The 142,636-nt window shown below is 47.8% G+C and overlaps 2 protein-coding genes across 6 annotated transcripts; one reads left to right on the plus strand and one right to left on the minus strand.

Moving 5' to 3' along the window:
* Positions 1-42,073: 42,073 nt before the first annotated feature.
* LOC129334545 (low-density lipoprotein receptor-related protein 2-like) lies at positions 42,074-108,920 on the plus strand. 3 transcript variants are annotated; one of them, XM_054986709.1, is made up of 33 exons: positions 42,074-42,164; positions 42,880-42,993; positions 45,860-45,979; positions 46,546-46,770; positions 48,741-48,854; positions 48,955-49,074; positions 50,839-50,964; positions 52,464-52,670; positions 54,954-55,122; positions 56,337-56,505; positions 63,310-63,529; positions 65,604-65,729; positions 66,091-66,315; positions 74,936-75,247; positions 76,432-76,641; positions 77,277-77,645; positions 78,004-78,219; positions 79,100-79,338; positions 82,098-82,224; positions 83,373-83,548; positions 84,164-84,353; positions 86,133-86,348; positions 89,609-89,792; positions 91,000-91,201; positions 92,785-92,949; positions 95,541-95,741; positions 96,308-96,851; positions 100,624-100,752; positions 101,283-101,393; positions 101,895-102,131; positions 106,319-106,847; positions 108,525-108,636; positions 108,849-108,920. In XM_054986709.1, the coding sequence occupies exons 1-33, from the start codon at positions 42,074-42,076 to the stop codon at positions 108,891-108,893; spliced, it is 6,540 nt and encodes a 2,179-aa protein (XP_054842684.1). In that variant the 3' UTR covers positions 108,894-108,920. The 3 variants fall into 3 exon arrangements, with proteins under 3 accessions (XP_054842684.1, XP_054842682.1, XP_054842683.1); XM_054986707.1 differs by lacking the exon at positions 42,074-42,164 and having other exon boundaries at positions 42,181-42,993; XM_054986708.1 differs by lacking the exons at positions 42,074-42,164; positions 66,091-66,315 and having other exon boundaries at positions 42,181-42,993.
* Positions 108,921-119,473: 10,553 nt separating this feature from the next.
* On the minus strand, positions 119,474-126,289 carry CLDN23 (claudin 23). 3 transcript variants are annotated; one of them, XM_054987058.1, is made up of 2 exons: positions 126,260-126,289; positions 119,474-120,875 (listed from the first exon to the last, which is right to left on the minus strand). In XM_054987058.1, exon 2 carries the CDS (start codon positions 120,866-120,868, stop codon positions 120,092-120,094), a length of 777 nt encoding a protein of 258 aa, XP_054843033.1. In that variant the 5' UTR covers positions 120,869-120,875; positions 126,260-126,289; the 3' UTR covers positions 119,474-120,091. The 3 variants fall into 3 exon arrangements, with proteins under 3 accessions (XP_054843033.1, XP_054843030.1, XP_054843031.1); XM_054987055.1 differs by lacking the exon at positions 126,260-126,289 and adding an exon at positions 123,934-124,071; XM_054987056.1 differs by lacking the exon at positions 126,260-126,289 and adding an exon at positions 123,465-123,488.
* Between the last annotated feature and the right edge of the window lie 16,347 nt (positions 126,290-142,636).

The raw sequence follows: 142,636 nt of genomic DNA on the forward strand, positions 1-142,636 counted from the left end.
TAGAGTTTGACAAAGATTGGGAGGAAATGGCAGCTATTTGAAGTAAGGAAACCCACATATTTCTGTCATTTATGCTGAAAATGCTGAAAAGAGCATAAGCAATTCTAGGACTGACATTAGACAATATAGAACTTCCGAGTAGGGTCATACTTAAAACATGGTAGCACATAGGAAAGAAGAGACTTTAAGAATGAATAGAGCATGGTTTCCAGTCCTGAAAAACACCAGGCTAACAAAATACTCTACATCTTACAATAGCCCTGCAGATAAGATTAGCATATCAACCACCAATCCATATGCAAAAGAACCTCCTCAGGATAGAGTGAAGTTTCCCCCCATTAGCATTCCACACCCTGGGAAACTCTTACAGGATGACTCAGCCCAAACCCACCTTCCTGAGTAGATATAAATGACCTGCTAACATCTTCTCCACAGTTTGACACTGAGAGATCTCTGTCTTTTGGTGCTACACCTCTGAAGATGCCAGTCTCAGCTGCTGGCGAAACATCAGGAACTACAATGCCAAGACCATGGCGATACAGCCCGGAAAATCCACAACAACCATCGTTCTCCGGCCGTGAAGGCCTTCGACAATATATAGTAGCACATAGTAATGAAGTCTATGGTCCCTATGTCTCTATGGCCCCTATGTCTTTAGTAAAGCATCTCTTTGAGACCAGCTCCTTAAAGTACATCTGCCAAGGACTCTTGGAGAGGTAAACAAGATGGGGGGAGGGTTTGCAAATGTTAGAAGCCTCCAAGTCAGGACAGAGGAACTGGAATACTTGGTGCCAAACGAGAGAACAGATACAACTGTCCTCGCACTGACTAAATAAACCCCTGGTTTCTACCATCAATGACTGTGCTTTGACATGGTCTGGAGCCAAACAGAAGGACAATTACCCTGGGCTATCAGTGCGACCCTGAACAGAGTTACAAGGGGCTTAAAGGGGTATCATTTCGCTTAGAATGACACTGTGAATCCTGAGTAGCACTCAGGACTTGTTACTACAAGATGCAAATGTTGAACCAGTCAGAAACAGTGACTGCAGCATTACTAAGTAATGCAGTCACAAAAATTCATTTGATTGCAAAAGGAAGGGGGAAATGAGAGGATTAGTCAAACGGAAGATGAAAGAGGGAGTAAAGAGGGACGGATCTCTTCAGGATGCTTAGAAGTTATTTAAATCTGCAACAACCGAAGCTTAACTAGAACAGAGGGGGGGGCTGTGAACACTCACAAGGGGGAATCTCATTTCCCCTCCCCCTCTGTCTTTGCCTCCCTATGACAGTACCTGCAGCCCTCCCCTTTCTTTGCCCATCCACTTACCTCTTTTGGTCTCCCCTAATCTCTAGAGTTTTTCCCCCCTGGCAGGCCTTTCCCTTTCCCACTTACCCAACTTTTTCTGTTCCCCTCCCCATCTTCCCCTTCCCCCTTTTTGTGCCACCTCTCTCCAATTTTACCTTCTCCCCTTCTTCTCCTTTACCTATTTTAATCTGCCTGTTTCCCACCCTCCTCTTGCCAGTGGCCTGGAATGGTTGGAAATTCCCCCTCCCCGCAAATACCCCCAAAGATTTCACAAGATATTGCTGGTATACGTTTATCTAAGAAGCAGGTATTATGTCTATGATTTTAGGGTTTTTTAATTTTGTATGTGTGTAAAGTGCCATCAAGTTGCAGCCAAGTTATGGTGACCCCAGTGGGGTTTTCAAGGAAAGAGACAAACAGAGGTGGTTCGCCATTGCCTGCCTCTGTGTAGTGACCCTAGACTTCCTTAGTGGTCACCTATCCAGGTACTAACCAAAGTCAACCCTACTTAGCTTCCAGCAAGATCAGGTAACTCTGGGCCACCCAGGTTACATTTCATTTTTTCTCCTGCAAACCTGTAGAAAAATACACCCTATTTGTACATGGCCCCATTGTGCTAATTTTTAAAATTCACATTGTGTTCAGAATTAGATATACTGATGTGTATCATGGACTAGGAAACGTGCCATTCATTTTGAGGTCTGATCCACATGTAGGAAAATGAGGTGGTATAAGAGGGGAGCGCATGGCTTCAGACTGTAAGTTGGGAATTCCGGTTTTGAAAATTCCTTGCATTAAAAAAATACACTGAAACAGAAAAACACAGCAAGAAGAAAGGTTCTTTCCCTTCTCTTTGAATATTGCACCGATTATTTGTTTCCAGGAACTTTATAAAATAGGAGAGCATCCCAAAATTATGATCCTCCACAATTTTTCACCTGTAGTCTAAAGTGGCACAGTTCCTTTCTACCACATCAGGTTCCTGCCACCTCTGCCTGTGTCCGCTGGGTCAAAGAGGCTGCTAGTGAGGGTATAAAAGTCAAGGAAGCTGGGTAGCTAGCCAAGGAAAGAAAACTTTGTTTCCCAAATGATAACAACAGAAAGGATTATAGGCTGTGGCAAACAAATGTCAGGTGACCACGAGGCAAGTGAAATGAAATAGAAAAAGCATATTACTAAAAACATCAAGAAAAACAATACACAAGTATTAAATTGTATCAGAAGTAAAAAAACTGTCAGGATCATTAGATAAAAAAAGGTAAGAAGGGATTACTAAAGGGGATAGGACACAAACACTGATTTTAAAAAAAAGGATTTAAGAAATTACAATCTAGTTAGTGTTGGAATCTGCAAGTGTCCTACACTCAGTCATGAAAGAGTTAGTTATTCTGTTTGTTTAGTTAGATAGCTAGTTGGCATAGGACCACTTAGGCTTCAAGAGAAGTTCCCTCCAGAGAAAGTGGGTATCTTTAGTCTTAATTCCATTCAAATGTTTATAAATCATCTTGAATTGGGGATGGGTGGGCAGCAAAGGGGCTGGGTTTGTGGACAACACCTGATTCCTCAGAAAGCTGGGAAAAAAAGCAGATTGAGAAGAGCTGCAAGAGGATCTCTCAAGACAGGGTGAGTGAGGTTCAAGGGAAGTAAATATAATGGTAGACACAAAAACCCATATACTGAGAGAGGCTGATAATCAACCTGATGACTAACCAGGAAGGAGCTCTTGAGATCATGGTAAACAGGGCAATGAAACTGTTGACTCAGATGTGCAAAACAGAATTATTCAGGAGGGCATTCCTGAAGAAGGCACAAAGCTGTGACGTAATGGTTCAGCTCAGGAGGTGACTTCTGATAGCAATTGTTGCCACATCAGGGGGACATATTAGCAGGCCCTGTTTATGAGAATAATGAAAACATACATACCATTTTCAAAGGAACGTGGAGATGGGGGGTTGTTTTCCTTGTCTTCCAAATTCTCCTGCATGGTGATTCCCTGGTCAGTACAAGCTGCGGAAAGAGTTACAGTCACATATAACCATGCTGAATCAGAAAGAAAACTGGAAAGGTTATGCTTATTTTCTCACAACTGCATGTGTCCAGACTGATGATCTTGCAGTGACGCCACTTCGTTTTACTTTTCCCCAACTCTGGATATTCAATTAAATTTCTGAATAATTGTGAGTGCATGCCCATTTACAGTCACCCAAGTACAGGAGAAGGGGGTGTCACAGAAGTGTCCCCCATCTCAATGGTTTCCCATAGAAGCAGTAGGCAGTGGTGACTTTTTATTTGGCCCGCCATGATTTGTAATGCGGGCAATGATATGCACTGTGGAATCATCACATCACAAGACATCTCTCACCATCATCAAGTAATCTGTCCGGTGTGTCATCCATGTCCAGTTGCACCACATACTGTGGAGCATCAATGAGGTTGTCACAGTCCCCTGGAACACAAAGGGAATTAGTATAAATATCTATTATTGCGCGTCACTCCATGTGTTAACCCACTCTACTATCTGAAACCGTCATTCGGTCCCTGTCTTGCTCTGCACAAGTGATTCTGTCCATAGATAAAAGTTCACCGTGTGTACTTTAAGTTGCCCCCTCACCAAATAATCCTATATCACAACAAAAATTGTGGTCCTTGAAAAGGCACTCTTGCTGTTAAGACCAGTCATGACTGCTCTGTCAGAAGGGGAAATGTGCTCATGTCGCGGACAGTGCCTTGAATGAGCCGCCGGTCACAAGAGTGTAAGACTAGGAACCCGTCGCCCCCCCCCCCATGCAAAACTGATGAGTGTCATCTTGACCTTGGGCGCACATCAAGATTAGAGAATCAAATTGAAATTTGGTTTTGAGTTTTGAATCACCACCCAAAGAGCATTGCTCACGTATTTGGAATGCAGAGGATCTGTGGCCAAACATGACATCTCTGACCAATCAATGGTTTGCGAAAAGCTGTCTCAAATCCCATCTGTATTTTTACTTTGCTAGAGAATTTTTTCCAAGGGTTCTGTCACTTAATGTTGCACACCTCAAAGGATCACAGTGGTATGCGCTGAAAATTGCAATGTTAACAGAAATCGCAAATCATGGGCAAACAGCTCAACCCAGATGTTGTGTCGCTAATATTCACTGAAAACAACCCCACTCCAAAAGGAGGCACACATCCACCCCATTTTCAAAGGATTCTAATGCTGATGATAAGGATGGGTTGTCTCTGGACCAACTATGCCCATCTTCTGCCTTGCTATGCTCTGAAGTTACCTGCATGACAAGGTGAAGAAATCCTTATTTCCGCGGCATTTAGGGTCTGCAGGTCATGCGAGAATAGCTCCTCTGATCCCTCCAGGAGCACCAATGGGTCCGTCCTCCCTTGACCCACCACCTGCAGAACCATGCTTCTGGCTATGCGTTTCGGGTTAACACTTGCATCACCACGGAGAATGCTCTCAAGCTCACGGTAGTAGGGGCAAGTAATGGGTGCATTGCCAGACCTGCTGTTATGCGCCACAACCTTTTTGTATTCAAGACGCATGGTTTTGGTCTTTGACCTGCACTCCAGAGCCGATCTTCTATGTCCCCTGGTTGCCATCTGTTCGGAGATCCGTTCAAAGTAGTCCAGGTTTCTATATGTGTTCCACAGGGCCTCCTGTATCTTTTCCTCTCCCCAAAAGTGAAGGAGGTCCATAATTTCTCTGTGTCTCCAAGAAATCCCACGCTTGACATAGCTGTCTCCACTGTGGGACATGTTGATTCGTAAGGGAAAGCCAGATACTGCTCTTAGATCGCTGATGAGTAACACTTTCCCCACTTGTGGTCTCGAAAGCTGTTGCAGGAGCTGTGTCTGTATGGCACACCGGTCTGCCCTTGTTAAGGTCGAAAGCAAAAGTGTTTCCCGCTCTCTTGTGTCCCCTTAAAGGCGGGTTTGTTTGCGCGCCAAAAGTAACGGCTAAAAGTTTTATCTTTCGTTATAGCGACTCAAAAGGTGGCGCACAGAAAGAAAAATTTTTGGTGACGTGTTGAAGGGTGCAGAAGACGGACAGTGATCAGTGAAATTTGGGAATAATGCGGTGGAGAAGATATGAATGACTGCTTAACTGTTTCTGCCGTGGTCAATAGATTGAGGATTTTTTTTTTTAAAGTGCCCATCACAGATAGCTGTTATATATTGAAGGGGCGTAATTACGAGGTGGAAGAAATGCAATAGCGCTATACCATGAACGTTCACCAAAAAAAAAAGGAATCTTTCGTTCAGCGCTGGGGTTGGTAGGGGGAGTGTCGGTGCTGGTCATGTGATCGTCAGGACTGCGAATGGGACATATTCGATATGGGGCAGTCACAAGGAAACGGATAAAGACGACATAAAGAGTGAGAAGACGTTGATGGCAAAAACGCTGGAGAAACAGAATAAGGTGGGGATTATGCGGAACATGTTGGAAGTTTAACGCAAAATTTTTGGCCGTGTGACGACGGCCAGGGACGAAGTCTTTCCAGGACTGATTGCCCTGTTACAGAGTAACTTTGCATGCATTCTCTTTCCCCCCTGTTCCGCAGTCCCAGCCCAACTATATTATTTTGCCTCACTAGGAATCTTTGCTGTTATATTCAAATGTTATATCTTGGAATCCGCTTACTGATCGCCTGATACCATATTTTGTAATTTGCCCACTGACTGAAAAGTTTTTATCATACTTGTAATCAGGGGCGGCACAAGGGTTTGCAGTGCTCGCAGCCGGCTGGCCGGGCACCCCCCTGCACGCGCGCAAGTGCGCATGCACCAGCCTGCGTGGTGACGTTACATGGGAGGTCATCACGGGAGTGCGCGCGTGCGCCGCCACCAGCCCGATCGCTGCAGCGGGCGGCCTCCAAGCTCTCCCGCTCGGTTGCCTGCACCGCCGCAGATGCCTGCCTGCGGCGGCTGCGCCCTGCCGGGGGCTTGTGCTGGTGGCGGCGGTGGCGGTGGGCGGGGCGGGGCGGGGCGGGAGGGACAGGAGGCTGCTGCTTTGTGGCGCGCACTCCCGCCCCCCGCGCTTCCTCCAGTGCTCCCTCCGGCACCCCGTGCCTGAGGCCACCGCCTACCTGGCCTCTATGGGCGCGCCGGCCCTGCTTGTAATCCGCCTTGAGTTCTGGTGAAAAATCAAACTAATAAATATAAATCAAACTAATAATAATGTTAGTTTGCAAAAAAAAATGACTGGGGGAAACCAGATAAAAGTGAACGAAACGAGACGGAGAAAATTGATAGAAAGAATGACTTCCTCCCTCTTCCTTCCTGCGATACTTTAGTTGATGGTCAGTCGGCTCAGGATAAACAAAATATTTCTTCACAAACACATAATTAACTTTTGGAATTATCTGTCACAAGGTACAGTGATGACGACCAACTAGATGGCTTTAAAAGGAAATTTGACATATATATGATGGAGGTCTATGTATAACCAGGGCTTTTTTTTTGCGGAAAGAGGTGGTGGAACTCAGTGGGTTGCCCTTAGAGAAAATGGTCACATGGCTGGTGGCCCCGCCCCCTGATCTCCAGACAGAGGGGAGTTGAGATTGCCCTCCGCGCCGCTCGGCGGCACGGAGGGCAATCTCAACTCCCCTCTGTCTGGAGATCAGGGGACGGGGCCACTAGCCATGTGACCATTTTCAAGAGGTTCCAGAACTCCGTTCCAGCTGAAGAAAAGCCCTGTGTATAACTATATTAACTGTGTTAACTTCAGATTCAGAATGCTTTTGTGTTCTGCTTGTGGGTTTCTAGCTTGGTGGAGGTGCACCTGGTTGGCCGCTGTGGAAAACGGGATGCAGGACAAGTTAGACCAGGGTTCCCCAATGTGGTGCCCATGGGCACCGTGGCACCTGCTAGTACGTTGTACCAAGTTTTTCAGAAAGTTGTTGGGGCCATTATAAGGTAGCGCTTGTTACTGGCCGTCCTCATTCAAAAGAAATGGTTGTAGTAGCAGCCACTGGAGGATCAGGAGGAGGACTTGAAGCACCCAGATGTCCTGAGTCTCTGTGTGTGGTTCCATTTCCTCTCTAGGATTTCCTTCTTATTATTCCTTTTCATTTTTCCCCCTCCCCCTCTCAGACTGTCCCTCCTTTCTTTTTATTCCCCTTCTGTGATTCTTTTACAAAACAAGGTTTTGCATTTGACTCCACCTCCTGAGGCAGCCATTTTTGGTTTGGCTCCGCCTTCTGTGGCAGCCATTTTGGAGAAGCGCTCATCAGAATTCCAAAGGTGCCCACTGGCTCAAAACGGTTGGGGGTGCCTGAGTTAGCCCTGATATGCTCCCTCAGGTTTCGAGGTTCTTATATTATGGATGTAAGGAAGGGTGACTCACAGCACAATCCCAAACAGAGTAACACCATTTTACATTTATTGAAGTCAGTGAGTTCAGAAGGGCGTAACTGCTTAGGAATGAACTGTCAGCGTGGCCACCTAAAGAAATCATAGCACAGCTGAGATATTAACTGGAACGTTATAGTTCACAGTTCACACTCTTAGCTACTACATTCGTTCGGTCCAGAATGATATTCTCTGGCGCTGAAACTGTCTGGCTCAGCTAGTTACTCGGATGGCAGATCACTTGTCAACAATGAGCTTTTCTGAGCTCCTCTTTGGAAGACAGAAGCACCTCGTGGGTAGATGGAAATGAGCTCATTTGCTTCCCAGCACCATGTCCTGCTGACGTCTGTAATGTACCAGTGACTGGAAACACGTGTCTGCCCTGGGAGTTTCAAACCACGATGCCTGTGTAGACGGAAGGTGGAGGCCACAGTCTGGAAAAGGTAACAAGGAATTAAACAGGGCCCAACCCTAGGCTCGTAAACAGGCCTTCTTCACCTGGTCGCCTATGACAAGTTAAAATCACCCTCCAAGTGACCTGGAGAAGAAACTCGGATGAATTAGAAAGGGGTTTGTTTTGTTTTTCTCTGAGGTCACGGGTATGCTTCAAATTCCTAAGACAGTAGAGATAAGAGTAGGCAGGCAACCTAGGGAAAAAGAAGGTGGCGAGTCACTTTTATGGATTTATCGATAGATTTCTGTAATCCTAGTCCAACAGCATGGTTTATTAGATGTTTCATACTGTTGATTGCATTGACTTACCCTGTGTAATCTGCCTCAAATCTCGGTGAGGAAGGCTGATAATAAATAATTAAAGTAAATGAAACAGCAAAGAATCCCGGCCCCTTAAAGGCTGGTCGATTTATTGAGGTGAAAGCTTTTGTGGGTCAGATGTCTCTACTAGGTTTGATGCAAAACGTGGTCATTACTTAAGCAGACATGTATACCTCCTCTTTGGCTTACAGGTGGATAGAAAGACATCAAGGAGAAACTGCAAGGATTGCCCCCCCCCCCACTTCAGCTCTGTCTGGGAGTGGCTTTAACGCCTGCAGCTCCCACACTCCTTTCTGAGCGACGACGATGGACTTGGCAGGGTGGGCTGGCAACAGCTGCCTCCCTAACAACCCCAAAGAAAATAGTTGCCAGTTCCTGGAGCTTGCCAATGCATCCAAGAGCTGTGATAATAAATGGCCCGCGTGTTTATATAAGCAGATATTTCTACAACAAGGGGGGGATTTCTCAATCTGCTTTTTTAATGAGTCAGTTTGCTCCCCACATACACCAGTCGGATTTCCTCTCTCCCTCCCCTCTCTCTTGGGAGTCTGCTGAGTGCTGTCGAAACAGAGGCCGTTGTGTATATATTATTCATGCCTCTCTGAAACACAAAGGTGGGAGGGGGAGGCTTGTGAACAAAACCTATACAGCGAGCATTCCTGTTTTGGGCAGGCAGGAACAGAAAAGATTTGGGGACGCGCCTGGACAGCAGCTTATGCAAAGTTTATAATGATAATCCTTTGGAGCTCATTTCCAGCGGAAACAAAGCTGAAGCCCATGAAACAATATTCATCCACACCCCACCCTTGTCACACTTGGTCATGTTCTTTCCTCTGTCCCTGTTTTGCTGTCTCCGTTGTTGTTTAAACCCTCAGGACAGAGACCTGTCTTTTGTTTCTTATTTACTCTACAAAGCACCAGGCATGGGGCTGAGTCAACTGTTGCATTTATGGCATTCGTAATTTAATGACCATAATTTAAACCATGTTTGTAATAGTTTTGAATGTTGCTCTCAATCATTTTGTTCATGGTTGTGTTAAGCTCTTCTCTGACTGGCAAAAAGTTCCAGTTACTTCCACCCAGTTTATTTATTTATTTGAATTTATTTAGGTCATTTATAGTCTGCCTTTCTCACTGAGACTCAAGGTAGATTACGCAGTGTGAGATTAGTACAGTCGATATCAAGGACACTTCCATAAACAATGCCATCGGGTAAATAGATACAAGTTCATAAAGACATAGCAAAGACACAGCATTAGTAGGACTGACATTAGACAACACAGAACAGTGTGGTAAGATCATTCTCGAAGCACAGATAGTATGTAATTAACTTAGTTTCCTTTGGATGACAGAGCAATGGAGGCTTACGGTGCCTCTGCAAATATACGAGAGCAATCCATAAGCGAAGGCGAACAGCCACTCCCTGCAGGAGGCAGCAGATCCCCAGAGCGCGGCTGACATATCCCGTAAGGCTTTGCATGTCGCTCTCCAGCTAGAGCCTCTTCGCCTGTCCCTGTCTGTGCTTAAGAGTCTGGTTTCCTCTGGTTTTGGCTGCTTATTTCAGGAACCTTCAAAAGCCGTTAAAGGACCGAAACTGTCGCATGTATGAAGCCTCCTTATGCTCAGTCAGAGCAAGGGTCCAACAAGGTCGGTATTGACTCCTCTGACTGGTTCTCCGGGGTCTCAAACGGAGGTCTTTCACAACTCCTACTACCTGTGCTTTTAACGGGAGAGCCAAGGAACTGAACTTGGGGCCTTCTGTGTGCCAAGCAGACGCTCTGTCATGGAGCCATGCCCCCACCCCTATACTTGGTCAAATTCCCAGCAGGCGTGACTTCAGGCAATCTGATAGCAACAGATGCATTCACATAGTCATCTGCTGGACTCACAATACCATTCCCCTTCTCAGAACAAGCTTCGCTGCCGTGGCAAGATAAATTTACTGTTCGCTCAGCAAGTTTCCTGAGAGGAGAAAAGGCCAAGTTGGCAAGAAGGTTAAAAATTAAAAGAATACAAAATGGTTAATAGTTAGATATTCACATATATGGCAAAGGCATTTTCCTATCAATGAAACTTTTTTATTACTCAGATCAAATCTATCCAAGCATCCATCTTAATAACAGAGCCTTTGAGCCAAAGGGGGTCTTACAGATCATCTATTATAGTATAACTCCTGGTCAGTGTAGGAAGTCCAAAGGCAGAACAGACGGCAGTGCAGCTTCTTCTTTACAGCCTCCTGGAAGGGAGAGTCCATCGCCCTTCTGGGAGGCTGGTTGCTCTGTTGAACTGCTCACCATTAGGGAATTTCTCTTAATGCAGGACTCTAATCTGGAAAGCCTGGTTTGATTTCCCACTCCTCCGCTTGAAGCCAGCTGGGTGACCTTAGTGATAAATAAATTGTTTTGTAGGCCCAGGAAACCTAATTAAAGGATTCCAAGTTTGGGCTGTTAAAAGAGTCTATCATTTGGCATAGGAAGCGTGATTATAGGTGGTTGTGAGCTGGTTCTGTTGGCTGGAGAGAAAATAATAAATCATATACTTGCTTTATATTTAGAAAAGAAATGAGAGTTCTTTATTGTAGGAACTCCATACTCTGATAGGAAAGAGGAGAGACAGATCCTAACTACCTATCTAGTCTAAGGATGGGCATGGATGGCAGGACAAGGCCTGCATTCATGCTGCCAAGATGGAGGGAGGAGGAGAGAGATGTTGCCTGGAACAATGTCAGGAAGAGAAGGATGAGAGGGAGGAAATGAGGAGGAGGAAATCCTGAGAATAGCAACCTACATATCAACGGACAGTCAGAGCAGTAAACAGTAAAGAGCTCTGACCTCTCTATCTTTCTAACTCTTTGGTTTGTCCCCCTCCGAAACCTGAGGGAAGGGACAATGTTAAATCCTCCTCTTCCAACACTTAGGTCAGTCACAGGCTTCTTGGAGCTCTCTCAGCCCCACCCACCTCGCAGGGTGATTGTTGTGAGGATAATACACATTTTGTAAACTGCTCTGAGTGGGTGTTAAGTTCTCCTAAAGGGTGGTATATAAATCGAATGTTGTAGTTGTTATTATTGTTCGACCAAAATTGATCTTCCTGTAATTTTGAGCTCCTTTAGGTCTAATCTTTCTCGACCCCTGGACCAGCAGAGAATGATTTTGGCCTCTTCCATGAGGCAGCCATTCAAGGACCCTCACTCCCCTCGCTCTTCTCTTCTCCAGACTAAGCAACATACCCCACCCCATCAACCTTTTCTCATGGGACTTGTTTTTCAGATCCACCCAACCACCCCGGACTATCTTCGTTGCCCACCTCTCATCCTATTCCAGTTGGTCTACATCAGAGTGTGGAAGGGAAAAGGGTTTTTTTAAAAAAAGATTGAGGAAAGTGCACAGAAAAATCCTGTATGGAATCAATGTGCCCTGACCTGGATAGCCCAGGTGAGCCTGATCCTGTCAGATCTCAGCTGCTAAGCAGGATCAGCCTTGGTTAGTAATTGGATGGGAGACCTCCAGTGAAGACCAGGGTTGCAGAGGCAGGCAATGGCAAAACCACCTCAGTTGGTCTCTTGCCATGAGAACCCTTGTCAGGGGTTGCCATAAGTCAGCTATGACTCGAGGGCACTTCCCACTTCCCTCACCAATGTGCATGCCTCTATATTCGCAGCAGTGATGAAAGCCACACAAAAAATCTTCAGTGTTTGGAAACAGCCTAAGGACTTTTTTGCATGGGCGATTTTTGCCGCTTTTGGCCCCCTACCTCTTCAGGGTTTAAGGGTTTCTCTTACAAATTTTCTGCCTGTGCTTTTTCTGTGCAGGCAGAAAATTTGGAAGAGAATGCTTGAAATGCCGCATTGAAATCTGAAGGCGGAGTTAAGCATCCAGAATTCAGAAGAAAACCTGAAGAGGTATGGAGCCAAACACTGTGAAAGTCACCCATGCAAAAAGGCTTCAGACTGCGGTCTTAAGGACTTTTTCCTCGAGTGCGTTTCACTGAATAACACGGGGCTTCCTGCCAAATGAGACTTGCCGCACTTTGAATGCCATCACCAAAATCAAAAGTTTAGTTTCACTCCTGTTTCCCCACCCCTCCCTCCCTCATCTTTGATCTTCATCTGGATTGTTTTTAAAAAATCACTTTCACAATTCTGTTTTGTTTGTGCTTTAGTTCTGTGGAAAACATTGCACTTTCTCAGGCACACGAACAAACAGCTGTGAAAATGAGCCAGCAACAGGCGGTGTTGGGAAACGCAGTTGCAGCCCAAGCCAAGGGCATCAGAACGCTGATACAGCTGGGGGCCAAGGCAAGCTGCGACCCATCCCACACCAGCTGACGAGGTTCACCCAGATCCTGCCTGGGAGCTAGAGGCAGGCAAGGCGGCCATTTGGTTCTCACAGTGGGGAAGGGCTCCTCCCTACATACACATGCTCTGCAACCTTGCAGAAGTGATGTACAGCCCAATTCCGTGCGTGCGTGTGCGTAATGTGCTACCAAGTCTCTTCCAACCTATGGCAACCCTATGAATAAAAGACCTCCAAAATATCCTGTCATTAACAGATCCTACAAACTGGTGGGCCTGGCTTCCTTTACTGTGTAAGCCGTCTCATTTTGGGTCTTCCTCTTTTCCTACTGCCTTCCATCTTTCCTAGCATTATTGTCTTTTCTAGTGGGTCTTGTCATCTCATGACTTGGACAAAAATGGTAGCCTGTTATTTTAGCTTCTAGGGAGAATTCAGGCTTGATTTGACCTAGAAACCACTTATTTGTCTTTTTGGCCGCCCATGGTATCCATAAAACTCTCCTCCAGCACCACATTTTCTTCCTGTCAGCTTTTCCCACTGTCCAGCCTTCACATCCATAATCCACACTATGGAATACTATAGTGTAGATTATCTTGATCTTGGTCCCCAGAGATGCATCCTCGTCCTTAAGGAGCTTTTCTGGTTCCCTCATGGCTGCTGTGACGGATTCAGCTTCAAAAGCTGGGATTGCCAGACAGGAAAGAGGATGATTGACATGCCCCCCCCCCTTTGTGGCTAGCCTGAAATGGCAGTTGGGGATGGAATGTTGGGGGGGGGGTTGACAGTTGGAGAAAACAAGAGAGTGAAGGGATTTGGAGCCTGGCTTCTGACCAGAGAGGGTCAGCCAGAGAGTCCTCTGTGTGAGGAAGTCATGTTTATGAAGCACTTTTAGTCCTTGGACTGAAGTGGGAAAAACCAGCACTAACTCCTGCTTAGACTTAAGAGATCTTGGAATTATGGTGGGCCAAGGAAGTGGGTAGAGAGGAGTCTCCCCTTTGGCCACAGGAACAGGGTTATAGCTTGGGGCATAACTATAACGCCTGCCCAGTATCTTGGAAAGGGTTTGACTCAGTGGAGTACCATAAGATCTGCTAAAGAGGAGAAGTCATGCTGTGTGTATATTAGAAGTGGAGCACCTAACTTATAGGAGAGCCCACCGCAGAAAGTGTTTAACACCTGTAAAGTCTGATAACACCACCCTCTCTAACACAAGCCAGCAACTTAAGACCAGCACCAAGCGTTTTGTGCCTCACATCAGTGAAGTGTTCTGTTTAAAAACCTCTATGTTGTTTTCAGTTTTAAACACCTGCCTACCTGCCTTCTTATTTTACCTTCTTGTAAATAAACCTTCTGTTACACTTTGAATCTCCACAAGACCTGTGTGCCAGTTTCTGTTTAAGGGAAGCACAACCCCCTGATCTTTACTTTGACTTGGCTAGGTAACCATAATACTTATATGTTCCTGAAGCGTGGGACAAGAAATAAAGTTGAAGCTTATCATCAACCATGCTACTGAAGACTTCCCAGCCCAGTATTCAGCTTCATAGGCTTAGAGAGGAGAAGTTTTACCTCAGGGTAGGGGAAGGTCAGCCCAAGCCTGAGTTTGAAGTGGGTTTGTGGGTGACAGCTGCCCTTCCAAGTCTCAATCTCTTTCTCATTTCTTGGTTGCAGTCTCTCTTTGGGTTGATCATTGAGCCAAGAAATAGAAAATCTTTAACAATCCTTCATTGTCAAAATTGTGTAATTCCTCAGTAGTCGTTACATTTGTCTTCTTGATGATCGTCGTCGTCCTTCTGTGCAGCCCCACATTGGGACTGCGCAGGCGCAGGCCAGCCGCGGAGAAGATTCTTTTAGCTTCTAGAAATGTGACGGGGACGTTCGGGCCCACCGCGCATGCGCGCCGGTGTTCCCGCCAATTTTGAAGTACAAGTACCCGAACGTCCCCGGCATTCCCTCAGTTCCTTTTTCGCCGCCGTTCGAAAAGGTTCTTTAGCTGTCGCTCGTGTCTTCGGACTTTTTCTTCGCTTGTGAGTTATCGTTTCCTCCTTCATCTCTGGGAAACACCTCCACCATGTCCCATTCCTCTCTATTTAAAAAATGCCAGCAGTGTGGCACTAAAATGACCCACTCAGACGGTCATGACCTGTGCCTTATCTGTTTGGGCGAGGGGCACGTCGTGGAGCGCTGTAAGTTCTGCATGGCCTTCACCCCGAAGGCGCGGAACGACCGCAAGGCCAGGCTCCGAGCCTTCCTTTGGGACGCCAACCTTCTGCCGCCCAAACCTTCTGGATCGTCCGGGAGCAGGCCCAGCTCTGTCGCTCCTTCGCCGGCTCCACGTAAGTCGCCGGAACCGCTCCCCTCGGATCCGACGGGGCCGCCCGTTCCGGAGGGCTCGACTGCCTCCGGTTCCGTGAGTGCTCCGTCCAGTCGGAAGGCGAAGAAACGCGCTTCTTCGAAGCCTTCTTCGAAACCTTTGGCCACTGAGGCTTCTTCGGAGCCCCCGCCAAAAAAGGCAAAGGCCAGGTCGAAATCCAAGAGCCGTGCTTTATCGCCGGCCCCGACATCGTTGGCTGGTTCGCCTCCCAGATCGGCCCCTCCTGCTGAGGACGTCAGGAGTCTCCTGCACACCCCTTCGCCTCCTCGTACGCCTCCTCCGGTGGTTCCGGACGACTATGAATCGTTCCCTTGTTTTTCGGAACCGTTCCAGGAGTTTGAACGCTCCCTGCCATCTGCTCCGGTCCCGTCGGAGGTCTCCGTTCCGTCGCAGCCAGTCTTGTCGGTTCCGGCGCCGTTTCACCGATCCGTTCCAGTGCCTGCTGCTCTACCTCCTTGGCAGCCTGTCCCGGGCTTTGGGAACGTGGCCTCCTGGCAAGATTTCGTGGCTTGGATCCAACAGTCCGCCCCCTTCCTGCCTGGCCCATCGGCGCCCTTGACCTCGGTTCCGGCGCCGTCGACTCTGCCACTTGCTCCGCCTGCCGCTCGGCCGCATCGCCATCTTTCGGCTCCCGAGCCTTGTACCTCGGTTCCGACGGAGCGCCCTTCGGTTCCGACGCAGACCCCGGCGGCTTTCTCCGACTCCGAGGATGAAGAGGGCCTGGCGTCTCCATCAGAGTACTCCTCGGACGCGGCCTCCGACCCTTCCCCTGATGATGCTGTGGGGGAGCTCCGTTCGTCGTCCCCTAATGACGACTACAGAGTATTCGCGGAGCAGCTGGTCCGGATGGCTGCCGCACTGGAGCTTGATGTCGCCTCCTCAACCTCTAAACCCAAGAGCAAGCTGCTGGAGCCGTTATACTCTGGGTCTCCTGCCTCGGTGGCGTTCCCCCCTGTCGAGGATCTCGTCGACAATGCCCTCGCGCTCTGGCAGACCCCTGCTTCCGTGCCGCCTACGGCCAAGAAGGTCGAGAAATATTATCGGCTCAAACAGGAGGATTGCCCTTACCTCTTTACCCATCCGAAACCCTCTTCCATCGTAGCCGAGGAGGGTCAAGCTCGGTTCCGACGCGGTTCCTCTTCGGCTCCGTCGGATCGGGAGGGCAGAAAGCTAGATGGCGTTGGTCGGAAGGTGTATTCTTCGGCTTCCCTGGGGTTCCGTATCGCCAATTTCCAAGTGATAATGGGCTCCTACAATCTCTTCTTGTGGAAGCGTCTGTCATCCTACCTCTCTGACCTTCCCGACGACCGCCGTAACTTGGTCAAGGCTCTCCAGGCTGAGGCTTTCCGGTTGTCAAAGCAACAAATGACAGCTGGCAAAGACGCCGCCGACTCTGCTGCACGTGCAATGGCATCCTCAGTGCTCTTGCGTCGGCACGCCTGGCTTCGATCTACAGCCCTGCCCCCCGAGAAGAAGGCCAAAGTCGAGGATTTCCCGTTTGAAGGTCCCCAGCTCTTCTCAGAGAAAACGGATGAGTCCCTTTCTCTCATGAAGAAGAACCAGCAGACGGCCAAGTCCCTCGGGGTTGCGCCTTCGGTTCCGCAGTCGGGTCCGAGATATCGGTACGGCAAGTTCCGGTCCTATCAGTCCCCCTACCAGCAGTTCCAACAGCGCCAAGGAAGGTACTTCTCGGGCCAATCCTATGGCAACCGTTCCTACTCTGGCCAGCAGCGCCACTCTTCGAGACGCTCCGGCCGGTCCAAGGGACGACAGCAGCCTCCCTCGCCCAAGCCCTCGACTTCGGCGCAGAAGCCCTCGGTCTTCTGACTACGCCAGGACGCTTCCCCGTTGGCCTCCAAGGACGCTGTTGCTATCTTGTTCTTGGACAGGCTACGGCCTTTCTTGCCCCGTTGGCAACTCATTACTACCGTTACCTGGGTCCTCTCTATTGTGGCCCGTGGTTATAAGTTATCGTTCACCACTGTACCCCCTCTTTCGCACCCCCCTCGTTGTGCTCCTTGTTGTAATGTTGTTTTACAAAATAATGTTTTGGAGCTGGTTAACAAAGGTGCTGTCCGGGTGGTCGATGTCTCTACTTCCCCTTGGGGGTTTTACTCAAGATACTTTCTTGTGGATAAGAAAGATGGGGGGTCTCGTCCCATTTTGGACCTTCGGACCCTTAATACTTACTTGAGGGTGGAAAAGTTTAGGATGCTTACTCTGTCACGAGTATTGGAACTCTTGGAGTCAGGCGTCTGGATGGCCATTTTGGATCTCAAAGACGCCTACTTCCACATTTCCATCTTTGAGGGCCACAGGAAATATCTCCGTTTTACCTGTGGAGGCGCTGTCTATGAGTACACAGCCTTGCCCTTTGGCCTGGCCTCGGCGCCCAGGGTGTTCACTAAATGTATGGCCACCGTGGTGGCACATTTACGGTCTAGTGGCTGTTTTGTCTATCCATATTTGGATGATTGGCTACTGGTGGGTCCCTCCTCTGATTCCCTCCGGGCCTCTATCGCCCTCACCTTGTCCGTGCTAGACGGCCTGGGGCTAGTGGTTAATTTGGGGAAGTCTGTTTTGTCCCCAGGTACGAGCATTAGGTTCATCGGGGTCCACTTTGACTCTCTGCTGGGCCGGGCTTATCTACCCCCGGACCGCTTGCGCAGGCTGTCCTCCCTGGCCCGCCACTTCGTGCATAACCGGTTCCAAACTGCCCTCCTGATTCAAACCTTGTTGGGCCTCATGGCCTCCTCCACAGGGGTGGTGTGTTTTGCACGCCTGCACATGCGGCCTCTGCAAAACTGGTTTGTTCGGGTTTTCAACCCTCTCGCTATGAGTCAACACCGTGGGTTTTCCATCCCGAGGGTGATACAGCGGTCCTTGGTGTGGTGGACTGTCCCTGAGAATTTGTCCAAGGGTTGTCTTTTTGGTCCCTTCCTGCCGGAGGTCACCGTCTTTACGGACGCTTCCAATCTAGGCTGGGGAGGGCGTTGTGGACGCCTGTCTGCTCAGGGTGTTTGGTCCTCCCTTGAGGTAAACATGCACATTAACCTCTTAGAGCTTAGAGCGATCCGTTACTCCCTTGCTTCTTTTGCAGATGTCATTCGGAACAAGAGGGTGCAGGTCCTGTCGGACAATACCACGGCCTGTTACTATCTCAACAAGCAGGGAGGAACGGTCTCGCTCAAGCTCTGCAGGGAAGCGACTACGCTCTGGAACTGGGCCATTACCAACAACGTCCTGCCCAAGGCCGTTCATATTGCGGGGGAGAGCAACACAGCAGCAGACGCGCCGAGCAGAGTGTTTTTGCCCCAACACGAGTGGTCCCTCAACAGGGCTTACCTCCACGTGGTTTTCCGCATGTGGGGCACCCCGCTCGTCGACCTCTTCGCCACAGCCCACAACACACAGGTTCCCCTGTTCTGCTCCCGGGCCGGGATTGGCCATCGTTCACTGGGGGATGCCTTCCAGATACCCTGGTCTCCAGGGCTCTTTTATGCCTTCCCGCCCTTCCCACTCCTTCACAAGGTCCTCTCCAGGATCAGAGCCTTCCGAACCCATTGTATCCTGATTGCCCCTCGGTGGCCTCGCCAGGATTGGTTCCCCCTTTTGCTCTCCCTGTCACAGGGGCGGTGTCTCCCGCTTCCACACGCCCCAGACCTGTTACTCAGGGACGGGGTGTGGCATCACGATGTGGCAGTGCTAAATCTGACTGCCTGGCTCCTCTGCGCCCCAGACTAGACCTCTCTGCTAGGGTGCTTAACGTGATCTTGAATGCCCGAAAACCGTCTACCAGGTTGTCCTACCAGAGGAAGTGGTCACGTTTCTCTAGGTGGTTAGCCCCCAAAGGGGTTTCCCCTTTCACTTGCCCGCTGCCTGTCATTCTGGACTACCTCCTGGACCTGTGCTCCCAAGGCCTGGCGTTCTCCAGTGTTAAGGTGCACATGGCTGCTATCTCTGCCTTCCATGAGCAGATTGATGGGAGGACTGTGTTTGCACATTGGCTGTCCAAACAGTTCCTGAAGGGCCTATTAAAGTCCTTTCCTCCTAGGGCCCATCCTATTCCTCAGTGGAGCCTGACCCTGGTGCTCTCCCGTCTGATGCTCTCCCCTTTTGAGCCCCTGTCTACCTGTCCCTTGCCTCTGCTCACGCAGAAGGTGGCCTTTTTGGTAGCAGTCACTTCCTCCAGGCGGGTAGGGGAGTTGTCTGCTCTGAGGTGTGACCCCCCCTTCCTGCAGTTCTTCCCCAGTACGGTCATGCTCCACACTAGTATGCAGTTCCTGCCCAAGGTGGTTTCCAAATTTCACCTGCGTCAAAAGGTGGTCCTTCCTTCCTTTTTTCCTACTCCCTCTTCCCCAGAGGAACGTACTCTACACACATTGGATGTGAAACGTGCTTTATTGTTTTATTTACATCGCACCAAGTGTTTCAGGAAGTCTCCTGCCCTGTTCTTGTGTTACTCTGGCCCTCGCAAGGGCTCGCCAGCTTCTGCCCAGTCCATCTCTCGCTGGATTGTGTCTGCAATTAAACTTTGTTATCAGCAAGCTGGAGTCCGGTGCCCGTTGTTGATTACTGCTCATTCTACTCGAGCACAAGCTGCCTCTGCTGCCTTCCTGCGAGGAGTGCCACTCCAGGACGTCTGCCAAGCTGCAACGTGGTCTACCGCTGACACTTTCATTAAACATTATTCTGTAGACGTGAATGCACGCCGTGAATCCGCTGTTGGCACGGCTGTTCTGCATTCTTTGTTCACCTAGACACTCACACCCGCCCCCATTGGTGAGATGCTAGCTATTCTCCCAATGTGGGGCTGCACAGAAGGACGACAACGATAAACAGGGTTTCTCACCTGTAACTGTTGATCGTCGAGTCTCTTCTGTGCAGACACACATTCCCTCCCGCCTGCCCCGCTGTGAGTGCTTGGTTTACTCCATTGTTTCTCCGGCGGCTCAGGTGAACTGAGGGAATGCCGGGGACGTTCGGGTACTTGTACTTCAAAATTGGCGGGAACACCGGCGCGCATGCGCGGTGGGCCCGAACGTCCCCGTCACATTTCTAGAAGCTAAAAGAATCTTCTCCGCGGCTGGCCTGCGCCTGCGCAGTCCCAATGTGTGTCTGCACAGAAGAGACTCGACGATCAACAGTTACAGGTGAGAAACCCTGTTTTTCAGTTGTAATCCTGCTTTGCACTTTGACCTTCATCAGTAGAGCTGGGCACGGACCGAAAAACGCACCAAAATTTGACATGGGCTGGCCTGGTTTGGCGTTCATGAACAGGCAGGTCATGGAATGCATGTTTTTCATGGACACAACCACTTTTGGGCCAGTCTGTTGGTCCGTGAAACCAGACATCCCGGTGCCAAGCAATCAGTTTTCCAGACAACGTAGGGGAGTCACCTGCAGACCTTCTGCTGTCTTTGGAACACATCAGTTTTAGCCCTGAAAACCTTGATAGGCAGCTCTGGCTGCCAACCAGAGAGCTCTCATTATTCTCTATGAGAGCAAGCAATATATATAACACCCAGCATGGAGCTACGGTTTCAGTTTCCAGCTGGTTGCCGAGAGAGGAGTTTTTGGGATTGTGTAAAAGGGAGGCTTGGGGCTTGTGCTGCAGCAAGGCTCTGGGAACAAGCTTATTGGGTTTCCTCGGCAGAGGGCTCTCTCTTCTGTTTAATATTTTTAAAATTTCAATTCTTATTTGCTTGTGGGGTGGTGGGCTAGCCACGTATGTTGTCTCTGAGAGGTGGGTTCTGACGATGGCCACCTCTTCTTAACAGGGGAAGCGTCCTTCCTTCTCCATCTCTCCTAATGGGTGGATGTAGACTCGCCTGCCCAAAAGTGGGGAAGGCATCCGTTCCCTTCCCCATTGGTGAGGTGTTTTTTGACTTTTGCAGACTTCCTCACACAGTGCAAACACACGCCCCCTTTGAGGGACATGTCATTCTGCTTCCCCAGAGGAGCCCAAGTCTCCTTCCCCCAGGCATGGGGAAGGCACCCACCAAATAGGGGAGCCCTAGTGTCCTCTGCCCAGGTGTGGGGAAGGAGACGTTCTGTTCCCTCCTTGGCCCTTGAAGAGGGGGTGGCCACCAACAAAACCCACCTCACCTTGGTGGCCTCCCCCATGACTGGAGCCCATGGCCCGCGGGGGAAGTAAGGGAGGCAGGCGGCACTTGACCGCCTCCTGGACATGTGAGAAAGGGGCAACCACCGTCTGAAGAACACATCTCCTCCAGGTGGCCACCTCCCAGGCACCAGGGGACCTGTTGCAGGCCAACAATTAACTAAATAAGAATTCTTCCATACTGGAGATCTTGATATATATATATTGACATAAATATATCAATATATATATCAATATATATATCAATATATATCTATATCTATATCTATATCTATATATCTATATATATCTATATATATCTATATATATCTATATCTATATCTATATCTATATATATATATATATATATATATATATATATATTGATATATATATACATAAATATATATATCAATATATATCAATATCTCAGTATCAATATCTCTCTATCTCTCAAGATCTCCAGTACGGAAGAATTCTTATTTAGTTAATTATTTCTGCGATGATCTCTTTGATCCAGGTCATCCGAGTACTGTGCTGGGGAGGCACTACAGAGCCTCCAGCACAGCCTGTCCCTGGAATGGAGCCCAAGGCAAATCTACACACGTTTTCTGGAGTTCCCATTAAGTTCAAGTTTGCACCACATTCTCAAATGTCTAAACCTATAGTCCTTTGTGGGACCCATTTGCAAAGTAATTCCAACCTCTTTCCTCCCTCCTAGCAGAAAGCAAACAAAAGAACTCACTTCTGTTAATACTGATCAAGTTTTCTTTTTCATTTTCCATATTTATCAATAGGCAGTGTTCCTGAGCAACGTGTTGCATTCAGGGGCCATTTTGCACAGCGTTACAAAACAACATCAAGTTTGTCTCCCCCACCCCACTACTTAAAGCAGTGGCAATCATGGAGGGGCCCTGGCCTGGATGGTCCCTGCAAGCCCAGTTTCATCACCAGCTCTCGGAAGCTGGGCAGGCTTGGCCTTGGTTATTAAATGGGAGACCTCCGAAGACCCAGGGTCGCTATGCAGAGGCAGGCAATGGCAAACCACTTTTATTACTTCCTTGCCCTGAAAACCCCCAGAGGGGTCCCCACAAGTCTTGATAGCTCTTTCCGCCACCACCAGTTTCAACAAGCAAACCAAGTGCAGGTGGAAATGTCGTATCCTGTCTCCCAACTCTTTTACAGTTGGATGGAGATCTGTGATCTTTCTTCATTTGAGCTGCTTTGCTATTCACCACAGCCCAGGCAGTCAGGCCCGTTAAGTGCAAAGAGGCTTACTTCTGAGTAAGCTTACACTGCATGGCACCCAAAGGGCTTCTCCCAGAGACCTGACCCAGCAAGCTCTTACCGTGTCTTTGACCCTACTTTATATACAGTGTTGTCATCCCTTCGCTCTTTGCCAGTCCAACCCTTACAGCATCGCCACAAGTCCTGTAGGGTCCTGTAGCTGTGCCCAAGGGATGGATTTGCCAGAGGCAAGGCAAAGACAGGTAAGCAAGGGTGCTCAGGCCACCGGGCTTCTGTTTTGATGGAGCGTTTCCATGTGACCTACGGGTTTTTTAAAATCTCATTGTATAGACTCTACAGGCTGCCCCACAGAGAGGGGAAATTACAGACTGAAGCAGGTTTGATGCTCTCTTTACTCTTCCCAGGGAACTGCAGTTTGGGGTGGGTGGGGATGGGGGACTTGGATCTCCGACAGAAAATTCCCATCCTCCTCCTCTCCAAACTATAACCCCCAGGATTCTCAGCAGGCCCGAGAGTGAGTCTGAGTCCATCAATGTTCTTCAATGAATGGAAATTCAAAGGAACTTCAGAAATGTCTACATTGGAGATACCAGATGCTGAAGAGAAGAATCTTTGTACGGAAGAGAACATCTGCTGGGTGAGCCTTGAACCATATTGGGCTCCTCCTCAGCAGAGGCAGGCCACACCCACCTGGGCTCTGAGAAGGAGCAGGCAAGAGAGCTGTTGGAGCGGCGAGTGGCTTTCTGTGGCCTTCCTTAACTCCTGGGGAGAATTCGCTGCGGTTACTGTGCGGGAGGGCAGTGTTGGAGGGTGTGAGCCTGCTGGAGAGGGGTGCCTGTTGGAGTAAGTGTTGTTCTGTTGGTCTTGTTGCTAATTGGGGAGGGTCTGTTTTGCCTGGGGCTGACTGCTGGCCCCACCCTCTGCTGGGGGGGGGAGCCTTGAATTGTATTAGGCTCCCCCTCGCCTTTGACACGAGTAGCTCTTAGCGGGGGGGGGGGGGAGCGGTCTGGCCTGGGGGCCTCTTAGAAGCTGAGTATCTCTTACAAGCTTTTTTGCTTCTGCAAACCTTTCACAACAAGTAGTCCTGTGAGGCAGTTTGGCAGGGGAGTCTTCAGGGAAGGACAATAAAAACTGAACCACTTCTGAAGTGGATTGCAGCAGCATGGCTGGCAAAAGAGCGCAGGCAGTGACATGCAAAGTCTGTGGCATGTCCGTATCCTTGTTAGAAAAAGGGACTGGCGATGTCTCTGGCTCAGACTTTCAAGACTACGAACAAAACAAAAGGAAGGCAAGAACCACAGAGTTAGACAGACAGATTGGCTCGTATCAGTCCCCTTCCTGGCGACTCTGCTATCACTCACTTTCTCTGATTGGTAGGATGTAGTCCAAGGGAACTTCCTTCCTTCCTCTCTCTTCTTCTTCCTTTTCCCTGCATGCACCAGAGGAAGCAGCATGGGATCTCCTCCTGGGACGAATGAAGCAGATGGCCTGTTGTCAATCTGAAGCCATCCTAGTTAGCTAGATCAGTTAGTCACTTTTTCTCTCCACTATACTTAAGTTAATGTACTTCTCTAAATAAATAGACCATTATTGGTTCTTTAACTCAAAGGAGAGGCTCTCTGTGTGAAATTTGTAAGACAGTGTGGTAAATATGAGTTTAGGCCTCGGTGCTGTGCTGAAGGTGAGGAGGAGCACTCTGTTAATAAGGAAAGGAAGGGCTGTCTGACCGGCCCAGCCGTCCTTAATTAAACCCAACAATTCTTACCTGAGAGTAACAGCAATGACACTTGCAGCAAGTGTACGTCAGTAGCCCTACTGGAGGAGAAGATGCAGGGACTGGAGGCACGTTTGTCCACACTCCATTTCATAAGGGAAGGCGAAGAGTTCATGGACAGAATGTGTGAAGCACTCTTGAGAGGGCAACAGGAGGAGGAGGAGGGAAAGGTATCTCAGGATTTTGAGGAGGGAAAGGTATCTCAGCATACGGAGGAGCATCCAATACAGGAGTTGGACGCATGGAAGAAAGTCACCCACAGGAGCAGGATGATCAGGAGACATTCAGAGCCTCTGAGGCTAAGCAATCAGTTCCAGGATCTGCCCATAGATATCGATTCTCGACCACTGGATCAAGGGCTACTCCCCTAGACTCCTCGAACCTTGAAGGAAGTTCCTCAGGCCCTCGCGAATGCGAAGACTCGAGCTTCTGTTCCCCAATATAGGTGATGGCGTGTGCTGGTAATTGGGGACTCCCTACTGAGAGGGGCAGAGGGTAAAGTGTGCCGGCCGGACTTGTCGTCTCGAGAGGTATGCTGTCTACCAGGTGCACACATCCAGGATGTGACAGAAAGGGTAGGAAGACTCATCAAGCCCACAGATTATTATCCCTTCTTGCTGATTCACGTGGGAACAAATAATCCTGCCAGGCACGGTCCAGAATGCGTTAAAAGTGACTATGTGGCTCTGGGTAGAAAGGTTAAGAACCGGGGAATGCAGGTTGTATTTTCGTCAGTTCTTCTTGTTGAAGGCCATGGTTTAGGAAGGGAAAGAATAATACTGCAAATAAATGACAGGCTACATCAATGGTGTCATAAGAAAAGGTTTGGTTTTTTGGACCGTGGCTTACGCTTCCGAGATGAAGCTCTTCTGTGAAGAGAGTTTGCACCTCATGAGGGTAGGGAAAAATGTGTTTGGTAAGAGCCTTGCAAACCTGATAAGGAGGGCTTTGAACTAAATCCTATGGGGGAGAGAGACAAAATTTCAGAGCCTATAACTGGAGATGAGAACACGAAAGATTTGCAGGGAGTGGCACCTATGCTAGGAAACATTCACACGCAGGTAAGTACAGAAATGAAAACCTCAGGGAGTGTAACACATGGATTCCTGGCAAACTTAAAAGTATGCTGGGTAGAATCCCATGGTCAGATGTACTTAAGGAGAAGGGAGTGCAAAGGGGTGGGAGTGTCTTAAAAGCAAAATACTGAAGGCGCGATCACAAACAATTCCTATGAGAAGGAAAAATGGGAGGAGCCTAAAGAAGGCAAGGTGGCTCCATAAACAGCTTTCTAAAGATTTGAGAAATAAAAAAAAAGACTCGTTTAGGGAACAGAAGGAGGGCCTTATAACCAAGGATGAATATGAACAAAGAACCAATGCTTGCAGGGAGAGGGTTAGAAAAGCTGAAGCTCAATATGAGGTTAGGCTAGTAAGAGATGCCAAAAACAACATCTGGGCCGATTCCAGACGGCCCTCCGCATCCTGAAACATCGCGCGTCGTCGTGTGTCGTCGCGCGGAAAACACGAAATATTGCGTTTTCTCGCACGAGTTTTGCGTGAGGTCGCGCAAAACTCGCGCGAGAAAACGCGATATTTTGCGTTTTCCGCACGACGACACACGACGTTTTGGGATGCGGAGGGCCGTCTGGAATCGGCCCTTATGTTCAAAGTAAGAAAAAGAGCAAAGACAAGGTCAAAAAAAGCTTGACAGATCATCAGTCAAGTCATCCGTCAGTAAATCCTTGAGTGTTTAGAAAGGATGGCTGTGATTGCAAGGGCCAGCAGGGGTTTCTCAAGAACAAGTCAGGTCAGACTAACCTCATCTCTTTTTCTGAGAAAGTTACTACCTTGCTGGATCAGGGGAATGCTGTAGACATCGTTTATCTCAATTTCAGTGAGGCTTTTGATAAGGTTCCACGTAATATCCTTGTTGACAAGTTAGTAAAACATGGTTTGGATCCTATTACTGTTAGGTGGATCTGTAACTGGTTGACAGATCGCACCCAAAGAGTGCCAGTTAACAGTTCCTCATCCTCTTGGAGAAGAGTCACAAGTGGAGTGCCTCAGGGATCAGTCCTGGGACCTGTTCTGTTCAACATTTTTATAAATGATTTGGATGAAGGAATACAGGGAATGCTCATTAAATTTGCAGAAGATACTAAATTGGGAGGGGTAGCAAATGTGGTAAAAGACAGAGTCTTGACAGCCTGAAAAACTGGGCTAAAACAAATAAAATGAATTTCAACAGAGATAAATGTAAAGTTCTGCATTTAGGTAGGAAAAATCAAATGCATAATTATAGGAGGGGAAAGAGTCTTGGCAGTAGTATGTGCAATAAAGATCTAGGGGTCTGAGCAGACCATACACTGGACATCAGTCAGCAGTGTGAAGCAGTAACTAAAATGCGATTTGGGCTTGTATCCACAGGAGCCTAGTGTCCAGAAGATCACACGAAGTGATGGTATCGCTTTAGTCTGCTCTGTTTAGACCTCATTTGGAGTATTGTGTTCAGTTATGGGCACCACAATTTAAGAAGGATATAGACAAGCTGGAATGTGTCCAGAGGAGGGCAACAAAGGTGGTGAGGGGTGTGGAGACCAAGTCCTATGAGGGAAGGTTGAAGGAGCTCGGAATGTTTAGCTTGGAGAGGAGACAACTGAGAGGTGATATAACTATCTTCAAGTACTTGAAGGGCTGTCATATAGAGGATGGCGCACAGTTTTTTTCCACTGCCTCAGAAGGTCAGACCAGAACCAGCGGCTTGAAATTAAATCAAAAGAGCTTTGGGCTAAACATTAGGAAGAACTTCCTGACAGAATGGTCCCTCAGTGGAACAGGCTTCCTCGGGAGGTGGTGGGCTCTCCCTCTTTGGAGGTTTTTAAGCAGAGGCTAGATGGCCACCTGACAGCAATGCTGATTCTGTGAACCTGGGCAGATCATGAGAGGGAGGGCAGGAAGGGTTACGTCAGTGCTTAGTTTTCATGGCCTCTTCTTACACGCCCGGGGTAAGGCTGATCACCACCTTGGGATCAGGTAGCAATTCTCCCCAGGCCAGTTTGGCTAGGGATCCTGATGGAGTTATGCCATCTTCTGGGCATGGAGCAGGGGTCAGTGGGGGAGTGGAGAGGAGGTAGCTGGGAATTTCCTGCATTGTGCAGGGGGTTGGACTAGATGACCCTGGAGGTCCCTTCCAACCCTATGATTTGGACATTCTATGATTTGGACAAGCTAAGCCACCATGGCTGTAGGATGACTGTTTAAGATGGGAACCATGGGAGTCTGTAGAAGAACAAAACTCCAGTCCCATTGCACCTTAAAAGATCAAAAAAAGGGGGCCATCATGGCATGGCGATTAGAGTGTTGGATTAGGATCTCGGAGCCCCAGGTTCAAACCCCTCTAGGTCACCGAAGCTCACTAGGTGACCTTGTGCCAGTCACACTAGGGTTGCTGGTTCCCTGGTAGGAGCGAAGGACCCCCTGCTCCCACCTGGCTGGTGGGCTGGAAAGGTGAGGGAACAGGCCTCCTGGTGTGGCACAGGTAGACATCATATTCCCTGGGGGGGCGGTGTGTGGAATCCCCTGCTCCCACTTTTCACCCATCCGCCACCACTTACCTGGTGGGCGGGGGAGAAAGTCGGGGAACGGGCCTCCCAAGCGCACTCCTGTGGCCAGCACAACGATGTCACGTCATCGCACCACCCTGAGAGCATGTGTGCGCTTTGTTGGCCTGCTGCAAAGCATGTGCACACTCCCCGCCTTGTGCAATGATGTCACTTTCCAGGCATGCTCCCGAGGCCAGCGCAAGGACATCAGTGACATCATCGTGCCACCCTGAGAGCACCAGCGCTCTTGGCAGTGGGCCCATTTGGGCCCCACACTGGCCCGCTGCAATGTGTGCATGTGCACTTCCCACCTTGCGTGATGATGTCACTTCCGAAAGTTGGAAAGGCTGGAACTAGAGTAATGCTTCCCCTCGGTTTCCAGTATGAGTTGAGAAATCCACCCGTAGTAATCGGCCAGCCCTTCTCCCGGCAGCAGGTGGGGCGGTGTAATTGGTCAGGGTGCAGACGGCGCCAGGGCACCACTGAACTCATACATGAAGCTGCCCCCTGCTGAGCCAGACCACTGGTCTGTCTAGGTCAGTATTGCCTGTTCAGACCGGCAGCAGCTGTCCAGGATCTCAGGTGGGAGGCAGGGAATCGCGCATCATTTTACTCCCCGTTTCTTTCCGTTGGGAGATGTTGGGGACTGAAATTGTGACCTGCGTGCAAAGCACACGTTCTGCCAGTGAGCCCCAGCCCCAATATGCCGGTGAGGTCCGTATCCCAAACGCTTCCCCTCTCCTCCCTCTTACACGGCCGGTCATTCTCGTGGTTTCACCGAGCTCTCTGGAATGGAGCTCTTTCACCCTGTGTTCAGCACCAGCCTCTGCCAAACCAGTTCAATGGCTCCAGGACTGTTATCCTCTTTGGCAATCAAGAAGGCGGAGATGTTTGTTCCCTGAGCCAATACGATATTAATGGAGTTACAGCAAAGATGGATTTGGCGCCTTGACAAAACACTTAGGCAGGTCTGATTTAATAAAACATTGAAATGGATTATGAAATATGGAAATACAAACCAAGGAGCCTATAAAGTGCAGCATCATGCTTTGTAAAACACACACTGTGTGTGATAGGGAGTAGAAGCAAAATGGATGGGGGCAACGGAGTTTTAGGCTCTGAGATGGAGTCTCAGATCTTGAGAGGAGAACTTCCTCTTAAATGACCAACATGAAAGCCAAACGAGCTTCGCCTGACAAAAATAAACAGGATTCTGGCAGTTCAAAACCAGGACTGACTCAAAAGCATGAAAAGATTGGTATAAGATTGCTCCGTAACCGCCGTCCCACCGGTTTGAGAGGTGCAGAAGGACGGGTGGAGAGGCTCAGTCCTTGCAACTTCTCCCACCCATCAATGAGGCCACCCCCCCCCCCCAGCTAGAGCAAAGGCCGGGCCTTCTTTCCCCAGCGGGCCCCATCTCTGGCCTCCAGGCCCTGAAGAGCCAGGGAACACTTTCCCCTCTCACACCCCAGCAGCTGTACTGGGCCAGCTTTGTCCACCCAACTGGCCCAGCCCCAGTTGCCTGTTCTCAGGAACACAGTTTGAGGTCGGTGTCTAAATCCACAGGCTTAGACTGGAGTAGCACTGGTTAGGACGTCGCAGGCAATCTGTTCCTGGCAATGCTGGTGGGAAGGAGGTTTGGTATCTGCTCAGCTGCATTCCCCATCACAGGCCCCACAGAGTTCAAGGAATGCCTGTTGCCTCCTCCTGTGCACCCGGCTGGTGGTTGATGACTAGGAGCAAAACGAGTTCCAGCAGCGCTCATGGAAGTTCTTCACCGAAACTTGGAAAAAGAGGAGGAGAGGGCAAGATAAAATCTGGAATACGTATCTGTAATTTTTTGCAAAATTAATCCCAAGGAACGCTGCCCAGGAGGGCTGCATCCTAAGCCCAAGCATGAATTAAGCCGCACTAATGGCAACTACTCCCACGTGTGTGCACAGGACCACAGCCGTACTCCTGCTATTTTTTAAGGTACCTCCAGGTTGGCTGGTCAAGGTGGGTGGTTTGGTGAATCGGTCAGTGAGTTGCGTAAAACAGCCAAATGCAGGCAGAGAAGAAGGAGGAGAGAGAATTTGCCCAGGGAGAAGTGAACAGTGTAAGCCCCTTGGAGTCCCCATTGGCAGAAAGGCAGTGTAGAGAAATTCACTTGTCCAATTTGTTCCTTTTTAAGTTAAAATATCTTGGGTTAATCAAAAAGAGTCCAGTAGCACCTTTAAGACTAACCAATTTTATTGTAGCATAAGCTTTCGAGAATCACGTTCCTTTGAGACCTTTTTGTTTTTCCTTTTAGGAGATTGGGGCTGATCAGAAAGAACTGTGGCTATGGGCCTTCCAGCCCCCATCTGATTTGGCCCTCATTATTAAAGCACTCAGTTCCCCCCATCTAGACGTTGTCCAGGCCTGTTTCTACTTAGATGTTTTGCTCCGCTTCAGCTTCCTTACAGCAGCACTGTTGTCGGGAACATCCACACAACCAAGTCTTCCGCTTGTCCTGCTTCCATGTTTTATCCTGCTTCGTTGCAGGGTTTCCCAAAGAGTGCTGGGGAAAGAGTGCCGTTGAAGTGCAAAGTGTGGTCAGGAAAATGTGCATTTTCACGGTTCCTGCTCACATTGATGCCATTTCCCTTGCCTCAGACCCTGTGGCCATTTTTTCATCCCCACTCACTGGTAGGCTTTTTGGTCTTTTTTAAAAAATCAGGAATTGCTAGATAACTATAGCATTACAATGATGATTGCAACAATGAATTGGTCCCTAACTTTGTTTTTTTTAAAGCAAGTCTTTAGCCCTTTTGTTGCAGAGATATAAGAGGAAAGGTATTGGCTGCATATTTTTTCCCCTCTACAACTCCACTAAGAAAAGTGGTAGAGACTTACTTTTTAAAAAATCAGAAGTAAAGCCATGGACTAGCACGTTGTTCACTGCTATGCTGAATGCCACCGAGAGCTACACAGAGAATTGTCTCTATGCAGAAGCAGCACAGGATGTTAAAATAGCAGCTATTATCGGTATTGTGTTGTTACTGAAATTGCTGGTTCATGAGTACAATGATTCAGCTGCACAGTCTTTGTCAAGCATTGACCTAAGAAAAACGAGGCCATCGGATTGAGGAGGAGGGAAGGAATTGCACCGGAGAACCGAGTGCAGCTTTCATATCACACTTTTTTTTCAACAGATATATACATTTTATAATGCATAATTCATAAAAAGAGAATGGCAAAGTCTAAAGTGGGAGCCAAAATGTTCTGTGCATTAGGAAATAAAAGTTAAAGGCACTTACTTTCATCCTATTGAGAGCAGGACTGGGTCCAGCTCCAAAGGGCATCAGTGACAACCAGGCACAAAGGCCTCTCTCAAAGCTGCAGGTTAAGAGGGGGAGAGACGGGGGGGGGGCGGTGTTCCAGCCCTCCCCTCTTTCTCCACAGCTCATTCCAACCCTCCGCGTCCACTGGGGAGGCTTTTCCCTGAGGCGGGCTGTGGTCGGCTGCCTTGGAAAGGCAATGTTTTTCTCTGCTCCTTCCGTTGCAGCAGAGAACGAGGGGGCATTTACAGAGCTTGGGCCCAACTGTTTTCCCTGACCCAACACCCGCCTGGCTACCAGTACCCACCCTGCCAATGGAGGGCTTGTTCAGGCTTTTCAAAAATCAGTAATGGACAGATCTCAGTACTGCTACACGTTTGGTGTAGTGGCTAAGAGTGGCAGGACTCTAATCTGGAGAACCAGGTTTGATTCCCCGCTCCTCCGCTTGAAGCCAGCTGGGTGCCCTTGGGTCAGTCACAGCTCTCTCTGAGCTCTCTCAGCCCCACCCACCTCACAGGGTGATTGTTGTGGGGATAATAACAACATACTTTGTAAACCGCTGTGAGTGGGCGTTAAGTTGTCCTGAAGGGCGGTATATAAATTGAATGTTATTATTATAGTGATATGTCAACTGCCATTTTTTTTAAAAAAAAATGTTGAGTAGTGTGGTATGGGAGGGAAAAGGTGGCCGTGGGAGGCCAAGGCAAGAAAAATGTTGATTTGGGCAAGTGTGCGCCTTCCTGCCTACACAGTGTTCCAAGGCACTTTGACTGCACCCTCTTCCAAAAGACTGCACCAAACCAGGCTTGGGATAGATCACAACAAAGGGGGGAAACATGGCAAGTGGGTAATTAGGGAGAGGACATTGTGTGGATGTTCCCCACTGGAGTAAAAACCTCCAAGAGAAAGCAGCCCTATTGAAAGGCGTTACAGAACTGCCCTATAGCTAGGAGTAAATTGGCTCCATGTGCAGCAGAGGTTCAGCATGCTGGAGCCAGCCAAGACTGTGGTGTCGAATTGCACTGCTGAGCCAAGCTTAGGAGAGGAATTACTGTAACTTTGGAACGGACCAGCCAGTGGAATGATAGCAAACTGGGTCACAGTTTTACCCAAGGTCTTCCGGTGTCATTCAATACACCACAAGAGGGAAAGATTGTCAGGTCATTAAAAAACTGGCCAGTGCAACTCCTGCCCAGCTGAAGGCAGACCACCAACCCAGATACATCAGCCACCAGGGACTTGATAAACACCTTGCTTCTGCAGCTTGCCTTGGACAGCCAAAAAAGAAAAGAAACCCAAACGACAAAGGAGAGGTTATCAGGTGTTTGGCAAGCCACAAGATTTGCTTTTGCTTGTTGGGTCCCAAAATAAACAGGCTTGGCATCAAACGCTTCTCTGGATGCTCAATAGCACCCAGGTTAGTTAGTTAGTTTTGATTTACAGACCACCCGGGGAGCCAGAGAGGGTAACGAAACTACACAGGTGTTTCACCAACAGAGCATGGCAGTGCTCCGGCACTACCGAGCTGATGGCATGCGCCTCCAATCATGGCTGGCCCTTTGGGTATCATGGCCCTTTGTTTTTTTGCTACTGGAAGCAGGGCAGGTTTCCCCAGAGGGCAGAGACGGGGATGCTCCAAATGGAACTGGGAACCAAAAGATGTACCTGTGGCCAGGGCTTTTTTTCAGCCGGAATGCGGTGGGACGGAGTTCCGGAACCTCTTGAAAATGGTCACGTGCCTGGTGGCCCCGCCCCCTGATCTCCAGACAGAGGGGAGTTGAGATTGCCCTCCGTGCTGCTGGAGCAGCGCGGAGGGCAATCTCAACTCCCCTCTGTCTGGAGATCAGGGGGCGGGGCCACCAGGCACGTGACCATTTTCGCCGAGGGCAACCCACTGAGTTCCACCACCTCTTTTCCCAGAAAAAAGCCCTGCCTGTGGCTCTTCTGAGTCCCCAGTGTGGCACTGCCCCCCCCCCATGTTTCAGGAGTGTGGGCAAGGCCCTGGAGGGGCTTGTGGCTCGGCCGCTGGTTTCCACCTTGAAACCGCTGCCAGTGCAGGAATGGGCCAGCGCAAGCCTCCCTGAAGCACAGGCCTCCTGCCTGGGACGCAAGGAAGTGTGTCTTGGCAACTGCAAATGAAGCCCTCCACGAGCCACAGAGTAAGTGCCACTCTTCTAGTATTTCTGGCTAGTATTCCCACACTCTGCATTCAAAATCTGTCCCGAACCTCAAAGCTGCTTCTTATTGGGGAGAACCATCCGCAGGCACGGAGGCAGGACCCTCCTTCTAAAGGACTTCACACCCTACAATGGAGTTTGTTTAACTACAAAGTAGCCCAAAGCTCCCTGGCACACCAACGACTTACACACGCGCATGAAGCTGTGGCTCAGTGCAGAAGCCCCCAAACGGAGCCCCTGCCACCTCCAGTTCAAAGGATCCTTGAGAGGTGCTGTTGAGGAAGGCCTCTCTCTCCCAAAGACCCCGGAGAGCTGCAGCAGGCGGAGCAAACAGTACTCAGCCAGAGGGAACCGTGGCCTGACTCCGCGAACAGCAGCTTCCTGAGTTCAGATAACATGGCAAGTTTTCATCTCATTCAGTGAACCACCCCCACCCCCATTCTGACTGAACCCTGTGCCCCCATAGGCCAGCATACCATTAAAACCAGAGCAGGGGATAAATCAGAAGAATTTTAAAAAAAATACAATCCAAGGTTCAAGAAGAGCTCTGCTCCCTGTTCTATTTCCTTCCCTACAAACAGGCCTGTGAACAACCTAGGGTTTTTTTTTAAAAAAACTGTCAAGTAACAAGGTAATCTGCATTCTGAGCAGAGAAAATCTGGATGCTACGACCTGCATACATTATGCAAATTGAACGGATTTGCATATTTTGACTTTGCATGTTTTATTCATTGTCTAGTCATTGGGAAGAAGGAAGAACATGTGGAACATGGAAGCTCTGCCCTGCGAATATTCAGCCACACCTCTAATGTTTGGCATTTTACAAGCATTCCCAACATATTTTGAAACCAACTGTCACAACTGTAGGGACTAGAGACTTGCTTTAAAAAAAACAGGAAGCTGCCATCCTGTGCCTACCTCTTGCACGGAAGCACAGCTCTGTGTACAAACCAAGGGTCAGATACACCCCAGTATATCTGCCATGGTTGGTTCTATGCAGGGCTTTTTTTCTGGGAAAAGAGGTGGTGGAACTCAGTGGGTTTCCAGCACAGGGGGCAACTTTCGGCAGGAGGTGGTGCCCCTGGTACCACGTGTGTGTGCAAAGTGCACACATGCTCCCAGGGCCAATGACGTCACTTTGGGTCATCTGGAACAAGGGGAGGGGGAGTTTTTAAAAGTTTAAATCGTCCTCAGTGAAAATGGTCACATGGCTGGTGGCCCCACCCCCTGATCTCCAGACAGAGGGGAGTTTAGATTGCCCTCTGCGCCACGGCGCGGAGGGCAATCTAAACTCCCCTCTGTCTGGAGATCAGGGGGCGGGGCCACCAGCCATGTGACCATTTTCAAGAGGTTCCGGAACTCCATCCCACCGTGTTCCAGCTGAAAAAAAGCCCTGGTTCTATGCATAATACTTTAATCCTCTGAGAATGTGTGAAGGATACTTCTTTGCGACTTGGCTGTTAGCTGCTTATCTTGCAGGTGTTTTACTTTCGATTTCCCGGCCGACTTGAGAACATGGCCTTGGAGCGCTGGCCAGAGCCAGCCCTCCCAGAGAACTGCAATGAATCCACTCCTCCCCTTTCCCTTCTCCCACAGGCCTGGACCCTTCGCACCAAAAAACGAACGGTCTCCCTTTCCCAGGGGCGGAAACGTTCCCCTATAACAAAAACATATACCGTAAAAAACAGCTTGTTTCCCAAATATATTCCTCAGGTAATTGACTATTCCCCTCCTTTTGCTTGCTCCCTCACTGGTCTCCTTGTTATGGTTACAAAAGCTTGAATGCAAAGAGTTTTCTCAAATGGAGAGTTTTGGACAGACCCCTCATGCCTGAAGTTTCCCCATCAGTTTCAGAGAGTTGTATAGACAGGAGATGAAAAGACTACTTGTGCCCACTTCCTACAAAGAAGCATAAAAGGCCACAGTGGCAGGTTGGTGCAACTTTAAGAAAACCTAACTTGCGGGCAGGTTTACAGCCTCATCTGCGCTTTCACGTCCCTCTGCAAAACGCACATGGCTCTGGGGGACTCGCAAGGCCGAGCCAGAAGAGGTGCGGAGAGTTCCATTCCTGGACCCCCCCCGCCCCCCCGCCAAACATTTATTCTTTATAAATAGCAGCCATGATTTACAGATTAAAGTATGGATAAGCTAAGGGCTTCTAAGATTCTGTGGGGAAAAGAAAGATATTTAAAAGAAACACACATTAAAAATGGGTGCTTTATTCATTTACTGGAACATGGTCAAATGAGAGGAAAGAAGTTTTAACACGCATTTGATTGGTGGGTTTTGTTAGGGAAAAAACGTTGCTCTCCTTTTGAAGGATTGTATCATCTTAAACATGAGTAATAACTTGAATCGATGCCTATTTCATGGCTCTCTCATTTTGTAAATATGGACTTTAAATTTGGATCAGGCTGCTGGGGGTGGGGAGTTAACCCTTGCCCCCAGGACTACTTTCCTGACCTAAAACATCATCACGGTGCTGTTGTTGGGGCCAAAATACAAGCAGCTTGCAGAATGCCAGGATCTGGGGCCCAACCAGGCAAAGAGCAGCTCTGTGGGTTGAGAAAATGGCGTGGGCGGGAAAGGGTTAAGCTCCGCCCCCCACAGTCCTGATCCGAATTTGGCTGCCTGACTGCTACCGACGAAGGAGGGGAGGAATGCTGGGAGCACCGGCCCTCTCGCAGCCGGGTCTGGTTTGGCCCCGCAGGTGTTCCTCTCCCAGGCAACCCTCGCTAGGATGAGGAAGCAAACCTCATCTCCATACGAACTCCGGAGCACCAGCTGCAGTCCTTAAAGACTAACTTGCAGTGAAAGGGTGACGCAAGTGGATTCCTGATTTGCTTATGCAACGGGATTTCTGGAAGAGTTTAAGAAATTAAAGTTCTTTGATGCATGAGATAGGGGTCTGGGAACCTCGCCCAGGGTCACGACGCCATCAGGCACAGCTGAGGCCACGTAACAGAGACTTCTGCATCTGACGAGGGACCAAAGCAGTATTGCAGAAGTAAGCAGTCGGGACGGGAGCAGCCCTTTAAAACACATTACAACGTCTGCCACAAAGACTTTCAGTCAGTTCCTAAGTATTATATATACCCTTCCAGGGCTTTTTTTCTGGGAAAAGAGGAGGTGGAACTCAGTGGGTTGCCCTCAGAGAAAATGGTCACATGGCTGGTGGCCCCGCCCCCTGATCTCCAGACAGAGGGGAGTTGAGATCACCCTACGCACCACTGGAGCAGCATGAAGGGCAATCTCAACTCCCCTCTGTCTGGAGATCAGGGGGCGGGGCCACCAGCCATGTGACCATTTTCACGAGGTTCCGGAACTCTGTTCCACCATGTTCCAGCTGAAAAAAAGCCCTGTACCCTTCTGATTTGCCACCCCCAAGATTAGATTCGCACAATTCCTTTCCTCATACCTCCAGAGGAGTTAGCTGTGTTATAGTAGAGTCCAGTAGCACCTTTAAGACTAACCAACTTTACTGTAGCATAAGCTTTCGAGAGCCATAGCTCTCTTTGTCAGATGTCTCTCAAAAGCTTATGCTAAAGTTCATTAGTCTTAAAGGTGCTACTGGACTCTTTACTGCTTTCCCATACCCTTATTTTTATTTATTTACTTCAGGTATAGCCCACGTTTCTCACTAAAACTTAAGGTGGATTACAAATGTTTAAAAGCAGTTCCAGCGGACTGCAAGGGCCAAGTAACATGTTCTGTTCAGAAACCCGCAAGACTTCTGTGAGTCTTTAAGCCGACATTTCTTTTCTAGCTGTTTTGGTCACAGGCGCCATCTAGTGGTGAACATCTTTGTTGAAACAGGAAGCAAATATCCTGCCCCTCCCGCCCCAGAAGCAGGCGAAGAGTGCCCCCCCCCCCATCTCCAGAGAGAGCCTGGTTCCTGGAGCCCCAGGCACTTACAGAGTTGTCTTCGGAAGGGGAGGAAGCCACCCCTGAACGGGGTGATGGTGGTGCTGAAGCAAGGGGAAATTCCTTGCCACAGAAGTGCGCTCCTGATCGGAGTCACACACTTCCAAGTCTATCAGAAACATAAGAGCTGGAAGGTATACTAAAGGCCATCTAGTCCAGCCCCCTGCACAATGCAGGAAAATCACAGCTATTCTGCCCCCTCCCTCACGGGCCCACAGGAAGGCAAAAAACCTCCAGGATCCCCGGCCAATCTGGCCTAGAGGAAAATGCCTTCCTGATGCTGAAGTGACAATCCGCATTACCCTGGGCACGCAAGGAAGGGCCACGAGAGCCCAGCACCGGCTCATCCTTTCCTGCCCTCCCTCTCTTGATCTGTGTACATTCATATTGAGTCAGAGAATCATCACAGCTGTCCCTCTAGCCTCCTCTGAGGAAGGACAGCCCACCACCTCCCGAGGAAGCCTGTTCCACTGAGGGACTACTCTTACATTTCTGAAAATTCTTCCTAATGTTTAGCTGAAAACTCTCGTTTTAATTTTAACCCACTGAAATCAGTGTGTTTACAAGGGTGTAATTCTGCTTACGATTGCACTGCAAGCCCTCAAAACGAACTGTTGATACTTCTTGGACAGAGCAAGGAACCAATGAACGTTTCTACAGAACTGCCCAGGGCCGTTCATGAATTCTCAGTGCACAGCTGATGTTAACGGTGGCCTAGAGTGGCCCCCCCCCTTTTGGCTGGCTCAGGACCCATTCACACGTCACCAGGGCTTTTTTTCCAGCGGGAACGTGGTGGAACGGAGTTCCGGAACCTCCTGAAAATGGTCACATGGCCGGTGGCCCCGCCCCCTGATCTCCAGACAGAGGGGAGTTGAGATTGCCCTCCGCGCCGCTGGAGCAGCACGGAGGGCAATCTCAACTCCCCTGTCTGGAGATCGGGGGGGTGGGGCCACCGGCCATGTGACCATTTTCACTGAGGGCGACTTAAACTTTTAAAAACTCCCCCCTTGTTCCAGATGACCCAAAGCGATGTCATTGGCCCTGGGAGCATTCGTGCACTTTGTGCGCGCACATGAGGTACAAGGGGCACCACCTTCCACCAAGAGTTGTCCCCTGTGCTGGCAACCCACTGAGTTCCACCACCTCTTTCCCCAGGAAAAAAGCTCTGCACGTTACCAAGTCCCCACGGCTATCATGGGCGGCTGCCACAAAGGCTTTCTTCGAATCAGATGTGCACCACTCAGAACTTCATTCCCAGGCACGCACAGAGACAAGGTGGGTCAGGAGCCGTGTGCATGGCGAGAACATACTTGGGAGCTCCCCCCTCCCCGGTGCCATTTTCATGTCCCAAAAGGGACCTGGGAAGGCAGGAGGTGTTCCTTGGCGGAAACCCGTGCGCAGCTGTGAGTTCATGCCAGTTGACCCAACAGGGCAGAGAGCAGCTCTTGGAGCCATTTTAGACAAAGAAAACAGGAGACGGAAGCCTTGCCCCACCCCCAGCACGGCAGGGTCCCGATCCAATCACATGGTGAGCAGCACGGGTTTGCCTGGAAGTCTTTGAGGCAGACTTTGCAGTGTGTTAAAAAGGACTGTTGTGCCTTTCCCTGGTCTGCTCTTTTGACAGATGAATACACAAAGGGAGGATTCAATCAGTCTGATTTTGCTTCATGTTACATCCCCTGTGGACACCCGAAGTAGCTCACAACATTACTGCCCTTCTCCATTTATCCTCACGACAGCCCTGTGAAGTAGGATAGGCTGAGAGACAGTAACTGGCTCAAGGCTGTCCAGAAAGCTGCTATGGCAGAGCGTGGATTCGGATCCTAGTTGAACGCTCAAAGCATCGGCTGCCAGATTCAAAGGCAGAGCTGGGAAGATGCCTTTGCCTGATGTTGAAAATGGAGTTCCGCTAAAATGGAGGCCCCCAAGTTGTTTGGGGGGGGGGGTTTGGAGACACCTGCAGCCCATCTACAACCACTGATCCTCTCTGCCTCTCAGTTAAGAGCCCCCCCCCTCTTTCCCCCTTTGCTGAGGTCCCTGGCCTCAGTTTCCAGGGCATGGCTTGTCTTTCCGCCATTGCACCACATCTGTTGTTTTCATGAGCACAGATATTGGATCATTTTCGACCAAAGTGAGGGTCAAGATGCCGGTAAGGCAACTGTGGCCTTTGGGCAGTTGGGCATTTGAAACTGACTCTTCTTTCAGTGGGAGCGGTTTCACCTTCAGAAGGCAGACTAGAAACTATACTTTCAACACCCACTACGGCAGCATGCATTTTTCGTCCCTGTGAAGTGCAGTTTTTTCCAACAAAGCAATATACAAACAGAAGCATCACAACCTTCCAGAACAATTGAATGGCATGACCCAGGCAGCACAAGTGTACCAGTTTGTTTTAGTGGTTAAGAACACGGGACTGTAATCTGGAGAGCCGGGTTTGATTCCCCCCTCCTCCACTTGAAGCCAGCTGGGTGACCTTGGGCCAGTCACAGCTCTCCCAGAGCTCTCTCAGCCTCACCCACCTCACAGGGTGTTTGTTGTTGTGGGGATAATAGTGACATACTTTGTAAACCGCTCAGAGTGGGCATTAAGTTGTCCTGAAGGGTGGTATATAAATCGTAGTCGTCGTCTTCATCTTCTTCAGTGGGCCAAACCTGGGCAGAAATGCCACTTTTTATGTCTGTATTTTGCTTACTTTCAGGATGCCTAAGGCCATGGCTCTGGATGCCAACTTACCTTCTGCCTATGTTTTTAGCAGCAGCAGGCAGATTCAGCCAGGGAAGCCTTCTGTGGCCCTGTCAGGAAAAACAGATTTCATTGCTGATTTCTTGCCAACTGTTAAAAACACAGGAGCCCTGCTTATCAGAGGGGAAAGTTGGCAACCTGAGCCACCATGGCTGAATAGCCTCTTTAGGGATCCAAGAACCAGAACATTCGGTCACAGGTATGCAAGCCTCACACAGCAAGCACACTGAGCGCCACACAACATACCTTTTTCATGCTCTGGCACCCACAGCCAGATCTCACCCAAGCAGCTGAGGAAGCACAAGCCAAGCGGGGGGGGGGGGGCAAGGAGGCAACAGATGTAGCTTAGGCCCATCGTTACCCCGCCACTTCCTTCTCAGCCCCCAGCCAAGTCCAAAACAACCCCCCCCCAAGATGCTGCTAGTGTTGCTCAGACTTGCACCAAGTGTGTTGACAAAATGACAGCACTGGCTTCCGATTTCCCAGAACACAAGTCCCTTTCGAGGCAAACACACTCAGTCCCCCCCCCCCATGAAAAGCAGCCTAGCCCTGTATTCAAAGGCATGGTGTTGTTTTCCCATCGTTTCAAGAACTTCCTGACACTTAAAGCAGTCCCTCAGTGGAACAGGCTTCCTCGGGAGGTGGTGGGTGCTCCTTCTTTGGAGGTTTTTAAGCAGAGGCCAGATGGCCACCTGACAGCAATGCTGATGCTGTGAACCTGGGCAGGTCATGAGGGGGAGGGCAGGAAGGGTTGCATCAGGGCTTAGTTCTTGTGGCCTCTTCTTCCATGCCCAGGGTAATGCTGATCACCACTTTGGGGTCAGGAAGCCATTTGCCCCGGGCCAGTTTGGCTAAGGATCCTGATAAGTGTTTTGCCATCTTCTGGGCATGGGAATAAACATACGTACTCAAAGTACATACGTTTATTCCCATTTATTCCTTCACATGTAGGTTTCTACTCGATTGGGTTGTTCTTGGGTGGAGGAGCCTTTGTAGCTAGTGTAGTCTTCCGGGAACGGAGCAGAGGTCACTGGGGCAGTGGTGGGGGGGGGAGGGTTAGTTGTGAATTTCCTGAATTGTGCAGGGGGTTGACTAGATGACCTCGGAGGTCCCTTCCAACCCTATGATTCTCAACTAATGTTAAATTAATACATGCATCCTTACCTACACAGTAATAGCTTCACTTTAGTTCACAGCCTGTTACTGCCCTTGTTAGTCACTTTGAGATGGCGATAAAGTGAGATAGAAATACTTTCCCTCAATATTTAACCAAGTAATTATTGGCCAAACAAGCCCTGCCTTCCCATACAGAGAACTGCGCTGCCTGAACAAATCCTGTAAAACAAAACGAATGCGGGGAAGGGCGTGTCTGCTTGGGAGGAGGCCGGGCGGGTGTCCGTTCGTCGCGACTGAAACCCTTCGCCCGCCGGCCCGCCCCGGGCTCAGCAAAGGCGCCCCAGAGCCGAGCGCAGCGCCTCTGCGCTCCCCGCGGCTTCCCGGGACCCCGGCCGGCCCCACCTGCCCGCTGAGCGCGGCGGCGGCGACGGCGGAGGCACCAGGCGCTGCCGAGCGGGAACGGGCCAGCCACGCCCGCGGCCAGAGCGGCCCGGCCCGGCGCAGGCGCCAAGTTCCGGGGCGAGGGCGCCAGGATCGCCGCTGTCCCGCCAAGGCAATGCTGCGGAGTCCCCGCGCAGCATCGCAGCCGGAGCCGCACCCGAGAAGCGCCGGCCTCGAGTTCCGCGGAGGCCAGGCCGGCCCAGGCGCCCGGCCGCGGCTCCCCCTCCGGCTCCTGCGCTCCCCCTCCGCGTTAGGCTCGGCGCCGAGGCTGCCCGGTCCCGCCTAGCCGCCGCCGCCTCCTGCCTCTCCCGCGGGCGCGGCGCTTTAAGGCGAGGGACGCCTGCGAGGGCAGCCGGCGGCGCTGACTCCCGAGGAAGCCGCGGGACCGGGCGGGGCGGGGGCTGATGGGGGCGCGCGCCCCTGCCCAATGGCGATAAAGGCCGGGCCTGAGCGCGCCGCGGCATGGCTCCCTTCTCCGCGCGGGGGGCTCCTTCTTCTCCTCCTTCTCCTTCGCCGCCTTCTCGGCCCCCGGCCTGGCCCGCGAGATGGGGCGCGCCGCGCTGCAGGCTCTGCCGTGGCTGCTGCTGCTGCTGCCGGGGGTGGCGGGCAGCGGGGGGCGCCTGGCCCCGGACGCCGGTGAGGGGCCGCGGCGGGGGGCCGGCGTTGCTCGCGGGGCTCCTCGGCGCCGCCTGGGCTGCCCGCGGGAGCCGCGCTGGGCCGGCGCAACGGAGCCGAAGGCGAGCGGCGCTCCCGGGCGAGCCTCTGAGGCGCCGCGGGGCTTCCCGGCCGCTGCCCGCCCGGGCTGGAGCTCTTCCCCGGAGGGCGGGCTGACGCCGAGCAGCCCGCCTCGAAAGCGCGAAGCGAGGTGCCCGTCCCGCCTGGGAGGGGCTGCGGCTCTGGCGGGCGCCGCGCGGCGCTGGTCTGGCGCCAGGTTCGGGGGCTTGCGTTTCAGGTTGCCAACTCCGGGATGGGCAATTCCTGGCTACTGGCGGGGGGGGAGCCCGAAGAGAGCCGGGCTTCAGGGCGAGTACAATGCCCCGGCGCTCGCGTTCTCCGGAGCAAGCGGGCGCCTGCGCGTCAGACGTGGGCGGTCATTCGGGGCGCTGGCTACCCCCCCCCCCGCCTGGAGGTTGGCTCCTCCCGTTTCGGGCCCGGGTCTTCTCCTGCGATGCGGGTCTCCCTCGAAAAGCGAGTCTGCAGAGATGCCCGCGAGCCCTCGTGCAGCAGCGCTCGGGCTTCTCCTCCATGTTCTGGAGGGGGCGGCGGGGGGGGGGGTTGCCTTCTCCTCGGGGCTTGCTTGTGTGCGGGAGGTCTAGGCCGCTTCTCACCACAACTTCTTTGGCTTCTGCAGAGAGAAGCTCTTGCAACGCCTCTCAGCAAGCGGCTTGTGGAGATAAATGCATTCCTGTAACGTGGCTTTGTAACGGTGAACACGAATGCCCCGACGGCTCCGATGAGCGCTGTGGTAAGTCTGCCAGACCTCTGGGTCACCTCTGTCACAGGCTTGCCTGTTGGTGAGGCGGCTTCAAACGTGGTGGTAGAAGTCCAGCGGTGGCAGCTTCTCCAAGGGGGCGCATATCCTGGCCCTGACAAAACACAGAGCCCCCCTCCCGAGGAGCTTCGGAAGAGCTCCGGAGGCATCGCCTTTGCGTCTGCACCCATTCAGAAATGGCTGGCCCTGGGCTTAGAACTTGCTGGCATCTTGTCCTTGAGCTCAGCGCACCACAGCAGCCAACTTGTGGCGGTGGCCACGCCCTGTTCTTAAAATGCCAGCGGTGCTCAGAGGCTCAGTGAGGTTGCTGAGCCCTGCTCTACAGGGCTGGCTTTCTCGTGAGAAGAAGGGCTTGGCAATGTGGTGTTTTCAGGCAACGCTGCTGCTTCTGAATTCATCAGGGAAGCATAAGGGGACAGATAACTGCCCAAATATGCAGCGGGGTCGTCTCGCTTGAGAAGATGCTGTTTTGGAGTGGCAAAACTTGCTTTACCTTTGGTAGTCTGAATATAAGCAGTGAATGGGCTTAAGCCGGCAATTGGGTATCCAGGTCCTATCGATTGGGATATTTGTTAGTTAATGTAGCAAAGCTGCACAATCAGGAAAGCGTGGAATCATGTGGTGAAAAACTTTTAAACCGGTATGCTGCAATAGGTAAAACTTACTTTTGTTGAAGCCGCTTCACATTCACTTACATTTTTATAGTACCAGAAGAAAACATAGAAGCCTCATCTAATTAAACGCTATTCCCCATCACAAGTGACCCGCTAATCTGGCTGCGTGTGAGCAGGAGCATGAGTGCGCGTCTTGCAGAGGAGGGATCAGCAGAAAGCTGCACCACACAATCTGTTTCTGATGTAAAGGGGAAAATAGCACACGCCCCTTGGTATCGAGGCATGCTGAGTTGCCTCTGTTCCAACACTGTTAACCCCCTTAACTGTTAGTGAAGCATTTTCCAGCCATTAATGCCTGTTGCAGACGCCATTAGCTCTAGAAAAGCCTAGAAGACAGGAGACAACTTTGCCATTACATGTGTTAGCTTTGCTGCAGCTAAAGAGGCTTTGGCAAACTTCCGTCAAAGTCAGAGACATATTGGCTTTTCCCTCACCCTGTTTGAGGTTCACAATTCAGTGCTAATGCTTTGCATGCTGAAGATCCTAGTTTCAATCTCCACTTACAAGGCTCTTGGTAGCAGGCCAGGGGGGGAAATTAATGGGCTTTTTTCTTGTTGCACTTAAGCATGTATAGTATAATATAAAGCACCCTCCGATACCTGGGTGCCCTGGGCTTAAGATGCTGAGAGCAGTTTGCAGATCGGCTTCACTTGGGAGGCCAGCCCGTCCTGAAAAGAACCATCTGAGTCAAGTTTCAGATGAGTTAACGGTGAACATGGTGGCCCGCTACCTAGGCAGTTGTTGTACAGGCTTGCAAAAATCTATCGATCCTGGGAACTTTGCCTCCTTACACATGTGTGTGCGCGCGTGCACTTGCTTGCATGCGCAGGTGAGTATTCTAGGAAAAGTTGGTCAATTCCAGATGTAGTAGACCAACTGGAGCACTTCGCACTCCTAGTGGTATAGCCCCCTGCTCTTTCCTCCTGGGGAAGGAAGGCAATCTGCCTCTTGCTTATGAAATACTGATGGTTTCAGATAGAAATGGTCTTTACACACCTTAATCTTTCACTAGCATGTAACTTTTCAAGGGGAAAGAGTATAATGACTGAGTTCACAAAGACAAGCTGTTGTCAATTCCTGTTGGTCTGTGCTGGGACAGGTGCTGGCACTAAGCAGATGTGTCTGCTGTCTGGAACAAGCATTTACTTGAGAAATGTAAGGTCAGCTTTTTCTCTCTGTCCAGCCTTTACCCAGTCCTTAAACTCATAACATCTTAAACTATCGTGATAACAGTTCATCTAATGTCTTAGGGCCAAGTGACAAATGACACTAGAATGGCAAGTGAACAGATTCACATGTATTCCTCCCTGTTCACTTGCACTCCACTTGATCACTACGTGATTGAGTGGAACGCAAGTGAACAGGGAGGAATACATGTGAGTTTGTTCATTTGCTGTTCAAGTGTTATTTGTCAATTGTAGCTTGGCCCTTAGTCTGGCAGACGATAACTTCTTAGCTCATGGTGCAATATGTAGATAAAACTAAAAAGCTAGTAGTTAAAATGCAAAAGTTAAGGAGCACATAGCCAGCTACTTACATTTTTCACGTTGGCCAAATCTGTGTGAGGCTTAAACATACAGGCAGGTAAATTGCTCTACAGAATCCCCGGTAAGGGGCTTGTCTCAGCATGGAATGCTTCCTAAGGAGCTTGAAGGTCAAGGCTGACAGGTAGACCTAACTGGGAACTAGTTATCTTACACCTGTGATGATGTCTAAGTTCTAGCTCAGCAGAACCGATTTCAGTGCTCTGGACTGGAATAACTCTTTGTGGGAGTAAATTGCCCAAAGGCCATGGAGAGCTGCATACACCCTGTAGCTCACACACTCTGGTACTCTCTGCATGCTACCTCCAGCCTCTTGCAGAAGTTGGCCACCACTCATCTTAGATGTAAGTGCCTTGAATTGGTTTGCCTTTCCAGCGTTTTCATGGACAGTTTTCCTTTTGTGTCCTGCATGGTTTGCTGTACTTGCCCCCTGGACTCCCTGAGCTCTTGCTAAACACCGGCTCCAATTACTGACGATAAACGATTTCCTAAGCTGATAGTGGTATAGTTGTAAGGCAGTGGAAGGCCCCGTTGTAAAAATAAGAGTAGCTGGACGGTTCTCTTCCCAGCTAAACGAGAAGCTCTTAAAGCAAGTCCAGGCGCTTCTTTTTTCTTTTCCAGAAGAAGCGTGTCGTGGTGACCCACACGCGTGGCAGTGCGGGGATGGGCCGTGCATTCCTGATACCTGGCTATGTGATGGTGCCGTTGACTGCATGGATGGCTCAGATGAAAAGAATTGTGGTATGTTCTGAAAAGCCTCCTCAGTAGCTAGAGGAGCCAGGCCCCTCTGTGCAGATATCCACACGGCTTCTGCTGCGCAGTGAAAATTGTCCACACTGAACGTCGGCTGCCTACGGCCTTGCCCTCTGTAGAATCCTCAAAATGTAGCTTTTATTCCCCATGCGGTTGTCAACTGGCCAGGGGAGAAACTTCACTTGATGTTTACCAGTTTGTTAATTTACCTTCATGCCATGAAAAGATTCAGTTGAAGCCATTTTAGCTGTTCAGTTCACCAATCGATCCATCCCAAATGCTTGCCAAAGGCTTTTGGGAGAGGTCTTTCACAACTCCGCTACCAAATAAGGCAAGGATTGAAGGTGGAGGGTGGGAGGCCTTGTATACATCACTTGCATAACCAGTGAGCTACGGGAACCTTTTCTTTAGTCTAAAATAGCAGACCATGTTTCAGGCTTTTTCTCTTTGAGAAGAAATGGGGAGGGGGGGCATTGGTCCAACATCATACAAAAAACCCTTAACTCAGTGGTTAAGGGTTTGCAGCAGACTGTTCGTTCTGATGCTGTTTGCAGTGTGCGGAGAGAAGAAAGTCCCATGCCAAGGAAGTCATCAGTGCATTGACCCATGGAAAATATGCGATCAGCACACCGACTGTGAGGATGGCTCCGATGAAAAAAACTGCCCCCAGGACAACTGCCTCCCCGGACAGTGGCAGTGCAAGAACAGTGTGTGTGTGATGGAAGACTGGAAGTGTGACGGCACGGACAACTGTGGAGACTCCTCGGATGAAATCTGTGGTAGGCAACGTGGTCAGTCGGCTTTACCCAAGTGTGTGTAGGTGGGTTGGCGCTTGAATGTGGAAATGCATCTTAAAGCTTTCCTGCAAAAGCATAGCAGAGACTCTTGGAATGGCTTGAAGAGTTCTCACCAGGGCTTTTTTCCTGGGGAAAGAGGTGGTGGAACTCAGTGGGTTGCCCTCGGAGAAAATGGTCACATGGGCTGGTGGCCCTGCCCCCTGATCTCCAGACAGAGGGGAGTTGAGATTGCAATCTCAACTCCCCTCTGTCTGGAGATCAGGGGGTGGGGCCACCAGCCCATGTGACCATTTTCAAGAGGTTCCGGAACTCCGTTCCACCGCATTCCAGCTGAAAAAAAAGCCCTGGTTCTTACTAAGGGTAAGTTCAGACATAATAGATGGGTTGGATCAAAGTATGCTTCACCGGTCAGCAATATTGTAACAATATCGAAAGGTAACGTATGCCATCTTGGAGACCATTCCCCCTCTTCTTCCCACCATCCCCGTTTGCCAGGGATGTAAAAACCTATCCATGCCCTATTCTTTACATAAACCCAGGCCCTCAAGTACTGTATGCTTGCTTAGAAAATGTATCTACTGCCTTGCCGGAGACCTCCTCTAGGTAGCTTACAAAGTAAAACAGATCATTACATTTAAGCAAGCCCTCGAGAAACCCGCTCATGGGTACAACTGATCAGTTCAGCCAATATGTTGGCGCACAAGGAATGCGGCACCAGAATGCTAATCCACGAGGCATCATGCCCAGGGTGGTAAGACATCTGGGAAGGGTGCTGTTCTTCAAACCCCATCACCTAGGCAGGTGCTAACAAATTGTGACTTGTATAGTCAGACACTGTGAAGACCATGTTTAGGTGACACTGAGTTTTGCTAGTTGCGTGCAGCCTTTTCACAATGACTCCTCCTCACAGCTGGGTTTAACATCCAAAATCTACTTAACTTGGAGTATGAGGGTTGGTCTTGATCAGTTTCAACACCAGAGTTTAATTCTTGAGACTCAACTGGTGGTGGTGGAAGTACTGCCAAGTCGCAGCTGACATAGGTTGACACCTCGTAGGGTTTCCAAGGCAGAAGATGTTCAGAGGTGGTTTGCCATTGCCTACCTTTGCAGCAGCAATCCTTGACTTCCTTGGTGCTCTCCCGTCTGAGTACTAACCAGGGCTGACCCTGCTTAGTTTCCAAGATCCAATGAGATCAGACTAGCCTGAGCCATCCATACTTGGGTCTCAACTAGTAGTATGAAGCATCTCTAGCAGTTGGCTTGAGATTCACTTCTCCAAGGGCTGCCACTGTGATATTAGCAAATAAATGTACGCACTTAGATGCCGTGTCATTGTGACTGTGTAATGCTGCAGCGAGGTGCCTGGTGGTCTTCTCCGTAATACGACTGGATCTTTAGGCACTTGGAGAAAGAGATCCAAGTACTTGCTTTCAGTTACTTGATTGGGGCGGGGGGAATTTTAATGCAAAATAATTTTAATTTAATTTCTTCAATTTATAGTCCGCCCTCTCCACACAAGTGGGCTCAGGGTGGATCACAACAGACTTAAAATACACCACACAACGAATCACATCACCCTTAAAAGCATAAATAATACATGCCATTCAGTTAAAATATATACGACAACCAGGGATTTTTTTCTGGGGAAAGAGGTGGTGGAACTCAGTGGGTTGCCCTCAGAGAAAATGGTCGCATGGCCGGTGGCCCCGCCCCCTGATCTCCAGACAGAGGGGAGTTGAGATGGCCCTCCGTGCCGCTTGGCGGCGCGGAGGACAATCTCAACTCCCCTCTGTCTGGAGATCAGGGGGCGGGGCCACCGGTCATGTGACCGTTTTCAAGAGGTTCTGGAATGCTGTTTCCCCGCGTTCCTGCTGAAAAAAAGCCCTGACGACAACTATATAAATACAAAATAGTTCGTAAGCTCAGTAGTCTGTTATTTCCTTTAAATGCAGTTCACTGCCCAGAAGGAATGAGAAAATGTGATGAGGGGAAATGTATTCTGGAATCTGCTGTGTGCAATGGAGTGAAAGACTGTCGTGATGGGACGGATGAACCCAGTACTTGTGGTAAGGTGACACTCCTGAATTCGGCTGTTACCACAATATTCTACACAACAAAACTCGCTGTCCATAAAACCTCTGATTAAATCTTGATCTCTTCATCTAGGCAAGAATTGTTCCATGAACAACGGAGGCTGCCTGGACAGGTGTACTGAGACCTATTGGGGGGTGAAGTGTTCCTGCGGTCCTGGTTGGGAGCTCCATGCTAATGGTCTGAATTGTACAGGTATAGTTGAAGTAAAATCTAGCCCTGATACTATGTTTATATTTGGGGCGCAAGCTCACCAGATACTAGGGGATGAAAGTCAAGCCGCCTGTAGTCTGTAACTTGTAACCAGTATACGTATCTCGCTGAAATCTTTAATCATTCTTAGGCAAAGAGATGGGATCAAGTCTTTTTGAATTAGAGTAGGAAATTGAATTCCTGACTTGATACGGATATATAAAGCAATTAAATACACCCCTATGCAGGGCTTTTTTTTCTGGGAAAAGAGGTGGTGGAACTCAGGACCGCGCAATGATGTCACTTTAGGTCAGCTGGAACAAGGGGGGAGTTTTTTAAAGTTTAAATCGCCCTTGGCGAAAATGGTCACATGGCTGGTGGCCCCGCCCCCTGATCTCCAGACAGAGGGGAGTTGAAATTGCCCTCCGTGCTGCTCGGCGGTGCAGAGGGCAGTCTAAGCTCCCTTCTGTCTGGAGATCAGGGGGCGGGGCCACCGGCCATGTGACCATTTTCAAGAGGTGCTGGAACTCCGTTCCACTGTGTTCCTGCTGAAAAAAAGCCCTGCCCCTATGAGTTCTGTTGTTGTGCAAAACCGCTTATTTTACTGCATTTATACCTTGGCTTTCTCCACAATGGCTACCCAAAGAAACTTCGATCATTCTCCTTTCCTCGATTTTATCCTCTCTCCTCATCTCCATTTTATCCTAACAACAACCCTGAGAGGTAGATTAGGTTGTGTGTGTGAGCCTGGCCCAGGATCACTAGTGAGCTTCTATGGCAGAGCAAAGATTTGAACCTGGGTCTCCCAGATCATAGTTTAACTACTAGACTACACTCTCACACTTAGACTTGTATATATGTTTAGCTGCCTATGTGGCAGTGTTGAATCTTTGTACTTGACCTATGCAAAGTACTAGCATGTGAGACCATGTGGTTGATAATTGAACTTCATAGAGCTTCCCCACTTACCAGTCTAACACTGGTAAAATTTCAAGAGGCCAGAAAAACTTCTGATTCCTCAACATATACGATACAATTCATTTTATTTACAATGATCTAGGCAGAGCCTATGACCAGTTCTCTAGTAAAATGTGTATCCTAGATCAGAACAGCAGCTTTCCAGCCTGAACTAGATACCTTGCACTGGAAGAAGAGTAAGATTGGTTCAGTTTAGTATTGGATGATTATATGTGATATTATATTCCACATGCTCCAGTATCTTCTCCTTCAAGGACAAATGTGCACAACTCTTCCTATACATTCACACATTGGGGGAAAACATTGTGTGCAGTAGGATCTGCTTAGTATTTTAAGTCTTGGTATTTTAGTATCCTACCCTAATATAAGAGCCTCGTGGCACATAATGGTAAGCTGCAGTACTGCATCCCAAGCTCTTCTCATGACCTGAGTTCGATCCTGGTGGAAGCTGGGTTCAAGGTTGACTCAGCCTTCCATCCTTCCAAGGTCGGTAAAATGAGTACCCAGGTTCTTGGGGGCAAAGTGTAGATGACTGGGGAAGGCAATGGCAAACCACCCCGTAAAAAGTCTGCCAAGAAAACATCGTGGTGAGATGTCCCCCTGTGGATCGGTAATGACTTGGTACTTGCACAGGGGACTACCTTTACCTGCCCTAATATACTTACTGTCGAAATGACTTAATAACAGTGAACCAGAAGAGAGAGGCAGCAATGATCAGTATGCAGTTTGGGCCTTGGCAATGGAGTCTAACCTGTCTGTAGACCAAGCGAAATTTGTTTTTCATTGCAGATATCGATGAGTGTGCGGTGGCGTACAGTCCTTGCAGCCAGTTGTGCCAGAACACAGTTGGATCTTTTTCCTGTGAATGTGTCCCAGGATACCAGCTCTACGATGAAACTGCTTGTCGGGCTGTGGGTAGGTCTCTGACTGTGTCCTGTATGGGCTGCACTTAATTGCAGAAGGAAATCCAGAGCTTCTTTGCAGGGACATATTAGTATCTGCAAGCCGCTTCTGCAGAAGCCAAAGTGGTACTTCAGGTGACAAAAAACTACCTTGACCCCTCATGTTGTAAAATTTATGCTCCTGGAGTTCTAGGCCATTTAATTTTGGAGAACACTTACTGCCCCAGATTACTTAAACACTTAGAGAAACTCTTTTTAGCTCTATGTAGCCACAAATAAGCAAGGTGCTTAAAGTATTTGTGGGTCACCGTTGAGGGGTCATAGCTCAGTTGTGGTGCTTTGCATGAAGAAGGTCCCAGGTTCGATCTCCAGTTTAAAAACTATCCCATGACTGTTTTCATTAAGTGTGTTTTGCCTTGTTGGATGGCATCAGAAGCTAAATCACAAGGGTGCGTGCTGGAGTTGTATACAGATAACAGTTTGTCCTGTTCAGTTACTGGAGAAGGTAAAATATTTTATCTCATGAGAAATAGCCTTCCTAGGAAAGGTTGAAAATCCTTGGCCTTGAAATAAGGAGCTCGTAGTGAAGAATTCAGGCCCAGGAAGATAAACTGCTAATAGGGCAACCTAATCTGTAGACAATAGGGTGGCAAGATGACTGAGAGACCGTCTTACTACTTTAAAGGATCCCTCAAGGCAAAGAGACGGTAGTGCTGTTCTTAATTCTTGGGTATTCTGTCGGTAGTACTGGCTACAGAAGGTTATTTCATGGGTGCCTACTAAAAAAAAAAAGGTGACTGTTCAGCCAAGCTTAGCTCAAGGAGGGACCGTGGCCCAATGGTAGAGCATCTGCTTGGCATGCAGACGATCCCAAGTTCAATCCCCGGCATCTCCAGTTGAAAGGACCAGGTAGCCAGTTTGGTGTAGTGGTTAGGAGTGGCAGGTCTCTAATCTGGACAGCTGGGTTTGAGTCCCCACTTCTCCGCTTGAAGTCAGCTGGGTGACCTTGGGTCAGTCACAGCTTCTCGGAGCTCTCTCAACCCCCCCCCCCCCCGGGTGATTGTCCTGAAGGGTGGTATATAAATTGAATGTTGTCGACTGCAGCGTTGTTAGCAAGTGATGTGAAAGACCTCTCTTTGGCTGTTTTCACACTGCTTAGCAGCCACGGAACATCGCACCGAGCTCCCGGAACGACAGCGTCTTCCTGGCACGATTTCGCACAAGAATGGCAGTTCTCGCTCAAAATTGTGCCCGGAAGACGCTGTCGTTCTGGGAGCTCGGCGCGATGTTCTGTGGCCGCTAAGCAGTGTGAAAACAGCCTTTGAAAAGGCTCAAGTAGAAGGTGGTTGGAAAAAGCCACTGCCGGCGCGAGTGAACACTTACTGACCTTGATCGACTGATGGTCTGATTCAGTGTGTAAGGCGGCTTCCTGTGTTCATAAACGTCCGGTGCCTGTTTGCTGTATATTTATCTGATGCGGAATAGAGATTAATGTGAGAATGTTCTTTCCAGGTAAAGCTACCAGAATTCTTCTGGCTGTCGAGCGTGATCTCGTTCTTTTGGATATGAAAACTCACGACTACAAGGTCCTCCTAGAGACCCGGGCAACACCTCGTTCTGTTGCCTATGACCTGTTAAGGAGTGCTTATTATTGGGTTGATGAAGGGAAAAAGCTGAATGTCTATGTCGTAGGGGGAAATGACGGACTTCTCTACCCAGGTAAGCTCATCGATAATCTACTTGGAGTAACTGCTCCTAAGTTCTGAGCTGAGTACAAACTTCTCCTTTTGTATCTGAAGAGAGATTTGGCTTATGAAAGCTGGAGAATGTTGTGGGTCTTTAAGGTGCTACTGGAGTTTTGTGCAGCAGCCGCTCTGCCTCCTTAGCCTGGAAGTGTTTGGGGGATGGGTATTTATCTACAACTATTTTTTAAAAAAGAAGGCTAGAAATGAAGGCTGAAGGGGAGCGAAATTTGCACTGCAGAACTTAGGTGGAGTAGTAGTGCTTGCTACTCCTGAGCTCCTTGAAAGGGAGGGATAAAATCAAATACAGTGACTTCATGCCCCTGATCTATTAACGCCTTTTTTTGTTAAACTAATTAAATTGACCCTCAGCAAATTAATACAATACTGAAGTGCTTGAAATCTCTGCCAGCGCTTCATAGAGCTAGAATCACCAAAGAACCACCCTCCACCCCTGATCCTATAGAACGTGGGTGCTGCCCGCCTCGTGTGTAGATACACGAATATTTCACGGTGGCTGAAAATCCAGGGAGGGAGGCTAGGTACTTGAGGGGTGCCCTATTGCTGTGGCCTAGAATCTCCCCCACCCCTGAGCTGTGCCCCTCCACACGAGGAAATTCCTGACCCAATATAGCAAAGGTCTTAACTTGTAGCGTGGGTGGTGATAACAGAAAGTCTCCGCGCGGTCTTTTGGACCATTCTTTGGACAGGGCTCAGTGTGACTCAATATGAATTGTGGTAGGGAAGGCAGGACGGCATGAGCTGGTGCTCGGCTCTTGCAGCCCTTATGTGGGGGTCGCCATTTTAATAATAATAATAACATTCGATTTATATACCGCCCTTCAGGACAACTTAATGCCCACTCAGAGCGGTTTACAAAGTGTTATTATTACCCCACAACAATCACCCTGTGAGGTGGGTGGGGCTAAGAGAGCTCAAGAGAACTGTGACTCGCCCAAGGTCACCCAGCTGGCTTTGTGGAGGAGTGGGGAATCAAACCCGGCTCTCCAGATTAGAGTCCCGTGCTCTTAACCACTACACCAAACTTGGGGTCAAGAGGGAATTTCCTCCAGCTCAGATAGGCCAGGGATCCTGGAGGCTTTTTGCCTTCCTCTAGGCATTGAGCAGTACTCACCTGTGGAGTAGGGCAGGCAACTGTGAATTTTCTGCAATGTGCAGGGGGGTTGGACTACATGGCCCTTGGTGTCCCTTCCAGCTCTACGTTTCTAAGGCAAGCTTTGTGTCAACAGTGGGTGGATAGGAAAGTAATACTCTTTCCTATGTTAAATAGGTACAAGGTGAATGAAATGGCAAGCAATACAGGCACAGTTTCAAAACATTTCTCTTCACACACATTTCTCCTCTTAGCTGTATCTTCTTGAGAGACCCTGTTCTGTCATACTGAGGGGCTGTTTAAGAGCAGTTAATTAGGTTCTTAGCAGAGGTCTCTTAAAATAAAGGCCCTACAGGGTCTTCTCTAGTTCACGGTGGGTTCCTGCCAAGTCCCCTGAGAATCCTACATGCAGGTGTTTTGGGCATTGAAGATATTCTGCCTCTGGTGTGGTGTTAGTTCTAGGAATGGCAGTCCATGACGGATAGATCCCCAAACCCCTCACAGCAAGCACTCCAGGGTCTTGGTTGAAAAGGTTTTATTATAGAGATCCATTAAGTTCACGGGTCCTTCAAAGATTACTAGGAATTGGCAGGAATGAGAATACAAGCTAAGACACTTTGATATAAGGAGCAGGATTCCCCCCCCCCCCCCGGGGCAGTTAGCAAAAGGGCGCGAAAGTCCCGATTCTCATGAGAAACACAATAGCTTTGTCTGGCCAGAGGAAGCCAGCAGATTACAAGGAATTCGACTCCCTCTGTCTCTTGCAGAGAGTTACATTTTAGTGCAAGGTCAGTAGCAAGCTGCAGAGATAACAGTCTCAGCATATTAGTACTTTCGTTTTTAGGCAAGCTCAAGATGGCATGAATATATAATGGTCACAGTCCATGAGCATAATAAGAGAGCAAGATAGGCTTCACAGTATGATTAAATCAATACAGGGAACCTATGAATGGCATGGATGAATGGGATGCAGACACGACACACGGCGAGTCCCATTTGGCAATTGCTTAATCCCCTCTTAAAGCCATCATTGCCTCTTCCTGTGGCAGCCTGTGCCGTAAACAGCCTGTAAAATGTTCTTGGATCCTTTTTTGGATCGATCCCGTATTCAGATAGGTAACAGGATTCGCTTAACTCTGTCACTAGATGTCGGTGGTGTCAACAGTATCTCCGTAGACTGGCTTACGGGACAGTTGTACTGGGCCGGCAACTTACCTGATGCCATCTTTGCTGGTTTGAATGATGACAGGGGATACGTGAAGGTCCTAGAGAAGGATGTGGCGCCGGAGCAGCTCACGGTGTTTCCAGAAAAAAGGTAAGGTGACTTAACACTCAAGGAAGGGTCTCTCCGTCGGGCAGATGGCTGGAGCACGAGGTGAGGGAAGAATGCAAGCAAATGGGACCAAACACGGGAGGGAGTGCGCCTTGTGTGGGCACAGCAGTCTGACATCCCTCCCTGGCGGCCCGCCTGCAGTACCATCCAGCAGAGCTTTTCCGTGAAATGGAGAGATTCGGTCTCATGCCCCCGAGGCCGGAGATCTGGAAGCCCTCCAGGCGTGCTGCAACTTGTTTGCGATGCCTTGTGTGGATTTAGTGGCGCTCTCACCTCCCCATTGCAGCCTCGAAGTCACAGCAGTATTGGTTCATTCAATGCTGAGATGCTCGTCTTAGTGGTACAGATTTCTTCCAGTGGGTGTGGGCTGGTGAAGTTGATAAGCTGCTTCACGTACAGCCCAGCAGCTCGAGGCTTGACCTGTAGTGACCGAGAGTACCTGCTTGGGTGGGTCAGGAGGGTCTGGTTGATAATCCACAGTGGCAGGGTGCTTAAGCTCCAGAGACCCTTCCTGAAGGAATACCTGGACCCAAATATTCTAAACAGCTGACAGCCAGAAGTGTGTTATTTTCACTAAGTAAATATAATCACCAGCCACAGCTTGGTATTGCAGCATAGCCAAATTGTGTACCACTTGCTCTGGGAACAAAACTAACAGACATGGCGAGACTGGTCTGCCCCCCCTAAAGCCCTGTGTAAAAGGCAGCTGTCACGTCACTGTATGGGTTTTAAGGTAAAGTTTGTGATGCCACCTGGAAGTAGGAGCTTTAGAAATTTCTTACGTACTTAGGTGGTGCGCTTTACCTGTTTGTCAATAGATCCACAGGAGTTAGCCGTGTTAGTCTGCAGTAGCAAGACAGCAAAGACTCAGAGAGTCCAGTAGCACCTTTAAGACTAACCAACTTTATTGTAGCATAAGCTTTTGAGGGCCACAGCTCCCTTTGTCAGATGCAACTTTATTGTAGCATAAGCTTTTGAGGGCCACAGCTCCCTTTGTCAGATGCAAGTTGGTTAGCCCTAAAGGTGCTACTGGACTCTTTGCTTATTTGACAGTGATGACTACAACTCCCAGTAGTAAGGATACATCAACAGGGTGACTATATACAATTGCAGACTTAATTATTCTTTGGACTGCTAAATGTGTCTCGATAGCTGTGCAGTGTATTGTGGCATTCTGACTTACATCTTTACTGCAGGTACATGTATTGGGTGAATCGAGGCACAAAAGGCAGAACTTCAATCGAAGGTGCAGGGATGGATGGCTCAGACAGACACGTGCTTGCTGTCGTGACCAAAGAAGAGCCTGTGGGGTTGACTGTTGACCACATAACTGGCAGGCTGTACTGGATCAGTGAGTATAAAGAGGTACAGAATTCACACAACCATTCACATTTAAGAAGAGTGGCTGGATGTATTGGCTTATGGCGTGTTGGAATAGCATCTCTGTTGGTGGGCTAGATAGACAAGTGGTCAGTTCTGTTCTAGAGTACATATTAACAGTTTGAATTCTGCAAGGACAAATATTTTTGGCGGCTGCAGGAGACATCACTTGATACGTACCACATGCAAAAGCACTTGTACCACAAGAGTGTGCCTGCTCCTGGTCTAGCTGCTTCATTTATTGGTGTACAATTAGCTTGCACAAGATACAGAGAAAAGGAGAAGGAAGGGGTTAAGTTTAGGCATTGCTAAATGTTACTTGCTGCTAAAAACAGCAACTCTGTGTAGCGCTACTCCACTCTGTGACTATATTGTGTGCTTCAGGAATGAAACACTAGGTCATTGGCTCAGGTCAGAACACCTGTGGCTATTCTGAGGACTGTTCCCCACTGTGGCACCTGCCCCATGTTTTGGAAAGTTAAGCAAGGCACAGGGGGGCTTGCAATTGGCAGCTGGTTCCCACTTTGGAACAGCTGCCATGGTAGGAATAACAACAGCAACTGCACTTGCATACTGCTCTTCTAGACAGATTGGTGCCACACCTAGAATGGTGAACAAGTTACTGTTATTATCCCCACAATACAGCTGGGGAGCTGGGGCTGAGGGGGGTGGCTGACCCAAGGCCACCTGCTGAGCTCATGGCAGAAGTGGGATTCCAACCAGCAGACTGCTGATTCACAGCCCAACCACGTAACCGCTGTGCTGCAGCAGCTCCCCTGAGGTATAGGCCTCATGCCAGAGATGGAAGTAAATGTGGCATTTTTGGTTGATGATTACAAATGTGGCTATCCACAGGCCGCTGCATTAGATAAGAGAAAGGTAATCGGCTATAGTATTGCTGTGTCAAGCTGCAGAGCCGTGTTTGGCAGTGCAGCGTGGGATGACTGCTCTCCTGCCACACTGGACAAAGCCCTTTATGCCCTCAGTGCATGCATTTCTGCAGAACCAACGAAGCAGCAACCTCTGGCCCCCAAACTAGTAACAGCAAATACTGTTACACAACGTAGACCTAAGGGGTCTCCAGTCCTCAGGTTGCATGGGGGGGCTGCCTGCAAACAACTCTAGAAACGTTATTCTAGAAAAATATTTCTTTATAAAGAATGGGACAAAAGTATCTGAAATATATCCGCTTAAAGATGAGCAGGGAAGTCTCACACAGCAGAACAAACTTGTTAAAAGTTCTTGGGAGGGTTGGTTGTTGCTTTCTACTTTTGAAGGTACGAATAGCTTGTTAAAGCAGTGCCAACAATGCTTTAACAGCCACGGCTGAGAATTGGCCTAAGTCAGGAAGTGACACCAAGGTGGGAAGGGAGCTTATGGGCGAAGCGCTTACCCCTCTCCACGTGTACCCACAAAGAACCCTGCTTAGAACTCAAAATGTTGTGGTGGCATAGTGGTTAAATGGCTGGGCTCTGAGCCAGCGCTGTACTGGTCCGGCTCCCACTATTGCCATGAATTCTGCAGGTGGCCTTGGGTCAGCCACTCCGCTCAGGCCCAGCCATTGGGGATGGGGATCATAACAACCCTGACTTGGTCAGCAGGGTGGGCTCTGAGGAGGAGCAGGCAAGAGAGCTGCTGGAGCGCTGAGTGGTTTTTTGTTACCTTTCTTAACAGTAGTATGGGAGCAGTATGGGGAGAATTTGCTGAGATTACTGTGTGGGAGGACAGTGTTTGGGGGTGTGGGAGTGTGTGTAGACTGCTGGAGAGGGGTGCGTGTTTTGAGTATGTGTTGTTTCTGTTTGTCGCTTTTGTAGTTAATTGTAGAAGGTGATTGATGCAAATTGGGGAGGGTTTATTTTGCTTGGTTGGGGCTGGCTGCTGGCCCTTTCCTCTGCTGGGTGAGCCTTGAGTTGAATTAGGCTCCTCTTTGCCAGAGGTGCAAGCCAGAGGGCGGAAGCACAAGGGCTCTTAATCTGAAGGCCCTCTAAGAAGCTGAGTAGCTCTTACGTCTTATACTCAGGGCTTTTTTTCAGGGGGAACGCAGTGGAACAGAATTCCAGAACCTCTTGAAAATGGTCACATGGCCGGTGGCCCCGCCCCCCTGATCTCAAGACAGAGGAGTTGAGATTGCCCTACGCGCTGCTCCAGCGGCGCGGAGGGGAATTTCAACTCTCCTCTGTCTGGAGATCAGGGGGCGGGGCCACCGGCCATGTGACCATTTTCTCCAAGGGCAACCCACTGAGTTCCACCACCTTTTCCCCCAGGAAAAAAAGCCCTGCTTATATGTGTTAAGCTTTTTAGCTTCTGCAAGCCTTTCACAAGTGAGGCAGTTGGGCAGGGGAGTTACCAGGGAGTACAAGAAAAACGGAACCGCTTTGCAATGGATTGCAGCAGCATGGCTGGTGAGAGCGCTGAGGAAGGGACATGCAAAGCCTGTGGCATGTTCGTATTCTTACCTGAGGGCAACAGCAGTTAGACTTGCAGCAAGTGCAAGTTGGAAGCTCTTCTGGAAGGGAAGATGCAGAGACTGGAGGCACGCTTGTCCGCCCTCCATTTTATAAGGGAAGGCGAAGAGTTCATGGGCAGGACACATGAAGCGCAGTCCCCATGGCTTGCGCTCCCATGGCGAAGCTCTTCTATTGAGAAATGGTTCGCACCTCACAGGGGTAGGAAAAAATGGGTTTGTTGTGAGCCTTGCAAACCTGGTTATGGGGAAGAGAGACAAAAATTCAGAGCCTATAACTGGAGATGACAGCACTAAAGATTTGCAGGGAGTGGCACCTATGCTAGGAAGCATCAACTTGCAGGTAAGTACAAGGGCGTGGCAGGCCCACTGCAGGGACAGAGAGAAGTGAGATTGTAACTGGCAGTGAAGAGAGGGCGGAACTGCTTAGTTCCCACTTTTCCTCAGTCTTCTCCTACGAGGGAGACAGTGCTCAACATGGCGATAACAGAACATATGAAGGGGGAAGGGAATTATAGCCTAGGATCGACATAGGGGGTAGTACATAAACACCTGGTTCCTTTAAATGGAACTAAGTCCTCAGGGCCAGGTGAATTTTACCCAAGGGTACTAAAAGAACCCACAGATGTAATTTCTGAGCTTCTGTCCATCATTTTTAAGAATTCTAGGAGAATAGCGAACGTGCCAGAATATTGGAAGTGGGCAAATGTTGTCCCCATCTTCAAGATTGGGGAAAAAGGAGGATCTGGGTAACTACTGACCCATCAGCTTAACATGTATACCTGGAAAAGTTTTAGAACGTGAGCATTTAGAAAGGAAGGCTGTGATTACTAAGAGCCTGCATGGGTTCCTCAAGAACAAGTCATGTCAGACTAACCTGATCTCTTTTTTTTTGTGAGAAAGTTACTACCTTGCTGGATGAGGGGAATGCTGTAGACATAGTATTATCTCGATTTCAGTGAGGCTTTTGATAAGGTTCCGCATAATATCCTTGTTGACAAGTTGGTAAAATGTTGTTGGGATCCTATTACTGTTAGGTGGATCTGTAATTGGTTGCCAGATCGCACCCAAAGAGTGCTAGTTAATGGTTCCTCATCCTCTTGGAAAAGAGTGACAAGTGGAGTTCCTCAAGGATCAGTCCTGGGGCCTGTTCTGTTCAACATTTTTAAATGGATGAAGGAATAGAGGGAATGCTCATTAAATTTGCAGATGATACTAAATTGGGAGGGGCAGCAAATATGGTAGAAGACAGAGTCAGGATACAGGATGGTCTTAACAAGCTGGAAAATGGGACTAAAACATAAATGAGTTTCAACAGAGATAAATGTAAAGTAGGAAGAATCAAATGCTTAATTATAGGATTGGGAAGACTTGTCTTGGTAGTAGTATGTATGAAGAGAAACATACACTGAACATGAGTCAGCAATGTGATGTGATAGCTAAAAAGGCAAAGGCGGTTTTGGGCTGTATCAACAGAAGCATAACGTCCAGATCATGAGAAGCGATGGCAAGGCTCTACTCTGCTCTGGTTAGACCCCACCTGGAGAATTGTGTTCAGTTTTGGGCACCACAATTTAAGAAGGATATAAAAAGGAAATTTCTAAGGTATATAAAGTGCTGCTGAAATGGTATACTGAAGATGAGACAGTTAAAGTGCAAATGGTGAAGTGGGCTATTAATTTTAACAAAGAAATAACAATGGAGGCGTGGGAATACTTGTGGAAAAATACACTGAAAATTACAACATGTACCAATATTAAAGAGAATGTCCATAAAATGATTTATCGTTGGTACTTGACACCAAAGAAAATTGCGCTAGGGAACTTGAATATGTCTAATAAATGCTGGAAATGCAAGAAACATGAAGGATCTTTGTATCACATGTGGTGGACTTGTGAGGTAGCTAGGAAGTACTGGGGGGAAATAATAAAAGAGATAAGTGAGATTTTACAATTTCAAATAAATAAGAACCCAGAACTCCTGCTGCTGAACTTGGGAATGGAGAACATTCCAGCCCAATATAGAACATTGCTATTTTACATGACAGCAGCGGCCAGACTTTTGTATGCGCAAAAATGGAAAGTGCAAGAAGTGCCAACTATTGAGGACTGGATTTACAAATTGCTGTACATGGCGGAAATGGACAAAATGACAAGAAAATTGAGAGACCTTGATCCAGGACAGTTTAACATGGACTGGGAGAAGCTGAAACAATATTTGGTGAAAAAATGGGAGGTGGGAGGAGAACTGTGGCAGTTTGAAAACTACTGAAATGCAATAAAACAAGAGGGGGGTGACTTTACCGGGGAGCGGGGAGCTAAATGAGAATTTCTAGGCAACTATCCTAGTGGATTACTATATTAAGTAGTAATTTCATTTTTGACAGATAATTGTATAACGGAGAAAATATATAATCAAAATAGAACAAATATAAGTATATAGAAGTTAAGTTAAATTGATTAACTTATGCTGAAGGTATATGGTGTTTATAGTCATATTAAGAATTTGGGTTAAACTGATCAATTATTATTGATAGATAGCTATATAATGGAGAAATTACATAAATAATATAGAGTATAAGTTAAATGGATACCAGTAAAGATGATATGCCAGAAATGTAATAGTTAGTTGATATAGTGAAGCCTAGAAGAGAGTGAAAGTATATATACAAGGGATAAAATAAGTTAGATATGAGTAGGGGGAAATGGATAAGGGGTTGGAAAACTGTTGGAAGTCAACAAAAAGGGGGGGAAAGGGAGGGGTTAGAACAAAGATAGGTAAAGGAAATTGATTGTATGAAGTATGAAATATAACGATGTCTAATCCAATAAAAAAATTTTCAAAAAAAAAATTTAAGAAGGATATAGACAAGCTGGAATGTGTCCAGAGGAGGGCAGCGAATATGGGGAGGGGTCTGGAGACCAAGTCCCCTGAGGAAAGGTTGAAGGAGCTCGGAATGTTTAGCCTCGACAGGAGATGACTGAGAGGTGATACGATAACCATCTTCAAGTACTTGAAGGGCTGTCATTTATAGAGGATGGCACAGAGTTGTTTTCCGCTGCCCCAGAAGGTCAGACCAGAACCAATGGCTTGAAATTAAATCAAAAGAGTTTTCAGCTAAACATTAGGAAGAACTTCCTGACAGAGCGGTCCCTCAGTGGAACAGGCCTCCTCGGGAGGTGGTGGGCTCTCCTTCTCTGGAGGTTTTTAAGCAGAGGCTAGGTGGCCACCTGACAGCAATGCTGATTCTGTGAACCTGGGCAGATCACGAGGGGGAGGGCAGGAAGGGTCACATCGGGGCTTAGTTCTCGTGGCCCCTTCTTACACGCCAATTGCCATTTTGGGGTCAGGAAGCAATTTTCTCCAGGCCAGTTGGGCCAGGGATCCTGGAGGCTTTTTGCCAACTTCTGGGCATGGATCAGGGTCCCTGGGGGTGGAGGAGTGGCAATTGTGATTTCCTGCATTGTGCAGGGGGTTGGATTGGATGGCCCTTGGTGTCCCTTCCAACTCTATGATTCTGTGGTTCTGTAGTGCCATGAACTCTGCAGGTGGCCTTGGATCAGCTGCTCCTTGAGGGCCAAGCTAGAAGTGACGAATGACACATGAATGGCAAGTGAACAGACTCACATGTATTCCTCCCTGTTCACTTGCTCTCCACTTGCCCTCCGCTCAATCAGCAAGTGAAGCGCAAGTGAACAGGGAGGAGGACACGTGAGTCTGTCCACTTGCCATTCAAGGGTCATTTGTTGCTTCTAGCTTGGCCCTCAGCCCCAGCACCCAAGCTGCCTTGTGGGGATCATAATAACACTGACTTTGTTCACTGCTTTGAGTGTAGCACTAATCTGTCCCGAAGAGCCGTATATAAGCACAAGGCTGCTATTATTATATTATACATATATGGAAAACAAAGCGTAATTTCCCTTACTGAACTGAGTTCTCCATCTTCTGGGTGCAGTCAACAAACCACAAGTAATGGAAGGCACTAAGTTGCTGCCTGAGATATTTATTTACTGATGGCCAGGGCTTTTTTTCTGGGAAAAGCGGTGGTGGAACTCAGTCGGTTGCACTCGGAGAAAATGGCCACATGGCCGGTGGCCCCGCCCCCTGATCTCCAGACAGAGGGGAGTTGAGATGGCCCTCCGCACCATGGCACAGAGGGCAATCTCAACTCCCCTCTGTCTGGAGATCAGGGGGCGGGGCCACCGGCCATGTGGCCGTTTTCAAGAGGTTCCGGAACGCCGTTTCCCCGCGTCCCTGCTGAAAAAAAGCCCTGCTGATGGCATTCTAGCTCTAGCAGGGTGGCTCTTCATGGTTGTTTTGTGTAGTCCATAGAATCCGTGAAAGTGGATGGCTCAGGAAGACACACCTTCCCGGATAGGCTGAGTGGTCGGAACCCGCATAGCCTCGCTGTCTTTGAGAACGCTTTCTTCTGGGCGGACAGCGGGCACCTGCTGTCTGCCTCCCGTACCTCAAAAGGTTTCCGTGCGCTGCTCAACTCTACGATCTCTTCCTTCACTGTGGTTCATGAAGTACTGCAACCTCCAAGTAAGTAAAGCATTCCTTGGCTTGGCTGTTAGCGGCCCAAAGAGAGAATGGAAATAAAACCCTACGAAAGCCAGCATCAGAAGCACGGCGGTGCTGCTTATAAATGCGTATCACGCAGGCAGGGACATCTTGCAGCTACTGTTCACATTCCTCTAGCTCCCCTGGAAAGGTGCTGTCATTTTTGGTGCTGGGCAAGGGCAAAATTCACCTTGGTGGCCAAAGCACTGCTTGATGGCACTCAAGAAGGATGGAGATTGCCCCCAGTGCAGCTGGACTTTGCTTCCTTTTCTCAGGCATGCAGCTGCCCTCTGCCAAAACAGCGTTGCAGTCCTGTGTTGGTTCTGTACAGAAACTCTGCCTTCTGCTTCCCCCTCCCAAACTGCAGCAGGTTTTTGGAGGGGGGGGGGAGATTAGGCTTCCACACGATATTGTCATGCGGTCCAACTTCCAGGTTCCCCCGATTCCTCTGTGTAGCTCCTCAGACCTGTTTTTGGTGCGATCTTTTTATGAAAGATCATACTCAGAGCAGGCTTGGGGTGTGAAGCTGCTGGTTTCTGCACTTCCCCCAATTTGCCACTTCCCCACTCGCTGCTGGCGTGCTTCTTGCCTGCTGTTACCAGTAGCAGGAAATCACGATGGCTATCACAATAAACCTGTCGTTTTTTAAAAAAAATATATAAAAAGCAGTCTAGGGACAATCGGATACTATAGGGTGCTCTGCCCACGTGGAAGCTCCGTTGTGAATGCGTCTGCGCTTGCAGAGGCCATGAGAACACGACGGGGAATTGTGTCTGTGTGTCCATCCCGGAACACTCGAGTGAACTTCCAAAAGACCTTCCTGCGTGCCTTGATGTGTTACTCCAGTTCTGATCCGGAGCAGCTGGCGTGCAAATAATATTCCTGCATGTAGTCTGGCCTGTGTACCCTTAGCTGTAAATTTTCTGTACCGAAACTGGAATTGCTTTGTAAATTCATATATTCAGCATAAGTCTGTGTCTGCTGGTGACAAAATACAGTGAACAGATTAGGGCACCGAAGCCCTTTAGTTGCAGGTCCTGTGAGTTCTAAAGCCAGGTGTTGCTCATATGCGTTAACGGCTACAGAACAAAAGCTTTGAGGGCCATGATCCTCATTTAATCCTGTCCCTCTTGAGGTGCTGGGCTCAGCTGATAGATACAACCAAGGGTCATTTCGTAGAAAAAGAGCTGGAGGAACTCATTAGCATATGCCACACCCCTTGACATCACCAGAAATGTGTCATTAGCACAACTGATTTGCATATGCCACACCTCCAGACATCACCTATCCTGGCTGTCTTGGATCCAATCCTGGCCATTCAGGGGTCCAAAATGGTCAGGATCAGGCTGCTGCTGAGCAGGAGAGTGATCCACCACCCGTCAGAGGCCCGAGCCAGGCCATTTCGGCCCCAATCCAGGACAAAACGGGCCTAAAATGGCTGAGAGTCAGGTGGGCAGAGCCACCTGACATTTGACCTCTTTGGGGAACTGCCGGAACTGCGTTCCTGTGCATTCCCTCTTGAAATGAGCCCTGGATACAACAGTTTCTGCAATTTATTTATTTTTTATTTATCTCCTTTATAGTCTGCCTTTTTCACTGAGACTCAAGGCGGATCACATAGTGCGAGATTAGTACAATCAGTATCAAAGACACTTCCATACAGTGTTAAGGACATTTCCATAAACAATGCCATAGGGCATAAATACAAGTTTACGAAGATATAGCATTAGCAAAAATCGAATACAGAGTTGAAGAAATGCTGAAACAGAACATAAGTAATTCTAGGAGTGACATTAGACAACATGAAGCTCAGGTAGCTCATAGGAGCACATATTTAAAGCAACAGATGGTACGTAAGGCAACGTAGTGGTGAAATCTACGGTCCCTGACTCATTAGCGAAGTATCTGAGACCCCCTCCCTACAGTACCTGCCCTCCTGTCCGTGTAAAAAAAAATCATTTTTGAATAATGTGGTTTTGCATTTTTGTAGAAAGCCAGGAGAGTGGAGGCTGGTGTAGATCTAGCACATTAACTGCTAACCTGTCTTGGTCACCAGGTAATGCAACTCCATGCGCTCCTGGGTTGTGCAGCCACATCTGCCTCTTGTCGCCAGTTCGTCCCAAGGGCTACAGGTGTGCCTGTCCAGAGGGCAGCTTCCTCCTTCCTTCTGGAAAATGTGCAGGTAGGCTTTGTATATACAAGCTTGGGGTGAAACAAATGGAAACATTTCATGAGAAACACAGTGGGGATGCTTGAACACACCTGTTTCAAATAAGCTGGCATGGTATTGTGTCCCAAGTAGAAGAGTGCCACTCTATCCTACAGTGTACCAGTCTCAACAGTAAGCTAGGATGGACAGCATTTCATTTACAGCTGAGCTCTTTAAACTGACCTTCCATTAGTTTATTAGGAAATGGTGTTGTTGTGAATGGCACTACTGAGAAAATGATTTTCATTGTATTCTACTGTCTTTTGCTGGAAACCTTGGATTTCTAACTGGAAGTTTGTAAACTAAAGGCAAAAGCGTCTGATCTTTCCCACAGAGCTGGAGGTGTTGTATGCAACTACTAACAAGATCTACTTGCTCCAAGTTAGCCCCAAGAAAATGGTGCTGCAGTATAAATTGGTGCAGGAATGGCCAGAAAACATCTACTTGCAGGACATGGACTGGAAAAGGGACTTAATCTATTGGACGGATGGCAAAGGACAGCTGATGCGCTTCCATAAGGAGACCAGAACCAACATCATGATCCCTACTAATTCACCAGGTGACCATGAGTGCTGTGCTGGGATAGGCTGCTGTACAAGTAAGGGAGCGTAAACATGCACTAGTCCCTTGTTTGGGCAGAAGGTGTTAGCAGGGCTGCCGACTGAAGGGACCCGAATATCCAGTGGTTCTGCTCTAGTTTGACTTTCAGTGGCTGAAGGATGCACCCGACAGCTCCTCATTGTTCAGAGATGCAGTAGGCACTGCTTGTTCATCTTCGTTCTTCTGTGCCTCCACACATGGGGGGGGACTGCGCAGGCGCAGGCCAGCCGCCGGAGAATTTTCTAGAGCTTCCATGGCTCCGAAGGGGCCGTTTGTCGCGCGCCTCAGCGACCGTTTTCCCGCCCAAACGGTCACGTGATCCTCCAGCGACCAACGGCCCCTTCCCTCAGTTCTCTTCTTGCCGCCGCTTGGAGAGAACGTGAGCTTCGTTGCTCTGTGCTTTTGTGCTTCGTGCTTTATTCTGACTGATTGCTTGGCTTTTGACTTCGGACTTCGTGACCTCGACTATTCTTCGGATCTCGTTTTGGACTTTGTTGTGGACTCGGTAATTTGACTCGGACTGTTTTTGACCTTCCTTTCGCGTGCCCCTGAAGATGGCCTCTAAGGCTCTCTTCAAGCATTGCCTGCAATGCCACACAAAAATGGCCAAGACCGATGGCCATGAACTGTGCCTGTTCTGTTTGGGGGAGACCCATAATGTGACGGCCTGTAAAATTTGCCAGGGCTTCACCAGCAAGGCCCGGCAGGAGCGCAAGGCCCGACTAAACTCCTCCCTGTGGCAGAAGGTCATGTCCGGAGGCGCTCCGTTGCCCTCTTCCAAGGCCGGCCCAAGCCCCTCTGCCGAACGGCATTCGAGAGCTGGCTCAGTGGCCTCCGCGAGGTCGGGGTCGAAACCGCGTCCCCCGAGTGCCTCGGCGTCGAGAGCGGCCTCTCCAGCGCAGGGACCGGTGCGGCCGCCCCGTAGCGCGTCATCTACCAGGTCGGATCCGAGACCAGCTTCGGAACCGAGGATCCTGGTACCGAGTCCCCGGTCGGAACCGACGACCGGATCGGTTCCGATGAAGCCTAAGAGGTCGAAGCCGAGGTCCCCTTCGAAGGCGAGGAGCGCGTCGGTCCCGAGGTCTTCTTCGGAACCATCAAAGAAGAAGAAGAAGACCAAGCATCACCGGTCGCCGCGTCCCGCTCCTCAGGAGGAGGTCATCGTGCTTCCTCACACGCCTTCCCCTCATCTGGGCTCCCCGGAGCCAGAGGACATCTCCGTGTCGGTGCCGGATCCGATGGCCTTCGAGACGGTGCCCGCAGAGTTCTCGTCGGGGCCGGAGCCGAGCCCGCGCCGTCGGAGCCGACCATCGCTTCCCCTTCGGTCGCCGAGGCTGGAACCGAGCCCGTCTCCTCGTCGGAGCCGTCCGTCGCCTGTCCGTCCGTCTCCACCTCCGGTCGGTCGTGAACGGCATGGTTCCGGGGACAGTGTTCGATCAGTCCGGTCCACTGCGTCCCAGCATCGACAGGCTTCCTACCTCCCCTCGCCATACCGTTGCCAGTGGGAAGGGGCACCTGCAGGCTTCTCCATGTCGGAACCGAGGCCTTCGACGTCGAGGTCGGCGTGGGCTCCCCCTCCGCTCCAGGTTCCGGAATCCCAGCTCGGTTCCGATGAGGAGGATGTGGAGAGCTTTGGCGGCTACCAGTCGGAGTCCTGGTCCGAACCATCGCCACCTGAGGAGCTAGTGCCATCTGCGGACTCCCCATTCGAGGACCTCCGCATCTACGCCGACCAGATGGCAAGGATGGCCAAGGCTCTCGAGATGGACATCTCTTCAGCAGCCCCAAAGACCAAGGACAAGCTCCTCAAACGTATTTACGGGGATAATCCGGCGTACGTTGGCTTCCCCATGCTTGAGGGTATTGAGGAGATTGTGGAGAAGGTGTGGCAGGTGCCCTGTGATCAACCACCAACATCCAAGCGCATCGAGCAGCTTTACAAGATCAAGCAGGGCACCTGGCCGGCGTTGGTGAAGCACCCTCCACCTTCCTCCTTGGTCACAGAGGAGTTCAACCCCCGACGGTCGGGTCACTCCTCGGTGCCTGCGGATAAAGAGGGCAAGAAGCTTGATGCCATGGGCAGGCGCCAGTACATCGTCGCTTCGCTGGGTCTGAGGATTGCCAACTACCAGACCATCATGGCAGGGTACCAGCTGTACCTCTGGGAGAAGTTGGCATCCTATACCCGGGACCTCCCTCCTGAGCAGAAGGCTGTGGTGTCCCTGCTGCAGACGGAGGCTGTCCGGCTGTCTAAGCAGCAGATGAATGCCGGGAGCCACGCTGCTGACACTGCTGCTCGGGGGATGGTTTCGGCGGTGGTCCTCAGGCGCCACTCCTGGTTGCGGTCTACGGCCCTGTCCCAGGAGGTGCGTTCCAGGGTGGAGAGCATGCCCTTTGAAGGGGACTCGCTGTTCTCCAAATCGACCGACGAGACCCTGAAGAAGAAAAAAGAGGACAGGCAGACGGCACGGTCCTTGGGTCTGGCTCCAGCAGACAAGCCCTCCTCCAGGTCACGGTACGCTCCCCGGTCCGGCCCTTACCACTACCAGGGCAGGTACCAACATCAGCGGCCGGGCTACCAACCGTATCCTGCCTACCAGCAGCGGCCATACCCTCCCGCACAACAGCAGAGGAGGCGTCGGCCCTTCAAGCCTCGCCCGTCACAACAACAACAACCGGCCCAGCAGAGAGATCAGCAGGGCACCGGGAGGCAGTACTGATGGGTCACGCCAGCCGTATCCCCGAACTTTTCGGACAGACTGAGTCCACTCCTCTCTGAGTGGGAGTCAATAACATCTGACTCATGGGTCTTAACGATTGTTGAACTGGGATACGGGCTGGAGTTCGTTGAGCTGCCTAGATGCAGTTCACCCCTGACAGCTGTCAATAACACTATGGCCGAGCTGGATGCGGAGATCGTGTCGCTCTTGGCCAAGGGTGCTGTGGAAGAATTGCCCTATGAGGACTCTGTAAAGGGTTTCTTCTCTAGGTTCTTCCTGGTCCCTAAGAAGGATGGGGGCTTACGTCCCATTTTAGATCTGAGGGGCCTTAATGCCTTCCTCAAGGTGACCAAATTCAAAATGGTTACGTTGGCGGCTGTGATCGCCTTGCTGAAACAGGGAGATTGGTTTGCGGTTCTTGACTTAAAAGACGCATACTTTCACGTGGGCATACGGAAGGAGCACAGGAAATACCTGAGCTTTGTTTACCGGCAAAGGGTTTTCCGGTATAAGGTGCTCCCCTTTGGCCTGTCCACTGCCCCACGAGTGTTCACTAAATGTGTGGCCCCTGTGGTTTCCTTCCTACGGGAAGAAGGCTGTACCATCTTTCCGTACCTCGATGACTGGCTCATCGTGGCTGAATCGGAGTCTAGGCTGGTGCAGGACATTGGCTTGGTACTTAGCACTTGCCAACGCCTGGGGCTCCTGGTGAACTTGGAGAAATCCAAGCTGGTGCCCAACTGCAAGGTGTCCTACATTGGTGCACTATTAGACTCTGTGGAGGGTAAGGCCCTGCTCCCCTTGGAGAGGGCTCGGTCCCTAAGGGGTCTAGTGTCCATGTTTAAAAGGAACCGGTTCCAGTCTGTGCGCACTATCCAGTGCTTACTAGGGCATATGGCAGCGGCCACCTCTGTGGTGCCTTTCGCTAGGCTGCGTATGCGCCCTCTCCAGAACTGGTTTGTGCGGAGGTACGATGCTCTACTGCACCCTCCGTCCCTCAAATTCTCTATCCCGAGGGTCATCCTCTCCTCCTTGGAATGGTGGCTGTCTGATGACAACTTGTTTAAAGGGACCCCTTTTGGGTATCAACACCATGACATCACGGTTACCACTGATGCCTCTCTGTTAGGATGGGGGGCTTACTGTGGTGATGTGTCTGTGCAAGATGTCTGGTCTGACAGGGAAAAGACCCTCCATATCAATGTGCTTGAACTAAGGGCCATTCGTTTCGCACTTGTGTCTCTTACAGCACTGCTGAGAAATCGTCAGGTGTTGGTGCAGACGGACAACACGACTGCCATGTACTACGTGAATCAGCAGGGGGGCACAGTGTCCATGGCCCTGTGCCGGGAAGCCACACTCACTTGGCAGTGGGCTATCAAGAACGGCGTGTCGCTCCGTGCTATACACGTGGCTGGGTCAGACAATGCCCGGGCAGATGCCCTCAGCAGGGTCCCTTTCCTGGACCACGAGTGGGAACTGAACGTAGAGTGCGTTGGGCCGATCTTCCAGAGGTGGGGTCATCCAGTGATAGACGTGTTCGCCACTGCGGCGACCACCAAGGCCCACACGTTCTGTTCCAGGGCAGGGAGCGACCCCCTCTCTATTGGGGATGCCTTCCAGTTTACGTGGACGCAGGGCTTGCACTACATGTTTCCTCCGTTCCCCTTGATTCCCAGGGTCCTGTGCAAGATAGAGGAGGACGGGACGGACTGCATCCTAGTGGCCCCCTTCTGGCCACGGCAGGTTTGGTTCCCGAAGCTCCTGCGGATGTCCCAACGGGAATATGTGAGTCTGCCCCCTCGACAAGACCTTCTCCTAAACGGGAGCCTAGTCCACCACGATCCCAGGAAGCTGCACCTAACGGCTTGGCGGATCGTTCCTCCCCGATAGGCTTTACTGACGAGGTACAGAGGGTCCTCCTCAATGCTCGTCGGCCATCCACTAGGCGCGCTTATGCGGCCAAGTGGCGCAGGTTTGAGCTCTGGGCACTTGCCAGAGGAGTGGTGCCCGAAAGCAGTCCCTTGGGGGTTGTGTTCGAGTATTTGTGCCACTTGCGTGGCCTGGGCTTGAAGGTGTCCTCCCTCAAGGTCCACCTGGCAGCGATATCAGCTGCTCACACCCGAGTTGAGGGTGCTACGGTGTTTTCTCACCCACAATCCCGCCAGTTCCTTAAGGGCATGTACAATCTTTACCCACCTGTGTCGGCGCCAGTGCCTCAGTGGTCACTGTCCTTGGTGCTCTCACGTCTCATGTTGCCTCCATTTGAACCTATGGCTACTTGCCCTTTGGATATGCTATCCTACAAGGTAGCATTCTTGGTGGCCGTCACATCGGCCAGAAGGGTCAGTGAGCTGTCTGCACTGCGGTCTGACCCCCCCTTTCTTGTGTTTCATCCCAACAAGGTGGTCCTGCGTCCCTGCCTCGGGTTCCTGCCCAAGGTGGTGTCCGCCTTCCACCTCTCGCAGGATATCTCACTGCCTGCATTCTTTCCTCAACCTTCCTCTAAGGGGGAAAAGGCCCTTCATTCCCTAGACTTGAAGAGGGCCCTAGCCTATTACCTGGACAGGACAAAGGAATACCGCACCTGTCCTCACCTGTTTGTATGTTTTGGGGCCAAGGACAAGGGTAACAGGGCTTCCTCACAGACCCTGTCTAGGTGGATTGTGACGGCCATTAGCAAGGCCTATTCCCTGGCAGGGGTGGCTTGCCCGCTTCATGTCAGAGCCCACTCCACGCGGTCCCAAGCATCCTCTTCGGCACTCCTCAGGGGGGTGCCCCTGGTTAACATTTGCAAAGCGGCCACATGGTCCTCTGCAGACACCTTTGTCAGGCATTACGCCGTTGATGTCAATGCGGAGCAGGATGTATCTGTGGCCAAGGCTGTCTTACACTCCCTTTTTTCCTAAGGGAGTTTAGGAATGACTTTCTTGGCGTACCTGCTGGGTACCCTTGAGTGAAAGTGTGTATATATGTACCTGGGGGTGTGTATATATGTAAATATTGAGTATTTATGTGTCCTTACACAGTATTTTTTACATAGATGTATATATGCATATCTATTTATTGTTGTGTTTGTTTGTTCAATAAAATTGTGTTGGACTTCACCCCCGCCTTCCTTATTGTGTGAAGCTTGGTACACTCCCATGTGTGGAGGCACAGAAGAACGAAGATGAAAACAGGGTTAACATACCTGTAACTTATGTTCATCGAGTTCTTCTGTGCTGACACACAACCCTCCCTCCTACCCCGCTGTGAACTCCAATGCACGATAATGTGTTGGCTGTAACGGAAATTGGTGTTTTTAAGGTGTTATGGCTGAAGTGTGTTGGTCAAGCGGCGGCAAGGGAGAACTGAGGGAAGGGGCCGTTGGTCGCTGGAGGATCACGTGACCGTTTGGGCGGGAAAACGGTCGCTGAGGCGCGCGACAAACGGCCCCTTCGGAGCCATGGAAGCTCTAGAAAATTCTCCGGCGGCTGGCCTGCGCCTGCGCAGTCCCCCCCCATGTGTGTCAGCACAGAAGAACTCGATGAACATAAGTTACAGGTATGTTAACCCTGTTTTATTCCTCATGAAACTGGTTAAGTTCAGCACGGTGGCCGGGCTTTCGCAGAGTTATTCTAGCATGTCTGGTGCAATATGGTCAGCTGCCCCAAGTAATAATCCCCTACCCAAAATCAAGGTTGAGATCTGTCAATTAGAAATATTTAGGGACATCCTAGGCATGGTGAAAGGCAACAAAAAAAGACCGATTTCTTGGGCCTGGCTCATAAATATCCTGAAGCTGTTAAATCAAAACCGTGAAAATAACTGCAGCAGCTTAGGAAACACAGTTTGGGGAAGTAAACTAATAACATGGTTGTTGTGGATTTTCCTGGCTGTATCGCCATGGTTTTGGCATTGTAGTTCCTGACATTTCGCCAGCAGCTGTGACTGGCATCTTCAGAGGTGTAGCACCGAAAGACAGGGATCTCTCAGTGTTTGACAGCTGTGACTGGCATCTTCAGAGGTGTAGCACCGAAAGACAGGGATCTCTCAGTGTTTGACAGCTGTGACTGGCATCTTCAGAGGTGTAGCACCGAAAGGCAGGGATCTCTCAGTGTTTGACAGCTGTGACTGGCATCTTCAGAGGTGTAGCACCGAAAGGCAGGGATCTCTCAGTGTTTGACAGCTGTGACTGGCATCTTCAGAGGTGTAGCACCAAAAGACAGGGATCTCTCAGTGTCACAGTGTGGAGAAGATGTTGGCAGGTAATTTATATCTACTCAGGAAGGTGGGTTTGGGTTGCGTCATCCTGTAAGAGTTTCCCAGGGTGTGGAATGTTAATGAAGTGCTAATGCTTCACTGTATCCTGAGGAGGCTCTTTTGCCTATGGATTGGTGCTTGATATGCTAATCTTCTCTGCAGGGCTATTGTACGATGGAGAGTATTTTGTTAGCCTGGTGTTTTTCAGGACTGGAAACCATGCTCTATTCATTCCAGTATTTTAGTGTAAACTTGTCCACAGCTGCAGGATATGCGGTATACTCCTGCAGAGGTGAGGCGGGGTGTGTGTGTGTGTCTCTACTGTCTTTTGCTGATCCAGGACACTAAAATACTGGACAATACTTCCAACTTCCAATACTTTGTCAGATTGCACAGGGAAGCCATTGAAATTCATAAGCATAAGCACAACTTCAACAGGAAAGAAGAGACTTTAAGAATGAATAGAGCATGGTTTCCAGTCCTGAAAAACACCAGGCTAACAAAATACTCTACATCTTACAATAGCCCTGCAGATAAGATTAGCATATCAAGCACCAATCCATATGTAAAAGAACCTCCTCAGGATACAGTGAAGCCTCCCTCCATTAGCATTCCATACCCTGGGAAACTCTTACAGGATGACTCGGCTCAACCCCACCCCTCCTGAGTAGATATAAATTACATGCCAACATCTTCTCCACAGTTTGACACTGAGAGATCTGTCTTTCGGTACTGAGATCTGTCTTTCGGTGCTACACCTCTGAAGATGCCAGCCACAGCTGCTGGCGAAACGTCAGGAACTACAATGCCAAGACCACGGCTATACAGCCTGGAAAATCCACAACAACCATTGTTCTCCGGCCGTGAAAGCCTTCGACAATATATAAAACTAATAACATGTTTCTTTCAGCTCATGTTAGGTCCGTTCATATTGGGCCATGTATTACTGCTTGGGGAGTGGCCGAATGCATGGCATACACCAAGTACAATCCATAGCTGACCCAATTAAGTATAGCTAGGCAGAGTCTTTCCTAGCTTGAAATTTCATAGAGCTGCTGCTGATCAGAACAGATATGATAGCAGTGCAGTCCTCTACAAAGTTATTGTAGTCTATGCCCATTGAAATTAGTGTGCTTAGACTACAGTAACTCTGAATAGGATTGCACTGTTAATGTACTCTGCGGCAGCTTCATATGTTTCTCTTGGTGGTAGCGGTGCTAAAACTTTCTGCAGTACGCCTGGAAGCCAAAAATCCCCCTTCACCTTTGAACCGAGTTGGAGAGAGAAGACTAGAAAGGCAGAAGGTTCGCTTGACTGCTTGGTGGAAGCAAGCAATAGTGGCTTTATAGTATAAAGGTGTGCCAGGAGTTATAGAAGGGACCACAGAACCTGATGGTTTAAACTGAACTTCATAAAGCTTTAGATCCAGGGGTTTCACTCCTTGAAGTAGAGGGAGAAAATGTCCAAAACTACAAATGAACAACTTTCAACCCAGGTAGATATGACAAACGAATGTGGATGGTGGCAATACAGGAGCATAAGCGGAAGTATTCATTGCTAAAAGAGGAGGGGAAATTGGAACTTTAAACTGACTTGATTTTCCCCTCCTTCTAGTCTGTGCAGCGAGTGTTGAGGCGTCTTCTGGAGATCTCTATTGGCTGAACTGTGACAGAACAGAGATTAAAGTTACTCGATTTGCTGGCATGATGACGCAGTCCCTCTATCACACCCAGAATACAATTTGGCGCCTCTTCTTAGATTGTCAGAGGGCATCTCTTTACTGGTTTGAAAGTGGGAAACCTATTCAGAAGATGGACCTTGTGGGTGGCACCGTCAGAGAAGTCTGGAATGACACCTGGACAGAGAATGCCCCAGTGGCCTTTGACAGCAGCTCGGTCAGCTTTCTCTGGAGCTCCAAAGATATGGGTAATAGTAGATTATCCCCATATTGTCAAATGCCAGCGCTTAACTGGTATTGTGTAGCTTTTAAGGTAGCTGAACAGTAAATATTGCTATTAAAGCTAGACTTCAATAGCCAGCTCCAAGTTTGCTGTGCGAATAAAGGGAATTTCTAGCATCAAGGGTTTTTTTCGTTGACCAGATTTGCTAGCCATGTTGGTCTGCAGTAGAAGAGCAATATTGAAGTCCAGTTGTACCTTAAAGACCAACAAAATTTTCAGGGTACGAAATTTCAAGAGTCAGCGCTGCCTACATCAGATACAAGCAGATTCCTATTTGTGTCTGACAAAGGGAGGTTTGGGCTCTCAGAAGTTTATACGGTAGAAATCTTGTTGCTCTTTAATGTGCTACAGGACTCCAGTCTTGCTCTGCTGGACAGTAGAGTGAAAACGATCTAATCGTTTACAGAGCTAGTTAAGTTTATAGAACAAGTGCTGGAATAAAGGTATTCATTCCAGTGTAGAGCAGTTCCAGGCATGAACAATTGACTTCAGTAGACTACAGACATTCTGATTTCTGAAGTTGCTTTGTATGCACTTGGCATTCATGAAACAATTTTTTTTAGTTTCAAGTAATAGACTGACTTGTTCATCTTGAGTATCAGATTACAACAATAGTGCATAATCAAATTTCTACTTTAAAAAGTTAAGGAACCACTCAAAGGTGCAATTATTGCTCAAGGCAAAACAGTTTGTGTTCATATATAAAAAGGAGTTTCCGTGACGTCAAATTTTGGAGGTGGATTTCTCTAGTTTACCAGAGCCATGTTGATATATATTGATCATGGCTGTAGTCTCTTGCTGGTAGCTTGAGTAGGCTTCAAGAAAACCTACGTAAGATTGCTCTCAAGTCCATTCAATGGAGCTTACTCCCAGCTCAGCAATTATGTCTTTTGACTACGTTGATTTATAAAAAAATACATCAAAGACTTGAAAACATCCTTTGATTGACTTGTTCCTTAACATTTATGGCCTTAGTATTATCTAGTACATCTCTTTAAAAACCTTAAAATACTCTCTTGTCAAAATCTTGTTGGGTTACAACACCCACTGGGAAAAAACCAGAATAGGAGCAGCAGAACAACTAAGCAGTATGAAGCTGAAGTTTGACATTGCTGTATTACCACATATGAAGTGAACTTTTGCCTGCAGTACTTAAAGGAAGGAGTCTGACCCGTCACAGAGAATATAATCTGAAGGAGAGGTGGGCGGAGGGAATAGCTGCTGCTTACGGGCCCTTCCTGGTGTCTTTCAACAAAACGGCTCTTGCGGTTTGGGATAAGAGATCAATGGAGCCCTCAGCCGTGCAAGTTGCTGATGTGCAGAAAGCCGTGATCGTCTTTAACACGGACATGAAGGCCGGTAAGCTGCGTATGCACAAATACTTATCTGCGCGGTTGGCGTTTGAGCGGCTTGTCGTTGGAAACATTGGCTTGCTTGCTGATCTACAGTGGCAGCCTAAGCCAGACTGTGGTGCTCTGCTTTTATTCGCTTTGGCTGAGCTGCTTGGCAAGAAAAACGATGCCTTTTTCCAGGGCGGTCCCGGGGCAGGGCGGGGGAGGTCTCATCAGAGGGCAACATGAATTGAATAGAACCTCCCATGGTCAGAGGCAGTATATTGATGGGAGCCAATTGGGCGTGGCTGTTTTACTGTTCCCTGACTAAATCTCTTACCAACATATTATTGATTTGTAACCAGTCAGTTTCCCTTTGCTGTAGGGGTGGCTGGACGAATCACTTGCCTTGATGACGAGAAAGGCAGGGGGGGGGGGGGTAAATGGGCTGGGTACTTTCCTGGTTTTCTATCTCATGTGGCTTTTGTCTGCAAAAGTCACATGAACCTGGCGTAGCCTTACCTGTCATCTTGGCTTTTGCCAATGGAATACGGCCCCAGCAGGATACGGCCCCCGGTACCTTAATATATAAAAGCCACAGATCGGCACCGAGTTCCACATCAGCTGGAGGTAGAAACACGACTCCATGTGTTCTTCTTGCAGTGCGAGATGTTGCCATTCTAGTACCTACTCGTGGAAGTGCACTTGTGACAACTGCGGCTATTACAACAGCTAGCACTGCAAGTACTAAGGCTAGCACTGCAAGTACTAAGGCTAGCACTGCAAGTACTACTACTGCAGTGGTACTACAAAGAACTATGCCAACTAGAGCAGCAACTACCAAGGCCGCAGTCCCACCTTCTACAGCAACAACCCAGGCCACAACCGCGACTCCTCTGCTGTGTCGAAGGATCGAGTTTCGCTGCCAGAACAGGGAAGGGTGTGTCCTGCGTGATTACGTCTGTGATGGAGAGAACGACTGCACAGACGGGTCCGATGAACTGAACTGCTCCCAGTTCTGTAGTGACCAAGGTACCCGGTTCACTGCTTCTGACCAGCTGAAGTTAGTCATTTAATTCAGATGAAGGGGATTCCCTGACCAGGTTCCACAGTATGTGGTGGGATTGAACCAAAGAAATACCTTGCCCCAGTGACATCACAGGCAGTTTCCCTAATTTTGATTCTGCTGCAGTTCTGGAGACTGCCTTCCGTTCCCCCTCCAAGATTACAAAACTTCCCCTAACCCGTGCCAATCAGTACCCCGTGCCTTGTCTGGCAAGAGCTGCATGTTGATGCTTTGCTATTGTCCCCTTTGGCAGGCAGCTCAGTAGTTATTCCGTCTCTGTTTTTTAACCTAGAATACCTTAATATGCAACTCTTTCACTTAAAGGAAAGTTCATGTGCGAGAGCGGCAACAAATGCATCGATGAGCGCTATCGTTGCGACGGCTTGCAGCATTGCCCAGATGGCTCCGATGAATCTAGCTGCTGGATACCGACGGCGGAGTGTGCCCTGCGTTGTGACAATGGCTCACATTGTGTGCCTGAGAGTTGGCTGTGTGATGGAAGTCCAGACTGCCTCGATGAAACGGATGAACAGAGCTGTGGTAAGGAGACCTTCAGTATTCGTATCCAGGAGGAGTGGGGCAGCTCTGGCCTCCGGCTCATATAAAAGGCTAGTGGTTCTCACAAACGGCAGCCTTCCTCTCCTCTCAGTAGGCTTCCTGTTGAGGCTGACCTCCTGTCCTCTCTTGCTTTAACCAGCTGCCCTGTACTTGAGCCTACACCGGCAACCTATTTCTGACCATGCAAGGTGGATTGCATTACCTAAACTTAGCTGGCGAGGTTCTGCATTTAAGCATTATTCTGCTTGGACTGGGATGGGCAGGAGAAATGCCATTTCACCAGTGAATTTCTGGGTTTAGTGGTGATGCTCTCCAAGCTCAAGGACCAAAGAACAAAAAGGATCGTATTTGGCCATATTTTTTGCCCCGTTTGCTTGGTAAGGCAGCCGTTCTGCCTGCTTCTACAGTGAAGGGGTTGATGGGTGGCACTGCAATCTCCGTCCGCTGTCCTTTCCCTTAAATTTGAGGACTTGACTGAAAGCTTTTAAGTTGAACTCTGATTAAAGCAAATAAGGAAAGTGAAACCTAATACAGTGAACTCTTAAGAGCAGCATAACCACTTGAATGTTGGTTGGAGCAGGCAAAAGGAAACGTGTTTACTGTTTTATCAGTACTTACCAGTGAAATAAGAGAGTGCATGATCTCACAGAAGAATTAATATAGGAGGTCATAGAGACCCCAGCTAGCGCTGCCATATTATAGTTCATATCCCATACTCTTAATAACATAAACCCTTATCTGGTATCTTGTCTGCCCTTGTCTAACCCACCCATGTTGATCATGTTTTGGAGGGCAAAAATTCCCAAATCCTGTCCAAGTAACTTCTAGGAGTTAACAGAGGGCTAAATGTGTTTCCTTTCAGTCCGTGAAGAGTGCACCGAACTACAGTTCCAGTGTCGAAGTGGCCAGTGCATTCCTTACTCTTTCCACTGTGATGGAGACTATGACTGCAAGGACCGCTCAGATGAAGAAGGCTGCATCATCCCCAAACTCCAGCGGTGCCGGTCGGATGAAATCAGATGCCCCAGAAGTGGGGAGTGCATCCTAAAGGAATGGAAGTGCGATGGGGACGCGGACTGCAAAGATGGATCGGATGAGCAGGTATGGCTAGCCCAGTTTTGTATTGTCGTGACTGTCATAAGCTTTGGGCCAGTCATGCACTCACGGGTCACTTTGCTTCCCCTAAAGCTCCTGCCAGTTCTGAGCTGCAGCTGGGCAGCAGGTGGTAGGCGTGAGCCGTTGAAGGGTGAATTCGCTGGTGCTCAGTTTCATAGCTGCCAGGCACGAGGTGGCTGAATCAGATTATCGGAACTGGAGCACGCCTCTTCTCTTGGCAACTGAGTTGGCTTCTAGAGGCTTTGTTACTCGTGACAGGTTTTGTACCTCAACTGTACCGCGAGGGGTTAGTGATCGTGGCTCATGCAGTTCTTGGTGCTTCCTCAGACCTGCAGAGAGCCTGCCACCCTAGACTCCACCTAATTTACAGACTTAAACTATTGAACAAGTGCTTGCGTGCAATTTATTGTATTCATTTACATTTTTTTTATAGTTTGCTGTCCTTGTAGAACTCATGACCAATTACATGATGTAGGCTATTCCATCAGTAGGATGAGAATAGGCCTAATGAACAGGGCAGAGATCTGAAACAAAACAGAAGTCGTAAACACATCAAACAGTTCAAAGAAATGGTATTACCTAAGCAGAAATACAAGAGCAAGACAAAAACACACAGTGGCAGATAATACATAGTCCAGTTGCCTTTTCTCTGCGAAATCATTGTTATAATGCAGCCTTCATAAAAACACGTTCCCGTTGTTTGCAGACAGCCAAAAGTGCCTGAGCCTTTCAGCGTGCAATCGGGCCACTCCACAAAGCGGGGGCCACGACAGGGAACAGACGTGTACGAGCACCGCAGAAGGACTTGATTAGATGAGCAAAGCTGTCCTGGCTAGGCATGGGAAGAGAGGCAGACAGGAGGGTTCGAGGCCATGAAGGGCTTGTTATATAATGACCGGTTCCTCGAATTAAACCCCTCAACTGATTGGCAGCCAGTGGTGGGATTGTAGAACGGGTGTGATATGCGCGCAGCCCTTAGTTCCTAATAAAAGCAAGCTGGAGCATTCTGCACTAATTGGAGTCTCTGGTCTCATTTTGAGGGGAGACCCATACAGAGTGCCTTACAGTAGTCTAGTCTGTGTTCATTCTGAGCTCTTTAACCACAGCAATGAGGCTGTGGCTCAAGCCGTCTGCTGCATCCCCAGGAGATATGGAGAGAGAGAGAGAGAGAGAGAGCTGAGTGTCATCAGTGTACGAAAACATCCTGTTCAAAAACTACAAATGATTTCTCCTAAAGGCTTTAGGTAGAGTTTGAATAGTATGGGGGATAAGACAGCACACTGTGGGACCCTACAGGATATGTACCACACCGATAACAAAACACATCCCCTAATACCTACTTCTGCCTCCAAGCAATTTAAAAAGATAGTGTGGACCAGGGCTTTTTTTCGGGGGGAACGCAGGGGAACAGAGTTCCAGAACCTCTTGAAAATGGTCACATGGCTGGTGGCCCCGCCCCCTGATCTCCAGACAGAGGGGAGTTTAGATTGCCCTCCGCGCCGCTCAATCTCAACTCCCCTCTGTCTGGAGATCAGGGGGCGGGGCCACCGGCCATGTGACCATTTTCTCCGAGGGCAACCCACTGGGTTCTGCCACCTCTTTTCCCAGAAAAAAAGCCCTGGTGTGGACTACATATCAAAGACAGTAGATAAATCCAGTAGGAGTACAAAGAGGTATTCTACATTTGTACAGGTCATCTGTTAAAGCGGCCAGCTTTGTCTCGGTCTCATAGCCTGGCTTGAAGCCAGACTGGAAAGTGTCCCAGAGCACGTGAGTTAGCCAGGAGCTGGCCCAAGAAGTGCTCTCTTGCCCAGAGAAGGGCAAATTAGAGACTGGGAGATAATTGGCCTCATCACTTCTCTCTAGTATTGGTTTTTTCCAGTAGGGGACACATGCCCGCCTCAGGGAGACTCAGGCAGATTATGCAGTGTAAAAGAAGGCAGTCAAATGGCACAAGACATTTAACGAACAATGCAGTAGGCTAGGTTGACAAAAAGCAGAACCATGCAAAACAATACACAAAGTATTAGATGTGGTATGTCAAAGCAGAAATTATAGAAGTAGAAAACAGTGTATTAAGCAATAAATAGGGAATAATAGCAGCCGTCTGAATGGTAGGTTAGTCTTGGCAGTGCTTCCCAACTGCATAAAAAGATATCCATTGTGTAGGTACAACTGTTGAGAGGTTAGGGGTTAGCTGAAGCTCTGCTGAAGATGAGACGGGGAGCATCTCACAGCACTGACTCCAGAAGAGTGAAATTGCAGAACTTAAGTGCACCATCGGGAAATGTGTTGCTGTGGACTTGAAGAAGAATACGCTAGTATTTAGGAGACTTCTGAGCCACTTCTTTGGAGAACCTGCTCAAGGCAGCTCACCAGAACATGGACAACTCTATTTCAGTAATTCCTGAGACTGCGCACTCAATTCAGTGTTATACCAATTTACTATATCTAGTTTGTTGCCTTGCGTAACCTGTTTTGCGTCATGCCTCTTGTTGGCAGGGAACAGAAAGTTGTCTTACAAGTCACTAAGGACTCCTGACTATTCAGTTGCCCTTCTGAAAGTAAATGCCTTGCCTGCCTTCTCAAAGCAGACCTTTTCAGCCACAAGAGCAAGATGCTCGTTTAGATTAAAGCGGAGGTCAGCGGGATGCTTCTGTAGGCTGGGGTGGCATCCCCGACTTCTCCTTTGATGCACACCTTGAGAAGGAGCCTGACCTCTGCTGCATCTTGTGCTCTCGCAGCTCTGTGAATCCGGAGAACCGAACTGTGCTGCCAAGCAGTGGCGCTGCAGCAGCGGGGAATGCATCTCTGGTTTCTGGTACTGTGATGGGGAAAAAGATTGCCAAGATGGGAGTGACGAGACGACGTGTAAGTACCACTTGCCTCCCACCCCCCGCCCCTTGCAGGAGCTCTGACAAGTACCAGGTGATGGTTCAGTTTCTAGCTGCACTTGACCCCACTTGTAGTTAATCTATAAAGGGGAGACTTTTTGAAATCCAAGCAAGTTTAATACCTGTAATGGAGGAAATAAAAAACGGCAAGTGCCCTCAAAATATCCTCTGGTGGTGGTGGGGTGGGAGGAATAAGGCAAACCCCTTCGCCTGTTGGAGGCCCACACAGAGAGGATCTGATGAGATCGCCGCTCCCTGCGCCTCCCACGGAGCCCACCCCTTCACAAGTACAGGGACACAGTTTCTGCAGAGGAATGCAACTTCTGATCAGCTGCGCCTGCAGACTTTATAACCTGAGCTGCTAAATCCTTAACTCCCGTTGTCTGTCTCAGTCTTTTCTACCACCCACTGGCCTTCAGACTCTGAAGTAGAATTCTTGTTTTATTCCTTTACTTATGTGACGTCAAGTCACCTCTGGCCTACAGTGACCCTATGAATGAAAGACCTCCCAAACGTCCTATCATGAACAGACTTGCTCAGATCCTGCAAACTGGAGGACGTGGCTTCTTTCACTGAGTCAAGCCATCTCGTTTTAGGTCTTCCTCTTTTCCCCACTGCCGTCCACTTTTCCTAGCTACTTCAGTTTGTAGCCCACCTTTCTCATAGGAGACTAAGGCAGATGACAAAATATAAAAACCACTTAGACAGTGTAAGACATACAATGAACAACGCAGTAGGACTCCAATTTTGGAATTGGAAAGCAATGCAAACAGAAAACTAGTCTAAAGCAGTGGGATACAACCATTCAGAAAGTTGGTTATACCGACAGAGGACAAGGCAAAGCAAGGTGATACATGGGATAGACTACCTCCCTATTCCCTTTTAAAAGCGTCCTCCTCCGCCCTTCCATTATACTACACTTCCTGGGGGGGGCCTGTTGCTCGTCCAGAGATGCCCCTGCAGCCGTGGGGGCTAAAATAGGATTGTAGCAGATGTTGGCCTCTAAGCGCAAGCCTGCCTCAGTGTGGTAGGAGGCACAGCTTAAGCATGAGATGTGGGGCGGGGGAGCATGCCAAACCCTTCCTGCAGGAGACCTTCCTTATTGAGCTTCTCCTTCCGCTCCAGGTGAGCCCCGGAAGTGCAAAGGTTATGAATTTGAGTGTGGCACGAGCTGTGTCCATTACGCTCACGTCTGCAATGGGATCTCAGACTGTGTGAATGGGTCCGACGAAGGTGGGAGGTGCTCCGTGCCGTGTCAGAGATCCTGTTCTCAGATTTGTTACAAGACACCTGCTGGCCCTGTAAGTAAGAGGGGTCAATATTCAGTGGTTTGAAGCTGCAGACCCTAATGGGACTCAGAGAGGGGCCAGTGGCAGAGCACCTGCGTGGGGGGAGGGCAGAAGGTCTCGAGTTCAATCCCCGCCATCTCCAACTGAAAGGAGAAGGTGCTGGGTGGTGTGAAAGGGGTCTGATTGAGGGTAAGGCAGCTTCATGGGTGAGTAACCATCCCCTGGAAAGAAGAATTTCAGCTCAACAGCCTTTCTGCTTCCACTTGCTTGGGGTGAGTAGATGTAGGATGGGCAGGCATTCTTTATACTTCTGTAGTACAGAAGACGGCACATTATTATGCTAAAAGCTGCACTTTCAGGGGTCCCTTTTGGAGGGACAAGCAGCTGAGATCTAAGTAACTTCGCTTTCTATCCCTGTGCTTAGGGTACACTAAACGCTCTTCCTGTTCTGCTTAGATTGTTTCAGCTGGGCGGAATTTATTGTTCTGTTGTTGCTCCCTTTCCTGGTATCGACACTGCTAAGAACAAAGGTTCCGGCACCTTGATACAACTGAGTACGAAGATTTATGCTAGAGCTTCCGTGGATGGCGGTAGCTTAGCAGCTTTGAAATGTGTTCTTGCGTTTAGAAATGCGCTTGCAATGAGGGGTACCGGCTAAGCAGCGACAGACGTTCCTGCAGAGATGTCAACGAATGCAAAGATCCGGCATATAAGGAGAAATGCAGCCAGACGTGCGTCAATCAGAACGGGGCCTACAGCTGCACTTGCCATCCTGGGTACTTGCTGGAGCCAGATGGCCAAATGTGTAAAGTAGCTGGTAAGAGTTTGCTTTTGCGTAGTTCGACTGTGTTGCCGTGGCCTAAAATAAACCAAGGTGTCTAGAATTAACGAGGTGGAAAAAAATGCTTTACTATGCCAAGCTCTGGTTGCTGATTAGCTTGAATTCCTGCACCCATTGAACCCCAGGGGGGAAGACCTAGAAGTGGGAGAACTGCCCCAGGCCTCTGATTTACTAGCTGAATGCTGGAGAACTGGTGGCAAGTGGTTGCGTTGAGCAGCCTGAAACCTGTTAACTTGGCCCATAACTTCTGTCCTGTACCTGGAGTTCTCTGCTCTAAAAGCATAATTAACCACTAGAGCAAAATTCTGATCCGGTAGCTCCTTAGAGACCAACTAGATTTCCAGGTTGTGAGCTTTCAAGAATCAAAGCTCCCGTCTTCAGACGCATGGAGTAGGAGTTTTTAAAATCCAGGTAAAGTGTGGGAGGGTTATTGCAAATTAGATTGTTAGGAAGCCAGCTATAATACATGTTGTAATTAGATTGATAGAACACAAGTGTAAAGTAAAATTAAGCATCTGTAATGCAAGAAAAATCCTCTGTCCCAATTCCGCCCTGGGGGAACCATTGTTCCAAATTTGCAAATCCCGTTTTCCTTTGATGTTTCTCTGCTTGAGAACTGCTCCTCTGTGGTCAGTGATGGAATGTCCAGGCAGATTGAAAGGTTCTCCCACTGGTGTTTGAATGTTGTGGGCTTGATATCAGACTTCTCCCGTCATGCTTTTGTGACAGGGTAATATAGAATCCTCGGGTTGGAAGGGACTTCGAGGGTCATCTAGTCCAATCCCCTGCATGGTGCAGGAACTTCACAACTAGCCCCCCCCCCCATACAGTTAAACACTCTCAGTCTGGCAGAATTGGCTCTTTCACAGGGATTATTGTTCTGCCTCGCCAAATCCGCAGATCTTACAGTTCTGTCGTGACTCAGAGGCCTTTTCCCGCCATCTTTGTTTAGAGGAGTCCTTTCATGCAATCTCAAAACAAAACATGGTTGGACAGACATCTTCACAACACAACAGTTCACAATCTACTACTGAACAGCCGCCGTCCCTTCATCCCATCCAATGGTGCAGGAAAAACAAATCTCCTTGGACGGCGCCTGATGGCTGCAGTGCCACGCTTGGATCTCTACATAGGAAGTTTTCACTGCTGGTCTTTAAGGCGCTACTGGACCCGAACCTTGCTCTTCTAGTACTGGCCAACACAGCTACCTGCCTGAAATTAACCACTAGAGTTCCAAGGGCTGGAAAATGGAAGACATCTAGTGCTCTCAAGGGGACTCAGTGAACAACTTGGCCAAAAGTAACTTGTTCCTTTTAGATATAAAGAAACAGAGAAGTGTTTTATCTCCCGAGTCTGTTATAAGTCTTGTTTATAGTACCAACCTCAAGCTGGGCCCTGGAGTTCTTCTAGAATTACAGCTAAAGATCCAGTCTAAAGAGATCAATTCCCCTTGGGAAATGGAGCCTTCAGAGCGGAGCGCTCTCTCCCCCCCCCCCCCCGTGCTCCACCCCCACCCCCAGTCACTGTCCCCCCCAAGCCACAGCTTCATTTGAATGGGAAATTATACCCACAGTAATCTATTTCTTGGGCTAGCAACTGGCTAACGCATGAGGACTACAGAACATTTAGTGCCGTCTGAAGGTTAGATCAACTGAAGCCTGCTCCGAAGGTGATTTGCAGTATGTGATGACATTAAGTTGGTAGTGGAAGAGAGAAACGAATCCAACAGCAAACTCTCTTCTGTCTTCGTTGTAGGTGCTGAGCCCACTCTGCTCGTTGCAGTCCAGTTTGATTTGATCCTCTATGGACTGAGGAGCATGAAGGAGGATGTTATCTTGACGACTGAGAAAAATTTCATTTTTTCCATTGATTATGACTTAATGGACCAGAAAATATTCTGGATGGATCTTAATGCAGAAAGTGTGAAGTGGATGAACACAAAAACCAAGCAGCAAGGGAGTCTAGTGAAAGGTGGGTCTTTTTAAAAAAATGTTCCAGCATCTGTTCGAAGAACAACATTGAATTGGGGCATGCTTGATTGAAATCCCGATAAAATTCATCAAATGTATCTAAATGTAACCTTTAAAAAAATACTTTTATTAAGATCAAAATTAACTATTTACACCAAGTATATAAGGTATTCTGCAAATACTAAACATTGTGATATACATTATATATAATTTCAAACATATAGACAAGTAGTAGTAAGGATTCATTAGTTAACAATTCTAAAGATGATGTAGATATACAGCATAATTTGTTTCTCCTTATTTCATAAGATCTGGATCTTGATTTTTTGCATATGTGATCATAGTTAAATTGTTTTTTATAAAGTCAAAACATAAGCTATTATATTTTTAGGCGGTTGTAAATTATTTTTAGATATTCAAAAAAAGGATCCCATTTTGTTGTGAAGTCTGTTTTGCTTGGGAAGTGTTCTGCTCGAAAGATGTTGTCGTAAATTTTTTCTTGTATGTAGTAATCCCAAACTCTGGTCATCCAGCGGTCAGTCGTTGGTGTTTTCAATGATTTCCAAGTTTTAGCTATTAATGTTTTAGCCACTACTAATAATGTGCTAATTAATTCTTTTCTGATTTTAGGTATTTCAATGTTATTCCATTGAACTAAGAATAAAATTTCCAGGTTGAAGGGGATTGTATAACCAGTTATATCCTTAATATGTTTTATTATTTCAATCCAAAAATTTTGAAGTTGGGGGCATTCCCACCAACAGTGGGCAAATGTACCAATAATGCCACAACCTTTCCAACACAGTGGCGATCTATTGGATGAAATCAATGATAGCTTTTTAGGCGTTAAGTACCATCTGTGTAATTTTGAAGGACTGCAATTTAGTTGATATTGTTTTGGAATTAAGTGTTTTGGAAGCCCAAATTTTTTCGCATTGTTCATCTGTGTAATTTGATTTACATTCCTGATGCCAGTCTTTTTGATATTTTGATGTTTTGAGCTGAATTGTAGCTAGCAATATATCATATATTTTTGATATTAATCCTTTTTGTGCTGATTCTGCCCTACTTAGCAGACATTCAAATTCAGTCATAGGCGTACGCATTATGCTTTTAATGTCAATTTGGTTTAGCATACTAGTAAGTTGCAAATATGCAAACCCAGGGTGCCACCGAGCAGCGCGGAGGGCAATCTCAGCTCCCCTCTGTCTGGAGATCAGGGGGCGGGGCCACCAGCCATGTGACCATTTTCTCCAAGGGCAACTCACTGAGTTCCGCCACCTTTTTCCCCAGAAAAAAGCCCTGTGCAAACCAATGTATTTTCTGCCGCGTTTTTTGCTCTAGTTCTTGTTTCCTACATCTCAGGTACATTGTTTGCCATACTTTTATATAAAATTTAGATTGTCCTGGTGGAAAGCAAGCCTGATCTAAAAAAGAAGAGAATCTAGATATTTTTGGAGTGATTTTAAATCTAAAAAGGTCCCAAACTTCTAAAATCGCTTCTAAAAAAATATTATTTTCAACTTTTTGTGCGCATTCTTTTTTATTATTCCAAATTAATTGAATATTTTTGTATTGATTGCAATACCTTTATCCAATCTAGAGAATGTGAGTGTTTTAATATTTGTAGCACATTTAATAATCTAGCTGAGGCATGTTAGGATACTAGGTCAGGGTAATTGAAATCCCCTTTTGTCCTTTTTAATCTTAATGTATTAAATGCAATTCTAGGGCACTTCTTTGCCCAAAGGAATTTATTAAGAGTTCTTTGCCAATTTTTAAAAATGTTTTTAGAGGTAATATTCTCATAAGAAAAAGAAACTTTGGCAATATGAAAGATTTTATTATATTCTCTCTCGTAGCAAGAGGGTTTCAATTTGTCCCACTTTAACAAGCTTATTTTAATTTTATTGAAAGTATCATTATAGTTTAAATTGAATGTTTGTTTCCAATCTGCACGGATAATTATACCTAGATATGATATATATTTAGCTGCCCATTGATATTTATTTTTTGTTTGATTAGTTCTGTGGTGTTAGGATTAATATTTATTGGTAATAGTTGAGATTTTGCCTGATTTATTGTAAGTCCTGAGATCGAGCTAAAAGTGATTAATTTCTCTCGCAGCGACTCAAGTGATTTCAATGGGTCTGTGATATAAAGCAATATGTTGTCCTTGAAAAGACTTAATTTATAATTATTAGTTCCCAATTCAATGCTAGTATATTTGTCTTCTCTGATTACTATTGCTAAGGGTTCAAGCACTATTGCAAATAATATCAGTGATAATGGACAGCCTTGCCCTTTGGATTAAAATTTTATTTGAAACATATCCGTCTAAATGTAATCTTGAACATTAAACTCGAAATTTCCACTTGATGTTTCCTAAGAGAGGTGGAAAGCATTGATATATGGCAGGCCATTTGAATTTTAGAGGTGGTTGAGAAGATGAACAAGATAATTGTACCCAATCTAGGAGATGCTACAGGAATAAAACTGCCTTCCTATAAGCCAAACATGCTTTTTCTAATACTGTAGGTTAGGTGGTTGCAAACAAGCGGAGTTTCAAGCTGGGCATTTTAACATGTTAAACTTGGGCTGTTTCCAGATGGCTTACCTGAAGCCGCTCCATGCCGCAATGTTGTGGATCGTGCCGGGGAAAACGCGAAATATTGCGTTTTCTCGTGCGAGTTTTGCGCGACGTCGCGCAAAACTTGCGTGAGAAAACGCGATATTTTGCGTTTTCCCCGGCACGATCCACAACATTGCGGCATGGAGTGGCTTCAGGTAAGTCATCTGGAAACGGCCTTGTTCGGCTACTGAAGTGTTTTTCCTGAATAATATTCAGGCTGAGCTTCCAAGCTTATCAGATGCTTTAGATGCTAAAGAAAACCAAGTCACACAAAGAGCGCCTGCACAGTGCCAGTTGGAAGGTGCTTGAAAATAATCCCTGCAGCTTCTGGAAGGGGCAACTAAAGTGGTCTTAAGCTTGTCTGAATCTGAAAAAAAGTCACTTTCAGCTGCCAAAACACGAGGCCTACAAAATATCCATGCAATGGCAGGGCTTCAAAAGATACTCTGATATCTGGCGCAACATAACCTGGCTATCAAATCACTCAGCTTGATAAAATTAAGCTGAGAATGAACCACTTAGTAGTAAACATTGATTTGTTCACTTGTGCTAGATAGAAAGCAAGGGAAATACATGCAGTGGGCACACATTCCACCCATTTTTAAACCCTTGAAAACACCTCTCTTCAGGTATCAAGTCTGATTGTATAGCAGTAGATTGGATAGGAAGAAATCTCTACTGGACTGATGGCACAGCAGGAAAAATCTTGGCTACACGGCTGAATAGTACTTGGAGAGGAAAGCCAGAATATGTTGTGGTTCTGGATGAAAACCTGGATCAGCCTCGGTCACTGGCTCTTCACCCGCGGGATGGGTAAGGTTTTAACCTGACTGGTGAATGCTGCTCATAAAACATCTGAGCTTGCGTCTGGAATGGCTTGTGAAAATCTAGAAGGCAAAGTTTTAAGCATTTGTAGCTGCTTTGGGGGTGAATGCTTATGTTTATAGGGATTGTCTACATAGAAGCAAAATAGGAGTTTGGTCTCTAAATTTCGTTTTTCAAAAGCAATGCAGTTTCCCAACAAGATGGCCCCAGGCTCCAGCCTGCTTGGAAGATGTACTTCTAATCATGGCGTGGTAGGGGTTGGTTGGCTGAGTGGTACAGCACCTGCTTTGGATACAGAAAGTCCACAATTCAGTCTCCAGCATCTCTTGTTAAACGGCTTGGGTAGTAGATAGGAAAGACCACTGCTGGAGACTCTGGAGAGCATCTGCCAGTCAGTGTAGACAGTATTAACCTTGATAGGTCAGTGGTCTGACTTGGTATGAGGCAGTTGCATTTCTTCACTTTAGTGCCAACAAGAAACCCAAAACGATAGTGTGCTTCACACTGACGCATTGTTGAACAGAAAACCTGGCTAAGCTTAGGTCTAATTCAAAATGTGAGGGTGTCAGGTGGTGGGGAGGCACTCGTTTGCTTGGTGTTGTGAGGGGTGCAAAGGAGCGTCTGGTTTCCCTCCTACCCCACTTTCACCAGCAAAAAGGGAGTTCTCACACACTTTGTAAACCACTGAGTGGGCCTTCAGTTGTCCTGAAGAGTGGTATATAAATCAAATGTTGTTGTTTCTCCCAGGGCACATGGAGCTCTTTCTACTGGCAAAATGGGTTGGGAGGGAAACCAGAAGCTCTTTTTCTTGCCTCCCTAAACCAGCACTTAAGGCGAGTTTCCCCAAATGTATGTCAAACTGCAAGTTGTTGGGTGTCCCATGTAGTCACTCACTCAGTTCTTCTGTATCTATTGTCTACAGAGCTCCTAAAGCTTGATCTGTACTTGAACAGTCCTCATTCTTGCATGCAAATTTGCAGATGCCCTTTTGGAAGAACCTCGTACTGGAGCCCTCGGTCACCTGCTTGGCATTCCCAAACTAACTCAAGGCATCTTTCCATCTATAGTTCTAAAATGCTGGAGGGTGCAACTCAGGGTTCATACGGTGAATAAATTCCTCTAGAAATAAGCAAGCTGTGATGACCTAAACTGGCTCCTACGGCTGGCCATGTTCTAACATCCTTGCATTCCCTAGATTAATGTATTGGTCTGAAATTGGAAGTGAGCCCCAAATAGAGCAAGCCAGCATGGATGGAAGCAACAGGAAAATACTCATTAGTACAGGACTTGGCTGGCCCACCAGCATAACTCTTGATCTCTTGAGCTGGAGGATCTTCTGGTCTGATGACAAACTGCGCTGCTTTGGCTCGGCCTACTTGGATGGCTCAAATATAAAGGTACAGCCCGCCAATAACCTTGCCTGTCTCCAAAATTTGGAGGTAGATCCAGAGGAGTTAGCCGTGTTAGTCTGTAGTAGCAAAATAGTAAAGAGTCCAGTAGCACCTTTAAGACTAACCAACTTTATTGTACCGTGAGCGTTCAAGAGCCACAGCTCTCTTTGTCAGATGCAAGATTTTGGAGAGTAATCCTTGAAATCGGGACTCTTGCTTATGGTGCAGAGATCTACCCATTTACTTGCACTTGGTAGGGTTTGGTTTAAACAGATCTGTTAAAGATGGTAGTCATAACTGACATTTGAATAGAGGTAGCATGATGGAAAGATGGACTGGGGGGGGTCTCTACCTCTACCCCAACCTCCACTTGATAATTTGAGCCCCAGTGGTTTCTAATGATGAGGCTTGAGGTAGACAGGAAAACCTGTGACCTTGGATGGAAAAAACCCCTGTTCAGTAAAGAGGCGCGAAACTGTATACAACGCAGATGTAATGCTTCCGTCAAGAACAGTTGACAGCCAAACTTTTATTCTTGAGGTGAATCTTTGGCCCTTTCTCCAGTGTAAGTGTGAGCTCCCTCTGGAAACTAATTCCTTTGTTAGCTTTCCCCAGAAATCAGCTTCTACATACAGTCTCCTCTTTGAAGTATTCACGGGCATGACCTTGTTTTCCCCAAAAAGCCGGTTGTGAGTGAGTCACAACCTCCTGAGACAGCTGCATTCCCGTCTCACTCCCTGGAGGTTCAAATGCTGTCTCAAACTGATGTCTGTTCTAGCCCTGCTCACACTCAAAGTCAGCCTCTGAGACAGGGTCCCTCCAGTCAGGCTCTCTGAAGGTTCAGGCCCTGACTGCATAACAGATTTTTTCACTGAGGGCCGAGCTAAAAGTGATGAATTACACTTGAATGGCAAGTGAACAGACCACGTGTATTCCTCCCTGTTCACTTGCGCTCAGGGCTTTTTTTCAGCAGGAACGCGGGGGAACGGAGTTCCAGCACCTCTTGAAAATGGTCACATGGCCGGTGGCCCCGCCCCCTGATCTCCAGACAGAGGGGAGTTTAGATGGCCCTCCGCGCTGCCGAGTGGCGGGTCCACCGGCCATGTGACCATTTTCACTGGGGGCAATTTAATCTTTAAAAAACTCCCCCCTTGTTCCAGTTGACCCAAAGTGATGTCATTGTGTGGTCCTGAGTTCCACCACCTCTTTTCCCAGAAAAAAAGCCCTGCTTGTGCTCCACTTGCGCTCCACTTGATCACGTGCAAGTGGAGCGCAAGTGAACAGGGAGGAATACACGTGAGTCTGCTCACTTGCCATTCAAGTGTAATTCTTCACTTCTAGCTTGGCCCTTAGTTACCTCCCGCTATCTGACTCCTTCAGCCTTCTCTGGGTCCTGACTGGATGTTAACTGCTCTGCGCCACACCCCGAACAGGCTTGTAGGGGACTGATGACTGACTGACAGAAAAGGGCAGGAGCTCCGCCCATCTGTCACTCAAGTGATGTTCCTCAAATCGTACCCGGCTTCCAATCCCCGCCCCCCCCCCCCCCAGGCTGATGATTTGAGACCCCTTAATATGTTCTCTCGTAGGTGTTCCAGCTGGCTCACATTCACAGCCCCTTCTCGGTGACTGTCTTTGAGGATTATGTCTATTGGTCTGAGATGAAAATGAGGAGCGTACAGAAGGCCGACAAAAAGACTGGCAAGAACAGAGCTGTCCTTATTAAGCGCCATGGACAGCCGTACGGGCTCAAGGTATCGTCAGCATGTCAAGTAGTGAGCACCTCCTGACAGTGTAAGGAAGACAGTTATGGGCGCAAAAGGGCAATATCCGCTTGGCACAGCAGGGAGATCTGATAAAAAATATTCAAGCTGCTCCAGATCAGCTAGTTTGGAATTTCACAGCTTGGTACTTTTTTTTTTTTTTAAAAATACCTGTTCCTTTTATTTCAACACAAGTTTTTACAAAGTAAACTTCCCGGTACTGTTATACAGGTTTCCTTTTTCCTTACCCTCCCCTCCCTCCCTTCCCTCCCCTAATCTTCTTCTGTCGTTGCTTCAGCCACGGGCACAAGGTCCAAAGTTTCCAGTTAATATCCTTCTTGGCTTCTTCCTCCATGATCCAGTCAAAATAAGGTGACCACTTCTTATTAATCGAACTCTTCTTTTCCTCCCAGGTCTTCTCTTCAGTAGATAAAGCCACAATATCTGATTGTACAAATTCAAAGAGATAATTGTTCCAATTCTCCATAGTCCATTTGTTCTCATTTTTCCATCCCAATACTATCACAGCTTTCCCGGCTAATCACTGCTTGGTACTTGAACAAAACTTTAATTTACCCAAAAGTGGGTAAGCAGGATAACAATTCAAGGAAGACCAAATAGAAACTTAGCTTGGAGTAGGTGAAAATACCATTCAGAGCTGCAACAGACCTGATTCTATTAAGATCTGTAGCATAATGCTTGGAGTCCCACTTCAGTATGCCTGTGCAAATTGAAATTGGACCCAGACAAGACAGAAGTGATGCTGGTTGGAAAAGCAGAGGTCTTGAAGGACGTGGTGCGTCCAACCTTTGATAGGGTTCAGTTGACCCTGGCTGACTCAGTTAAGAGCCTCTTGGGTTATACTAGGCCTAGTCCTGCTGCTAGAGAAGCAAGTAAATGCAGCCGCAAAAAAAGGCCTTCTCACAACTCAGACTAGCCTGGAAGATTACCCCCTACCTTGACCCAGCCAATCAGGCCACCGGGATTCATGACACAATAATATTGAGACTAGACTACTGTAACGCACTCTACATAGGTTCCCCCTCAAATTCGACTTGGAGACTCCAGCGAATACAGAATGCCGCAACTTGTTTACTCTTAGGGGCTAGGTGGATCACGCATATCACTCCCATTCTGCAGTCACTCCATTGGCTTTCCCATCAGTTACCAGGCTCAATTCAAGGTCATGACTGTCACATTCAAAGTCCTTCGTGGCTTAGGCCCCTCATATCTGTGCAACCACCTCTCCCCCTACGTTCTGCCTTAGCAGTTTCACTCATCTGGACAGAGCCTTCTGCAGATACCACCCTGCAGTTGGGCAACATCAACGGCTATCTGCACATGTGCTTTCTCTGTGGTAGCCCCCGCCTTATGGAGTGGCCTGCCTGAGGAGGTCAGGAAAGCTCCCATTCTCCTGGCTTTCCTCAAGCTATGCAAAACCTGAATTATTCGGGGCTTTCTATCCAGATTATCGAGCTGTGTCATAAGAAGTAGCTCAGAGAGATGTATTGGCAGGGACTACACACTGCTCTGCTGGGCACTGTCTGCTGTACTGTCTCGTGATATAGATGCCTACTAGGGAGTTTCCACGTTGCTAAACATGCCATGTAAATTAGTTACACTTCATTCAGAAAAATTTCATCTCTGTGCTTGGCTTCATGCTTTTCCCCAAACTTCTCTGCTTCCGTACCATTGGATCTCTTGCATTGGACTAATGCTCACTATTGTACTTGGCTCAATGAATGTCCCAGCTGTTGATTCCATTTTCACTTGCTCAGTGCCGTCTGCCTTGGGTGTCAGCAAGAAAGGTGGAGAATAAATTAATAATAGTAAACTTGCTCCTTGTGAGGAAGTAGCTGCGAAAAAGCACGTGTTCAGTGCAGTTTTACTTTGGATTATTGTAAGGACTGAAAGTTAAGTGAAGAACTCATACCTTGCCTTATGATTCCCCCTTCTGAACTCCTTTGTGGATAACATTCCAATCACAGTCTTAAAACATTGGTCAAACCTTTCTTTGAAAAGTACCTGATTCATTGAACCGAAGGTTATCTGGGAGTTGTCAGTTGTCATGGTTGAATAGAATATAGAGAACTTTATCTCTTCCCCGTCTGTTCTTTTTTTTCTTCCCGTTTTTTTTATTTAAATATGCTTTATAAACAGTTACAAAGTCAAGAAAAATAGCCAGTGGTCCAAAATAAGTTTTCCACTCCATACATTTAGAGTACCTGAGATATTGCTAACTCAAAAATATTTTTATGTACAAATGTATCTTCATTGATTATAAGTACTATAATTTGGCGTCACTAAGACAGGTAATAACTTATATCTTAACATTATTCCTAACTACTATCTATTCATAAATGCTTATAATTCTACTTCTTTTCCTTTTTCCTGTGGTAATAGTTAGAATATTAGTGAGTGAGTCTGTTCTCGTGTCCAGAGGCATTACTGTAGTTTCTGGGATCGCTGCAAGCTCTATGCTGGATCAAAAGGTTCTGTATTCTAAGGATCGCCGTATTTAGAGCCAGCGCCTAATTCAAGCAAAGCATTAACATGGGAAACCTTGCGCCCCCCCCCCCCAGGTTATGCATGGAGTCCTGCAGCCGGCAGCCCCCAACCCCTGTGCAGTAGCGGGCTGTTCCCATTTGTGCCTGTTGAACGCCTCTGGACGAGGAAGCTGTTTTTGCCCAAGTGAACTTGTACTTTCCGGTGACGGGAGAACATGCGTCCCTCTAGAGCAGTCAGCGTTTATGTTCCTGGTTGCACCCGTGACTATTACCCAGGTACTGTTTTAAATGAGTTCTTACATCAACTGGCGGAGAAGGGGGGGGGGCTTGGATTCCGCTTGTCCAGCTCTAGACTACAGTCTGAGCTCTTGAGTTGCCTCCTCTCAACCCCCACGTTAACACTGCTGACGGTTACGTTGTCGAAGGCTTTCACGGCCGGAGGACGTTGGTGGTTGTAGATTTTCCAGGCTGTATGGCCGTGGTCTCGGCACTTTGAAAATCTACAACAACCACTGCTGATGATTTTTTCACAAAGCTACCATTGCGTCATTGGATAATTATACTGTTTTTATTTCTCCAGTAATAGTACTATCCCATTTTATTGCATTACATGTGTTACACCCATCTTCATTGCACTGTGTTAAAAATTTGCTTCTAGTCACACCAAGAAAGGCAGAAGTAAACAGTTTTTGCCTTTAAACATCTTGTGTCATGAGTTGTGACCTGAGACAGTGCGGTGTTGGGTAACTGCGAATTTGTATTGCCTTGTGAGTCTTTCAGACTTAGTTGACAGTGAGCTATTTAACCCATAAACTTAGTTCTCATGTGATGTCTCATCCTAGGTTTATTTGAAGAAACTACCCTCCGGAGCAGGGCAGGTAGCGCTTCCGGACCACACAACTCTGTCCTTGGCCAACACAGACCCCTTGACCATCACAGACTACTCTATACACAGCTCGGCTCTCTATTTTGCTGAGCGGGAAGGCAGCTTCATAAAGATGCTATCCATTAAAGATGCTGGGAGATCTGCCTTGAAGAAAATCCTACCAGTGGAGGGTGCTGTGGTCTCCATAGCTCTCGACTGGCTGAGTGGCAACATCTATTGGATTGACAAGCACCCGTCCATCAACGTAGCAGCGCCTGGTGGCCGATATCCATACGTGGTGGTCGGTGATGAGCTTTACCGCCCAACCTCAGTGGCCCTGCATCCCCCTTCTGCGATGATGTGCATGGCGGACTGGGGTTCTGAGGACCGTTTGTCTGGTCCTAAGATCGAATGTGCCTTCATGGATGGGAGCTGGAGGCGAGTTCTCTGGAGGAGATCCCAGGCTCCTGTGGGCTTAACCATCGTCGAGGCAGGGACCTGGCTGTACTGGGCCGATCAGGGTAAGTAGCGGGGCTTTTTCTCAGGGGGAACGTTGGGGAACGGAGTTCCGGAACCTCTTGAAAATGGTCACATGGCTGGTGGCCCCGCCCCCTGATCTCCAGACAGAGGGGAGTGTAGATGGCCCTCCGCGCCGACTGGTGTGGAGGGCCATCTAAACTCCCCTCTGTCTGGAGATCAGGGGGCGGGGCCACCAGCCATGTGACTATTTTGTCCGAAGGCAAAATGTTGTTATCCGCCCTGAGCCTGCTTGTGGGGAGGGCGGAATATAAATACGATTAAATAAATAAATAAAGCCCACTGAGTTCCACCACCTCTTTTCCCAGGAAAAAAAGCCCTGGTAAGTAGTAATTTTCATGATGTAACTTTGCAGGCACAGAGTATTTTGCCAGCTCCTTCTAGTATATGAGAGTCTTTATTCCTATAATCCTGGAAAGAAGCAGTTTTGGGAAACAGAGTGTATTAAGGATACAGAAAGCAAAAACCGGACTATCCCAGCATGGTGTACTGTGCAAGCGCTAAAAGTGTGCTCAGTTTTGGAAGCCAAGTCAGAAGGACTGAATGGATCCAGCCATCCTCTAAAGAGACTTCCTCCAAGCTCAGTGGCCTTTTCTCCTATGGAAGAGTCGCTTAAGTTGGAGGAAGTCCTCACACTTGAGCCAAGAGTAAAAGTGAGGTTTAAATGTTTTATAATGAAATTGGCTCCATGGAGTGGTGGGATAGGGGGTAGGATCAACCCCGCTGCTTCCTCAAAGAGGTTTTAAAGCTGCAGCAAAATTTTCAAGATATGCTGTCTTCAGAGCCCAAGATGATTGTATAATCCAAGCCCTTTATCGACCTAAAACAATGCAGGAATTAACAGAGGAGGAATGGTTCTTGTGCAGCAAACTCTACAGGGTGTGCACTGAGAAATTTTTCATTGATTTCTGACTTCCTTCAGAAGGAAGTTACCTATTTCCTGGGTTATCACTGGTTCAGGACTCAAATCTGGGGTAGAATCATAGAATCATAGAGTTGGAAGGGGCCATACAGACCATCTAGTCCAACCCCCTGCCCAGTGCAGGATCAGCCTAAAGCATCTCTGACAAGTATTCATCCAGCCTCTTCTTGAAAACTGCCAGTGAAGGGGAGCTCACCACCTCCCTAGGCAGCTGATTCCACTTTTGAACTACTCTGACCGTGAAAAAGTTTTTCCTAATATCCAGCCGGTACCTTTGTGCATGTAGTTTTAGCCCATTGCTTCGCGTCCTACCCTCTGCTGCCAATTGGAACATCTCTTTGCCCTCCTCCAAATGACAGCCTTTCAAGTATTTAAAGAGAGCAATCATGTCCCCCCTCAACCTCCTCTTCTCCAAACTAAACATTCCTAAGGCCCTCAGCCTTTCCTCGTAGGGCTCAGTCTCCAGACCCCTGATCATTCTCATCGCTCTCCTCTGCACCCTCTCAATTTTGTCCACATCCTTTTTGAAGTGAGGCCTCCAGAACTGCACACAATACTCCAGGTGTGGCCTGACCAAGGCAGTATAGAGAGGGGCTATGACCTCCTGCGATTTCGATGCTATGGCCCCTTTGATACAACCCAGGATTGAATTAGCCTTTTTTGCCACCGCATCACACTGACTGCTCATATTCAGTTTACAGTCCACTCTTACCCCAAGATCCCTTTCACATATACTACTGCCCAGAAGTGTATCCCCCATCCAGTATTTGTGCTTCCCATTTTTCTGGCCCAGATGGAATACTGTGCACTTGTCTTTGTTGAATTGCATCCTATGCACAGCTGCCCACTTCTCCAGAGTATTCAGGTCTTGTTGAATTTTAATTCTGTCTTCTTGGGTGTTTGCTACCGCTCCCAATTTGGTATCATCAGCAAATTTAATGAGCAGCCCTTCCACTCCTTCATCCAGATCATTGATAAAAATATTGAAAAGTACTGGGCCCAAAACCGAGCCCTGTGGCACCCCACTGGACATGTCCCTCCAATCTGATGAAACGCCATTGACCACCACTCTTTGAGTGCGGTCCTCCAACCAGTTCCCTATTCACCGAACTGTCCTATAGTCTACTCCACAGTCTTCCAGTTTGCCCATCAGAATGTCATGGGGGACCTTATCAAAAGCTTTATTGAAATCCAGATAAATCACGTCAACAGAGTTCCCCCGATCCAGTAAGCTGGTCACTCGATCAAAGAAGGAAACCAGGTTGGTCTGGCAAGATCTGTTAGGAACAAAACCATGCTGACTTCCCCGGATCACTGAGTGGTCCTTCAGATGCTTACCGATTGATCCCTTTAAAATCTGTTCTAATATCTTCCCAGCAACAGAAGTCAGACTGACTGGCCTGTAGTTTCCCGGGTCATCCTTCCTCCCTTTCTTAAAGATTGGGATAACATTCGCTCTTCTCCAATCTTGTGGCACATCCCCAGTCCTCCAGGAGGCCTTGAAGATGATGGACAAGGGTTCTGCAAGTTCTCTGGAAAGTTCTTTCAGCACTCTTGGGTGCACCCCATCCAGCCCAGGGGATTTGTATTCATCCAGTGCAGCCAAATGCCTCTCCACTGCCTCTCCCCAAGGGTTTTCCCTTGGGGCCTTTATTTTTGATGGGAAATCTATTTGGGGGACTGGGGTAGCTGTTTATAAAAACAATAGCACTGATTGGCACAGTTTTAAGCAGATTGAACAAAAGGGATTAATTCTATAGATCCCTTTGCAGTGCACAGCCATCTTATCTCTACTGATTTCTAAAATGGCAGCAGTCTAGCAGGAAAGCTCCAGAGAGGGCATTGGCCACACCACCAGCACCACTCTGCGTCATTTTCCTACTATTACAGTTACTGTTTGACAATAAAATTTTATCTTTCCACTGAGAACTATGCCATGCTTCCTCAACTGTGGTCTGTTTAACAAAGTAAAGAATTGAGATCAGCAGTTTTTCCATTACTCCCAATGGGGAACTTTTTCAGAGGGTGCTGTAACAGGTTTTTTTTTTCTTTTCAAGCAAGTACTGCCAGAATTCTAGCAGTGTGTCTTCTGCCTGTCCTTCAACGAATCCCCAAATTTTCAAGCAAATTGGACTAAGGGTTTGAATTTTACAGGCCGCTGAACAAGCCTAGGCTTTCTATTTTAAAAGGGAAAGAAAACTCTCCAATGGTTGTTGTGGGTTTTCCGGGCTGTATTGCCGTGGTCTTGGCATTGTAGTTCCTGACGTTTCGCCAGCAGCTGTGGCTGGCATCTTCAGAGGTGTAGCACCAAAAGACAGAGATCTCTCAGTGTCACAGACTGTCTTTTGGTGCTACACCTCTGAAGATGCCAGCCACAGCTGCTGGCGAAATGTCAGGAACTACAATGCCAAGACCACGGCAATACAGCCCGGAAAACCCACAACAACCATCGTTCTCCGGCCGTGAAAGCCTTCGACAATACATAAAATTCTGCAACCCACTAAGGAGGGAGGAAGGAGAATGGCAGCTCTCTGCAGCTTGGGATTGGCTTGGAGGGCTCTTGCTCCTCCCTTGCAAGGATCTGATTGAAAGGGAGAGATCCCATTTCCAGCAAATAATACAAGAGAAACTCATGCTGCATGAACTTGGGGAAAAAACCATGCTTTTTTCAGGGAGAGGTTTTTGTTATTCCAAGCTTCCTAGAATTGTGTTACCATTCTGGAGAATCAAGGCTATGATTTGAAAAGGCAATTCCTGTGTGTAACTTCAGCTCTGCAGGGTTTTTTTGCACACCCCTAATAAACCACACAACAAGACTAACCCCTTTGCTGCAGCCAAAGGCGTTGTGGAACGGATAAAACTGGACGGCACCCGATTCAGAGTTGTTCGTGGAAACCTGCACGGTCTTAGCCTGTTTGCAGCTGGAGAAGGAATGATGGTCTGGACCACCGTACCAAGAAATGGTCAGTGAGCTTGGAATACTATCTTCTCAACAGCAGGTTTAGAACAAATGCACAGCAAGGGGAACAATAGATTGGGTTACCTGCCCTCAGGGTCACCTGGAAGGGACTAGGAGACAAACTTTCCAGGGTCCATGATCTTGAGCAAATTATGACTAGGTATGGTTGGGGGTAGAGGCGGGGGGTTCCTGACACCTTTCAACAGCTGGCTGACAGCATCCTCTACGTGTCATGGTGATAGAACAAAGGGGCCAGATAGTCGACAGACTAGGTGAGACTTCGGGGTTTTTTGTCTTGTTGACCTCACCTGGTGGACCACCTTTATGGAAGGTTAAGTGGCATTTAGTTGAATGTCTATGCGATGCTTAATCTGGCATAGTTTCCTTGTTCCCTGAGCCTTCTCAATTCTAGCTACATCCTGGGAATGGACGGAGCCTCATTCCAGACGTAAAATGGTAGGAACGTTGTGTGCGTGTTTATACTACACGCATACTGCCAAGGTTTCTTCCACATGACTCATCTGTACCTCCTAGGCTCTACCAGGGTGTGGTACAGCAAACTGGAACAGAGCACTGTGCGACAGTGGTTTCCAGTAGACCAGAACCTTGTCGATGTGAAGATTTACAGCCAACTAAGCCAACAAGGTAAAGGTCTCGTATTAGTCTCGGCATCGAGAGACCGGGGTTGTGTTAAGCAAGGATGTGGGGAAGGGGCTGTGGCTCAGCTGAAGAGCCTCTGCTTTGCATGCGGAAGACCCCAGGCTCAGTTGCCGGCATCTCCGGTTAAGAAGGACCATGCAGTAGGTCGTGTGAAATCCCTCTGCCTTTCCAGTCTGAGTAAACAGTATGGCCTTGATGGACTGATAGTCTGATAAAGTGGGGCAGGGGGGGTGAGAGAGAGACTCGAGTGCCCGGTAAGGCCAGTGGGTGACTGTCCTGTTTGAGGGACTCTTGCTATTTTGGACACGGCCTGGTTTGAGCAGCTTTTGGAAAACTGGGCGTCTGTTTAGGCTTGCTGTAACAGTGGTTCATACTCTAGTCTGAAGGGCTGCTTCGGCAGTTAAGTAGGCATACACTTCCCTTTCCTTGCCAGTTTGGGGGAGAGTGAAGGATTTGAAGCAGTTGCTTTTCTTCCGTTGTTTGTAGGCAGCCACGGCTGTTCGGACAGGAATGGTGGATGCAGCCAGATTTGCTTACCAGTTCCAGGAGGCAGGAGGTGCCACTGCACCAATGGATACAACCTAGAACGTGGCACGGAATGCATTGAAGAAGTGAAGTGTTTACCACCACTCCGAGCTTGTGAGGATAACAGCAAATGTATCGCAAGGGAGAAAATCTGTGATTATCACGTTGATTGCCCGGATGGATCTGACGAGAAAGGCTGTGAGTAAACTCTGGTCTCTGTGTGACTGTTTATTGTTAACGTAGCACTCAGTGCCATCCCCAACATAGTGCAAAATTGTCTATCGAAGGTAAGAATTAATAACACAATAGAAGTAAAGAGTGGATAAGTATAGAGAGCTGAATAATAACAAACTGTATTGGTAATATGTAGTTTCTTCCATCGTGTTATGAAGATGAGTTGCTGAAAAGTAAAATTACCACTCTGTGTATGCAAATGCAAGGTACATCATCATCATCATCATCATTAGCAGCAGCAGCAACAACAACAACATTCGATTTATATACTGCCCTTCAGGATGACTTAACACCCACTCAGAGCGGCTTACAAAGTATGCTGGCAGGGTAGATCTGGCTTCCATACTCCTGGAGGCCCAGTCCAGTGCCCATAGCCTTAGCCAGCCAGTAGAGCTGGCCTCTGGACACGTGGAGGCCAGGTCCACCTCCTATTCCTTTGATGGGCTGGTACACCTGGCCTCCGTACTCCCAGAGGCCAGATCTACCTCCCATTCCTTTGTTGGCCAGGTAGACCTGGCCTCTGTTATCTGGAAAAAGGGAGGCGGTGCAGAACAGGCTGCTGCTGGCGCCACCCTCCCCCCCCCCCCAGCAGTGCTTCCTGCCTGCAGTGGCCTGTTCGGACCCCAACAAGGCTGGAGCGGGAGCAGACGCCTGCCTGGTCGCCTGCCACTGCTCCTCGCCTACTGCAGCCTGATCCAGTGCCAGCAGGGCCAACACAGGCCACTGCCAGGCGCAGGAGTATGCCAGGGCTTCTGCTGCCACCTCCCCCCCCCCCCCGCGGTGCTCCCCATCTGCAGCGGCTCAGGCAGCGGCATGTTCCGACCCCAGTGGGGCCAGAATGGGCTGCTGCAGGAAGCAGGGGCCTGCCAGGGATCCTGGTCCCCCCCCCCCCCCGGGTGGCATTCCACACATCAGCGGTCCTATCTGGCCTCAACAGGGCCAGAACAGGCTGCTACAGGGTGCCTGGTGCCTCACACCCATCAGTGCTTTCTGCCTGCAGGGGCCCAGTCCAGTGCCAACAGGGTTGGAACGGGCTGCTGCTGGTCGCAGGCACCTGCCATGTCACCCCCATTGCGGCACTGGGGAGGGGGCAAAGCCAGGCCCAGCCACCTTACCCTCCACCCAACCAAATCAGGGCACAGCAGAGGTGGCAATGCCTGGCCCACCTGCCCTGCTTTTTTAAGAGCCCTTTGTGTTTCCCCCCATAATGGGCTTTGCTGCTAGTTGTCTTTATGAAGATAAAATCCTAGCGGTGAAATTGGGCAACCTTTTTTGATTCCTTTTGCTATTTCAGTTTTTTCCATGAAGGAACTATTTATTAAAATTCTAGCTTGTTGATTTATATAAATACTTTGCATACAGTTTAAAAATTCTGTTCCACAGTTTGTATTTTGTAGAACTTGCATTAAAAATAACCAAGATACGCCGTCAAAGCTTTCTCTGCATCCAGGAACATAAATACTGTCTTTTTCTCTTTGAATATTCAATTGCATTCAACAAACATCTAATATTATCTTTCTTATATCTTCTTGGAACAAATCCCATTTGATCTTCGTGAATTAAATATGGAATACCTTTTCTTAATCTTTTGGCCATGATTGCTGTAAAAATTTAGTCAAGGTGCTTTATCTTTTTGTGGGTTTTTTTATAGCATAGTTAACCTCTTGTATTATCACTTGATTCAGAATTCTTCTATACTTTGATGTAAATCTTTTAATTGATACCTCTGATAAATATTTCTCCATTCCTTCAACATCTATAAAGTCTTCTTTGTAAAGCTTCAGGAAAAAATCCCTTATTTATGCATTTCTTGCTCTACAAAAACCACTTGATTTCCTTTCCTGATTCCAGGTATCCTTTTTTCTTTCTTTTCTTAAACAATTTGGTAGATATCTTCCAGGTTTGTTTGCACAATCAGAATGTCTTTGTGCTGCTTGGCCGTTTGGCTAAGATCAGGTGTAGTATTTGCCTTTGAGGCTAAACATTCTCTACCAAGTAATCTGTTCTTGTCAGCCTGATAGGATGGCACGTCCCCCATTGGCCAGTGGTCAGGTCTCACCTAAAATCTTGTTGTATACGCTGCTATCATGCTGAGTAGAGGCAGTGCAAACATTCTCTACCAAGTTATCTGTTCTTACCAAAGGTCTTTGTTTTAAATGTTTTCGTTTTTTCTGCATTTCTTCTACTTCTAATAAATCCCATTGATTTTAATTGTTTTAATTCCTTCAGTTTCTTTTTATTGCCAGTAGTTTTATGGTCTTGTTCTAATGCCTCAATTTGATCTGTTACTCTCTTTATAGAACGCTTCTCTCTTTTTCTTTCTTGCAGCTATTGCCAATAAAGTTCTTCTGATATAAACCTTGCTGGCCTTCCCACATGGTTATCGCAGTAGTTTCAGTTGTATTATTAATGCTAAAATATTCCATCAAGTCTTTTGATGGAATATTTTAATCCTCCAGGTTAATTCTATTAATCTGGAATATATTAATCCTACAGATTTATTTTATTGGATTATGAACTGCTAAAAGTTTTGGCAAAATTTCTGCTTTCCCAACTAGGTAAAATCTATTTCATGTGGATGAAGCTTTCACCAGACGTTTTCCAATTCTAGGATTTCCATGTATCTAAATACATTTTTGGAAGCTGTTCTCCAACATTAGATCTGTCTTTTTTGGAGTCTAACACCCCATTCATATCACCAAAAATTAAAATCTTTCCTCCTTGAAAATCTAGTAACATTTGATAGAAAATTTCAAAACATTCATTTTTGATATTATTTGGAGCATATATTGACACCAGTGTTCATACTTGTCCTTATGGTAACCTGATCTTCAAAATGAAGCGTCTTCCGTTTTAACCCTAACGTTTGTTATTAATATGTATTGCTACATCTTTTTTCTTCATTTATGTAGATGCTATATATACATTGCCTGGTCTTTTACAATTTAAAATATACATTCTTGAACTTTTTAAATATAAGTTTCTTGAATACATAACATAATTATAATGTAGCTGCTTTTTGGCTTTTTTAATTGATTGAAATTCTTGATCATTTAGAAGGTGGGTTTAGTCCGTTCGAATTCGTGGCAATTATTTTCAATTCATTCATTTTTTTCCTCTTCGTTATTTTCTCTCTTCATTTCCTTGAGTGATTCCACACACGTTGGATAATGCACTTCCAATCCTCTTTATAGATCATTTGGAACGGATTTTTTTGTGTGCGGAACAAAAAATCCACCTCAAACGATTGATAAAGTGCATTGAAATTGCATTATCCAATGTGTGTGGAATCAGCCCTTATCTCTCTCCTTTCTCTTCTCTAGATGAGGTTCCAGCATCTTTGGATCTAGAACATCAATCTTTGTCTTTCATTGATAGTTTTTGTGAGACTAGTTGTGCTTGTTCATCTGTTATTTCCTTGCCTTTTGTCAGGAATCTCTCTAAAATGAAGGGCATTTGGTAGTAATATCATATTTGCTTCACCCAAAGTGATTTTCCCATAGAAAACAATGGTCACATTTTTCAGAAATACCTGAACTGAATTAGAGAATCAATTCAAAATTTGGGGAATTCCATTTTTTCCCTCAGATTTGTTAAAAAAAAATCAGGTTTATCTAATTTGGGGATGGTGCGCACCCCTAATAAGGACCAATAAAACACTTTTTTCCTGTTTTTCCAGCAATTTAGAATGTGGTGTGAAATAAGTGTGCAGGCACAAAATGGTTAGGAAACTAAATGGCTTATAGTTCAACTGTAGTCTTAAAACACCAATTTCTGGTGCTGACATGTTTATGGTAGTTGAAATGGGCATTCCTACCTAGCAGGGCGTGTGGCTGCCACAGACTGAAGCCAGTTTGACCAAATCCCTTTTACGACCAAATCCCGGGAGCCACTGCATGTGAATAGCAGTGGTCTCTAAATGTTCAGCTCCTTGCCAAACTGATTCCCTCAGACAACTCAAGCCTCCCCGACTGGAGGCTAGCTGTTCTTAAAAGTTTGTCTGACAGTCTCTGGGGGTAGTTTTTTTCCAGTCCATTGTGCCTTTCTAAAAAAAAGATAAAGTTGATTTACAGCTATTCTTGCTGCTGTTTGGTACTATGTCAACCCTGCCATTTTAGAGAAGTGACGAGTTAATGGTCTTGTGTCTTCAGGCATCTACAACTACACCAGCAGGCAGAGATCACAGATCAACAGGGGGAGACCCCAGACCTCAAGCGTATCTCAGACAACCATTAAGACCACTTCTGGCAAAGCCATTACCAAGAAGCCTACTCCTATTGGGAGAGTACACGTACAACCAGAGATAACACAATACTACAGGAGAACTCCTAGAACTCAGAAAGTGACAATGATGCAGGCGCTCCCTGCAAGAACACACCCAAGGACCACACTCTTGATGACCCAGAAAGAGCAGCGGCCTTCCGTGACGCAGGGAGTCCAGAGAAGTGGTCTGGAGGCCCAACCTTGCAGCAGTGAGACCTGTAACTTGAGGGGTGACTGCACTGTGGAAGGTGACGCAGTGAAGTGTCGCTGTTTGTTGGGGTATAGCGGGGATTACTGTGAACAGGAAGTCCGGTCTCGGACAGGTCCCATCGTCCTAAGCACTCTCGCTGTGCTATTGATTGCCATGGCAGCCACAGCTTCTCTTGTCTACTTCAGGAAGCAAAGATCACGGGAAAGGTGAGCTGTTCAGCAATAGCTGTTTCTTGCATCCTCAGTGATCCTGATTGCATTTATTAATGGCTCTGCTTTTACTCTGTCTGCTTTTATTTATCCATTCACTTCATCTATACTATGCCTTTCTCCCCAGTAGGCACTCAAAGTAGCTTTCATTATTCTCTTCGTTTTATCCTCACAGTCACCAGCAAGCTTCCGTGGCAGAGTGGGGATTTGAACCTGGATCTCACAGATTCAAATCCCCACTGGATTTGAGCCTGGAGCAAGGCTCAGTTCCCAAGGCACATTCCCAAAAAATGCTCTCTGTTGAGAAAGCTCAACCGAAGCAAAATGCAACTTAACTCAACAGAAGCAAGCTAAAGCAAGGAAATGGCCTTGTGCTTGTGGCCGAGTACTGCTTGGTTGTGTTCTGTGGTGTTCCCCGCTGGCTGAACCCAGTGCTCGGCTGCTGTGATTGACACTGGTTCTTTTGGGCTAAGTTGCAACAGTGTCCCTTGGTTCAGTTCGGTTTGGGTGGAACGGTTGTGATTCTCTGGTGTGCTGCTGGTCCCCTTCCTTCACTTTGATTTGGGGTGGGGGGGAGATTCCATTCCCTTGCTACAGTTTGATTCTGTTGGGTTTTCTCTGGGATGAGCTCAGCTTGCATTGGGAGTGGGCCTCAGCCATGTGCCAGCCTTGCCCCAGTGTGTTTCTGTGGTGAGAGACAGCTGTGATTTTTTTCCCATAGAAAACAATGAAGTGGCCAGGGGCACCTTCTTTGGGGGCCCATAGAATTTCCCCCCACTGTCCAATCCTCCTGTAAACTGGGGGGGGGGCAGTGTTCTTTAGAGGATAGGCAGGAATCAGCCAAAATTTGGTATTTTAAACCAAATTCCAAACTGAACTGCACATCCTTAGTCCAGCTAATTTGCATGTTTCTCACAGTAGCTAACCAGATGCTGTGGGAAGGTGTGGAAGGTCCCGGGCTCAGTCTGTTGTACTTCCCCTTCAAAGCACCAGGAAACAGCTGCTGTGATGATTCTGTGCTTGAGACCTTAGAGTTGCTGCCAGTTCGGGTCGACGATGCCAACCTTGGTAGACCAAATGGTTCGACTTGGTAGATGAAGGCAGCTTTGTGTGCGTATGACGTGCACCTCATATTCTGCAGCACATAAGCCAACAACTTCACTGTGCTGCTGTCCTCCAAGCAACTGGTTTTGAGAAGGACAGAGCCTCTAAATATCAAAGTTGTATATAGCCAGCTGCCAGTGAGATCTGTCGTCTCATAGCTCCCCCTTAAAACCATCTGGGCTACTAGCCATCCCACATATGGCAGTTAATTCCAGAAGTTACCGGGGCATTAGATAAATTATTATTAATTTCCCATTAAGCTACATGATCTGACACCTCTCCCTACCCCCCATGGTCTCCCACCCTAATAGTTCAAGCTGAGAAGTTATTCCTTGTAGACCAAAGGGTGCCCGCCTCACAATCTTCTTTGTCTAGACTAACTCCAATGACTCCAATTTGTGTTTCCTTTTAACTTCAAAACTTGCCATATCAAAAGCGTTCTTCAGCTGATCTAGTGGTATAGACAGAACTACAGTGAAACTGTTGAAGCTTTTGGGCTATCACAATTGCTTTATTGTAGGTCAAGGGATTCCACCGGCTAAGGCTTAACTTTTGTCCCTCTTCCTCAAGGGCTTCAAGTACAGCATCATCTCGGATGCTGACGTATCAGAAGGACGGAGAGATGGAAGAGAGCATTTTAGAAAATGAAACCTGTATCAATGGCAATTATGAACGAGAACAGGTAAAGGCATTCCACGTTTTAAAACAACATACTCCTAATGTGAAGGAACTGCGCCTGCTCAGCCTGCGTGAACTGCCCTGGTCAAAAATGCTGGTGGCGGGGTGGGTGGGTGGGGGTACTTCACTACTAATGGCTATAGTTATGAAGAACAGCAAATTGAACTGTGACCGTCACCACCTGGGTCAAAAATCTGTTTCTGCTTCTCTTCACAGGAAATGAGAACTCCCTTAACAAATGACAGAACCACAGATGTATAACTAAAAATAAAATATTTGCAAATCCTCTTGGCAGTGTCCTATTCTTGACATGCAGCTTCAGGAAGAAAACAATGTATGTGTTGCAGTTTTGTTTACATGCTCCAGGACAGTGGAGCCTTGAATTATAGAAACGAATGACTTCCCCCTTCCCCAATTATCTAGCTTGTCAACAAGCCCTACGCTCTACCTGCTGTGTTGCAGAGTTCATGTTTCCTTTTTGGTGGAAAGATCAGCATAGAGGTAGTACGTAAACATCTAGTTTCTTTAAATGGTAGGTGGAAGTTGGCAGAAGTGATTATTCAAACAATGGGACTACTGATACAGGGGACATTCTCCCGCCCTTTGGGCAGTTTGCAGTTAGGCGCGAAAACCTAAAAAGTTACATGGGAAAGGATTGGTTTAGTCTAGACAAAAGCACGAAGTGAAATCATTCGTGTGAAAAAGATACAGTTCAGCTAGCAGCTGTGGCTCAGCCCAAGGCCACTCAAAAGTGAAAGCGCGTATTTCTTAGAGATAACACAGAAGTTACTTGTTCCTTTGGAAATCCATGGTAGCAGTCTAAGTACTCTGAGGTAAATTATATGAAATGCATAAAGGACAGCAATTAATATTGGTATATCAGCATATGAATAAATTGGACAACACGATGGCATGGCATGGATGTCTTTAACACACTTAGCATTAGATACAGAACATCATAATGGCATGGATGCTTGGCATACATGACGCCTGCCCCACATCTAGCCTCACCCAAAACAGGGCACCTGAGGATGACTCTTAGGGGAAAGGGAGGAAGTGGGCACTGTAAAGCTTTATACAATATGCTGGCAATACCTTAGTGTTACTTTAAACAAAACTTGCTCCTAGTAACTTCTCTAACCTGATTTTCCGTCAGCAAGGCAGAGTCTTTGAGTACCCCCAAATTCGTCACTTGGTCTGCTAGGAAGAGCTGACCTCCTCCTCCCTAAAACAGGAAGCTTCAATCCTGTCCCCAGTTACACCAGCTTCCCAACCAACATCCCTTTCTTTATCCCCTTGACTTAGTCCCAGTTATCCACAACATTCAGCCACAGGCCTAGAACTGAGACCGCTGCTTTTGGGGGACAACTGAAAGAGACGGAGGAGTGTCTCATCAGCATATTGATGACACCCAGCTCCCAAGCTTTGGATGATTCCATTTAATGGATGGACATAAATGTCGGAAAGAATTGGTGAGAGGGCAGAACCCCGAGGGACGCTGATAACCCAAGTCTGATGGAATTATGTAAATACTGGGGGGGGGGGAGAGACCAACCGCATCAGAAGGGTCTCTGAAGCCCCTGTCGCTTTATCCATGTGGTATAATGATTCACAGGATCAAAAGCAGCCGCAAGATCTAACAGGAAGGCATTGCTTTGTCCATCTTCAAGCAAAGATCATCCACCAGAGCAACTAAAGCGGTCCCAGTTTCAATTCCAAAGTCATGCTCGATTTACACAAGCAGGTGTGTCAGCCAGGTATTTCTGTAGTTGTTTAATTTATTATTCAGCATTCTTCACTGTCTCTTTTTATTCCAGTTTGACCTTTTGTAGTACACCTGTACCCAGGAATAAAAGGACAAGACACAGAAGAGAGAACTGGCAAGAGGGGATGCTTATTCAAACATACACTGATTTATGAGTAGATTGAACAATAGGTGGGAATTCCTGCTCACATACAGACTTACTCATAAGTGAGTCTACAAACTTGCATGAAACAACAAACCTCATATTTATACAAACTGAAGGAAGTATTACTACAGGAAACTAAGCATCTCTGTAAATGAACAAGGCACTGTTAATTTTCTTGTGCTGCCTAGAAGTAAAGCTCTGGGATGAGATGCAGCTATTCCTCCTATATCCTACAACACGCTTGGGTCCGACTTTAAGAATGGTAGGGCGGAAACCCTTTAAACACACATACAGGAAAAGCACCTGGAGCAGTATGTCCTAATAACAAAGATGAAAACAATTAAGCATACATCAACTCAACAATACTGACTGTAAGAACGCCAGGCAACTCTCACTTCATGAGTAAAAGTTCTTTATTGATAAAGATGCCAGTGTCATACACTTACGCCGTCTTTGCTAGGACTGGCAACTACAGACAAGTATGTGGATATAGGTCCCTCAAGGCTACTCCTGATCTCCCCCCCCCCTTTCTCCTAACACTCCTCTAACTCTGCATTCAGGAAAATAGGTTGTGTGATTCATGGACTGCTCAAAGTCAAGCAGGCTCCCAGGCTCGGGAGAGATTACAACAGGAGCAAACACGTTGCGTTCTGAGTTTCCCACCCCGGGTTCAAATAACAAAAACACTCCAGAAGCACCCCAACAGCGTCAGCTTCAGCTGCCGGGTGGGGGGGCGGGTATTGAATATGACAGGTGACCCTGAGTACCTGATATCGATACATTAAGGAAGTAATAGACTGCGTTCACCCAATCTGAGGGATCATTTGATAGGAAGGTAGGACATAAATTTTTTAAACAAACAAAAAATACATTATTTTTACCTATCAGTTTTAGTCCTTCCTCACCATTTTTATTTAGCTAGTAAGAAAAAAAAATATTTAGATGGCTAGCTACTTTCATGACGGTCATGTTTCTGTGGTTCTTCACCAAGCTGAATCCGGGAGCCAATTGTCTCAGTATTATATGATTATTGTCTGAGGAATTTTGCTAGCCAGTACGGAGGACTTTGCTTTTCTTTGTTTGTCCTCGTGATGGGTTTGGCATAAAAACGTCAGGATCACCAAATTCTGCATCCAGCAAGTGTCAGGTAAAGGCTTTCAGCAGCAGCAGGAAGGAAGGATGATTGACAGGTCCCTTCCCCTTTCTGTGGCTAACCGGAGAGAATGGCGACAGAATGAGAGGTTGACCGTTGGACTTGAGAGTTAAGAGAGTTGGAAACTGGCATCTGATCAGCGAGGGTCAGCCAGAGAATAAGGAAGAAAGGGGAAAGTATACCCTTACAGGAAAAGCCCTTTTAGTCCTTGTACTAAAGTGGGACAGACAGCACTAAATTTTACCGAGACAAACGAGATCTGGGAACTTGTAGTGGGCCAAGGAAGTAGGTAGAAAGGAGTCTCCCCTTTGGCCAAAGGAATAACTCCTGCCCAGTATCTGAAGAGGGTTTTAACCAGGCCTTTTTTTCTGGGAAAAGAGGTGGTGAGCCAAGCTACAAGTTCTTGGCTCTCGGTGGGTTGCCAGCACAGGTGGCAACTCTTGGAGGGAGGTGGTGCCCCTGGTACCACATGTGCGCGCGCAAAATGCATGCATGCTCGCAGGACCTATGATGTCACTTTGGGTCAGCTGGAACAAGGGGGGAGTTTTTAAAAGTTTAAATTGCCCTCACCGAAAATGGTCACATGGCTGGTGGCCCCGCCCCCTGATCTCCAGACAGAGGGGAGTTGAGATGGCCCTCTGCACCGCTCCAGCTGCATGGAGGGCAATCTAAACTCCCCTCTGTCTGGAGATCAAGGGGTGGGGCCACCGGCCATGTGACCATTTTCAAGAGGTTCGGGAGCTCCGTTCCACCACGTTCCAGTTGAAAAAAAGCCCTGGTTTTAACTCGGTGGAGTACCCTGAGGTCTGCAGTAAAAGGGAAGGTGTGCTGTGTGTGTGCATAAATTGGAGCACCTAATCTGTGAAGGGGTGAGAAAGGAGGAACTACTTCAAACAGATCAAGTCGGATAACACCAACTGCTCTCATCTAAGGCAGCTGCCTAATAAACTAAACCATACCAAGTGTTTTGTGCCTTACATCAGAGAAGTAATCCATGCAAAAACTTCCTACTTACTTCAACATTTAAGTACCTGCCTACATTCCTACCAGCCAACCTACCTGTAAAGAAACATTCAGTTTCCTTTTAAAACTCCATAAGCCTTATGTGTTAGTTTCATTTCTAAGGGAAGTGCAAACCCCTCATCTCCCCTCTACGTAAACTTGGTTGGGTAACTGCACAGTTTGTATGTTCCTCAAGGGTGGGTCAATAAAGTTGAAACTACAAACACCACAACACTACTAAGGGCTTCTCACTGCTGTAAACAGCTTCATATGCTTTGTGAGGAAATTTTTACCTCAGAGTAGGGGAATGTCAGCCCAAACTTGAGTGAGCCAAGGGTTTGCGACAGTCTCTGCTAAAATTGGTGGGGCAGTCCAATCTCTCTAGTAATATTCATATGTACTTCCATTTACGTACTACGATAAATTTTCTTCAGCATGTACCAGGACTCAAAGAAACAGACCAAGTATTTTCAAATTGAAAATGTGAATGAAATGCCATAAACATAAGGTTTACAAAAAAAAAAGTATTCTGCACCTTTATTTAGGAGATAATACTTGGAGATGTTTATCATCTTTGAACATTTCAGCTAAGCTTGGTTCTTCACAAGTTTTTTCTTCAGTTTTATTAATAAGTGGACGAGTGAAAGCATCAAAATATTGATTGGGCACTAAGTTTGCAACAGTTGACACAGTTACCTGAACTCAGTCACCATCTCGACTATAACATCCTGTTGGACAATACAGAAGAAAATCTATAAAAATACGTTGTATGTTAAAAGGCAGGAAGGAAAACAGCATAGTAAACACTCCGAAATACAACACAGTTACACAACTTGTATGTAGTGACTCCAAAATGATTTATGTTCACATACACTGCATGAAGTCTTGCGATAGCAGCCTGAACTAGGTTGGATTCATTTAAATCAAAACACTTTAAATCACCCAAAACAAGGGAAGTGCTTAAATTGCTGATTTAAATCCAGATTTTCCAAATATTATCTTAAATAGCTAATACATGTTTACTTGTGTCTGAAGAAGTGAGCTGTGGGTCATGAAAGTTCATACCCTACCACGATTTTTTTAAATCTTATAGGTGCTACTGGACTCTTGCTCTTTTCTAATGTTTACTAAATGTTACTCTAACAATTATAGCATACAGATTACAACTAAATAAAACTCTTATATGTTCTAGAAGTGTAATTTAGACTGGTTGGTTTAGTTAGTTTGTTTATAGCCTACTTGACTCACTGATATTCATGGTGGATTAGAGTAAAGGAAGATATTATTTATGCAAGTTTTTCTATGAGGTTGGTGGATTTCCCTTCCACGTGACAATGTGATGACTTCTATAAAGATGAAAATTCTGCTCTTCTACTGCAGACCAACATAGCCACCAACCTGAAACTATCTTAAAGGAGTTGTAGTTCCCTCCTATGTCGTTTAATTACTGATCTGCCCATGCACAACCCCCAAGGGAAGTTAATTTCATCTAGTGTGCGGTACAAGGCAAGGAAACCAAACCCCACCACAGTAGCTTCTACAGAGCTGCAAAGATGTTCCACTTGCATAAAAGTGGACTGAACATAAGTGAGGTCTGTGGACGTCAAATGAGAAATGCTTACCTGCTGAACATGAAGAAGTTTATAGCAAACCTTTTTAAAAACCCTCAGAATGTCCAATGGATGCCATGGCGACCACGAAATCTTGAACACAGCCTTTCAAAAGGGGATGTTGAGGTTCCTGAGAACGAATAGCCAGAACAAACCCTCAACCCTGCAACCGATGCCTCCTCTGCCAGCGTGTTCTCTAGTAACCTAGGCTATTAGCCAGTCAAGACTCGAATCAGCCATAGTACTCAGCTCACAGATATACAGAACCAAACCTGGAAATTGTCCCACCTTCTCCACTAGGATCAAATCATGAAGCAACATAGTCTCATTTTTCATAGACCTAGCATTGCTAGAGAGATCAAGTACAGGGACTGAATACAGTAGAACATTATTTTAGTAAAATCTTAACGAATTTCAAAGTAAACAGCCAAATGATTTTCTTCTATAAGCTATACCTGAATTCTATCTATCTAGTCTGGTGCCACTAAAATTATTTATAAAATATATATACCCTAGTCCGATGGGTATCCAATGGCAACCTCTTCCCTCACATTCTCAACTTTTATCTGTTCTCACTGGCCATCAAAATCAGGTTTTTAGCCTATAAAACAGAAAATTCCCAGAGAGGCTTGGGAACAGCCACTTTTACCAAAGTTTTGCATTTCCTGCAACCAACAGGAATGGCTACATCAAGATTGAACTGCCAACTCAGTTTAACACGTGGTATGTTGCAGGGTTGGGTCTCTCTGTGTGTGACTTTTCTCATCACTAACATTTACTTAATTACCCCATACCCCTGCTTTTCTGTATATTGCCTTTCCCTAAACATTTTTAATTCTCAAGACCATTAAACCTATATTTATTACCTCAATTTTTCCAGGATGTAACAATATAAAGCCTGTTTTGTGAAACTGGAAACTAAAAGGCAGAGGGACAGATCAGCCATTTAATTTATTGGTAAGGTTCCTGGTGGGCCATTACCATGTGTGCCCTCTGGTAGCCAGGACTGAGACTAGCTAAGCTCCTGTGTTGCTGGCGATGCCACGGGCCCCTCGGTTAGCACATTTCTGGGCTGTTTCAACTTCCCATTCCACCTTTGGTAAGGACAATTTTTTTTTAACCATACTTCCATGAGAATTTGTAAGAGTTCTTCAAAGATCATTACAATTTCACTGGAGGATCACTATGGTCTTTGGTTTTAAGAGTATGTTTTAGTAGCTTGAAAAGACAGCAATCAGTACCTTTGAAGAAACCTCAGGGATTTGCTTTCTTTAAAATGACCAGGGATTTTTTTCAGCAGGAACGCGGTGGAACAGAGTTCTGGCACCTCTTGAAAATGGTCACATGGCCAGTGGCCCCGCCCCCTGATCTCCAGACAGAGGGTAGATTGTCCTCCGCGCCACTGCAGCGTGGAGAGCAATCTAAATTCCCCTCTGGAGATCAGGGGTCGGGGCCACTGGCCATGTGACCATTTTCATTGAGGGTGATTTAAACTTTAAAACCCTCCCTTGTTCCAGCTGGCCCAAAGTGATGTCATTGTGCAGTCCTGGGAGCGTGTGCACTTTGCGCGCACGCATGTGGTACCAGGGGCACTATCTCCCACCAGAAGTTGCTCCCTGTGCTGACAACCCACTGAGTTCCACCACCTCTTTTCCCAGAAAAAAAGCCCTGATAATGACTATCGATTACTACTAAAAGGATGAAAGTTTTCATAGGATGTTTTTCATATAACATCCTTTCAAGTTATTTTGTACAGAGACACATTTTCAATAAGAGTGAAATTTCAGCGTAGTGTATAAAATAAGTGGAAAATGGATTATGAAACAAAAGCTGGGAACAAACATGCAGTGTACATATCAGAATGTAAAGTGATCCAGTGTATTCCATAGTGTTTGATTTCAGTAACAGATAGCTGAAGCAAATAATCCTATATGCCTTTTGCAAACTGAGCGAAAAAGCCTGACGATCATTCGCTGTGATAGGGTTTCCTACACTGGCTTAGCAAATGCCAGGAGATTTGGGGTGTGGTGCCTGGGGATGGCAAAGTTGGGGAGGATGTTATGTCTGTTGGAATAGGCGACTCAGCCTGCCTTTGGACACTGGGGGGCGCTGCATGTCTCTTTGAATGTAATGTATAAGTCTAGCAATCTGCCACTCTCTTGTCTAAGGTGGGAACGCCTCCTGACTCCTCCTCTCTTGCCTCTGTGCCTCTTGGGAGATTTCACACCTTCCCTCATGCTCTTCCAAAGAGAAAAGATGTAAAGCCACCACGCTCCTCATGGAGCCCTTCTCTTTGGCCACAAACCTGCACCTACAACCTCGCTGCCTAGTTTCAGGCCGTGGTATTAGCCTAGAGAATGTAACTCTTTAGATAGGATCATTCCCTTGTTATTACCAGAAGATACTGCTATGGAGAAATCTGCTACAATAAACTAAGTTCTATCTTTCTATGAATTTTGTCTGAGGATTAATTAATGCACGTTTGTGAGGGTTCAAACGCTTCTGACTAAATTACTCTGCTATGTTACTCTGCTAAGTTACTAAACTAAATATATAAAATACCATAAATCTCTAACAATGTCACACCTGGATGACACTCTAGGCTGCCTGCTTAGTCTCTATGGTCCTCACTATAGAGAATAAGGGGAATTTCTAGAGCTCCACTATGTAGAGGCCATTTTCAATTTCTCAGGTGGAAAATTAGGGGTGGGTAAATCTCCACCCTGGGTGGGTAAATGGGAGGTCTGTATGGTAGCTCATTGGAACCTCCATGTTCAGACGTGGTATGACTGATTCCCACCTGTTAAAAGTAACGGGGACAGGCTCTGTAATCATGCTTCTCAAACAGCATATACAGGTCTTGTTTAACACCCCAGCAACGGCAAAGGAGGAGGCAGTTGGTATGGCTGGTATTGCCAGTCCTGCGCCACCACACTTGGGGTGGCAATATACCCTGAGCCAACCCTGGACATGTGGCTAGTCAGTTTGAGAAATAGAGGCTTGGAAAAGAGATACGATTTTTGCTGATTCCGCTCTCCTGCTGCCCCATGCGTTTCTGGGGGTATGGGTTGGGAGAGACAGCCAGCAGCAGTGGGAGGGGAGAAAAGCTTTTTTCAAGTGCTGGTTCTCTTGCACAAAACGGGATCCAAGCGAGAATGCAGTTTTAGAGGACTCTTGGCATGAACTATCAAAATAATTTTAATATTAACTGTTGATTCTACTGCTGCCTTACTTCCTTTAAGATGATTTCTCATTCTTTCCAGTACAGTTAAAAAACGACAGTGCTCCTGTGACGGAATGCACTTTAAAGGCTTCCTAAGTGCAACACTCAGAGAGCTGGAAGGGAGGGAGTTAACACTGCCAGAAATGAGAGCTTGATTGACAGGCTATTCCCTCATCTCTGATTGGTCAGTCAGAACCAGCCCTCAGGATGACAGTTGCTGACAGGTTTTTTGAGTTGAGTAGAGTTTGTGAGTCAGTCTGACAGGGATGGTCAGACAGGTTCCCTACTGGAGTGAGGGAAAGAAGAAATCTTTTGCCCTAATGGTAACAACATCCCTCAATCTTCTCCTGCAAGGGAAATGGTCCTCAACATGGCAATAACAGAACACATGAAGGGGGAAGGGAGTGACAGCCTAGGATCGACATAGGGGGTAATACATAAGCACCTAGTTTCTTTAAATAAAACAAGTTGTTGTTTCTTTTGAACGTTATACAGCCTCCAGTGCCATTTCCAACACAGAGGAAGACAGCCCCTGCTTCCCCCCCCCCCATCAAGTTTCTGGACTGTGCTAAAAAGCCAAAATTATAACTGCTTATCAGGGTGGGACAAAACAAACCTCAAACCACACACATACAGACACGTTACTGGGGGCTGCTCAGCCAAGGCAGGCAAACCTGGATTTTGGCAGGGAAATTTGCCTCAGAGTGGGAGAGTGAAGAAAGGTGATGCGTTGTAGCTCCCCTTTTATTTGTAGCAGAAACACAACTGAGAACTGTTCTGCGAAAGAGCCATGCTCAACATTCATTCTCCTGGGAATCCTAGCTCTGCAAAGAGATGAGGGACAAAGATCTCTAACCGCTTTCACGCAGCACCCTATTAATCTTCAAGTCCCAGGATTCTTCAGGAGCAGGGGTGGAAACCGTGATGATTGAATGGATCCAAAGCTGTTTAAAGCAGGGTGAATGGTCAAGTTGGGTAACCAGCCCCCAACACCATCGTATCTAGAACATACATACCGCTTCTAGATCACATATCAAAGATGCAATCCTATGCACACTTACTTGGGAGTATGTTTTGCTGAGCAAACATGCGTGGGATTGTCCTGCCTCTCTCATCCCTAGAAGCGCCAGCATCAGTATATCACCTTTAACAAATTTCCTTTGCACAGGTGAACAAAAGTGCAGTCCAATAGCACCTTAAAGATCAGCAAAACGGTCCAGGGTGTAAATTTCTAAAAATCAAAGCTCACTTTTTTTAGGTATCTGACAAAGTGAACTTTTGACTCACAAAGCTTGTATCTTGGACAATTTTGTTGATCTTTAAGGTGCTACGAAACTCAGATTTGTTCAACTACTGCGGAAAAACATACCTACCCACCTGAAACTGCACAGGAGAGCATTCCATGCCTTCCAACAGAATACCTGCTTTAAGTGCCCTTGCGGAAGTAAACAGTGGAGGACTGGGGAGAAGAACGTTTCCTTTGTTTGTTTGATGGGCACAGCATTCACTCAGGCAAGCAAGACAGGCAGGGCAACTGAAACTGGCATGCAGTGGTTATTTTTACCCATTGTGTATTGCATTTTGTGTATCCATCTGTAAATAAAACCCCTTTTCATATGTCCCAAGTACATAGTCACACCCTGCTGTAATGTGTTCTCCTAAGCAAAGTCACACCCTTCTAAACCCATTAAAGTCACTGGGCTTGGAAGGCCACCGTTAGCTTAGTAAACTCATAACAGCAGCTGGGGTGTAACTGCAGGGGAAGCCTGGCCCGCCTCAGGGATATTCCAGGTCCCTTCCCCACCTTCTCAGCCTTCATTTTTTAAAAAAATAGTAAGTTTCTAGTCCTTTTAAACATGGAGCTCAGGAAAAAATTGAGGTACTTTCCCACCCAGTTGATCTTTAAGGAATGAACAACGAATAAAACTGCAAAAGCATTCAAGTGGTTGACAAGGACTTTGGCACTTCCTATTTTATTCCCATTATTTCATATTTTCACGTGGAGTTCTTGTGCTTTAGTTCCCACTGTTCCATGCTGACTGTCCACCCTGAGCCTCCCCTCATCCTTCCAAAACTTGCTAACCAAGACGATTGCTCCTCCTTGATCGATGGATGAAGAGAGAGGTGGGCTTGGGTCCTGGGAGAGTTCCATCGGTAGAATGGGACCTCTTTGCCTTCCCCCTCTCACCACAATACAAAAGGTTCCTTGAACTGGGACAGCCCCTGAAGAAATAGCATGAGGAGTTGTCAGTGAAAATCACACCAACCTTCCCATTAGCAGGAATGGTCTATGGCCCTACAGCCATTATTTCTGCAATTGCAATTTAACATCCAAATAATATTTGCTGACTAAAGAAATTGTACTCTTTATCGATACACTTCAGTGAATCAAGAAACAGCGGCTGCACCCTGTTGTAGAGAGGTAGGCTAAGATGAAATGTACTGATGGATATGCCCTGGCCAGGCACCTTGTTGTCCTCCTAACTTAGTTTTGTAATAAGCTTTCCTCCTCAGCCCCACTTGAACTTTGTCCTCTGCTGCAAAGGTTTCCCTGAACAGGGCTATAAATCGGAGTCACAGGGGAGCCTGCTCCTGTAGCTGTGCGTACTAGCCCGTTCATCCTCCAGTACATCCAGAGAGTTGGTGTAGGACCTGGGCGTCGGAGTCCTGTAATGCATTTCTAAATCTTTGCTGTCAACAGAGGAAGCTGTGGCCATGGTGATGGCTGGAACCTGCTTGTTGGCAGGTGGATAACTGTAACTCGTAGCGGCTTTCTTTAGCTTGCGTTCCTTGCAGCACCGATGAAAGCTAGCGGTAAGGGAGATGCCCCCAATAATTTCCAGGCAGCTACCTAGGTAACCTAGGACCAGACAGTAGCCTACCTGCAGAGTGCTGTCAGTAATGGCAGGTAGATTATAGAGTTCATGATTGTACCAGGAAACGGCAATCAGGCTCAGCAGCCCAGAGGCAAAAAGCAAGAGGCCGCCAAGCCCAGCCAGCAGGGAATGGGGTGTGTCTGTCCAGCAGCGCACGCCCAGGGAAGCCACGACCAGCCCCAGGATGAGCGTGGCCAGAGAGGCGGGCATGAGCCCCTTGGCCACTTGCACGGGGAGCTGGGAGAAGTATTCGAGGCTGTCTCCGATGTTGCACTGGGTCTGGCGAGTGCTTTCCGTTTCCTCACAGATGTCCCAGATGCCCTGGTGCTGGACCAGGTCCGAAGGCCTGCGAGGGATCTGTTTCACATCCCTCCAGTTGGGAGCCAGGGTGCTGGTCAGGTTCAGGACAAGGCCGCAGGGTCCCAGCACGATGCCCACGATCATGGCCGTTGGGGTCCGCATGCTGCGTCTGGCCAGGCAGATGGAGAAGCGCCATTAGTGTTAAATACATTTTCAAAACGTCTTTCCCTAACCCTCAAAGACTCTTTTCACAGAGAGGTAAGAGCATGCACTTAATGGCTGTGGCCTTCCTATGCACTGAAGACAATGCTGGGTCATGTTCCCAGAGCCCTCGAAGGCCCAAACGAGATGTTCCTGCCTCAGGGTCCAACCTATGGTGGATGCTCCCATTTTAAAGCTGGATTCCGGCTGTTTAAAAATGCCACGATGACCCAATCCTGATCAAGCCCACAGCATGGTGGGGCCAAACATTCGAGCCCTCCCCATGCCTTTTTGGCACGCATGAGCTCTGGAGCTCTTCCTCGTTGCGCCGGGAATGACGTCATTCCTGCCATAACAATGAAAAGTTCTGGAGCATGCAGGGCCACGTTCCAAAGCTCCTGGGCCCATTACCCACACTCCCCCGCAATGGCCAGGTGAGGGGGGGCAGAGGCTGGGGGCAGGGGATCCCTCGCTTCCGCTGGCAACCCTGGGTTCGGCCTTCTGTTCAAGGGTGGTCTTGGATGTTCCTACCAGGCTTGGCTGTTGCCCCCAGTACAAACTGAGTCCTCTGAAAATGCATCCAGTGTTTCTGCCAGTGGGGGGGGCGGGTGCTCACCCTCTGTGCACGCGCCCCTATGGAGCTGTGCACTCCCGTGGACCGGGTCCGTTTTGAGGCGCAGTGGAGCACAGGAGCGCTCCTGTGCTCCGCAGCACCTCAAAACAGGCCCGTTTTGGCCCAGATCAGGCCCATTTTGAGCCACTGTGGAGTGCGGGAGCGCTCCTGCACACCGCGGCGTCCCAAAACAGTGCATCCAGTGTTTCTGTCAGCCGAGGTGGGTAACTTTGTTGCTCGTGGAACAAATCAGAAAAACATCATCTGTGGTGAGTGTGTAGATACACAAACAAGGGGGGTGGGATAAAAAGGTTGAACTTGGCAAAAGGTACTTTATAAACTCACTAAAGAAAGATTGCTTTAAAAAATTTCACTATGATGTACTAGTGGTTTTCTTTTTGAAGCACAAATTTAGAGATATTTATTTTATTTATTTAAAACATTTTTATGTTGACTTTCCAAACAACTCAGGGCTCCCAAGGGGGCAAAAGTAACATTTCAACCGTTTCAACATTAAGACATTTCAAACATTAAAACAGCCTTTAAAATGCAAATATATATAAAACATTTAAAGCAAATAAAACAAACACATCTAAACACAAAAGGAGGACTAATCAGAGTTAGTGGGAGAATACCAAACAGAAAAAAGCCTTTGCCTGCTGGTGGAAGACATGACACAGAGAGAGACAAATCTCCCCAGGGAAGGAGCGCCAGAGTTTGGGTGCCACGACCGAGAAGGCCCTCCCTTGTAGGGGTGACAGACCCCCGGTGGGGGCGGGGGATCCCCCGCCCTCGCCCCCACCCCCACCCCCACTTACCTGACCGGGGGGGTGCGCTCCCACAGATTGGACCCGTTTTGAGGCGCAGTGGAGCACAGGAGCGCTCCTGTGCTCCGCAGCACCTCAAAACAGGCCCATTTGGGCCCAGATCGGGCCCATTTTGAGCTGCTGTGGAGCGCGGGTGAGCTCCTGCACACTGCAGCATCCCAAAACGGGCCCAATCTGTGCCAAAACAACTGCGGATTGGGCCCGTTTTGGCACGGATCAGGCCTGTTTGGGGCTGCTGCAGTGCACAGGAGCGCTCCCTCACACCACAGCGGCTCAAAATGGACCCTATCTGAGCCAAAACGGGCCTGATCCGTGGGCGCATTTTGGGCCACTGTGGAGTGCAGGAGCATTCCTGTGCTCTGCTGCAGCCCCCAACGCGAGCTCCTGTGAAGCATGAGTGTGCTGGGGGGGGGCGTGCTGCGTGATGATGTCACTTCCTGGAAGTGACATCATTGCACTTTGTGAGAGCGTGCGCCCCGCCCAAAGAACACAGGTAAGAGCCAGGCTCCAATCCCTTGCTGGGAGATTGAGGGGGCCTGGCAACCCTACTCCCTTGGATTACCCCCTACCTAGGCTCAGGTGGCGGAGGCACCCAAAGTGGGCCTCTGACAATGACTGCAGCGGTTGGGAAGGTTCATATGGGCCTGGAAACAAACTGGGAGCCAGGGCAGATGGGACAAGACTGGAGCGGTATGGTCCTTATGGCCCACTTCAGTCAATGACTCTGAATGCAATGGATTGACACCTGCACCATGCCTGGGCCTAAAGCACGCTTTGTGAGTGGGGACCTTGTGGTCACAAGCACCGCAGCAGGGGAGTTTGCCCTCAAACTGTCCTTCTTGGACCTGTCACGCTCTAAATGCCGATTTTTAAGTAATTGCTGCTCGACAAGAAGGGACCTTTCATCAGGACCTCACCGCCTTCCCAGCTGTGACCTGAGCCCATCCCAAGTCAAAGAGACCCCCTGGTTTGGGGAGGAGCTGTGCTGCCAAGCAAGACGGTCTGATGTGCTACTGTTTTGTACACCTGCAGGGGGGTTGCCTACGACTTGCGTAGAATATCAGGAAAAAATAGCCCTGTCAGGCAGGCAAACTCTCTTTTATTTCCCACTTGCTACCTTGTAGTTGAGGAATGCCTGACCAAGCTTCCAAACATCCCACGGGGGTCTAGGAACAGACTTCATAACGGTCGGTGGCTCACATCATGCCGACAGAAACCCTTGATTAATTTGATACTTCCCTCCAAGCTCTGTAATCGCTCCTCCTGCCTCGATCACTTTCCCTTCAGATCACATTCTAGAAGAACTCCTGAAAAATTCACTCGCGCTTCTGAAAGCTTGGTCTGCCTCATCCAATAGCCATAAGACTTCTCCACATGGATATTTCCAGCCGGTGGGGAATTCAGACGTTTGTTGCACCCTCCCAAGGGATCAGTGCTGCCATTCAATTTTAGCCACAAAAGGTCTGCAGCGCAAAAGAGTTCTCCGCTTGCACGGCCTCTGTCTTTTCCCAGCTCAGGCACCAGCCTTGCCCAGTGCCGCCCCCCACCAAAGCCTTGAAGCTGACCCCAACCTGAATGCAGCTTACCAAAGCCAGCTAGCTCTGAACTAGCTGTGACTTGTTGGAAAAGCACCGGTTGTATCTGTTGCTTTCGTTCCTCTGTGTGCCCAGAGAAATGGAGCTGGCTAATTTGACCGAAACCTCAGTGTGTACAGAGAAACTCAGCCAGCGCTGCTGCCAAACTCGTTTTGAGTGGTATTTTTTTTAAAAGGAAAGAAGAGGAAGGGAGGGGAACAAACGCTAAGGTGGAACTGCGGAATCAGGAAACGTTACCCTTGTACAGGTGATGGCAAATGGACAGCTTCAGGAAATCCTGCCAGGGAGGTGGGGTCTGGTTTTGCACCACTTCATAATCACACCTGCAGCAGAGCAAAGGTAGTGATTTGTATTGCTCTGAGCAAAGGTCTTTGGACCACAAAGCATCATAACACACAAATCAACACGCCTCACTTAATTCAGTCGAAAGACGGGCATGTAGATTCCAGGGCCAGCCACGAAGAAGCAAGGAGGACATTTAATCCCTTTGTGAATTTATACAGGAAGCCGCCGCCTCTCCTCCTAATTCTGAGCACTGATCCCAGCAATTGGGCAGGTGGGATGCGTTCCCTTTTGTCTGAGAGACTGAGAGCTCCACCTGTCCCAAAGGCCTGGGCTTTCCAATCTCGGAATCCTTTCTGGGGCGTTCCCACACCAAAGTCATGAATTCCAGACTCAGTTTAAATAAAAGTTAGGTTTATTAACTTAAAGGAGTATTTGAAAAAAGCATGAAAAACTCTTACACAGAGAACGAACATTAAGAAAACCTTATTGTTGCTACATAGTAAAACCTGCCTATCTAAAACGTGAGAACTAACTACCTCGGCATCTCTGCTTGGCATCCGTCTGTTGCTTATCTCGCCTGCCCGTTAGAATGCGAGCCCTCCCCTGTGCCTCGCTGGTTCAGCACAGGGGCATGCTGTGGGGACGAATAGGGGGCCTGCTGGTGGTGGGCAAGCTCCCGGGGGGTTGCCTCCTTGCCTGCTGACCTGCCAGTAATCAGCGGGAGGTGGCCAGCCCCCTGGAGGTCACCCACGGCCACTGGCAGGCACCCCAAGAACACACACGGTGTGTGCGCTCTCAGAGGACGCAATGGTCTGAGCTTGGTTGAAGAAAGCTAGCTCAGAGAGGAAAGTAATGGGGCTGGATTAGCTAAGAAGCCATCTTTTTAGGACTCACCGAATCACCCAGCAACTCAAGAGTAGACATGGGCACGAACAGAAAAAAAAATGAACATGGTGTTCGTTGTTCGTTGCCATCCACGAACAATGAACAACTAACATTGACGAACATGATCTGTTCACGAACAAGTCTGTTGTTGGTGGGGGCCAGCAGGCTCTCCTCCAGCCATCAAGATCCCTACCACACCACTCCCAGAAACCCTACCTGAGAAGGCAGCAGGAAAGGTACCAGTAATAAATAATATCCTGGCCCCAGAGCCTGGCAGCAGCCCTGGAACCTGAAGGGGTAGATCCCTATCCCACCACACACAATGAAAATTCAAGCTCCAATGCACTCACCCTGTCTCTCTAACAGCAGCTGTCTCTCCCTGAAAGCCAGAGCTGGGAGCCCCCCTCCCCCCTGGTCTTTCCCTCTTGTAACAAATTTGGAGCTCCAGTCCACACTTGGAAGAAAGACCTGCCTATCAAGCTAAATTGGGTTTAGATTGGGGTTTCCAGGGCAACAGCAGAAGTTCAGACAATCCCTGCCTGAGTTGCCAAGGGAACTGATTGCAGGTGCCAGACTGTCTGGGTTGACGAACAGCAATGAATGAGGCTTGCAACGGTCACCTGTTCATTTAGAGTTCATTTAGAATAGGGCCTCACAAACAGCTTGTTTGCGAACAGCAGATGGGGCTATTCGTGGGGGGTTTTTTAGTTCATATTGCTGTTTGTGCCCATCTCTACTCAAGAGCCAATCAGGGCTGAGCTGTTGATTTGTGTGAAAATCCAGGGGGTTAACATGGAACTTTCTGAGAACAAAACTCTCCAAAATCAAATCTCTGCGGAACTCAGAAAATGTTCCACGGATGTTACTAACTTACTAATCAGGCCAGCAAGCACGTATCTTAGCTAGACCACAGCCTGGCAATACTTAGTAGTTCTGAACCTAAGTCCACCCATTTCTTCGAAAGACCTAGCAACCTCTCAGGCTAACAACTTCCTTACAGCATTCTTTTCATTACCCTTCAAAACAGGTTGCATGATCTGAGACACAAAACAAATTTTGGAATAAATAGAAACGACTTATAACAAAGGCTTTGTGCATCGTGCAGGAAGCATCTCATTCCATACCCCTCCTATTCCCCTTGACATACCAGCTTCAGTGGCATTGCCAGCTTTTCAACTGTCCGCTGGAGTTCTGCCTTTAACAGCATCTTCTAGACGTCTGGAGGAATAATAGCGGCGGAGCTCTGAGCAGGTCTCTCTAGAGGGGGAATAGAAGTTTCTCAGAGAAGTAAACAGTTATCCCCACCGACTGACTTCTGTGTGTGTGTTTCTGGTCAGCTGGCAACATGATCTAATGTCATATTGGTTATTGGTTATTTAATAATAACAATAACAATAACATTCGATTTATATACCGCCCTTCAGGACAACTTAATGCCCACTCAGAGCGGTTTACAAAGTGTGTCATTATTATCCCCACAACAACAATCACCCTGTGAGGTGGGTGGGGCTGAGAGAGCTCCAGAGAGCTCTTTTATTTATTTATTTATTTGTTTGTTTGTTTGTTTGTTTGTTTAATATGCTGTCTCTTCAGAGACCTGTTTTATTAGATGGTAAACTTCAGGCATAGTCTTTGTGTTGGTTGTTGGGGGTTTTCCGGGCTGTATTGCCGTGGTCTTGGCATTGTAGTTCCTGACGTTTCGCCAGCAGCTGTGGCTGGCATCTTCAGAGGTGTAGCACCAAAAGACAGAGATCTCTCAGTGTCACAGTGTGGAAAAGATGTAGGTCATTTGTATCTACTCAGGAGGGGTGGGGTTGAGCTGAGTCATTCTGTAAGAGTTTCCCAGGGTGTGGAATGCTAATGGCGGGAGGCTTCACTGAGTCATTCTGTAAGAGTTTCCCAGGGTGTGGAATGCTAATGGCGGGAGGCTTCACTGAGTCATTCTGTAAGAGTTTCCCAGGGTGTGGAATGCTAATGGCGGGAGGTTTCACTGTATCCTGAGGAGGTTCTTTTGCATATGGATTGGTGCTTGATGTGCTAATCTTCTCTGCAGGGCTATTGTCGGGTGTGGAGTGTTTTGTTGGCCTGGTGTTTTTCAGAACTGGAGCCCATGCTCTGTTCATTCTTAAGGTTTCTTCTTTCCTGTTGAAGTTTTGCTTATGCTTGTGAATTTCAATGGCTTCCCTGTGCAGTCTGACAAAGTAGTTGGAAGTGTTGTCCAGTATTTTGGTGTCCTGGAATAAGATACTGTGCCCTGTTTGAGTTAGGCTATGTTCAGCCACTGCTCCCGCCATTAGCATTCCCACCCCTCCTGAGTAGATACAAATGACCTACATCTTTTCCACACTGTGACACTGAGAGATCTCTGTCTTTTGGTGCTACACCTCTGAAGATGCCAGCCACAGCTGCTGGCGAAACGTCAGGAACTACAATGCCAAGACCACGGCAATACAGCCCGGAAAACCCCCAACAACCATCGTTCTCCGGCCGTGAAAGCCTTCGACAATACATAGTCTTTGTGTGTTTCTATCTTTGAAAGCACCCAGTTGGAGCTTCCGTTCTAAATAAATAACTCTCAGTGCGCTCTTTTCTCTGCGGCACCATCTATTCTGTCTATCTAGTCTATTTGTATCTCTGTTCTTCTTCACCATTTATCCTCACAACAACCCTGTGAGGTAGGTTGGGTTGAGAGAAAGCAAGTGACTTAAGGTCATCCAGTGAGCTTTGTGGCAGAATGGGGATTTGAACCGGAGTCTCCTAGATTTGAAACTAGCTGCTACATCACAATGTTTCTCTGTTGAACATTTACCTACCAAGCTTAGGAAATCTTGTCAGATCTCGGAAGCTGAGCGGGGTTGGAAGTCCAGGGTTGCTGCGCGGAGGCAGGGGATGGCAAACCACCCCTGACTGTTTCTTGCTTTGAAAACCCTGTGGGGGTCGCCAGAAGTTGGCTGCAACTTGATGGCCCTTTCCACTACGGCCACAGGTAAAATGCTGCTATTTTCCATTCTTTTTACCCATTCAGCAGACCCTGGCCTCCTTCCCTGTAATGCTGCCATTCAAATTGTGCTGCACCAACCAGCTGTAATCACTGCCCCCCCACCCCCTGCCATCCTTTAATAGTTTTGTGACAGGCAGAATTTCAACTGCTGCCGTTTTTTATCATTGCATCTCTGTCTCCAGAAAAGCAGCACTTGTAAAAGTTCTTATTCTTCTGTGGCTGTTAAAATCCCAGAGCGGCGCCTGCATTGCAGCCCCCTTGCATTTTGGGATGGCCCCTGACTGGCTGCTTGTGAAACAGCCACTGTGGGGAGGAGGCCCAGCCGCCACGTCTAGCTCTCCTGCCTCTGGTAATGTGTGGGGTGTGGAGGTAGCCCCACACTCAAGGATGTGTCACTTTGATGGCAGCAAATTGGATGGATGGATAAACCCAGGGCTTTTTTTCAGGGGGAACGCGGGGGAACGGAGTTCCGGAACCTCTTGAAAAGGGTCACATGGCTCGTGGCCCCGCCCCCTGATCTCCAGACAGAGCGGAGTTTAGGGCAATCCCAACTCCCCTCTGTCTGGAGATCAGGGGGTGGGGCCACCGGCCATGTGACCCTTTTCTCCGAGGGCAACCCACTGAGTTCTGCCACCTCTTTTCCCAGAAAAAAAGCCCTGGATAAACCTAATCTCAGACCCAGGGATGATCTTAATAATTCTTGGGCCCTGGGCAAACTCCAGGACAGGGCCTCAGAATCATTGCCACGCCACTTCCAGGGCCAAAGAAAGGGCGGCTGCCAGATGGGCGGGGCCCCTGCTGCCACTGGAAGCTAGACTAAAGAACAGCAGGGATATAAAGGGCAGTCAAAAACTATTCAATTAATATATTTAGAATGTGTTAAAGTGCAAAAGTGCAATACAATACATTCAATAAATACAATAAATATATCAATAAATATTGCTATGCAAAATCAATTCATGTTTGTCTGTCCAATGGATTTCAAAAGTTCTGAAATGTTTTGTAATCACAGAGAGCACCAGGACGTAAGGGGGATGGAATTCTGACTCGCTGTGTGAAGTGCTCCAAGAGGCAATCATGTTGTGACAGACTGTCTGTCACAACATGATTGCCTCTTGGGGCACTTCACACAGGAACGTGGGGAAGGTCTGAACCACTAGAGATATTGCCCAAGAAGAAGACGTGGTACGAAACGGGAACTGGAGAATCGTGCCTGCACCATCCCGTCGGCAATTCTGCCTCTTGGCATTATATTCACCTAGTGGAGACCAGCGAGTCAGAATCCCACCCCCCTTACGTCCTGGTGCTCTCTGTGATTACAAAACATTTCAGAACTTTTGAAATTCATTGGACAGACAAACATGAATTGATTTTGCATAGAAATATTTACTGATATATTTATTGTATTTATTGAATGTATTGTATTGCACTTTTGCACTTTAACACATTCTAAATATATTAATTGAATAGTTTTTGACTGCACTTTATATCCCTGCTGTTCTTTAGTCTACCTTGGTTAACAGGGATATCCCCTAGTGTTTTTCCTTTGCCACTGGAAGCTAGAGCTACCCAAGCAGCAGGACTCGGCTATTTATTTATTTATTTTATTTACATGCCACCTTTCACCATAATAGGGACCCAATGTGACTAACATAATTCTCTGTTCCTCCATTCCCCCCGACAACAACCCTGTGAGGAAGGTTTGGCAAAGAATGTGTGACTGGCCCAAGCTCACCCAGCAAGCTTCCCTGGCAGAGGGGGGACTCAAAGCTGGTTCTTCCAGATCCTAGTCCAATATTTTTCTAACCACTACGCCACACTGGCTTCTTGGGGGAGGGGGCTCCTCCCAGCACTGGGCCTGAGCAACTGCGTTCGTTGCCCATTGGCTGAGACCGCCCCTGCTCAGGCAATCTTCTGGGAAGACGTTGTTAATGGTGGAAAACTCATTCTTGTGTTGACTGCGTTTCTCTGAAGGCCAAAGAACAGTTAGCTCTCTGGGAAACTATTCAGGAAGTGGAACTAGGATTACACCTAGTGGAACACAAGCTGGTTAACTGGACACAGCAGAAAAATGACCGTCTAGGGAGGACAGGAGAATAAGCCGGGGGGGGGGGGAGACCGAGGGCTGCTTACCTTTCTTTCACGAGGTTCTTCAATCCATGCAACAGTTTGCTAGAATCCAGAGGCAGAAATAGCTTTCTTGTGACAAAATCCTGAAGCAGGCAAGCTTTGGGTTCACCTGAACTATATTAAACAAAACAAACAAAAGAAAGGAAAGGAAAGGAAAGGAAAGAGAGGCTAACACTGCCGGATTTTGTCGCAAGCCTGCAGCTTGTAATAGTTTTAAGTTGAAATGGAAGAGGTGTTGCGTACACTAAATTAGGTTCTAGTGCTTACCTGCTGCAGAAAGGGCTCAGGTTGCACCAAGGGCTCCAGGGGACAGAGAAAAGTGCCGGCTCGCCCTTGGAAAATAGAACAGCCGGCAAAATAAACAAGTGCCTGGTGGCATCTTTAAAACCGGCAGTGTTTTAGTCTGGCTGATATGCTCTAGTCCATGAAAGCTTACGCAGAGAATATAGTGTTGTGAGTCTTCAAGGTGCCATCAAACTCCTGTTTATTTTTGCAGCGGTTGCCTTACAGGGTTGCCCTCTGAAACGAAAAGCCAGCAGTTGAAGGTGATGTGAACCAGGATATCCATCGTTTCAGTCTTGCAGGGACCATGAACGCCTTGGATGGCCATTAGCCAACCACTGACGAAATCCATCCCTATGAAATCCATCCTGAGTGGCGTTGCTAACAGGCTAGAGGCCTTAAAGGGTCCGCCCCAGGCTCTTGGGGCAACGGCTGTGGGAAATACACTGCGGGAATAGGAGGGGCCGTGGGGGGGGGCAGGAGCAGGCAAGCAAATGCTTAGTTGCGCTCGGCCTGGTCACTGGCTTGAGCCATTCATTACAAACCATCTTACTGCAAGTTGCTTGTATGAAAGAATGCATGCCTGCTGGGAGCATGTGCAGAATGCATTTTACTCATCGAGAAGCACCATTCTTTTTTTTCTTTTTTTTAAACCCTTCCAAAATCTGGGATTAGAGGAAAAGGACTCAAAAGAAGTGATTTTCTGGCAGATTTAAACTCTAGGACCGACAGTCTTCTCTGAAGAAGGTCAAAGGGATGAAGGAGCATAAACACCTAGCAATCTTAAGCCACACTCTCTCTTACTACAAAAAATCCTAAATAAATTCCATTCAAGAATAATCTCTTAGAATGCTGAGACTGCAAATATTCAGCCCAGTGCAGAGAGCTTCTCCTTTAAAGCCACACGCAATATTAGGGGATAATTTCTAGGTAGGTTAGAGAGATTTGTAGGAAGGTATAACTCACAGGGAGATTCACTGACGGTTGTCATTCAACATCTGAAATTACTTCACTCTCCAAGAGAGCCAGTTTGGTGTAGTGGTTAAGAACGCGGGACTCTGGTCTGGAGTTTGAAGCCAGCCGGGTGACCTTGGGTCAGTCACAGCTTCTAGGAGCTCTCTCAGCCCCACCCACCTCACAGGGTGATTGTTGTTGTGAGGATAATAATGACATATATTGTTGAAGGCTTTCACGGCCGGAGAACGATGGATGTTGTGGATTTTCCAGGCTGTATAGCCGTGGTCTTGGCATTGTAGTTCCTGATGTTTCACCAGCAGCTGTGACTGGCATCTTCAGAGGTGTAGCACCAAAAGACAGCGACACTGAAAGATCTCTGTCTTTTGGTGCGACACCTCTGAAGATGCCAGTCACAGCTGCTGGCAAAACGTCAGGAACTACAATGCCAAGACCACGGCTATACAGCCCGGAAAATCCACAACAACCATCATTAATGACATACTTTGTAAACTGCTCTGAGTGGCTGTCAAGTTATCTTGAAGGGTGGTATATAAATCAAATGTTATTATTATTATAATATAAGGACACATGGACTCACATTGTAGCTGTACCTGAAGAAGTGAGCTATGACTCATGAAGGCTCACACCCTACCACAAATTTTGTGAGTCTTATAGGTGCTACTTAATAAATAAATGGTTATGTAGGCCCCAGAAACCTAATGAAAGGATTCCATGTTTGGGCCATTAGCAGAGTCTATTGTTTGGCATAGGAAGCGTGACTATAGATGGTTGTGAGCTGGTTCTGCTGGCTGGTGTGTGTGCAGGAGAGAAAATAATAAAAGCATACACTTGCTTATATTTAGGAAACAAATAAGAGTTCTTTATTGTAGGAACTCCATACTCTTGATAGGAAAGGAGTAGAGACAGATCCTAACTACCTATCTAGTCTTAGGATGGGCATGGATTCCAGGACAAGCCCACACTTCCAAGATGGAGGGAGGAGAAGGAGAGTGGTGTTGCCTAGAACAAAGCAAGGAAGAGGGAGGAAGTCAGGAGGAGGAAATCCTGAGAATAGCAATCTACGTATCAAAGGACAATCAGAGCAGTTGACAGTAATCCGTAAACAGAGTGCCCTGACCTCTCTATCTTTCTAACCCTTTGCTTTGTCCCCCTCTGAAACCTGAGGAAAGGAACCAAGCTGAAGTTGGTTCGCAGTTCCTAGTTCCTTATTAGCAGAGCAAAACACAAATATTGGGGGAAGTTGAAAAACTTAGTACCCCAAAATAAAGACTGTAGGAGCACATATCATACATCTCCGTATTCAGTGGACTCTCCCCTCTAAGTGGACATATACTGGGTCCTCCTACAAAGCCCAGTTCTTGAGTTAACAGCTTCAAAGCAGGGTAAAAGATACAAGTCCTCTGCACCCCCAAACCATCTTGCATGGCCCCACATCACACAGCCCTGCGCTCACTAGACTGCCCCCCACAACCAGACGGGTTCTGCTGGTGCCCATCCAAACCCTGGTTCTGGAGCTGGGGCCTCCTGTTTGGGCTGCCTCCCAGAAGCCGGTGTTGGGAAAGCAGCGTTTGTGTTGGGGCCCAGCACACCCCTCCTTGTAGGGGGCAGTCTCTGTAGGGCTGAGTGAGGCAGGGAGATCCAGAGATGGTTTGGGGTGCAATCTTCTCTCTCCCTGCCTGTGCATTTCTCCTGGGGGAAGCCCACTTTGGAGCAGATCAACCCTCTGAAGTAGGCTGGGCTGAGAGCGCGTGACTTGCTAGAGGTAACTCTGGTTACACTTCCCAAAACAGGCTTGTGTGAGAGCGCCCAAATAAGAGCTCCTTGCTCCAGAGCTGGTCTTTCAATCGCTTCTGGTCTATGCGTCTTGTTGCAGGATCTGGGACATGCAGGTTCAAATCCTCTCTGAGCCATGGAAGCTTGCCTGGGCCGCTTTGGGCCAGACAGACACTCTTGCAGGCTTTCCAGCCTCCAGGGAGGGGCTGGAAGTCTCCCACAAGCACCACTGATCTCCACACAGCAGAGATCCTCCCCCCTGGAACAAATGGCTGCTTTGGAGGTGCTGTATTGAGCCTTGAGCTCATAGTGGTTTCAGCTCATAAGAACACCTTTATTGCAAACACAACAACAACAACTGGCTCCCAAGGGAGCCAGATATATGCACCCAAACGATGCCCATTTCCGTAACTCCTCAATAAGAATACAGACAACTAGGATCCTTTGCATGCACTGAATACAGTGTGACTTATTTAGAAAACAGCAATTGGATGAAAGCAGGGCTTTTTTTCAGGGGGAACACAGTGGAACGGAGTTCCAGAACCTCTTGAAAATGGTCACATGGCCGGTGGCCCCGCCCCCTGATCTCCAGACAGAGGGGAGTTTAGCTTGCCCTCTGCGCCGCTGAGCGGAGGGCAATCTAAACTCCCCTCTGCCTGGAAATCAGGGGGCGGGGACACCGGCCATGTGATCATTTTCTCCGAGGGCAACCCACTGAGTTCCACCACCGCTTTTCCCAGAAAAAAAGCCCTGGATGAAAGTAAATAAGAATGAAAGTCACCCTTGTCTGATTTCTGGCGTCTAGATGTTAAAAGTGGTGTCCTAGTAATTAACAGCCAAAGACAATCATTTTCCCACTGACGTGTGAATTACTGGAGTCTGGATCAAAGCAGGTTCAGATGAGGGGTTCTGTGCCATTTGGTCAAAGTTTACAGCCCCCGACACCTTTCGAGAAGTTAACCAGAAGCAGGTAATTGCAGAAGGAAAACCCATACTAGTGATGAGAAATATGACATTGCGGCTGTTGCCAACACCGGCTTCTGGGAGGCAGCCCCAACAGGAGGCCCCAGCTCCAGAACCAGGGTTTGGATGGGCACCAGCAGAACCCGTCTGGTTGTAGGGGGGGCAGTCTAGTGAGCGCAGGGCTGTGTGATGTGGGGCCATGCAAGATTGTTTGGGGGCGCAGAGGGCTTGTGTCTCTTACCCTGCTTTGAAGCTGTTCACTCAAGAACTGGGCTTTGTAGGGGGACCCAGGATATGTCCACTTAGAGGGGAGAGTACGCTGAATACAGGGATGTATATGGGAGCCCCCTTCCCTCACTTCGGCCCAATGGCTGAAACCGACCCTTGACACCACAGCCCTGCCCAGGCCAAAGACGGATCGGCTTTGTTTTCTGTCAGAAAAATGGTCCTCAGTGTAGCGCGACCGTGTGGAAGGGGTCTCCTGGCGCTGCCCGGCGCCCTGAGCGGCGGCTCTTTGTTTTCTCCCGCTGGGAGGCGGGAAGGAAGGAAGAAGCTGGCCTCTCGGTCTGGGCCCTCCCTGGCAGGGGCTCTGCAGGGGCTCAGGCGAGGGGGGGAGGCAGGGAGGGCTTCACACCGCCTGCTCCTTTCGAGGGGAGATCCCGAGAGTGATCCCGGCCTCTGCATGCAAAGCTGGGGCTAGGATGCTGAGGAGCGTTGCCAACACGACTGGAGAAAAACGACTCCCTCCAACCCGTCACACCACCTCTCCTGTGTTCTGCCTCACTGACTTACTGTGATGGGGGGAGAGGAGGAGGAAAGAGCCATGATGGCTGCCCCGGGTTCCAGCCCAGGTTTCCTCCTGAAAGAGCTCCAGAAGCCGGTCTTCTCAAGGGCCCTTCCCTGCCGGCCAGTTACTCCAGACAACGCTGACCTGGATGAACCAAGGCCGCCTGGGGCTGAGCCTGACAGACCAGTTGTGTGTTTGTGTGTGTGGGGGGGAGTCCCTCACTCATTCCTAGACTGGCCCCTGCTCTGGCACCATTTCCTCTGACTGCAGGCATCTTCGCAGGAGCGTGGTTCCCTGAAGGAATGTGGCATGCAGAAGGTGGGACCAGAGGACTAAAAACTTCCCTTTCTGGATTGTTTTTCGTAGGCCACGCAGGATGCACAGAGAAGCCATTTCAAGTGCCACAAGCACTCGAAAGGGAGCTCCTCTGGGAGGCATCGAGAGAGCTTCCTCACTCCTGTCCTGAGAGATACCAGCTACTCACCTCTGCCTTCCCTCCTCGGCACCCTCCGTCGGGCTCCATCAGAGAGGCGGCCGTAGGAGAACCATTTCCAGCCTGGGCAGGCAGCAACCTCCATCTCTGCCCAGCCTCCTCGGAGCTTAAGGCAGTTTACCAACATCTGCCTCCTTCAAATTGCGCAGCATGGGGAGAATTATCTCCAGCCTGGGCAGAGAGAGACCAGCATCTCAACTCAGCGTCCTCTGTGCCTGGAGCCCTTGACCCACACCTGCCTCCTTCATATTCTGCTGCTGTGGGGAGAATTATCTCCAGCCTGGGCAGAGAGAGATCAGCATCTCAACTCAGCATCCTCTGTGCCTGGAGCCCTTGACCCACACCTGCCTCCTTCAAACTGCGTTGCCGTTCAGCGAATTAGCTGCAGCCTGGGCAGAGAAAGACCAGCATCTCAACCCAGCGTCCTCTGTGCCTGGAGTCCTTGACCCACACCTGTCTCCATCAAACTGCGCTACCATAGGGAGAATTATCTCCAGCCTGGGCAGAGAGAGACCAGCATCTCAGCCCAGCGTCTTCGGTGCCTGGAGCCCTTGACCCACACCTGCCTCCTTCAAACTGCGCTGCCATGAGGAGAATTATCTCCAGCCTGGGCAGAGAGAGACCAGCATCTCAGCCCATTGTCCTCTGTGCCTGGAGCCCTTGACCCACACCTGCCTCCTTCAAACTGCGCTGCCATGGGGAGAATTATCTCCAGCCTGGGCAGAGAGAGACCAGCATCTCAACCCAGCATCCTCTGTGCCTGGAGCCTTTGACCCACACCTGCCTCCTTCAAACTGTGCTGCCATGGGGAGAATTATCTCCAGCCTGGGCAGAGAGAGACCAGCACCTCAGCCCAGTGTCCTCTGTGCCTGAATCCTTTTACCCACTCCCAATATTGACTGCATATTAGTAATATTAATTAGTATACTTCACCTTTCCCTACGAATCTGTCTGGTGCTGCAGGTTGTCATGATGGGAGGCGACACCTTCCCTTTTAGGGTTTGGTCAACATTCCTCAGTTATATTCCAAAAGAATGCGTTTTAGGTGGTTTTCAAGGTGCCGAACATCACTGAGAAGCCACCTTCAGGCAATTTTTCCTGGTGTTTAAGAGACAAACAATTCCCAGCCTTCTCCAAATAATAACGCTGCTAATACTAATAACAGCATACTTTGTAAACTGCTCTGAGTGGGTGGTATATAAATCGAATGTTATTATTATGTTCCAAATAAAAATACACCTCATCGTTGTGTGTCTTGGTGTGTCTGTGTGCGTGTGGAAGGTGTTTCCCCCATTTCTTCATGCGTTTCTCTTGAAGTCATAAGGCAGAACGGTACGATGCACCTTCAAGGGTTTTTTTTACCTTATCTGGATCAACCATGTTCATTGCCTAGAGAGGCCTAAAGAATTGCTCTGTGGCTTCTGAAACATGAAGAAGTATCTGACGCGTGTTCCCTGCATCCTCCTCAGGGCTTGGATGAGAGATGGACGTTCTCAACATCAGTCCCCGACATCTTCAATTAAGCAGGCGCAGTTAAGAGGTGATGAGAATTGCCTCCACCTGAAGCTGTGGAGAGCCCGTCCCCGTTGGAGTAGAGAATGAGGGCTTTGAGGGGCGCTGTGATTCGGCACAAGGCGGCTTCGTGTGTTCGAGAAGAGCAGTCTCCTGCTGCCACCCCACTTGAGATTGGGGCAGTTGGGCGTCTATTGGCAGCAGTGGCTCCCGCCCACCTCATGCGTGAGGGCTGCCCCTTGCTTGGACCCAGGAGGGATGGGGTGGGTGGGTGGAAGCACTGGGATGGTAGTGAATCTGGGCCCCGTCCTGAACTTCTGCCCATGGCCCGGCAAACACCAAGACCATCTGTTATGACCTGTACTTTCTTTGGGGTAGATTTTTCTTTTAATCTTCCCCTTACACCCTCTGGGTAGTTTGCTGCCACCAGGAATATATTATTCCAAAATATTTTATTCAAATTTCCCCTTTGGTAACGTGTTTAAGCGCCAGGCTCCTTCGTGGTTCTATGTGGCCCTGAGGATATGAATGGGATATAGCAATGACAGCTACACTGGGATATAACAAAACAAAATGTTTATTTTTCAAGAAGCGTATTGGTTTCATAAAAGTAGTTCTTAGTTCTTCAAGTTACTTCCTATAAACTCATTCACACAGATCTCTTCTAAGGCTTCACACACAGTTAGCCTCCTTCACTAGACTCAATAGGTCCTCTCACAAATACTTCAAATCTAGGCAGCACACAGCTGGCCTCTCTTTCCCTGACTGAGTGTCCTTTCACAAACAGGCTCAGTTCCGGTTCCACACAGGTCATATTTCTCTCATAAACACTTCAGTATACTCAGGCAGCACACAGCCAGCCTGCCTTCCTCTGACTGACACTTTTCTCTCTCCACTCTCCATCTCAAACTGCCTTCACTCCGCCCACCCTCTCAGTCATGAGCCAATCATATCCCTCACTCATCCCTCTCTCACCCCCTCACTCTTCACCTAGCTCAAACCAAGCATTTAAAGACACAGGCACACATTTACTTGGAATCATTACAAATCCCCCCCCTTGCCCTTAGGCGGGACACATCTCTTTTCCAGAAGAGTTGTGTGCAGCTTTCTCCGGCGTAGGGAATAATTTATTGTCTCTGTAGTTCCAGTTAAGTCCACTTCTCACTCTTCTGTGGTTTTTGGTTTAAAGTCTTGGGTTTCTTTAACTTGCGTTCCTCCTCTGCTGAGGTGTCATCTTCCTCTCTGGGATGCTCCACTGCTGGGCTGAGGTCATCTCGGCTTTGGCCTTCTCTACTAGGTCGTTGTTTGCTTCTTCTGGTTGTTTCTCTATCAATATTCTGTTCTTTCCTAAACAGTCTATTTCTTTCTTGCGAACAGGGTTTGCTCAGTTCTTTACCTTTGTCTTCAACCAGTTCAGCAACTTTATTATCAAGTTGTTTCTCTCTTCCTACATAAAGTCTATTTCTAAGTGACTGATAGCTCCTGTGCATTAGTAGAAAGACAATTAAAAGGGTAACTACGGCAAAATAAATCACCATTTCTAAATGCTGAATCTTTTTGTTGCTGTTTTCTAGGGCTTTCTGTAGCCTTTGGTTTTCTGTATCCAAACCTTGGTAACTGACTTCTAAACGTTCAGCCTTCATAAAAGAGGTTTTCGTAAGCTCTAGACTTTTCTGAAGCTGTTGTTTCTCACTTTCCAGTTCTTTGTTTTCAAATTGTAACTGAGCCATCTTGAGGTTCCTACTCTTCAAAGATTCAACTGTTCTGAGTTCTAAATTCTCTTCATCAATTTGTGTATTCTGTTTCTCTAAGGACTCTAGTTGAAATCTGAGGTTTCTCTGGCTAGTTAGAGTCTTTTTCGGCATTCTGTTTTCTATACTCAGATAAGAGTTTTCTTGCTGTGACGTATCTATTTTTTCACAGATTAGCTTCAGGTTAGTAACCCTTTTCTGTAACAACTCATTTCCCCATGCAAAAATGTCTGTTTCTGCATTCATCTCATTCTGCCTGGCCTCCTCTCTTATGTCCTTTAACTCAGGATCCTTCATAATTTTCTTTTTTAAACTCCTCAGGGTTTTTATTTATGCCTCCTGCTTTTTCTTGGGACATTTTAATAGTACTACTAACAGGAGTTTGTCTCTTTCTCTTTCCCTCCCGCAATGTATCAATTGTGTCTGTTGCTAGGATACCTAGGGGCTTGTCTTCTGCTCCCCTGGCTTCAGCTTGTAGCAAATCATTGGAGTCAGTGCATATTTGAATCCTTGCCTTTGCTCCCATTACATCTCTTCCCAATACTACCGGTATTTTCTGTTCTTTAATAACTGCTACAGGAAAATCTTCTTCTTTTCCTCTCCATTTAATTTTTAGCCGTGCTAGTGGCACTCTTTTAGAATTTCCCCTCACACCTTGCAAGGATATTTGCTTATCTGGAATCAGGTTTTTCTTATCAACAAAATCCTCCCTGACCAGTGTTACTGAGGCTCCTGTGTCTAGAATGGCTAAAGTATCTCTCCCATTTGTTTGTACCACCCCTCTCAGTTCAGTGCCCTGAGCAACCTTATCTGTCTTTACCCCACACAAATAAACTGTTTCTTCAGTGTTTATGGGTAAGGCAGTGTTCTTACTGGGAGTTTCATTTGTGTTTGTTGAGCCTTTGGAGTTTCTAGCATCTTCATCACTCTGATCATCTGAGTCAGTTCTAGTGACCCTCCTTACATGCTCAAGCGTTGTTTGCTTGGGTTGCTTCTTTAGACATTTGTAAGCTAAATGCCCTTTCAGGCCACATACAAAACATCTTTTATCATTCCAGTATCCATCTTGGTTTCTTTCTATATTTTTATCCCGACTTTTTATAATCTCAGCTCTCTCATATGTTCCTTTCCTTTCTCCCTCTTGTCCTTTACTTGATTTAAACTCTGGTTTATAAGAATAGTCTTTCTTTTCACGGCAATCCCATCCCCCTCTATTAAGTGTTAATCTATCTCCCCACTCTGATGCTTGGTTGATACTCTCTGGAAGTTTATCTTTAACCGGAAGTCTGATCTCTGAAGGAAGTTGAAATAAAAACTGATCCAAAATTATTAAATCCCTTATTCCCTCTTTAGAGTTAGCTTTGGCAGATGAAATCCCTTTATCAAAATAGTCTGTCAGTTTGGCACTAAAAGACTTAAATGACTTCTCTTTCTGAGGCACTAGGCTTCTAAACTTCTTTCTGAAGTAATCAGCACCTAGCCTAAATCTGTCATATACTGACTGCCTCTTTGTATTCAGCATAAACAACAGGTTTATCTGAGGGAAATGTGTTGTAGATCTCAGCCAATTCCCCTCTAATTAAGCTGGGTAAATACTTCATATATTGTGTCTCTGGTATTTCCCAGTTCTGAGCAGATCGCTCAAAAGTGGACAGGAAAATTTGTGGATCTTCTCCTGACACATACACCATAAAATCTTTTGGGGTAACTCGAGGTAAATCAGCTCTGAGTTCAGAGTTTCCCTCCTTTTTGTCCCCATTCTTAAATCTCTTTCTAATTGTAATCTTTCTGCTTCCAAACTGGTGTGCCTTTCCATCTCTTGAACTCTAAGTTCCATTTCAGCTTTCCACTTTTCCCATTCAAGCTGTTTTTGTTCTGCATCAACTTTCAGCTTTTCCCATTCAAGCTGTTTTTGTTCTGCTTCCACTTTCAACTTTTCCTTCTCAAGCTGGTTTTTTTCTCTTAGAAACTCTAAATATTCTGGACTAGGATTATATATTCCCTCAGGGTTTCTCTCAGATGCAGTACTCCTGGGCTCCACACTGCTTTGTATCAGTATAACTCTCAGTTCTTCTACACTTTTCCCCTCATGAGGTAAATTTAACTCACTGCACTTCTGAATCAGAGCCTCCTTTTTCATCCTCATAAACTCTGCCATTTTTCTCTTTTACTTGTAATTCTTTCTACAATTTTAGTAAACTTCACCAGATTATGTTCTCTCTTATAAATCCTACTAGTTCTCTGTGTCTCTTTCCTTTATAACAGTTCTATATTCCTCATAGGATTTAACTGAACACTCTCTCTCTCTTTGGCTTTCTGTCCCCCCAGAATGCTTTTCCCTCACAATGTTCCCTCCTCCCAGGCTATTATATCCCCCTTAAAATATTTTCTTCTCCTCAGGATGTTTGAGATCCCACCGCTATGCCTCCACTTGTTATGATCTTCACTTTCTTTGGGGTAGATTTTTCTTTTAATCTTCCCCTTACACCCTCTGGGTAGTTTGCTGCCACCAGGAATATATTATTCCAAAATATTTTATTCAAATTTCCCCTTTGGTAACGTGTTTAAGCGTCAGGCTCCTTCGTGGTTCTATGTGGCCCTGAGGATATGAATGGGATATAGCAATGACAGCTACACTGGGATATAACGAAACAAAATAAATGGTTATTTTTCAAGAAGCATATTGGTTTCATAAAAGTAGTTCTTAGTTCTTAATGTTACTTCATTTAAACTCATTCACACAGATCTCTTGTAAGGCTTCATACACACTTAGCTTCTTTCTCTAGGCTCTGTATTTCTCTCACATAAAACTCCTCAGGCAGCACACAGCTAGCCTCTCTTTCTCTTATTCACAGAAATATTAAACCTGCTCAGGCAGCACACAGCTGGCCTGTCTTTCCCTGACTGAGTGTCCTTTCACAAACAGGCTCAGTTCAGGTTCCACACAGGTTATATTTCTCTCATGAAATATCTTCTCCAGCTTTCGGAGCTGGAATGGCTCCCACGTTCTTTCAGTCCAGCTGTGGTCCACTCAGTATTCTTGGGTTTTAAAGAGCTGATGGTGTTGGTCTGAGTTGATATGTGGATTAGGAAGTCAAGCTTCGAGAGCACCAGTCCTGGCTGCTCAAAAATACTTTCCACTGTTTTAGCAGTTAGGAAAGAAGGTTCGCTTAGCGTATTATCAGCATGTTTGACATTTCCTACATCTTCCCTTAAAGAGGAGGAAGGGTTTTCACATTCATCTACAAGCAAACTATCACTTTGGGAGACCTCAGAGATGGGAGATAAAGCTGCAAGTCAGTTTGAGGTAAAAAAGTTTATATGTGGGAGAGTTGGCAGCAGGAAAGAAGTCTCCAGTCTTGCTTTGCTTTGAAGTGGGGGGGAACAGGGAGGAGAGATTGTCACCTGAATCAGACGGGCGCTTTTGAACCCCCGTCACTTCACATACTTTGTTTCCAGTACAAATGCCCCTCCTAAGATGAATCAATGCAGCACTGCTAGAGAAGTGTGAAAAGAGAATGCAAACAATGCAAACAGCTTATTCAGAAATTCAGATGTCAGGAATGTTTGAGGTTCTCTTGTTATAATGCTGCAATATTAGCTGTGAAGTCTGAAGCTAACTCTTGGCAATTAAGTTCAAGCAGCAGTCCGAGAAGACAGCTGAAGCTGGAGAAACACCCGATTTCTAAGCCCAGGGTGGACACGTCCGGATTCGATGTCGATCTCCTTGTACTGAATGCTGCGCTCCGGTACCAGGTCACAGCGTGTCTTCCAGTTACTCAGAATAACAAGGCCAGGGGAAGTTCCAAAGTCAGCTCATTCAGGCTGAGGTGAGGTCTTCCAGCAACAAGTCT

The sequence above is a fragment of the Eublepharis macularius genome, chromosome 8 (assembly GCF_028583425.1).
Source record: "Eublepharis macularius isolate TG4126 chromosome 8, MPM_Emac_v1.0, whole genome shotgun sequence".
NCBI classification, from domain to species: domain Eukaryota; kingdom Metazoa; phylum Chordata; class Lepidosauria; order Squamata; family Eublepharidae; genus Eublepharis; species Eublepharis macularius.

Excerpts from the sequence above, each read along its gene's own strand:
- LOC129334545 (XM_054986707.1), top strand. The coding sequence starts at position 42,561 with ATGCCCCGGCGCTCGCGTTCTCCGGAGCAAGCGGGCGCCTGCGCGTCA. Across the intron at positions 46,771-48,740 it reads CTCCTCGGATGAAATCTGTG|TTCACTGCCCAGAAGGAATG; the intron begins GTAGGCAACGTG and ends CTTTAAATGCAG. Across the intron at positions 106,848-108,524 it reads AAGCAAAGATCACGGGAAAG|GGCTTCAAGTACAGCATCAT; the intron begins GTGAGCTGTTCA and ends CTCTTCCTCAAG.
- CLDN23 (XM_054987058.1), bottom strand. The coding sequence starts at position 120,868 with ATGCGGACCCCAACGGCCATGATCGTGGGCATCGTGCTGGGACCCTGC.